The 131941-nt window shown below is 40.1% G+C and overlaps 2 protein-coding genes across 5 annotated transcripts in view; both read right to left on the reverse strand.

Annotated features, from left to right (window-relative positions):
* The window catches only part of rgs6 (regulator of G protein signaling 6), an 89379-nt gene extending 74425 nt beyond the window's left edge, over positions 1–14954 (reverse strand). Inside the window, exons 1-3 of one of the 3 annotated variants that reach the window (XM_067573027.1) lie at positions 14740–14954; positions 13979–14054; positions 7016–7349 (exon numbers count right to left, since the gene is read on the reverse strand). In XM_067573027.1, coding sequence (XP_067429128.1) covers positions 7016–7240 — 225 coding nt within the window. In that variant the 5' untranslated portion in view covers positions 7241–7349; positions 13979–14054; positions 14740–14954. Of the gene's footprint in view, positions 1–7015; positions 7350–8829; positions 9028–13978; positions 14055–14739 lie in introns of those variants that run through there. The other 2 variants (XM_067573029.1, XM_067573026.1) reach the window with 2 other exon arrangements.
* Positions 14955–24292: 9338 nt separating this feature from the next.
* On the reverse strand, positions 24293–121113 carry sipa1l1 (signal-induced proliferation-associated 1 like 1). 2 transcript variants are annotated; one of them, XM_067571645.1, is made up of 28 exons: positions 120835–121113; positions 110910–111072; positions 90674–90742; positions 76093–76157; positions 63673–63802; positions 61794–63350; positions 61303–61525; positions 60744–60874; positions 57904–58092; positions 57062–57236; positions 55224–55327; positions 54375–54532; positions 43515–44094; positions 40990–41088; positions 40566–40741; positions 39859–40146; positions 39147–39296; positions 38580–38710; positions 36277–36374; positions 36102–36187; positions 35691–35936; positions 33067–33258; positions 32111–32279; positions 30729–30963; positions 30374–30544; positions 30031–30142; positions 29708–29786; positions 24293–28517 (listed from the first exon to the last, which is right to left on the reverse strand). In XM_067571645.1, the coding sequence occupies exons 6-28, from the start codon at positions 63213–63215 to the stop codon at positions 28374–28376; spliced, it is 5358 nt and encodes a 1785-aa protein (XP_067427746.1). In that variant the 5' UTR covers positions 63216–63350; positions 63673–63802; positions 76093–76157; positions 90674–90742; positions 110910–111072; positions 120835–121113; the 3' UTR covers positions 24293–28373. The 2 variants fall into 2 exon arrangements, with proteins under 2 accessions (XP_067427746.1, XP_067427745.1); XM_067571644.1 differs by having other exon boundaries at positions 35691–36187.
* Between the last annotated feature and the right edge of the window lie 10828 nt (positions 121114–131941).

The following is a 131941-nucleotide window of genomic DNA, read 5'->3' on the forward strand; positions in this document are numbered from 1 at the left end:
CAGCCAGCAGCCACGCATGACAGACAGCTGGATGACAGATAGCCTGATTCCTCATCCTTCTAAGATGTTTCAAGGGTTTTGCCATTAAATAGGGTTTCATTACATTATTAGAAAACACAGATTGGTAATCATTCATCGAAAAACATTTCTCTGCACATCAGTATTAGGCTCTTTAAATGATGCTTTCTTTGTGTGACTGTTTTAGAAATAAATTGCTTGTTTATCATCCACTTTCATTCAAAAAGTAAATGACTAGATTAGATTTTACACTCCACATCAGGTGTAAAGGTTTCTGTTGGACACGAGAGCATTTGGAGAATATTTTTCTCAAGCGATCATGAGAACTTTCCTGTCAAATGATCTCATGTGTATGAGGACTGTTTAAAGAAAAAAACAAGAACTCTGGTCATTTCAAAAGTGACCGATGCAGAATCGATTGGTTGTTTTGTCTATAAAATGTCAGAAAATGGTAAAAAATATCAACCACTGTTTCCTAAAGTCCAAGATGCAAACTAAAATGTCTTGTTTTGTCCTGACCAACAGCTCAGACAACAGATTAATCGCTTATCAAAATAGTTGGCGATTAATTTTGTCAATTGACTTGCCTAAATTTAACCATATGAGGGGACGACAGATGAGAAACGTTTGGTTGAGTTTTGCATCTGTCGTATTGAATGAGTCATTAAAGGCAGTGATGAATTACCCATATCGTCATTCAGGTACAGTATTTATAGACTTTTTGAGCAATTTAGATGCATGAAAACTGTGATAAATCCTGCCCTTGAGAGTGAACTGATGTACAAATATGAAGAGAAAATGTCCTCTTACACCACATGCAAGAAAATAGGGCAACAAAATCAAACTCTGCTCTAAAGGTCCTTCAACGCGCATAGCTCTTTGCAGCAGAGCTGCGAGGGCAGCATCCAACAACCGCCTCACCGTGACTTTTCAACCTCGGAGCTCTCTTTCGAGGCACGTTCCAGCAGCTCAGAGGAATATGGGAACAGGTATCTGTATAAACAGCTTGTTAAGTAAACAGGCCTGCAGTTCAACATCTGCTATTGTCAGACTAGAGACCAGAGAGTAATGGAAAAAAGAAAGGTGCCATACACTGGAATGCACACACGGCTGTACAAACACACACTCATCCACACAGTGGCACACGCACACACACACACACATTTGAACAGCAGCATACACAAATACTCTGCATCCCTTTTTTTTTTTTTTTTTTTTTTTACCCTTTCTTTATCACACACACACACACACAAATACACACAAACACAGAGCTCCTGAGCAGATGCTGGCTGACAGGTTTGAATTCAGCCTGGTGAAAAGGTGAGTCAACACTCTCGTCTCTTGTCAACAGCACTGAATCTCCTCACCTTAACATCGCTTTCTGTATGTTTGTGTGTGTGTGTGTGTGTTATTATATTATCTAGTGGTGAGGGAAAAGAGGATTCAGTCTGATACATGCAAACATATGGATAGGCTGTATAGATGTATGACACACACAAAGGTAGAAGAAGAGGAAGAATAAAGAGAGGAATAGGGAGGAAAGGGGGATGGGGGAAGGTTAGAGAAAGGGAAAAGAGTCATATGCCATCTTCATGAATGGCTCCCTGTAGGCGAGAAGCATCACTTCTCATCCTAATTACTCTTTAAGCACTGACCTAGTATCAGCTCTTATATTTCGCCTCTTAAAAAAAATAAGTAACTCAAAACTCGAACTTGACATTAATTACAAGTAGAGCTCGACACTTTGCGTGCCAAAGCTTTGTAAACGGTGAATCGGGAGCACGATTTGCATTTCCCTCCGCACTTGTGCTTGTGGATGATTGATGACATTATCCGGCAAGATTAATGGGAACGCAGTCCAGGGCATACATATTTCATAACAACACAACCTTTCATGTAATAGCAAATGTTGTGAATCAGTAGCTCAGCTGATGACCAATCGTTGTTTTAAAGCAGAAAGGTTGTATGGACGTTAGAACATTCTTATCATTTCACAAGCATTTCTTGAGGAAGTAACATCAAATTGAAGGATGCAATCGCTCTGTTCTTTATATAAAAGGCTCTGTATGATGTATAATCATTAGCTGGTACACAATAGTAAATGCATTATCTCCACTTTCAAATATGGCCGACATTAGCTGCCAGTAAAGAGCGATGACAACATGGACGATAAACATTTTTCATTTTACCATTTTAAAAAGGTCTGTTCAATCACACTAATGGAAATGCACCAAAATCCCATTTTTTTCTGCGACATTTTAAAAGCTACCGAGTGTTCATTTTCTGTTTTCTTTACTTCATTTTCATTTGGCTGCATTGCTGTTGTTCGGCTCTATGCGGAAGCGTTCTCCAGACAGCTCTCAGTGGGCTACGACAGCTCTCAGTGGGCTACCACAGCTTGATTGCATCGCAACAATCTGCTGGTCATCACAACACCCACTCACACATACACACATACACACACGCTACAGTGAAGGTAGTCAGGTGCTGTGTGTGTGTGTGGTGTGAAAGATAGTGAGTGTGATTAAGGGTGTTTGTCTTTAATAAGTAAGAATAACCACTAAAATATGTCTCTATTATGAAACACAGACTGTAGATGTATAACCTGAATCCCACTGGATCACAGCTACATTTAGTTTATGCTGTTGTGTATATTACAAGTTACATAATAGCTTTAGTTTATATCATATAAACTCAAAAGCATTTCACTACAGTTGGCAGGTGGTAATTAATACATGTACAGCTGTCATTCTACATAATTCCCATATGTGTAACGAAGCTCCAGGAGCCTTTACTGTGCAGTAGCCGTGTGTTCACAGCCACACTGAGATCACTGGGTGTGGTAACATCCATCTGCCACTCAGTCACACTCCAACTGTACAGATTAATAGTTTCTCTTTCTTCACCTTTCTCTCTCTTGTGATTCCTTATACTGTCTCCGTGTTTCTCCTTTTCTCTCCCTCCATTTTTTTTCAGTCTCTCTCTACCTAGTTTTCTCTTTTTTCTATCTCTTTCTTCTTCCCCTCTCTAAGCCCCCCATCTACAACCTGCACCAGGCTATCATTTATCAAAACTGACAGCGGCTGATGGCATCTTACAATTCCTGCTGAACCTCTAGCCTCTTTCAACAGATACAGATCTTCAAAGGACAGATTTTTTAACAATCTATTCAGAGATCAACAGTTGCGTATTTTGTGCCAGTTATAAATATATCTAAATTTCCCCCTTTTGCACCTAAAATTACAGATAATTGTCCATTCAGGGCCAGGTTAATTCTTCAGGCTCCTGCACCACAATAACATGATTTCTCCATCCAGTGAACAAAACTGTAGAGAACAAATGTCAATGAATGTGTATGTCAGACACAGAAATCAATAAACAGAGTTCAGACTCAGGCTATATCAATAAAAAGAATTAACTAAAATTACATACACAACTGTAACAAGTTTCCACTTATTATAGGTCATATTGAGTGTTTTGTTGTTTGCTCTCTCAGTTTTCACTAGATCTGTAGAGTAAGTGTAGTGCTGTTTCTAATGATGTTGCATTTTAAAACTAGAGGGTGTAACAACATTATTTTTCCATACATGCACCTCTCCCACAAGTTATGTTTACTACAATCTCATAAGGGTAACCGTTTTTGAGATTTAGGTCTTGAGAGTTGGAGTGTTTTTGGAAAGTAACGACATTCTCTCTTCCTCAAAAGGCTGTTTCAGGGTTAACACTTGGTTGTGGTATTAAGATTAGAGGTTGGAGGGTTGAAGGTAGGCACGTAGTTTAGTGCTTAAGGTTAGATCAGATTGTGAGGACAAGTTGCACAACATTTACAACATGAAGAACTTTTTTTTTTATCCTACAAGAACTCTCAACGTGATGATTGCTTGAATGAAAAATAGAACAAAATAGTGACTATTCTCTTTATTATATCTACTGTAATTTGATCAAGTTAGGGGGACACACCAGCCACATATAGCATTTATAATCTGCCAATAAGATTTGCTGAGCGTATATAAACAGTTTTAGGTCACACAAACTTACTCTGTAGTCAACAGCTCACTTGTTACTGCTGGTTCTGGTTGTTTCTTTCAGTTTACTTTAAGCTCTGATACTACTGGGTGTGGTTGCTTCACAGGCATATAAATCAGTACTATCCCCCACAATAATGTAATCTGAGAAAGCCTTTCAAAACAGCAAAACATCATCGATCCAACCTATATTACAGGGATTTGGGTTCATCTTTCTCCAGACATCGCTGACAAAAGATTTTCAGAACACACTCTGAGCGACAGACAAAGTCACTGAGTCCAACAAGAACTAATAAGTCCAGTTGAAACTTACTTCAACATGAGAGCGACTTAGTTTTAGTGAGAAACACAAATCCCACCAGGATGCTCTAAGGCTGCACTGTCCTTGAATATTGTGCCAACAAGTGGCATTGTCTTTGTATTTTCTCAGCTGTGGGCTCACAAAAATTCACTTTAAGTCTGACAACATGCTGTAAGATATGAATTAATCAATAATGTCCTCTGTGTGTGTGTGTGTATGTCTATATAAATACATATATACACTGAGAAGTTTTTAGTTTGCATGAATTGCAGTTCCCAAATCACAGAGCGTAGTGATAGAGAGAAGTAAACAAATAATTTCAGCCAGATTCTTTCTATAGTCTCTGTAGACATGCTATCCCTCTGACTGGTGCATGGAAATAACTTTAAAATTGTTCAAAATATGTATTAACTTTATGTCCTTCACTTTCCATCTCTGTCTCTGTGTGTTTTTGCACTCATTAAAAATAAGTAAACGTGTGCACTTGCTGCCTGCTGGTTAGTAATACCGACACAGAGACTGTTTTCTTGGCCTGTTGTCTCCTCTTACTGACAGGAATATCACCGCTCTCCTCCCTGCTGCTTCCAGACTCGCAGAGCATCAGGGCACCAAGCAAACCTGGTCTCCTTCACAGTTCATCTATCATGATAAAAAACACTGCGGGGGGATGATGTCTACATTCACACTTCCCTGCGTTCATTCTCATGCCTTCATCATTTTAAGAGAAGGAAGACTGCCTTTGGAATAGATTCATTTCTTGTCCTTGTCTTTTATGCAGTTCTAGATCATATATAGATAGAGACTACTGTACATTGATTTCCACACGTCAAACAGCCTATTTTCTTTCTTTTGTTCTTTATACAATGAGGTCAGAGGTCATGACCTGCAACTACACAGAAGCCTCTCAGCAGGATGGATGCTTACCAAAAAAGGAACAGGAACCTTCTGTGTAACATTTTTAAAATCTAATTTATCATTGTCCAATTAATTGTGACATGAAAAGAAAGATGTCAGAGATTTGGTCCTGATGGATCAGTGTCCTGCAGGTTTTTGTTCCTTCAATGAACCGGACCTTTTGTCTACATGAGACCAGAGGTGCTTCATGTAGTTTTGCTATTGTTCATTCTTTCATAATTTGGCTCACATTACACTCAAATCTCCTAAAATTAAGCATCTTTGTCTTTACTGACCGAGAGAAACATATTGGACGTTTTGCTTTACAATCCCTCTTTCGCTCCATCCATCATCATAGCTCAGTTTGAACAACAGAACAACAGTGTGGCTCCTTCCCGTTTTGTCCCAAAAGACAATCTGGGAGATTTCCAGCCACATCTGATCCAGCAACTAACAATGGAAAATATCCTTTTCAAATTTGGCATAATTTATCAAGATACCCTGAAGATCCACTGATATTTAGCAGATATAAGATTAAAGTTACTCCACGTAAGGACAGAGGCATGGCAGCAGTTTTTTCAAGCTTTTGGTTTTACTTTAAAACCATCAAAAAGGATTTATGCTGTGGCTGTTGTTTCTACCTCTACCTGCTTCTGATGATGGTTTTAAAAGGAAAACCAAAAGCTTAAAACTGTACTCTTATATTATCAAGATAAACTGTATGAAGTAGAGATACTATAATACATAACTCCAATATAGGCTACTATATACTGATAGATGAATAATTCTCTTATACAATTTGATTATAATTCGACATCACAGTCACCACATGTATGTGAAAGGTGAAAATTACCACCTGACTCTGCAGTTCCACTCAGCTCTATGGAGCTTTATAGTCAGCTCATCCAAAACAATGAGTTTCCACCACTTAACTGTTTCGGTTCACACTTCCTGCTCTCATCATCATCATTTTCAACTGCAGCAGGCAGCTGTTTGCAGTGAAAAAGCTCTAATAAACCAACCGAAGGCCACCTGCCCAGCACCAAACAGCAAACACACAAAGTCAGCAACCAACGAGTGAACTGAGCATTTAGAAACTAAAAAGCCACATATTTCCCTCGGGAGTATAGGTGGAGAACAAAACGGAGCTAAGAAGAGAGTGAATATTGGATTTACATTCATCAGGTTGCCAGAGACATGACTCCAGATGCATGCTAATGTTCCTCCATATCTGCTGAATGTGTAATCACACTTTAAGGTGATAATATGTCAACGTTGTGTTTGCAGCATCTTTCTGCTGCCCCCAAGAAGTAAAAAAGAAAATCAGTTGTCTTAAAATGTATGTGGTAATGAATCATTCATGTTAAAAAGCTTCATGCAGCGTGATTAAAACACAGTCTATCTTATAACCGGCCACTGTGGTACAATTCTGGCTGTGTCTGACTGACTAAACAATTTGTAGTTTTGTGCGGTAGATTTTCTACATAAAGTCCTAGAAAAGGTCTTTGCACTGTTTAACTGCCAGTGGAGATTCAAAGCTTCTCCCTGCACCAATAACAGCAACCAAGGAAGTTCATCTTCAAAAGTAAAAAAAAAAAAGTATATCCAACTTCGGCAACCACTGCTTGTTTCTTTTTAAAAATAATGTGAAGTGACAAGGGATGTCATAACAGTGACCCTCTCAGCAGCACCACAATATCACAAACGTTGACAACAAATTCATCACTAAAAAGACTTTTAAACAGATGAAGAAACTGGAGTTTGTCTTTGCTCTCACCTTTCTGTAGACAATCATGTTGGGCGAGTCATCGTCCGGGTCCACACTGCTCATGGACCTCATGGACAGCAGAGGTCTGGTCGGGGTTGTCTGGACATCCTCCTTCGGTTCATCAGACACTTCATCGGGTTCCGTTGCACCCACAGCAGTCGGTGGCTGCTCTTCCTCTTGCTGCTGCTGCTGCTGCTGCTGCTGCTGCTGCTGCTGCTGAGGTGCCTCGGCCATCACTACAGTCTTCCTCTCCTGAAGTTATCCTCTCTTCTTTATCAGCGTCAGACTTTCTCTTCTTCCCACTTAATGTGGGAAGTGCTCTCACTTCAGTGTCGACAAGCTGCTGTAGGGAGAGAGAAATTGATGAATTAGACAGCACAACTCACCGCTGGGCTCCAGTCTCCCATTTCTCTGTCTTTTTTTCTTGTCCTCTGTCAGCAGGCACAGGATGAATGAGATTAAAGCATCATAAATTCTCCTAGTGTTCCGTTTTTTTTTCTATTCTGCAATTCCTCCACATCCGCTGTCAAATGAGATTGAAGGTACAGGAGAGTCAAAGACATCACTTCTAAGCTTTTCTCTTTTTTGACCCTGGAGCGTCTTTCTTCATTGTCATAACTTTTAAGAATTTAAAGGTGTGTTGTTACAACTCACAGTAACTCAAGTTTATTTGCCAATACAGATAGTGATGTCATGACTTGTAGAGATTTGTTTTGCAAAGAGGAAACATGCTTCTTTACTCAACTTTTTTGCAAGTTATGATATGCATCTTAATTCATTAAACTCTTTTCTTCATTTGATTAAGATTATCTCTTTCTCAAAGTTGCACAGGGCATATTTGAAAATGACTTGAATCCCTTTTTGCTATTTTTTTTTCTTTTTTTTAAATATATGCTGTAACACTGTGAAATTTGTTTTGTTGCAGAGGAAATCAATAAGCTATTTTGGGCTCATCGGGTTCATTGTTTTTTGTATGTCACGTGGTTGGTTTTAGCAAATAAACAAAACTCAGCAACTCACATAATGAAACAGGCTCTCTAGTAAAGAAAAATGCACGAGGCAACCAAAAATAGAGTGCATTCATTTCTGTCTAAGAAAGCATGCAAATCTAAAGCTTCATTTAGGAACATCCATTCACAGTGAATACAATATATGACCCCATCCTGTACACACATACACATCACGTAGCTCAGGCCTGTGAGCTCTTTTCTGATGGTCTGACAGCTGTCAAAATATTGCCGTCTGAGGACAGATGAGCTGAGATGAGCTGAGACAAGGTGAGAGAGGAGGAGCAAAGCAGAGGGGAAACAACAGGCGAGAAAAGTAAAGAGAAGAGAAACATTCAGGACAAAGAAAAGACAGAATGCAGGAAGGAGGAGGAGTAAAACAGAAAACACAGGACTTGGAAAGAGAAAAAGAGGAGGTGAACTAAAAAGATCTACATCCGACTAAACAATTGCATTCTGTATCAGTATTGTAGTATCCAAGCTTCTCCTGCAGATTAATCAATGCTTCCTACAATATGCAACCTACTGGAATCAGATATTTTGCATGCTTTTATCTAAAATCAATAGAAATTAATGGCATATGACTGCATTGTGTCCAAAATCAATGGCATCTCCATTTACACAATATAATTCTACTTTAAATGATTTATCATTGACTTCAACCTCTATTTATGCAAAAAAACTGGGACACTGACAACCTAACAAGGATTCAAGTTTTCTGGCAAACACCAGATCTCAGCAAATCTTTGAAAATTAAAGCATTTTTGTGGTTTATCATCTATGTCGTCAAAATGCCAATAATGTCCTCCACCCTACCCTGTGAAATGGATCCTGCTTTTTGTTTCCAGGCATGTTGAAGTAAAATGAAAAGCTCTGGAAAAATCTCTACGTTCACAACAAAATGTAAAGATGCAAGAAAGCCAAAAACAAAAAAGATAATAAAGTTCTGCACTCTTGGGCCAAATGCAAACATTTAAAGATAAAGCCTGAACTGTCATCAGGGCAAATGTTTGACAAAAGGAACCCAAACGCTTACAACGACATCAAATAGAGCACACCTGTGCCTTGTCATGCAAGTGCACATGGGTAATGCGGTTCACAATCGTAGTTCGAATGCATAAATGCTCCACAAATACAACATATCATAAACAAGGAGGATAAAACAATACGAGAGGCAATCAGGGAATACAAATGATGGAAATACATATTAAGAGTAATTAAAGGGAAGGAAACATTAATTAAGAAAGTTAGTGTGAACTGCAATACCTTCAGCTCCAGTGTACTCCAATTATATATATCAAAATATATTAAAATTAACATTTAAGCCAAAAGGATGTAAGTAGCCGAATATTTCTATCCAGTTAAATTCTCTATCAGTTGGATTAATCTGCCGGGGTGCTCCGGGGAGAAAGAGAGCTGTTTAGCCCTTTTTACTGTGTGGATGTTGTGTCTGGCTCCGGGTTTGCTGTGTGGCAATCTGACTGAATACTGAAATTAATTTAGGAAAGTGCACCATGTAAGCAAAATATTAGCTGAAATCTCAAGGCTGGATATGGACAAAAGTGTTGTATTCAAAACGAGGCCACAAGATACAGTAATAAAGCAAAACCCATGTTATTGTACCAGTTGATATTGTGCTTTAGTGTTGAATATTCACTAACAGTTATAATTAATCACATCACTGGAAATGACAAGTAACTGCCGCACAGTAAAATAAGGCTTCTGTGGGTGTCAAGAGTCTTTTGGGAAATACCGAGATGAGAAGATTGATACCAGTCTCAATTATTGTTTCACTTTGCCTGAGGCGGTTTAACTTAGCATTGAAAGCAGGAGAAACAGCTAACCTGATAACATATGGTATCTTGTTTGTTTAATACATACACAAACAGAAATGAAGAACAAACAATATGTGGGTTTTAGAGGTTTCTCATTGTGTAAAGAAAGTGAATAAGCATATTTCTCAAACTATCCCTTTAAGCTGCATAGGTATCTCTCCCACATACCTTATCACAGTTATTCCATATGACACTGTGTTATTGATTGAGTTTACAGTTAGTGTACATGATAAAAAAAATCAATATTGGACTTCTGGATGGCTGCAAATACACTGCACTCCAGTTTTCTGTAACAACTTCTGATGCTGGTTGGCTGTGAAGTCTGAGAAGTGGAGCATCACTTCAGTGGAGATTGTTGATCCAGATTGTGTGTGTGTGTGTGTGTGTGTGCGTGCGTGTGCATCTTTGATATCAGCGCAGGCATTTAGCTCCATGTCAACTGGCTCTTTAGATCGATACCGTCACATCATCCAGCTGTTTGTGCGTTACTGAGTTTGTGAGAGAACATACAAATCTACAAAGCTGCTCGTGTGTGGAGAAAAGAACATGAAGCGTGTGTTTGAACATCCAAATGGAACCGAATGCACTTCAGAATCAATGGTTCTCAACCTGCTGTCCTCATTACAGGCGTGCCATCTGTTTAACAGGTATTCAAAATCTGCAGCTCACCGCAAATGGAAACACCTGATTTGATTTCCAGTAATGTTCGAGTTCACAGCCTCAAAGCTCCATCTCATGTAGCCCTGCTGGCCTGGGATCAATACCTCCAACATGTGCTCTGATTCTTGATTTTAGCATATAAATGAAATGTTCGGGTTGAATACGCTCATCTTAGCGGTGTAGATCACATAGTGATTTAGTGTTTCAGAAGAACATCTCACCCTCTCTGTTAGAGACGCTGCAGTCGCCCTAATTGCTTTAAAGAAATTCTGGTGTTCGGTTTGATCACTATGAGAGCAAATTACAGACACATTTGGTTTATTATGTCATCTATCTTTTTAAAATAGATGAATATGATGATGGCGGATGGATAAAGATGCCATAAGTTTTCTGTTGCACTGGATCTTGAATAGGGCGGTACAAATGAACGGGACAACCAATGATTCAGGACAACACATCCAAAGAGTTTGTCGTATGTAAAATGTAAGAAAATCATTCTGAACATTACTGAATGTGATTTACTACATTTATCTCCTAAACAGCAGTGACTGAGCACAGAATTCAGAGAAAAATGTCCTCATACATGTGAAGTAAGTCTTTGATTTCTCTGATCTTTAGTGTCCCTTAATATAAAATCCCTCGAAAACCTGACTTTGAGTGTGCTTTTTACTGGCATCACTTCAGTTTTCACCCTGCCATCTTAAATGGTTTATGATTATGACAAAAATGGTTTACCATAAAATATTTTAGGCTATGAATTCTACCTATTTCAACATGTTAAGATGTTGGCTTTAAATGGTCATCTGTAAAATCAATTTTTATCTTTTCTTTCTTTATCTTTAGTGCTAAACATTAATCTCTGTGTTGTTTCTGTGGATGGCACTCTTTCTTTTCTCTTTTCCCATTAAAAGAAAACAATGACGTTGTTTTTAAGAAAGTCTGACATTTAGAGCTGAAACGATTCTTCAATTAATTGTTTTGGTCATTTTTAAGCAAAAATACCAAAAATTAATTGGTTTTCTTACCCTTCCATAATAATAAAATGAATATCTTTGGATTTTAGTCAATCAGACAAAACAAACATTATAAGGATTTCTCTGGCAAATTAAAATAGATGTACCAAGCTATTAATCACCTGATCAAGAAAATAATCAGCAGATAAATTGATAATGAAAAGCATCTTTAGTTTCAACCCCACTCAGATTATTCTTTTAAATTCACCTCTGATTACACTTAGAGCTGAACGTTTTTGGAGCAACCTTCATTTTTCTCTTCACAGCAGGTGACTGGAGGAAGTAGATGCAGAGTGAGACTTCCTGCTGTTTCTTAAGACTCTGCCATTTTCCCCCTGGACCCTTCACAGTACAACACACACCCTGAGTTTTCTTCATCACCCTTCCTCTACACTGCAGGCGAAACTGGATGTCTGGATGTTTTACACTGTGTTATAAAATACAGGACACCATCAAACCAGCAGCCAGCCATCTTTATGCACAGGGAGGCGTAATGATAAAGAAACAACCAAACCGGGGCTGCAAAACTGTGATTGGTGTTCGTCTTTAAATTATATTAGCTGTGGTAAGAAATCCTAACACGTTTAATTGGTCACATTTATTCTAATAATGAGGAAATTAAATCAAAGATAAATTGAAATAGAGTTCCTGGCTGCAGGGATTTGCTCCCATTCAGCCACTGAGTGAGGTCCAGCACTGATGCTGGGTGATAAGACCTGGATTGGGGTCAGCAATTGAGTTCTCAGAGGTGTTAGAGTTGAAATCAGGACTCTGTCCAGGCCAGTTTAGTTCTTCCACACCAGAAAACCATTTCTTTATGGATCTCACTTTATGCACAAGGGAACTGCCATGTGAAACAGGAGCAGACTGTCCCCAAAGTGTTGACACAAAGTTAGAAGGACAATACTGTCTGAAATATTGTTGTATATACCGTAGTATTCAGATCTCACAGTTGGAACTAAGGGGCCTGATTCTAACCATCAGCTACAGACCACACAAGAGTGTGTGGTTATGGCTGAACACATACATTTGCCCACATAAGTTTAATCAGTCAGAATAAATCACACTGTCTTAAAACACACTGTCTTCCTCCTGTTCACACCGACCATTCAGAGATCCCTTTATAATGCACGTTCAATGTATGTGGTGGAGGATGAAATCCACAGTCCTCGTTATGAGCGAAAATGTATTTTAAAGTTTATCTGAAGATAATGAGACCTCAGCAGTCTGAGCTAGTCGAATAAAGTGGATATCATCCACGGTTACAGTCTTTTTAGTTAAAAATGTCTCTCTTTGTGTCTGGACAGACAGTGTTTTCCTGTTCATCTGCAGTCGAAGGATTGCAACAAAAAGAGGGAATTTTGCACTAGAAAGACTGTAACTTGACAAATTTGGACGACTGAAGCCTCATAATAGCATCAAATAAACTTTTAAATTTACATTACAAATACATTTTTGTACAGAAGGAGGACTGTGGATTTTGTCCCCATCACTTGCATTGTAAGTGCATTATAAAGGGATCTTCTAATGGTCAGTATGTACAGGAGGAATGATTACAGCAAGAAAAAAACATGTCAGTGTTCATTTGGGCACCTGGCTGTCGTTTTAGGACAGAATTGAAAAAAATTGTGAAACTATCCCTTAAAAATCTCCTAGAAGTGATGCTGCAGAGTTTCAGTTTGACAGATGGTGGTGATACACATCTGTATGGGGACATAGACGATCTCTGTCTCTCTCTCTCCAACAGCTGTCTGTGGTCTCTCTATCCTCAGAGGACCGCTACACTCCCCAAACACACGGAGCCAGCAGCGCTGCAGCCTAATTTAGACTCCCCCTCTCTCCCTCACGCACACACACACGCACACACACACATATTCACTTGTATTCGCTTTTCACTGGTCCAGTTGCAAACAGTAGCATTCACGTTTTATATGCAAACACTCAAATGCGCGGACATATTATACAGATAAACTGTGGGCACCTCACCTCTGTGTGTCTCTAACTAACACACTTACACACATTTACATTTTCGTGAACACCCTAATATAGTACAAGTGTACACACACATTAATTCACTGCAGACATACACTGGTGTCCTTCGAGTGTCACTTAACTAACCAGCTGTGCGCTCTGCCTTAAATCACAGGTGGGATTAACAGCATCCTCTTCCCGCAAGCACACACACACACACACACACACACACACACACACACACACACACACACACACACACACACACCTCCGGAATATACAGAACTGTAACAACTCACATAGATCAACATCGCAGCAGCTACTGACATTACATACATTAAGGAGTAGATTAACATTACCTACATAAAGAGTACATTAAAGCGCACAGCACAACAGGGGTGATCTCTGTTACCAGGTCTTCTTCAAATAGTCTCCAGTCATTTATTCATCATTCTCTCTATCATCCCTTCTTCCCTCTTTCCTTACCTCAGCGCCGGCTTATCTCTCGCTGGGAGCTCCGAAGCCAAAACGCGGCTTCACCGACCCACCAGAGCGCTGCACACTGAGAGAGAGAGAGAGAGAGAGAGAGAGAGAGAGAGAGAGAGAGAGAGAGAGAGAGAGAGAGAGAGAGAGAAAGGGAAGGGAGAGAGAGAGAAAGAGAGAGAGAGAGAGAGAGAGAGAGAGAGAGAGAGAGAGAGAGAGAGAGAGAGAGAGAGAGAGAGAAAGAGAGAGGCTGTGGGATCAGAAGCAGCTGCTGCTCTCCTCTCTCTCCCACTAACACACAGTCATTGCTGGTTTGTGAGTACACTGTGTGTGAGTACACTGTGTGTGTGTGTGTGTGTGTGTGTGTGTGTGTGTGCATCTACTCTAATTGTATTTAAGTACATTACTTGAGTAAATGTACAAGTACACTCCACATCTGGTCTTCATACATAAAGCATTACATTTTTGGATGAAGTCTTGGTTTAAGGCTTGTTAGTGTTGGTTAATGGTTAGAGTGAGTCATCTGCAGGGAATTAATGTAAGTCAATACAATTTCCTCCTAAGTGAAATAAAACATCATTGTGTGTGTGTCACTCTCTGCTTCAAAATTCACAAGTTTTCCACATAAAAACATGTGGGAGGACAAATCAGGAAAGAAAACGTAATAGTGTTAGTGTCTGTAATAGAGACCAACACACACACACACAGAATTCTATTAAAAATACACACACTAGTGTTCTTCACACTGTACACACTATACACACCATGTAGACTCTCTTGTCAGCGTGATCCAGATGAAGTAAGAGCATCACTAGTATGTCACTAGTAAATCCAGAATTCACGTGTTTTAAATAAATATACACAAGTACTTTTCTGAAAGTTGCAGTACTTTGTGTGAAGTTTTTTGTATTCAGAAATAGTACATAAAAGTTACGTCAAATTTACTAAGTTGTACATGCTGAATAGAAGCTTTTCACAGAAGTCATCGTGACTTGTCAAACACAGGTGTGATCAACAACATTAACAATGGCTGCATTGAATGTTGTGTCACTTCCAGACACATAAATGTAACAGAGTCATCGTTAATGTTATTAGTTACACCTGTTCTTTTCCTGCTAGTCAAAATCTCTGCTGTAATAAAGGTGTACTCTAAGTTGTGAATTAAAAGATGTTTAATTATGTTGTAGTCAAACATTTTTGGTCAGCGAAATAATCCACTACTCCAGCGGTTTCAACCTCGTGGATAATTTTGAAGGGCCAGACAATCTACAAATACCAAGTAGTATAATCTCTTCAAGGCTAAAAATTCTTCAAATGAAACAATCTGAGAAGGAAGAAATTCAGTGTTTAGTTAATCTGATCACAAGTCATGTCACACCGAGGCTATAAACTGTGAGAGGGATCACAATTAGATATTATTTTATGGGGTCACAAGCCATAAAGGTTGAGAATCTGCACAACTTTGATTACTTATTGTGTCACATTCAGTCTGTGAGCTGCCTAAAACCACAAGTCTGACCTGTTTACTCGATTTCTTCCTGCTGATCAATCTGATAAACGTCCAATCATAAACCTGCTGCTCGTGCAATTAAGACACTCCAACAGTTTGAGTGTGTTCAAGTGTTCTTTATATGACCTCTGTCACCGTGTCCTCCTCTGCACAAATGTGATTGTGACGTGTTTCTCATCACACACAACACTGAACTATCTGTTTCTTATTTCTGTCTTTTGCAAACAAGGATGAAGTTGACAAAAATCATATTATTACATCATGTTTTGGTCCTTGCCTCTGGATATTTAGGTGTAATCCGACTCAAGGTGAGAATAAGGATTTATTTTTAAACCCTGGGTGTCTGATTTGTCTGGCAGCCCCGAGGTAAACCACTGTCGATGTCACTGGATTTATTTCCTGTTAGTGGTCAGCCTTTGTCAGGGTCACAGTTAATACTGATATATAGTTTTAATCAGCAAAAACCATTAATTGTGTCAGGAACATGATCATTTGTGGCCTTAGCTTTGACTGTTGTTCAATTATAGTGTAATTTATTTATTAATAATACACATTGTCACTAGAACTGTAAATCAAAATATAATGTTTCACTCAAAAACATGCAGAGGAGGGAGCAGTAGTGTCTGCAGAGCTTCTAATCAGGCTACACAAGCTCCAGCAATCAGAGGAGTCAGCCAACCACTATGTAGCCTGAGAGGCAAAACTCAGGGAGTAAAAACCCTGAGGACTTGCCACTGTTTATGAAGGTAAGATAGCTTTGAGCACAAAGTATCAATTGTCACATTATCATTAGACAATGAGTTAATTATCAAATGTTTGGATACCATTGGATACCAAATCCCTTTTCTAATATGATAAATTAATTTCTCAATTAGCTGAGGAAAACATAATTTTGTTGAGAAAACAACAAAATGAACCTGATATCACAATAAAAAGAGAGATAACAGCGATAATTAAAGAATGATCCTGAGATAACAGGATTTGAAAATATAGACTTACAGACTGGTACTGTACAATAACAACCCTGCTCTGCTTCTTGTGGTTTTGTATTTCAGAAGAGTAGAAGAAGACACTTTAAATGAGCTTTATAATGTTCATTGAATGGCAAATGTTCACTCCTCAACTCGTTTTTTCTTCCTCTTTAAATCCTCCTCTCTCCTCTCTTTCTCTCCTCATTTCTGTCTTGAACACATGAAGATAAACTTCCATCTGATGGAGACTTTTGGCCGAGGCACATCAAAGCATCTGATGCAATGATTGGCTGAGGGAGGAAACTGGGTGCTTACTGTAGTCAGGAGGGGTTACTGTACGCTCCTTCACTGTGTGTGTGTGTGTGTACATGCAACCACATCTCACATTAAACATGTCAACCCAGCATGTTTACAGCGATTTCAGGCAGCACATTCTCACTACTGGTGACTAAAAATATTTGCTGCCCTAATTCACTAGAATATTACTGGGACAGAGAGTGAAGTGACAGCACGCTTCAAAACCCAGCTGGTTTGCCTTTGTTTCTTTTTTTTTTTCTCTTTCTCTTTTTTTTTCTTTTATCTGCAATTTAGTGTGCAAATGGAAAAAATGGACGTCAATAAGTTCAAATCAATACATGCACTTACAACAACATTGATACTAATGGACCACTCTGGCCTGACAGATTGACATTCACACACACCCGAACACACACATCATATCTACTCATAGATGGAAACTACAGCCTCCACTCTGGACCAACTGAATTATTGACTAACAGTAAACAGGAAGAGAAGATCCCACTGGGAAGTGTGTGTGTGTGTGTGTGTGTGTGTCTGCTGTTAAGTGTTTGGGCGGGGGTTGCCCCACATTTGGTGCTCGTTTACACACGAACACACACCCATGTCTTTATGTCTATACTTACAAGGACCCTAATGGAGCTAATTCTAATCTACACACTAAATATCACTGGGTTAAACTTTTACCCAGTTTGGGTTGAAATAGCACCAATACAACATTGGGTTAACTTTACCAGTAGCAATCTGTTATTTTGACCCAGTGTTACACACAAACAAGCTTTAGCTAAAAAACTGTCACAAATGTATTGTTTCTTGTACAAAATGATGTGCACGACATTCAAAATACACATAAGTAATTAGCAATCAATAACAAACCCATGTAGACCGAAACATGACACGTAGATTAAAAAAGAGTAGAATAGATTATTACAAGTCTTAGTTTGGCTAAATAACTCAACAGTAAAGTAAGAAAATAACACTAAAACCAGGTTAAATTCTAACTCAGTGATTTTTAGTGTGTAAATTTGACCTTAAAACCTTATAATCTTATAGAGTAAAGACACAAGACAGCTGGGGGTGTGGGTGGGTCATGGTTTGTTGTTCTGTGCTAGGCTAGCACAGTTAAAGCCCCTAAAAATGATTTTCTCTATCAGTGTAATGGGGAACTACATGAATACACTATTTTCTGCCAAAGTAAGACCAGTTTTTGCAGTTTCATATTAGATGTTTCTGTAATTGTCATCTGTTATTCTTTGTGGTTTTCTAATTGGTTTGTAGTCAGCAGGGCCAAGTTGGTAAAAGGTGATGTCACATACAGTGCTTTGGCGCACCAATTAGGATTTAGCAACCTTAGAATCAGCATCTGATGACAGTTGTGTAAGTTGTGTAAGTGGCCTATTGGACCAAGACTTGCTTTTAAACTAGTCGTGATGTCACAAATCATGCTCGAACACACACGCCTTAAACTTTTTAACTTTAAGGTGAACACAGAAAAACTTTCCACTTTCAGCAGATGAAAGTGAAAACAGCCTTCTAGTGTCAAACTCTGCATGTACATCATTCTGCACAGTGAAGCTCCAACATCAAGTCAAGTAAAAATAACCAAAACACATTTTTGAGTAACATTGATTGTTACTTATTTAGTCATGAATTTTTAATGTTATTGAGAAACACTTCAGACTTGAAGCCCAGTCTTTAGGGGCTTGAAGGGCAAGTGTGTCCTACTGCAGACTTCACCCCATTGGGGCCACAAGTCTGGGAGCCAATGGGAGGTTTACTGTATTTTTACCTCATTTTTGATCAGGATGAGAAGCTATTATGACTTCGGAGTGAATAAATATGTCATAGGTGCAATAAAGGCCTCGCAGGAAGCACATTGTTTAAGCACCAGCTGGAAAATAAAGCTTCTATATTGATCTTTGTTTAACTTATAAGCATATTTTCTCTTCCTTTGACCCTGTTGTAAGGCTAGAATTATATCATTGCTGCTGTAAATCCCGTTCAGGTTTGGTTTTCATAAGTGCAACTGCAAAGCTGTCAGATTCTTTGCTTGATTCATTCTTTGACATTTAATAATATGATGAATGAATGAAAAATAGGAATTACATACTCCCAACTGTAACCTGAATTCCCCCAAGTTCTAAGAGGAGGAAGATGTAAAAATCTGACAGAAAAATTTATACATCATCTGTATGTATGAGGTATGCGGTGGTGACACAATTCAAAATAGTGCATCGTCTCCGCTGAAGCGAGTCTCGATTACAGCAGTAACACAGAGCAGTGTGGCTCTGCTCCTTTAATGCTTCTGAATAAATCTGCACAAGTTTGACACAGTCTTGACTCTGAGCTCACAAAGCAGCTGCCAGAGCCTGAAAACATTTAATATGAAAACAAATATTCTGAATTCACCCATCCATTTTCTGTCACTAATCTAGGTCTGTAGTAGCAGGCAAGCAAAGCAACCCAGACGCTCTTCTCCCTGGTTGCTTCCTGCAGCTCCTCCTCTGGGATCCCAAGGCACTCCCAGGCCAGATGGGATATATAATCCTTTCCGGTGTGCAATAGTTCTGGATCTAGCCCTGGGTCCCCCTCCCGCCACCCCCGTCTTTTACTTGGATGGTTTTATCCTTCACTTCACTTCTGTTCCTACCAAGTTAGTAAAGTAAAGCTACCATGTGTCCGCTTACTGAAAGCATTTGGAATGATTCCTGTTTTGAGTTTGTTAATCACAGTTGGTGGACTAGTTCTTATGATTCTTCACATCTGATAAAAACTCAGAGATGCCAAAAAATGTGTGTGTCACTGGGACAGTCTCTGCTGAATACCCACAGCCATCACAGACAGTGACGCAGACAGACAGGTAGTGTGTCAATCGTCAGACAGCCTTAAAAGCAAGAAGGGACCGCGAGCATCTCAAATGACGGCAAACAACAAAGTTCCATCTCTGAAGAACAAAACACCTCTACTTTCTCTGACTCTCTTCTTAAGTGCTTGATAATAGCTGAGAGCTGTACAGAGACATGAAGGCGTTGTGTGGGCTGGCGGAGTGTGTGGGATAAAAGCATAAGGGGTCTATACATGACACCAGAGAAAGAAACAGTCAAGAGATGGCCACACGATGCTGGTAAAAAGAGACGTTTGATTTTTAGTCCGCCCGTCACACAGCAGCAGTGATGAAATGGAGATGCAACAACAATTTAATGAAAGTTGAATGACCTCTTATTTTGGAGAATAGAGTTTTGGTGAGATAGATAAAGTAATTGTTTTCAAAAGTTTAGAAGAATCTTTCAAATGATTCTCTTATTTTGTTTGTGGAAAAATGAGACTCCATGTTGCTTTCAGCATCTCAGTGTCTCCAGGTCAGATTGAAGGTTGATACTGCCAGTTGAGGGTGCCAAAGTCCTGATAAGAGTTTAGCAGTCAGACCAGATTTAATCGATTTGTTCAATATGATAGGTTAGATGAGTCTTTTGAGAACACACATCAAATAAATCTCTCTTAATGCTGTCTGACTTCTCTGTCCTGCATATGGTTCTCAACCCAAACTCTATTCCTTCCAAATTATTTAATTCCTAATTAAGATATAAACCTTTAAAACAGTGAATCAATACTTTTAATTTAGAAAAACTAAACAAAACTACAGTAAATATTTCCTTAAAAAACAGCTGTGCACTGTAGTTTTCAGCAAGTATCACTCAAACAGGAGTAAAAAGTGTTTTTGTTTGGGACTATTTTCAGCCACTGATTTGTGTGTTATTATTTGTATATTTACAGCAGCAGGAAAGTGTTGAGTCAAAATCAACAGTGGTCGTGTTCATTGTAATGAAAGAACATGTCTCCCAATGCAACAATGTGGCTCATTGATGTGTTTTTAATAGTTTTTTGAACAACAATGGAGGTCTATGACACAGATGAATAACAAATATCAGGCTTTAGCAACAAAGAAAATAATAGAAAGATCAATTCATTGATGATGTTGGTCTTTTCATGGGATTTGTGGACAATTAGAAAAATAGAATATCACCACATTCAACCTTCAAACAGCAGCTAGAAAACAGACAAGCTGTTGTACTGTAGGTGAAATCAACAACATAATTACATCTAAACTTCTGCTTTTTTATGACATTTTGGTGAACATGAAGATCCACTAGATATTTTTCACCATCATAGTCAGACTGTGGGTGTATAATCTGAACCAACCAATACAGAAAGTCTGTGTTGTGTTTATGAATATAGTACATAAGTCTGAGAAAAGCTGACATACAAAAGATAAATTCTCTTTTCTCCCTTAAAATTGACACTGAGTAAGATTTCTCATCACCAGATCCCTCCAGTGGGATCTCTTAGTGGCTAACAGTACACCACTGGCTGCACTGGGTAGCTCCCAGGTGGAGGTAACTTAAGAAGCTTTTTTGCAAACTGGATCCCCCTGAATCTTGCAGAAACTGAGTGATGGTCTAATTTAAAATGAACATTTAGTTCTTTACACACTTAAAGCTACAATAACACAGCATGCTTCAGCTCTCAGTGATCAGACTTCAATTTAGTTCTTGTATAGCAAATCCTTGAAAGGAAGCCCAGATGATTCAGCCCCCACATTTTCCACCTGTACCAAAGATGACTAATCAGTGGCCTCCTCCGCATTACACCTCTCCTCTTCTGTACTGACACTGCAGTGATTGCTGCACTGGCCTCAAACTGCCCCAAACATTGATGCAGGTGGACAGACTGAAACAAGTAGCCTACAGGTCAATCCACAGCTGGAGAGGTGACAAACTAACACACGTCTGTTTCTAGTTCTTTAACCTGCACTACTTGTTTTCTACACTAATTAGTCAGATGCTTGTTTTTGTACCCATGATGCACTAGACCAACAAAAAAGCCTCACTTCAAATGGACAGTAAAAGCATTTCATCCATGGAAATCTGTGCAGGAATTTATTGATACCTCACAGAAGTAAAGCACATTTTCTCTCTAAAGGCTAAAACCCCTGCAGCTGTTGGCAATATCAAAAAGCCTTTGGACAAGACTTCCTTATCAATGAGGTGATAATAATTACGTCAGCTTGGATTGAGGGAACCTTTCTGGTTGAAATTCTTTTTGGTCATGACTTAGAAGTAAATTCCTGGTTAATGTGTCAACATGGCAGGCTGTATACCAAACCTCCTTAACCCTTTATTTTTCACTTGCGTGACAAAAAACAAAGGTCGTTATTGTTTTTGGTACCAGCAAAGAGAAAGGCAATTGTTTTTTTCCACCATAATTAAGAAGTGATGTTGCTTTTCTTACTATAAAAAGAGAAATCCAAGAAAGTCATACTATCTTATTTTCAGATGATTAAATCATATTTTTCTTTTCCAAGATAAATAATCTTGTCTAAAGTTTGATCGCTGATATCAAGTGTCTTTACTGGTTTTATAATAAGACAGTGTTTCCTTTTTTTTTTTTTTTGCTTTAACCTGTCTTAAAGTTTTCTTGTTTATACTCCAAACTGTCAGTGCTTTATTTTGGTATATTATTGCTTTATGTAAATGTTTTTGTTCTTGAATAAAATGAATAAATACTGGCCTGATTTTTCTGCTAGTTTAAAGAAATCTCATGAAGTCATTTTTGCTTACCTCACTGGCAGAATTTTTGGTTTATACAAAGCACATTTGTCAAGAATACACAATATTATTCTTGAATGTTAAAGTTAAAGGGGACCTATTATTCTCATTTCTAGCTCTATATTTTTATTCTGGGACTCCACTGGAGTAGCTTTGCATGATTCACAGCTCAAAAAACTCCTTATTTATCTTATATTAGCCCTTTATGCAGCCCCTCAGTTCAGCCTCAGTCTCTAACAGGCAGTCTTGGCTCCTGTCTGTAAGGCCCCCCTCCCGATGAGCCCACTCTGTTCTGATTGGCCAGCTTTCAAGAAGCCTGCAGATGGGCATATTAAAAACTTTTAAATGACTAAATACAGGGAATCTTTTAATGTGAAGAATTAACAGGAAATGAAATGTGTTCCTCACCAAATTAGCAGATCTTCGTTAGCGGCTATAAAAACCAGTCGACACAACAAGAAATTTGGAGCTCTTTGTCCAGCGGATCAGTTAGAAATAATGCAGGGAGGAAGAGTACGAGCAGTAACAGCCACAGTGATGATGATGATGTTTGATGAAGAGCTGCAGACAACCAGCACACCTCCAACAGGTAAACTACTTTACTACTACTACTACTTATAAACTACTTTATTTTACTTTGCCGTGCTGTGTAATGGAAAAACACTCACAGCATGCCAGCTCAACTCCAGTCATGGCTCGGTGTGACTACCCCCAAAACCATAGAAAAATGCCATAATGTTAGCAGAATGGAGCAGTGAACTTGTGCGCTGTGTGTGGAGCAAATGACCATATAAAGTAACCCGTCACAAGCCGATATTGGCTCACACTGACAATAGAAACAAATGTTGTAAACCGAGCGTTCAGGGCTGTCTGAAACTGGTGTTTTTTGCTCAAAAGGATTACTTCTACATATGTTTACCTCATTATTTGACACTTTGACCATGTTTAATATGATCATCTGACATTGTAACGTTATATATATGACTGAAAATAATGAAAAGCATCATAGGTTCCCTTTAAACAAATCTCCGGAGAAGTCAAGGTCCACTTAGTCACTTTTCCTGAAGCTTTCAACTGCATCTTGTGATTGTGTCTAAAACTAAAATATTTTGCTTGTTTGTAGAAGGGGATTTTTTGCAGTGATGGATTCCAGGCATCCTGGTCCAAGGATGGTAATACAAACTTCACTCTTGCATTTTTAAATTAAATACACACATATGGCATTCAAATCAACTGCCTTTTGTGCCTACTGTGCTTTTATTTCTACATCATTATTGCTCCAGAAATCACGCTGAAACCCAAAACCTAGTTTAACTTATTTAAACAGTAGTGCTGTAGTGGTAATTTGCTGCAGTGCTGGATGAGGGTAATGATGATATTTAGTTCCAATACATGTAAACATGCTTTTTAGAGGGAGTTTAAAGGAAGAAAACGTCTGTGGTTTGTGTTATCTAGAGAAAAAATAACAAACATGTTGACATCAGAACTAATCATTTTCTATCATTTCTTTCAGCCGTGCTCAACAGCTTCCCAATAATGAGCGTAACGCAGGCGAGCTGGTTTCTGTCTCCGGCTGTGAGAACAGTTAAAGTGCAATCAGGTGAATCAGCCTGATAGGAGGAACAATGGGAGCCTGAGGCAGCTATAGTCCAAATCCAAGACCTCTACCCTTTCCCCACTCACTGGTTACTCACTGCAAGATGCAATCAGACAGCAGCTCTACAGGAGAAAGTGTAGTAAATCCTCTTCCCTCAGACTTAAAGTCAGCTGTCATTATTGTGTGCGAGGGACAGAAAGGTAAACGTGAGACACTGGCTTGCTTGCTCTTAAAAAGAAGACAAGAGATCAATACAAATTAAAAAAAAAAAAAAAGCCTCTAGACACAAACAAGCATTTCTCAATTTCCTAACAAAAACAACAAGAGCACCACAAATCGATAACGGCATTTATTTATTTCATAAACTTTAATACTGTGATCACTGCAAATGTCTTTTTCATACCTTGAACATTTTACAAAGACAATGGATCTGGGATTTAAACAGTATTTGTATTCTGTAAAACGTATGATATCTGTGTGCTTTATCTCGGAGTCAGAGCTGATCGCTTTACTTTTAGGTTTGTTCTTCCACCCCGGAGGAAAACTAAACAGATCACGACACAGCGGGTTACGCTGTGACTCCGAGCTCGGTGAAACCTTCCTCCTCCCTGATGCAATCACTGACCTCGCAAGTTTGCCAGACTGAAAACAAGCATCCCTACAATACAAACAACATCCAGCCCTGCCCTTGTCTGATCAGTGATGCCTGAGGAAAAGAGACGTTCTCATTTTTTTTGTTTTTTTGTTTTTTTGAAGTGAATAAATTCGAGCACCTTCCTCTTGCTTGTCAGGAACTGCACTGGCAGGAAAACTACGGAGCAACAAAGTACACCTATACAAGATTTCACAGGAAATGGATCGATTCACCCTTCTTATCCAAAACCTGTAAACTCAATCATTTATATAAAACATTGTGCAAAGGTTCTTAACAGTAAAAGATATTACAAAATGGAACATCTGAACATTCACATTTCCCATATCCCTCTGAAAAAGCAACAAAAAACACAGCTGAGGAAAGAAACAAACAAAAAAAATAATATATGCACTGAAAATAACAACATTCGCACTACATGAACTGGATCAGCGGATTTCTTTGTATAAGGTTGACAACTGTATCTGACATCCAACTTAATGGCAAACATTGTACAGTCAAAAACGTATCAGGAACATTTCTGCCTACATGACTCATCTTTTGTGTATGTTTTCGATTCAATTTCACATTATTGGATGACTACGGAGGCGAAAATGCAGACTGCTTTTCACAACTGGCCGACTTATTAAACTGTTGAAACAACCAAATCATCTCACTGAGCGAATACTTCAGCTATTGACTGTCCACTGGTGTTGTTACTGTCCATACAGACCCACGAAAGATTCTTAAAACAGAACCATGACTTCTTCAGACTTGCTTTTTTTTTTTTTTTTTAAAAGATACCACTCAGTTCTCTGCAAAACTGCAGAGCTGAATGAATATGTCAGAGTAAACATCACATTTCTTTAGGCTTGTTTATATTCTCTTTACATTCAGACCGGGTGCCGTTGTGCTATACGCTGCAGCGTTTGTTTTTTTTTTTAATTGCATCAATTCAAAATGCAAACTTACTTCAAGAGATTCAAAAACTGGGAATTCTTTTTCCATCAAAAGGGCTTTGATGGTAGCCCCGACACTCAGGTTGTAGTTTCAGACACCTGGCAGAGGAAATAGTTTTGTTTTAAGTAGCTTTGAGATTTGGGGGAAACTTATTTTTCCAATTCTCTCTTATTACAAGGGCCAACTGGTTTGAAAAACATACTGAACCTAACTGAAAGCGATGAGACACACACACACACACACACACACACACAGAAACATTTCCATACACTTCACACACACTCTCTCCCCCTCTCTCTATATATCTGGAGACTGCTCAGCCTGTTTGTGTTCAGAGCAAATATTCATCTGAACAAGAGAAAGGCTGTTAGTAACACAGAAGCCTCGCAGCAGATTCCCCAGACAAACATTTATGAGGCGGGGCATGCGATATGAACTTGATTAAAAATCATAGGTGTGTGTGTGTGTTAGCAGGTGTGTTTATTTTTCAGGATGAAGAAAAAGGAGAGCTTTTTCCCTTTCATCTGTTCCCCAGGTGCTGTTTCAAAGGCACGTCCCCTGCTCTGCCTGGGAGTAAATGACCAAAATAAGTGACTGTAGGCACGGCTGGATAGACTGATGCACATTCACACAATGGCAACACACACTGCCACTGGTACAGTAAGGTACTGTATCTCCCTTTTGTCATGGGGTTTTTAATCTAACCATATAAGTGTTTTTTTTTTTTGTTGAATTACTTCAGGAACTTGTCAAAAGATCCTCGTGTTCTCAACAAAGACTGAACCTGAGGAAAACTATAGATGTTAGACATTAAACACAGACAACTCACACACACACACACGCACTTGTACACACACACACACACGTACGTACACACATACGAGTATACCTAAGGTCTGCTCCTTTATCAAAAATCAAACTTTGATTGTCTCTCAAAGCTGGCTTCTGATTTTTTTTCGTCCTGTCCTGTGTTCATGTGGCCTCCCGGACGATGTCTGACTGATTGCTGAAGAGGCATTGGAAAATACAGAGTGACTGGCGGCACATTTAATACTCATGACATTTCCACTGGTCATCACTAGAGGGCACTGTAAGCAACACGACAGCAGGCTTGGGCACCACAAAATACAACATAATACAGAATAAAAAGCATATAGTCAGGCTTTAGCCGGAATTAAGAAAGAAAGCCATTTAAATAATATAGCTAGTGACCTTTTGTCTTGAGGAACTTAACACTGATGTCAGTTGTACTGTACGAATAGAACAACTTATTTATTGGAATTATAATACAAGGAAATAAATTAACCTGGGAAAAAAAAAAAAACAAGACCTTTCAACTTTTCCCTCCCAAAAAAAATGTCTCTGTCATTTATTATCAGCTGGCTCTCTGTATTCCAGACAGTGGGATGATGAGTGGAGTCCTCGTTTTCCTTCTTCTCACGGCAGGATGTTCGCTGCTTTAGTGGAGAAAGATGGAGGCTCTTGTGCAGCAGAAATCAGTATCTTGTTAAGTGTAATCTTGATTTTTAAACGTATTTTCCCCACATCAAACTTTCTCTCCCCTTTTTTTTTTTTTTTTTTTTGCGAGAGGGAGACAGGACTTCTTCCTATTGCTTTTAAGACACATACAATTGGGATGGACCAAAGCACTCTGGATATCAGTCTTGTTTTATGGCACCGTTGCCGATGGCTTTTAAACACACTCCTCTGTCGGGTGTTGGTTGTTGTGCTGTAGAGACAGATAGGATTGTTGTAATCCAGTTCTGAGTGTCACAGAGGAGAATAAATTAAAAAAAAAAAATACTGTACAAATCCAAGTTTTCCTCCTGTGTGGAGGCAGATCAAACCTGCCTCCATGTTGGTGGCTGAGAGACAAACAGCCGCGATGACCGTTCAAGCGGTCAGAAGAATCTCACAGCAACTTTGAGGAGAGAAAACACAGGTGCTAAACTTCTCCGTTTGAAGGAAACGAAAACCCTTCCTGTGCTCGGTGGTCTTGTGGCTTAATGTTGATTTATTACTCTGCTCTTATAGGTGTGTATGGTTGTGTCACAACGAAGATTAAGTAGCTGTGCTGGCAGATTTGCTGCGTACCTGTCTGACTCTGCTTGGCACTTCAGAGACTTCCTCTTTTAAGTCACCTGGGTGTCTCTGCTACCCTCTGCTGTGGCGGGTTTGATTTGGCACAAAAGACTCACCTTTCAGAGAAGCTGGGCAACATTTGAAAAAAAAAACAAAAAAAAAAAAACGGAACAATGAGGAAACACAAAAGGTCAGATATCTACTGTAAGCTGTCCTAAAAAGAGAAGCACATCCACTGAGAGAACATGTCTGGAGGATGAGGAGATCATTTATGTTCATGGTGAAGTTGACTTCTTAAGTGAGAGCAGGGAGGGGAATAGCTTTCCCTTTGTTGGCAATTTGGCGGAAAGATTTTGGCACAGCAAGATGAGAGAAAGATCAATTCAGCAACCTTCTCGTGATCCCATAGGAGAGTAGAGGACATAATCTGATAAGCGACACTCATTTTTCTTGAGTCTCATCCTGAGTAGTTTAACAGATGGTCTGTGGAGACTGAGACAATAAAACCCCCCCCTGATGTTTGAAGCCAAATGGAAGGTGGTTGGAGGGTTCAGCATCAGAGTAATTGAGTCCAGCAGCGGCCGAACTGGGATTAAATCTCCACTTTTCTTGTGCACGGTTTCTTGTCAGTGTAGATTCCCCCGGTGCCTCTCCGTCCAGACTGTGTGTGCTGATGTATGCATTTGCGTGCGTGTGTGTGTGTGTGTGTGCGTGTGTGTGTGATTTAAAATGTGCAGGCGAGAGTCAGTTCATGTCTATGGTGTTGAAGACCCACTCGGTGAACTTCTTGAGCTTTGCGGCGGAGGTCTGCGACTCTTCCTGCAGTCTCTGGTTGTCCTCCCAGAGCCTCTTGATCTGAGCCTGAAGCCGGACCTTCTCCTCACGCTCCTGTGACAGATGGAGACAGATCGGATACGATTAATAAATGAAATCAGTTATTAAAAAGTTAAACATTAGAATGAATGTTTCCAAACTACAAAGTAGAATTAAGAAATTGCTCAACACTCAGGATCAAACTTCAGCACATTAGCGGGTGAGGATGTTTCGCTGTTGAGAGGTCGGGCTTGATTACAGGTAGGCCAGAAGTTTGAAAATAGCTGTTCAGTGTAATGATATGAATGAGCTGAAAACAACTCCAACCTTCAAAAGGAAGGACTACAGCAGAAGCAGCCCTTTCAAGTATCCATGCCCGTTAGAGAAAAAGGTGACAAAGCTCAACGATCACCAAAACTGGATAAATCAGGACTACAAAAACAACGCCTGATGCTAAATTTATGGATCTATACTGTCTGGGGTCAAAGGAGACACCGGAGCGGCTGGAATAATTGTGTAAGGAATGTTATGTCGGCGTATATTGGGCAGTGTAGCACCAAGTAAACGTTGCAGAAACACCTCAGCTGCACCTTGTTGTTGACTTTCTTCACAGTCACAGTTCACTGAGGATCCTTTCATGTATTCTTGCCCTGATGGTGCAAGAATTATTTGATGCTGGGGAGTCAGCTCGGGTTAACATTGGTGTGTGGAAAATATCACACACATCTCAAGCAAAAAATGCATCCCTGAAAGTTGCTTTTGAGCCTTTTTGATTGAAATAAAACGGAAATCTTTACACAGTGTGTGTGAATTAGAAACCATTTGTGTCCATTAATTTAGAAGTATGCTTAGAAAGATACACAAGAAAACTCGAACCGTTCCTGAGGTGACTTGAAGTACAAAATAAGATTGAGTGATTGAACTTTAGTCAAAGTCAGCAGTTAATGTCGATGAGCAGCAGGGCGTAGCCGAAACAACAGTGGCAGCGCTCGACTGCTGACTTTGTATTTTCTATTGAATACAAAATATGTTTTTACGCCTCCTCTTCCCTGTTCCACTCTATGCAAATGAAGCGAAGGCTTTCATTTTTCATCCCTGAAGGGGAACCAGAAAATAATGCTTTATAGCAGGATGCAGAGGAGGTAGTGTTCATGCAGACAAAACTTACTGATATGCCACAAGGAAATTAATAAGAATTCTATGCATCCTTGTGTGAGTTTGTGCTGTTCTGTTTATGTATGTCATGTTTGTGTGATTTTTCCCACCTTCTTCAGGTCCTCCTGGAGCATCTTTACCATAGCCTCTAGTTTAGTCACCTTCCTCTCCAGCCCTATGTGACCCTCACTGTGGAAACAAACAGACATTTAGTATTCAGTGCTGAGGAGTGAATAACACCCATATAACACCAATCAAAACAAAAAGAAAAACACACGAGAGAACTCACTGAATTCATCTGAACTCTTTTTAGAAATAATTTGATTCGATTTAATTTCGTATTTATTTCTTGAGTGTGAATCTATCTCTATCTCTATTACTACTATGCCTGTAATCATATTGTCTTTCAGGTATTAATAGGGTATGGTGTTACCTTGATGAGGGCCGTGACAGTGGAGCAGGTTGCAGCTCTATGTGGGGCTGCTGAGGACTGGAGGCACCGCTGCTTCGGTGGTTTGAATCCCCAAACACAAAACTTCTCTGGACTGGAAGGATGGAGACATGAACATAAATCAGCAGGTTGAATGAAATGCAGAATTAAGACAAAATGAAAAAGCTCAGAGGCCTCAAGCTGACAATGCAGGTAAGCATGTTGGTGGTGTAACATACATATACACATGATGAAAGGCTATTGTACAGCCAGTTTGTTATCTTTACCTTTATTTGAGAGTCAAAACAGAATTATGTAAAGTTAAAGTGAGAGTATTTGGCCGTACCATAGTGTGTGTTTCTCTCGCTCTCAAAGGTATTAGCCACATCTACCAGATGTGTCCACTCAAGGGGGCTGTCCCTGTCTGAAGATGGGAGAGGCATCAGCTCCTGAGGGAGGGGTCCACGGTGACGTTCCACCAAATCCACCAATGACGTGTCAGATGCTGAGAGGTCACCTGCAAACAGAGTTCAGTGCTGTATATATCAAATGTAAGAGCATTATGTATTTCTGTAACACGAAGAACTGCTCAAAAGTAGAAACAAGCACCTAAAATATCTTTTCCTTTAGAAATGACACACAAGGCCTTACTAAAATACCGATGTGTATTTGATACCTACACCCTCCCTCCTCTTTCTTACCGTGGAGTTTTACTCCCAGCTTATAGGAGGGCCTTCGCAGGGGCACGCCGCGGGTGGTGGGTGAGCGTGGAAGGGTGGAGCAGCTGAAGAGAACGTCAGCTCCTAGTGCCGGTTCAGCCACTGAGTCGCTCAGGGGGGGAAGGCGCTGGCCGCGGTAAATGCTCTCATCCGACAGGGTACGATGGAGTGAGCGACGGCGGCTGGGAGACTTGCCTGGTGGTGATTTGTGGGAGTGCTGTACAGAGATGTAATATTGACATTTACTGATACGCAGAACTGATGTAACTCCTGTGTAAAGATCAGGTACATCCATGCTACTGTGTGTGGGAAACTCTACATCTAGGTTAAGGTTAGCAAAACTTTATAGTAGTTATTGTATCATGGATACATTTTATGAGAGAAAAAGGAGCAGTGACAGCTGAACAACCTACTGTTTGATTATTTCTTTAAAACACTGGCAACAAATAGATGGCAAATTATTGCCTGATTTTAACTTAGATATTTGATCTTTGCTCACACAGTTAACGCCAGTAAAGGAAAGTTGTATGGGAAGGAAGGAGGGAGTCAAACCAACAATGAACTCATTCCACTTACAGTACAGATACTGTGTGTTTATCCAAAGCCTGACATGTTGTATTCCTCTGTGCAGTAGACCTCATTGTTGTCCAAAAATGATTAAAAACACATCAGTGAGACACACTGCTGCACTGGGTCACATGTTCCTTTGCCCCCAGAAGATTGTGATTAAAGTTGTTTGTTTAGAAATGGATCCAAAGAGCGGATGAACAGTGATTAAGGCTGTAACTCTCAGGAGAGAGATTCTTTGTATGTGCAGACAGCCGCTGCACGTGGGGAACTCCAGTTCAGATTACAGAGCTTTGCTGACTCATTTTGCTGCATATCACAACCTCTTGACTTTGTGCTACAATATAAATTTCTCAAAGAACTTCTGTACACAGTCAAGAGGTTGTGATATGAAGCACAACAAGCTAGCGAAGCTTTGCAAACTGAAGCACGTTCCCACGCATGCGCAGTGGAACCTTTCTACTGACCATTACAATCTTGTTGGTGCTATTTTTTTGGAGTCGTTTCTAAACAATGGTTACCACTCTCTGTGTGGTGAAAGAAGATGTCATCCAGTGCAGTAGCACAGAGGAATAAGATATACACCCACAATACTTGTAAGTGGGATGAGTTCATTATTGGTTTGACTCTGAACATGAGATTTACGCCGTTGTTATTTAACTTTATTCACCCGAGAAGCTGTAGAAACCTTGTTCACAGAAGTTAAATGTCTTGTAATTTTAGGATAGTCCCTTCATAATGTTTCAATGAACAGGTTGTCCCTGTAACAGGATTCACAAACATGCCTGTAAAAGTACCTTTTCCTTATGTCTGCGTGGTGGTGGAGGGCTGTCTGGGGCACTGTGCCTCTTCACATCTTCTTCCATAGTAGATTTGGCATGAAGCTGAGGAGAATGCATATCTCTAAGTGAGGGCCTGGCTGCCGGTGTGGGAACAACATCCCCTCCACTCTCTCCTGGAGACTTCCTAAAACAACACACATAGCCAGAAGATTAAACAACCAAAGCCATTAGATTTCATTGTAGATACATATAACATTGCCTAAGTGTTGCCACTATATTTTAATTAAACATGGATAAATCATAAGGAATAAGGAAATTCAAATGCAATTTGCATTCAGTTACTGCATCACTGTTAAGCCTTTAGTGTAATATCCTCTTCAGCCACAAGGGGGTAATCAAGTAGTACGCATATTATTTCTACTGATAGACATCAGTATGAGTACAGTGAGTGGACAAGTAATGTAATCAAATGCAATTGTATATACGAAAGGCGTGTTCTATAAATACTACCATTACAAGTTAAAAATAATCATTTCTAGAGAGAAATGCTGAGATAACAGAGATGTCAAACACCACCTATTGTGCATTTGAGCAAGGCGTTTATAACTCAATACATAAAGTTGAGGGATTCATTACAGACAGGTTTAAGGAAAAATGTTCAATATTAATGCGACATAGCCAAGATATCCTCACTTTTTCTCTTTAGTATGCTTCAAACTTCAAAAAAAATCTGGTTCCTACATTTCCCATACTGCAACTTTCACTGGACCCTACCTGTCTGGTAAATGCCCACACCCCAGTTTATAACACAAGATTTCTGTTAAAAATGATTAGTCTCCAAACTGATGACATCACTATGACATCATCAGGGATTATTTTTCCAGGCAGTAAGGATTCAACTGTTTTCACAGGCTGAGTGCTAGTAATTGTCCTCTTGTTTCCTTATGTCTTTTTTCCCCCTCCATCCTTACTTGCGTGTGTCTCCAAAGTCAACAGAATTGATGGTGGAGCCGGGTTTCCTCCAGCCAATCAGGTACTTGGACTGTGCTCCCTGGCGAGGATAGAAGCTCTTGGGCCCGGGGGACACTGAGGACTGAGATGAAGGGGAGGTGGCTGAAGAGGAAGACTCCTCTCTGGGGGAGCTATGGCCTGAGTGCCTGGCACTGAGGGACCGAGGTGAGAAAACAGAAGGGGGGAAATGAGAGGGGTTGTTCATGACAGCAATGCAAAAAACAAAACAGCTTGAGGCTTATGTAAACTACATGCAAGTATCATAACCTCTGGTCTGAAAAACATCTCAAAACAATGTGATCTTTACATTGATTTGAGGAGAGAATAGTTTTAGACCCTTAGGAAATAAATTTTGGCCTTGGGCAAAGCATTATGTGACACATAATAGTGTAATTTTTAATCTAGGAGCCCAGCAGGAACAGGCTGTTCTCAAATCTCAACAGTTAAGAAAACACTGGAGGCACCCCAGTGGCCTAATGGTTAAGGCACATACCACATAACCACAATATCCCTGGTTCAACTCCCAGCTATAGGACCTTTGTTGCATGTCATACCCCCATCTCTCTCCCCCTGTACTTCCTGTTTCTTTCCACTAAATAAAACTGTCAAATAAAAGGCAAAACGCCAAAAAACATCATCTTAAAGATCCTCCAGACCGGTTTTAAGATGTGGATAAAATACTCTAGTGTGAATAATAATTTGGGTCTGCTTTTCACAAAAAAAGTTCAATTATCTTGTTAAAATTCCTAAAATTACATCTTTATAGATTCTCTCAAGAATCTATAAATATGCAACTATATTTCATTCCAGACATTTTCCTGCTGGACACAAGATGTCTCCCACTTCATTGTAAATTCTATTCTCAGTGTTATTGCACTGGAGGCTTCAAGCTTCCACATGACACTTGTGTAAATAGAAGATTGGACCAGGATTGGCTCCAAACTAGTTGTGATGTCACATATCATGCTTGTAGGCCCGCCTCTTAAAAAATCAGATTTTCAATGAGCACAGAGAAACTTTCCACTTCCAGCAGATGAAATGTGAAAACAGCCTTCTAGTGTCAAACTCTGAACAGTGAAACATCATCATATAGACATGACAATAAGCAAAATTGTCTAGTTGTGAATGAGCCCTCTCTCATTCCCCCTCACCGCCACTCTGACAGAACACATATGTAGCCTAAATGCTGGACAGATGATGCCCAGGTCATGAACTGTAACTCTATCTGAGCGGGTGAATTAAGACATGCTTAAACGAGAAGGCTGTGGCACTGGAGTTCTCTCAGCTCTAAACACCAGTTCAGCTATGAAAAGTTGGACACGTGTTCCACATTTCCTGAAGCATAATGTGGAGAGATAAGAGGGAGTTGAAATTACTCCTGTGCTCGGCTTCCAGGAAACTCTTGTTGAAAGGGAGGTGGTCTAGTGTGTGTTCTTCCCAGATGAAGAAATATTGGCCTGAGTTATGAGAATTGGAAACATGTTGCAGAGGTCATGCAAATACTGCGGATGACAAATGACGAAGTGGAAGAGGTCAATGAAATGAAATACACACAACTGTTTCTCTTCTTCTAGGATGTATTCAGTTGTCTGTGTGGGTTTGGCTATTGGTCAGCTGCTTATGCCTGTTAAGGTGATGGTGGGTGCACTTCAAACCCGACCGGCATAATACTGGTTTGTGTCAGATCAATGTGGTTTTTACTCCACTTGAATGCTGCACACAAAACGACACATGACGTATATGCTGACCTGAATTGATGGCTCTGTACGCACGTAAGGAAAATACCACATGTACACAAAGTTGTCATAAATAATACATACTCATGATGAAAATATCAGGGATTAAAGCGAGAAAAGATTTGTGGGCCTGAAAAGTTGTCCAAGAGAAAATGTGTACAATGTGTTGAATGAAGTATTATATAAATTTCTCTATGGCTGAGATCAGTCATGGTGCCTGAGAACTTAAAGCCCTGAAACATTTTTTTTTACACAGCTTGTCATGGCTGAATCCAAATAAAAGGGTTGTGTGTCTTTCACAATACAAACAAGCAGTACAAAGATCTACTGCCCACTGCTGTTTGATTATCAGCTAATAGAGGTTCAATGTCATACCTGCAACCTCATATGCCGCCTGCACATCATTTAACTGGGTTTCTCTGCCCTTTGTTGTTCACAAGGTACAAGAGCTGGTCCCCAGTCTTTAAGGCTTGTAACCTTTAATAGCCAGGCAATACCTACCCATGAACACTCATCATAGGTTGTTTATGTTTATTAACTGTGAGCAGTTCAACCAAAAAGTAATTCACTTATGAGATTGTTTCATTTAAATTGCTTTTTAGAGTTGTAAAGTGTAAAGTCAGAAATAACAAGCATAGCAAAAATGTTCTTATTCTTTATTAACTTAATCATATCACAACCCCTCAGATTTATCTTGCAACTCTATAGGGGGTCCCACCACCAAGGTTTGGAAAAACTTCCTTAAAGCATAAAAATTGTATACTGTATCTTAAAGCTTTGCATAGTCACTCCAACTTCTCCTTCTCACACAAACACTTAAATATCACCAAAAATACACAAACACAGACCTTGAGTGTGATCCAGCATCACTCAGACTGTAGGTGCTGCTGTCTCTAACGAGGAGATGAGTAGGTGGGCTTCGGCCTGTCCCGTCCAGACTCCTTTCTCCTGGGGGGCCTGGGGACTCGGCAGCAGCAGGTGACCTCTCCAGCATCCTGCGACCTCCCTCGGTGGGGCTGTGCCATGGAGAGGCTGACCGGTCCCTGCCCTCCCTGCCCTCTCTGCCTCCGCTGGGAGCCAGCAGGGAGGTGGCGCTGCCATGATGAGAGTGGGGGTGAGCATGATGCGAGGCTCCATAAGAGCTGGTATCAATGCCGCTGTCGGCTGAGGCGCCCTGAAGGTAGCCTCCTCCTCCCAGGCCATTGGGCTCTGTTTCACCTTGGTCTCCACTGGAGCCTCCACCCGCCCCCATTTCGTACCATTTATCGCTGTCGCTATGGCCCCCGCTGGAAGCTGTGCTTGATAGAGTGTTACTGCTAGAGTGACCGGAGTAAGGGCCGTCCGACTGTAGTGAAAGAAAGAACATAAAAAAAAAACATCAAACTGTGTTGTCAAAGTCCTGATGGAAGTCATTTGACAGGTGTAAAGCCTGACCTGGCTGCCCTTCTTGGGGGACAGGTGGATGACCTGTTCCTGCCTCTGGATGCGGGGACCTCCGGAGTAGCCTTGACCGGACTTGGAGACTGGCGCCTCTGCAATAAATAAGAGAAATACACACAGTTGGAGTTGGTGACAAACACATGCACAAACCCTGAAGTATAAAGAGATGACTTGTTGATGATTCAACAAAGAAGTTGTTCCCCGCTCTGCTCATTTATGTGTATTTTGCTACTACAGCAGTCATGCTTCCAGGAGGCTCATAACGCTGACATTGTTTTCATTTTGCCTCTGCTGTGTCCATGAACAAAAACCCACATCACTTGTCATCAAAAGCAACGCACATCAAACGGAAATTTGTCCCCATATGGTCCCTGCTGGCTTTATTTGTTCTAGGCAAACTGTACCGCATGAGAGAATGTGTGTGTGTGTGTGTGTGTGTGTGTGTGTGTGTGTGTGTGTGTGTCCTGAAGCGAAACTCAGGGTATAAATGGGACTGTTGTGTAATTGTCTAGATGTTATGCAACAAGACATACAGAGTAGGCAGCTAATGACCACAGCACCATGAGAGCGAGAGCTAAGGGAGGTATCATAACATCTGCTGGGGTGAATCTAGAAATGTAGAGGAACCCCCCCCTCCCTCTTCCTCCTCCTCCTCCTCCTCCATATCTCACTTAGAATATTCATTACTTTGCATAGTTTTCTCTGCACAGCAGCCCAGAGCGCTCTCTGCACTAATTAGAGACGGTTGCACGTGTGCATGCCTGCTTGTTTGAGTGACTGTGCATAAATATGCAGTATATGTGACTAGTCTCAGTATTGGATATTTCATGACAAACAAAAAGCAATTTACCAGCATCTTAGGTTAATATGTACACTAAGAAATAGAGCGAGTGCTGTGCTTAACGGTAGAAACAACATGCAATCTTCTTTATTCATTCATATTGTTTCTATCCCGCTGCATAAATTATTTCCATACAAAGCCCTGCATAGACTACGTTAATGGTTAAGGCAAAGGCTGGAAAATCCTCTGCTGTCTTGTTTGAGTGTGACAGGAGCTGAGAGACAAAAGTGAGTATGCTGCCCTCTGTGTGACTTGTGTTATTTCTGGATGAAGCATGGCCACATCACCATTGCTGAAGACTAACGGGTCAAGGGGTAAAAAAAAAAAAAAAAGAGAGAGGAAGAGGGAACGACAGAACCCTAAACCACAGAGACTGCATAGTGGACTATGAAGGGCTGGACATTTGGCTGACTTAGACTCAGCTGGCCCAGCCTGAATTGTCCCTCCCTGACCAATAAAGACATAAGTGCTATAAACAACCACAAATGAGAGACTAAGGCCTTTCTCTGTGATTGTGGCGGACAGAAACAGGTTCAGGACATGACTGAAAGTAGGTTGGTCAACAATCAACCAAAGCAACATCCTGCTGGGAATCAAAGGGGCAGTAGAGGAGCATGTAGTTTTCTGTGGCTTTCAGTGGCCGAGCTGGACGAAAAGAAGAAAACTCCCAAAAAACAGTTCATGGGAAAATACTCATAATTAAATGAAAGACAATGTACGAGAGGATAAAAAGATGAATGAGAGGCAAATACGAGCAGCAGTGGCGAATAAGGAGCGGACCGGAGGGAGGGGGGGTGAAGGAAAGCCACACAAAGAGTAGGTTGGCCAGCTGTGTTGACAGGAAAGAAAGGAATTTCTCCCCCTCCCTTCCTCCATTATTAAAACTTATTGAGAAGAGAGAAAAGTGACAGAGGAAAAAATACTGCTCCGTACTTAAATTGAGATCACAACATCACCCTTTTCCCTCTTTCAATTATTCTTTCCTTTTTCTGTTCCTCATTATGTCCCACCTTCTTGTCTGTTTGCAGAGACATTAAGACCTTCTCTCAAGCTGAGGAGGAGGAAGAGGAGGAGAAGGGGTAGAGTAGTGCTGCTTAGGAGGCAATGTGTGTGTGTATGGCAATGCTGTCAGAGTTAGAATCTCTGTGACAAAAAAACTGTCTCCGGCGGACGAGGCGCACACACACACACACGCACACACACACACACACACACACACAGGCTCTTCTGGATACCTGTGATTTCAACAGATTTAGCAATATGGATGAAGAGGCTTTTTCCTGACATTTTCCCTCCCTTCCTCGTTATTTAAGAGAGCAAGAGTTAAGTCCTTCACATTCCTGCTTGCTTATATAAACACACATCCGTATGTACGCACACACAACCACAAACTGATGTTTATCTTTCTCTCTTGTTATTAGTTTATTTCTACTATTTCTCCATGAGTTATATTCACCTGTCGACCCTCGTTCGACTCCTCCACCGTCCTCCATTCTCGACCAGTTAGGAGTGGACTTTCCACTCGACCCGCCCTCTCCGACCACCTGTCTCTCTGCAGACATTGGAGAATGGCGGCTGCCTGCAAACCTGGTAAATGAGCACACAGGCGAAAAACAACAACAACTAAAAAAAGACTGTCAAGACTACTATCACAGACAAAGACACACAAATGCTATCACCCAACTACACTACAACTACAAATAAAACATTTCAAGCAAACTTTTGCTATACTGCAAAAAAATAAAATCTGGATTTGGCAAATTTGCTTCAGTTGAATTGAAACAAATAGGTCAGTAATTGTAAAAGAGATATGCCCTTTGTAACATTATCATTCATCAACTCAATGACAATAATTACATAAATAAAATAACAAAACAAAGAGTGTCAAGGCAGAATACATTTTTTTTTAATCACACTGAGTGAAGTTCATAAAAATTTGTTGCTTCTGTTCAGCTTTTTCTGATTCACTACATCATAATCTGCATTAAACGTGCGCTGATCTCTTGTCCCTCGTCTTTCTTACTGCTCAGGCATGGACTTCTGTCTCCAATGGGCAGAGCTTCCGGAGGTGTCACTGGAACAAGACAGGTTGCTTGGAGAGCTGCGATTGTGAGGGGAACGACCCAACGCCAGGGAGGAGGCCAGGCTGTAGCTCTCACTGCCTGGAGACATCCTGGTGTATGTACGTACACACACACACACACACACACACACACACACACACAGGAACTGTAAGAATTTATGAGCAGATGGAACTGAAGGAACTAAAGGAACAAGAAATAAACAAAGCTAAGTATTGTAGAAGCAAAATGTTCTAAGTTGTTCCTTCAGAGGAAATTCCATTGACTGCTTCTATGCAGCCTGAGTTCCCACACAGTCTGGATGAAAAAAAACCTCATGAAAACTTAAAAGCCTCTGTTTAGAGATCTACTAAACACCCAATGGCTGCATTTTGTAAGCTTATAGACACAATAGCTTGCAGAATCTATAGTTTGTTTTGTTTTTTTTATTGTCAGAGGTGAAAATGGAAGCTGCAAATATTTATCATTTCACATGAAAAAGAAAACTTTCATAGATACCAATGACTCAACGATTATTTCACCAGCTGCTGAGTTCTGGACTTCGAAATCCACATTTTCCTGTTTGTACGCTCTTTCACAAACCACTCCCACTCTCCCTCTGATATGAATGCTATATTCCACTGATGTGTGTTAAGAAAGGCTACGGGCTCCTACCTCTTGGTGTCAAGGGGTCGGCCGTCGCTGCTGACGCTGCGTGGGATGACCGCGCCCCTCTCCAGCCTCTCAGCTGATAGGGTCTTCCCCACCGAGCTACCCAGGCTGATGGCGCGGTTGGGTGTGTGGGGCTGTGGCGAGGCAGTCAGGGACTGCTGAGGGCTGCTGGACGTCCTCTGCCACTTGTTGTTGTTGCTGCGGAAGGGGAACTTGTATTCGAAGGAGCCGCTATCGCTGCTGCTGCCCTTGTATTCGGCCACAGGCATGCGATAGAGCTCGGAACAGCCCCTGTAGAGGAGGACGGAGATTTAGTTTGAGTCTCCGTCGGTGAGGGTTAACGGGGGTTAAAAAGGTTTAATAAGATTTGGGATTTGTGACATTTTGAATATCAAGTGAATCAAATAAAAAGCACCTCTTAATAGCAGTACATCTGCTGTTTTATCTTAATTGGCTAGATGCACTGGCATTTTATTAGGTCTCTTAAAGTTACGTGACTCCTGATGAGGGCCAGTTAACTCTTGGCTTGTGCTATCCACTGACAAAATAATCCTCTTTAAATGTCCTTCAGAGTGCACACCATTTAACTTCTGGTATGAAATTAATGCAGTGTTTTGTTCATTGTGACATGTCTCTCCAAAATAATAAGCAAATCACCATATTAGTAAACAAGTGCTTTTAAGAGAATTCAAATCTCTGGTCCCACGTACCTGCGTGGAGTGGCATCATCGTGTGGTGGGATGATAACGACACGCACTGTCACTGAGGTCCGCAGGAGGTCAATCATCTGCTCGTGGGTCAGTGTTGCTACGGCAACTTTGCAGATTTCTACCAATCGGCTTCCCTGCCGCAGTCCTGCTTGCCATGCGTATCCGTATGGCTCCACCTAATAGTGAGACAATTTAGTTTTATTATAAACGGCAGCGGTGAGATGCTTCATTCACTCACTCATTGATTGAAATATTGAGATCATTTTCCTGAAAAACACAGGTAGTTCATTCAATATGAGGTCGATTCATGATGTTCAATATGAAATTAATATAAAAATCTGTTATTCGACGGTCAACTAAAAGGCAATACACAGCAGCAAGACAATTTTTGAGCATATTTTCAGAGTTATATACAGACAGATACCTCAGCCACAATGCCTTCGTAATTCACGTGGAAGCCGAGCTGCCCGAGGCCGTTTCGACGAAGCGTCATCTCCGATGTCTCACATCCCTTAGTCAAGAACTGAACATAGGGAGAGCAGAGAGATGCAGAGAGAAAGAACAGAGAAGGAGTTACAACAATGATGGGAAAGGAAATTATAAAAAAAAGAGCAAATGAGTCAAATAGTGAAGAGAAGAAGTGAACAGAAGAGGAGAGAGAGAGAAAAAGGAAAGAGTCAAATCAAGAAGCATTTTAATCAACATATTTATCTTCTACATCTTCAGTGACATGTGCAAGAACACAAAACACTATTTCTATGTATAGAATCAGGTGCTGTTTGGAAAGACTTAATAGAACACTCAGCAGTGTTTTGTGTATTATTTGATATGTGTGTTTAGTGTTTTCAGACAATTTCCACGACGCTCTGACAATTACTGAGATTATCTGTTCTTAAGGTTGGATGAAAGTGAACTAAAGGTAGATTTTTCAGATAAAATGCCAGTAAATTAGGCCTGCTACTTCAAAACTTCTGCATTGAATCAATAAGTCTGGAAAAGTGTAGGTCTGCATATATGTGCAAGGAGAATAGACATGTACACATGTTCAGTTCATACTGTATGTACACATGCTTTCTCTTTTTAAAATGTCTTCTTCAACTAAAGTGATCCTGAAGATCTCTAGGATTTATGGTCATAAATAACGATGAATTAGTGCTTCAGCACAAGTGGTACACCTTGCACTAGAGATGTGTGCACATGCCTTCTCTCTCTCTCTCTCTCTCACACACACACACACACACACACACGACAGATAACAGAAATGAAAGCAGGTGTATCTCTTGCTGTGACACTTTAGGCCGTGTTCACACAGAGATGCGTCTCTTAGAGGAAGCGCTTCTAAACTTCATATTTTTTCATGGAAGGACGCAACTCTTAGGCCACCCTTCTTTTTTCAAAATAGTTGAATTTTTAAGGAGAAACAGCCCATCAAATTGCAAAGGGCAACAGATGACATGACACAGGATCCGGTTAAATCAATCCTCATTCCAGACTTTTTTTTTTTACTGTCCTCTGCAGCAACTGATCCCTCTCTCTCCCTCTAGTGACACGCCTGGTGGCTCCGGTGCGCCTTGCATTTTTCTATCTGAACGGGGCCTTAGCAAAACCTCTACAGAAGCCATGGTTTATTCACGCTTCCCTGTGAAGCGTGAATAAACCATGCTGCAGACTGGCACCTGATAGGAATTGTTATGATGCTCTCTGATGTTTCTGAATGTGTGCGTGGGAGTGGAAGAAGAAGAGAGTACAAGAAAAAGGGAATGATAAAAGAAAAAAATGAGAGAGAAAAGAGAGCCCAAATGAAAGAGACAGAAACAGAGACACGCAGAGGGAGAGAGAGAGAGACGAGCTCCAAAAAACGGGTGGCCCAAGGCCACTTCCCTTCCCCTCTCTGGCACCGAGGTAGTCCAAATGATTGAAGATTAACGTTAGATACATAAAATGCAACATGAAAGTGATCCACTTCTGAGCACTGAGCCAAATAACGATGTGTGTGTGTGTGTTCAAGTATGATTGTATGCTTGTGTGCAAATCAAAGATGCTGGACTCAATCCAGGTTACATAAATACATGATAAAAACCATCTCTCTCTCCCTCTCTCTCTCTCTCTCACACACACACACACACACACACACACACACACACACACACACACACACACACACACACACACACACACACACACACACACACAGTTTGAAGGTAGGGAGAGGCTGGGGAAATGAATGCTTTCTAAAGCACTGATGATTACATAAGAAAACACCTTTTTTTAAAACCAGTTTCCATGGAAACAGCTAAGGAAGAGCTAGCACCACTTCACTGTATGTGTAGGTGTATGAGCCATTAGGAGTATGTTGTCCAGAGGTGTTTCTGAAACTCTCTCAATAAGCCAAGACCAGTAATGAGACAGCAGCTTTGGCATGTAGACACAGAAATGTTGTCATTCTGGCAGACTGACAGAACAGTGAATCATAGGAGAGAGAGGCTGTGTGAGTTGGCCAGGTAAATAATCAATGGCAGCCAACAGCATTTTAGTCCATTGATTGAGTTACTACCACTTTTCTCTACACGAATGAATGTTTGTCACCTTTAGCCTTTCTTTGGTCTAGAGTCCTCCAACAACCACATGGAGTATGCTTTAATTTTGCAGAACCTGCAGTGTAACCCAGTTTGTAACAGGGACCAAAAATAATTATTGTTGATACAAACTACGGTATGTCATTTCTCTGGCAAATGAATTGGGCCCCAACTGACCTAATTTGATTTTGAATGAGTAGTTGCCATGCCTTCAGCTCTGACGGCAGAGGGCAGGCAGACCAGCAAATGTCAGTGATTGATAATATTATGACAATATGGCAAATAATCACTAATTAATCTTGTTATAAGTGAGGTCAGGTTTGCTAATTTAGTCACCCATGTGTGTAATGTCCTAGTTTGTGTATCTTCTCACCTCCAGACGTTTGACCACCTCTTTGAAATCCTCAGTGTTATTACTGATACTCCTCAAGGACACACTTTCTCCCCGCTCGTAGAAAATCCGTAAAGATGCAGGGCTGCTCAGTGTCCAGCCAATCACGTCCTTAGTGGCACAGTTGAACACCACAGCCTTTGCTTCCTGGTCCAAGAGGATGAGAAAGTCATTTGAGATGGCCAGAAGCGCCTCTAGTTCCCCTCCGGTCCCGTGATCCTCAGCGTGGACTGGCCAGGACACTGCGCCCAGGCTGCGCAGCTCTGCTCCTCCATATGGCCGGCTCTTCTCTTTTTTCTTGTGGGCCAATGAGATAAAAGGGAACTTTCCAGAGGGGTCAATGGGCGTGCTGGTGGTGTGCCGCTCAGCCAGGTCACGCAGGTACTCCTGCCGTGTTCGGGTGGCCATGGCACAGAACTTGTGAGACTTGTGGGCAGCATTTTCCGCATTGATGACTTTAGCCAGCAAGAAGTCCCGGAACACAGAAGACTTGGGGAAGGTCACATCCTCTGGGATTGGGGGTCCAAATGAAGGCACGTCTTTGGAACGAGTGACTGCGACACTGCATGGGGAGGAGAAAACAAAATGAGGAGAGAATGAAAAATGGGAGGAAAGAAGGGCAGAGTTGATGGTTAACAAATCTGTTGTATTGGCTGTATTGGCCAACTATTTAGCAAATTTAGTGTGGGTGTTTTGTTCAGACAAAACAGATCTTTAGGCTAGATTAGATTAGATTAAGTGCTTTATTACACAGTAAATCAACTGGAAATGTCACATCCAACGCTTTAAGTATTTATGCCGTGAAGGTTTAAATGTTTTTTTAAAAAGTGATTCCAGATTCTGCAAAAGATTTAATGTTTGATATTAAGCCTCATGCTGTTTGCTCACTCAAGTATGAGAACGCAGAAAAAAGGCAAAATTCTTGACTGGTGAAAGTGCTAAAGACAGCAGAAAAAGTTCCTGTCTCCACCTTTCTCCTCTTCTTAAGATAATCTCTTTGGTTTCTGATATTGTCTGCTTCAAATTAGTCTTGCATGCTCTCATTTGAGAAGCTAAAAGGCCATCTTAACTATCTTAACCAAGATATCCATCTAAATACTGGTTCATTAAAACTACCAAAAACAATACCATTGTGTGGACACTGTGTATTTGCTGCCTTTTCCTTATAACACAAAGTTAATATCGATATCCTATCCCTCCCTGTTTTAACTGCTCCCCACCTCCCCTCTCCTTGTCTCCTTTTTCCTTTCATTAAGTCCCTGGAATTGCCATCTGAGGCTGTTTGCCTTGTCTGGTATGTCAGGAACTCAGCTGGGCAGCAGTGAAGAGGAAGGAGAGGAGGATGAGGGGAGACTGCTATTCCAAATCTCCTGCCCAAAGCCCGAGAAAACACAGAGCAAGAGAGAAGAAAAATGTGGCTGAGAAAGGAAGACTGTGTGGGAGACTCTGAAAAGATAGGGGAATGACTACTTAGAGTAAAAAAAAATGCATTTTTCCTTCGCAAGGGACAAACAGATTTTCAACCTGCCCCGTGGAATGTCTCTATGTCTGCAGCAGCTGACTAAAGCAGAGCACTTGCAGCACTCTGAAATGGCCTTTCACATGACCAAAAGAGCACTGTGTCTATAGATGGGTCACCTGTTCTAGTCTCAACTTCTTTGTGACCGAATGCACTCAATCACAGATCCTCTCTCAGGTGATAATTGCCAGCTGACAAGAGTGGAACAGTGGAAGTTGGAGCCCTCATCCCACACACTTCCCTGCTGACACGCATCAGCACACATGTTGACACCAGGATTAAATCGCTTTGTCTAATAAGCAAGTAAAGTCAATATGTCACCGACATATTTCTAAACATATCTCAGAGACACCCTGTCTTCACTGGAGACGTGTGGTGTTCAATTATACTAACCGTCAAATTGTTGACACCTCATTTCCCACCTTTCTTTGTTTGTGACAGACGGAGATAAGAGAGGAAACATTTCTGTGGATGAAATTACCTTGGATAGTGAACACATTTTTATAGTATAGTGCTGACAAATGAACACTGGGAATATCCTCCTAGTGCAAGAACTAAGGCAGGAACTAATGATTACTTTCATTATCGATTAATCTGTTGATTATTTTCTCGATTTATTGATTAATTGTTTGGTCTATGAAATGTCAGAAAATGGTGAAAAATGTTGATCACATCAAACGTCTTCATTTGTCCTGACCAACAGTCCACAATCCAAACATATTCAGTTTACTATCATAGAATTTCTCTTTCTCAAATGTGATGACTCAAAATCATTATCAAAGTAGTTGGCAATTAATTTAATAGTTGGCAACAGCTAGAATTTCAAAATGTTGATTGCATTTCCCAAAGTAGCACATGTACTGAACTCTAATGGACAAAAACTGTAGAGAAGAAGAAATAGAGAAGAAGGTAGTGTTTAGGTGTCAGTGCATACAAACATGCTGACATTAATGTCCCCGCAGCTATTTACATGATGAAAATGATTCAAAGAGTTGTATAAAAACAGCATCAAACTGTCAGTTTATAGTTTATCTGATACATTTTAGCAAGTAAACGAGCCAGCGCATAAAGCATTGCCTTGTTTACTGTGCTGGATTTCTACCACATTTATGTCATATTCAAAAAAAAGGGGAAGAAGAGTATTTTATCCCTGGAGGTTGAAAACCATACTTCCTTGGATATCTGAGAAGCTTTTATTTATGACTTTAAAATCAAGCTATAAGAGCACCAGAAACTTGATGCAGTGAGTACAAACTGTTGATTCTGTTAGTGTGAATGTCAGAAACAATTTTGATCTTTTATACCTTGGACGGGAGATGCACTGATTGTTCCTTGACACAGACTTCTACAGTGTTTCCCAATTGGGACAAATTGGAGCCCTAAAAAAATCTGATATTTACTAGTAATTAGATGAGCAGGTTGATGTGAATATCTTTCCCTAATCTGAAGTTTATACATGAAATTGTATTTGATGTATAAAAGTACCAACATGTCCTACCTTTCAGCCTCTTTGTGCTATTTAAATTACATTTAATAGGGAAATATACTACAAAGAAATTTCAGGCTATTGATCATTTGAAAAACAGACGTAAGCAGGTGTCATTGCAGTACATGTGTGGCAAACTGCATGTTTTGGTGATTTCAGGTTCACCTTGGTCCGGCTACATTGTGTAGAGCAGCTCTCCCTGAAAACTAGAAGTACTTAGAACACTACATCAAGTTAGATTAGTGTTTGATAAGATTCTATTGGTCTGGATTGAAAATGACCCAGAACTGCCCCTTTAACTAGCTTTCACCTTGCACCATTCGTATTACAATTGTTACTTGCGTATAATCAATCTCTGACAGCCCATACCCAAAGTAAGCGACAGAATCACGAAGCAATTTTCGCCTTCATTTCTGCAGATGACAAATGAATCATGCAGGACATTTCAGAGAGGAGCAGCTAAAGTGATTATAGGCAGGCTGAACAAATGATAAAAATAAAATGAGACCTTTTATTCTTATTCTTTTCCATCACTACAAACATCACTCAATACATTACGCTGGAGCTCTAAAAGCACTTGTACTGATCTCAAACACCTGTGAGTCAGTCAACCAAAGACCTGTGACTCATAGAGGACAGGGAGAAGTGATGGGGAGAGAAAGAGAGCTATAAAAGACAGAGTGAGAACAAGACAAGATGAGCATGAAAAAATAACTGAATGAGAAAAAAAGAGAGCCTGCATTACAAGGACAGAGTGGAATTGCAGTTCCAGCAACATGAGTCCAGGTGCATGTGGCAAGGTCTGCAGACTAGAATGTACTATAAGAACAGGCCAATAGTGAGTACCGACATTGAATATCTTCTATGCTTGTTTCAAGGCTAACAATGCTAGCGTTGGCCCAACTGTCAGCACATCACCGGGAGAGGAAAACTCTCTCGCCTACAAGATCAAGAGTGCACTGAAGCAGGTCAACACCGATAAAGCAGCTGGTCCGGATGACATCTCCGGGCAGGTTCTCAAGTCCTGCACTTATGTCCTGGCTCCAGTGTTCCCAAACATCTTCAACCTTTGTCTGGCCCAGTCCTTGGTCCCCACATGCTTCAGGGTTAAGGTTAGGGGTGGGCAGACATACCTCCAACCCTCTCACCCTCATCATGACAGCTCCCCCAAGGTTGCATGCTGAGCCCTCCGCTGTACTCCTTATACACACACGACCGCATGGCCGAACAAAGCTCCAACACCATCATAGAGTTTGTGGACAACAGAGTTGTAGTGGACCAGAACTCAAATGATGATGAGACGGCCTATCTGGAGGAGTTGGCAGGCCTGTCACAGTGGTGCCAGGCCAACCACCTCTCCCTGAACGTCAGTAAAACTAAGGAGCTGATTGCTCAGCTTCCTGTCATACTCAGCTGATAGCTGAGTATGACAGGAAACGACAGAGGTCTTATACCCCACTGCAAATCAGCGGGACCCCAGTGGAGAGGGTGAGCAGCTTTAAGTACTTCAGTGTGCATATTACCGAGGACTACAGACTACACATATTGATACTGTGACACTAAAGGCAAGACAGCACCTGTATCACCTCAGAGAGCTGAGGATATTCGAGGTCTCACAGAAAGTCCTGCTATCCTTCAACTCTGCTGCAGTGCAGAGCTTCCTGATGCAGAGTCCTGCATGGGTCTGATTTTCAAGACCTGCCCCTGCACCTGCAATACCATACCCGCCCCGCTACCTGCACATATGGCAACCCAACCCTTCTCGTTGATACAAGATCCACAGCCCGACCAAAACCACATATCCTATAGCTAATAACCAAGTGCAATGGAAACATCTCATAGTGATCTAAAACAAAGGTAGTTCAGGAAATACAATTTAAATGGATATTTTTTGCTTATTATCATAATACTGCACAGCACATCTCCACAGCTACCGTGTCTGTTAGTAACGCACCTGATTGAAGCGGCTCTCATATTCCAGGTGGTGCAGAAAACAGAGCAGATTTGGAAAGGACCAGAAAGGATTGATGCAGGTCAGTGGATTAAAAAACATTAAATTGAATTATTATTAATTTAGCTTTATTTTAATATATTTAAATAAATATATTTATCCAACACCCACAATCCAACCCACATGTTCTTTGTTTTTTTACCCAGAACCACAACCAGAAATAAAATCAAGACAAAATACCACCTGCGAAACACTTTTTTTGCGGGTCACGGGTACCCGACCCAATGAAGGACAGGAAGCCTTACCACCTGGTATGGGAACAGCTCCTCACAGGACAGGATGGCCCTGCAGAGGACTGTAAAATCAGCTGAGCGGACTATGGGTACTGCGCTCCCCTCCCTGCAGAGCTTATACAACAGGAAGTTCGTAAGAAGAGCCAGGAGGATAGTAGAGGACTCCAATCACTCCAGCAATGGACTGTTTGTGTGGCTGCTATCAAGCAAACGCCTGCACAGCCACAAATCCCACACTGAGAGACGGAGGAAGAGTTTCTTCCCATTGGCAATCAGAGCCAAGAACAATGAACAATAAACTCTTGAAGGACAATATACCCAAGGACATTAACGTACGTATATCATACTATACTTTACACTACTGCCATTTAAATACTGTTGCCGCCTTATCCGCACTGTTTACTTTATAATCATGTTTAATACGTACTTGTATATATATGTGACAAATAAAATCTCTTTAATCTTGAAAAGAGGTTGAGGGTGAGAGAGAGGGAAAGGACAATTTAGCGCAGAAGGGACTGCTAGGCTGTGTGGCTGCTGTGTGATCCTCGTGGCAGGAGGTTTGGCAGTAGAAATGAAAGAGCACATTCCTGTGGTTTCAGTGATTTGTGGTCTTATAAATATCCAGTGTGTGGGCAGCTCCGCTCTTCCAGTATCCATGACCTACTGCCCACTGAGCCAGGGCAAGAAAAAGAGCATGTCAATACCTATTGGAGTGGGTGGCTCATAGGTGTGTGTGTGTGTGTGTGTGTATGCTTGGATGTGGGGAAGGTACATATAATATGTTTTTGTCTACTTGTCACAACTAGTCCTCAAAGCATAAATCGTCTATGTTACACACTATTTACAGTTGGGTTTACTGAGTGGCTTCTTTGGCGAAGGTGTATACCACAATGTGTTCTCAACATTGAGAGCTGAAGTAAAAGATCAAGATCAAGATCATTGTCATAATTCAAAATGAAGAATTAACCCATGTAAGAAAGTGATTGACTTTTCACACTATACCAAACATATTCTTAGGGGTCATATTCAGATCAGTCATTCAATCACTATCACCTCATACTACCTAATGCTAGTGTGTATGGTGTGTAATAGTGACATAACTGTCTTGATGTATATGTGGTGAAAAAAGAACTGCATTGGCTAATAATTTACTATCATTATGAACGCATTCATCAATGAAGACATCTGTGAACTGTCACATTTTTGCTATGGGGAAATGAACACAAATAAACCATTTTAAAAGACATAAAAGAGTCATATAAAAATATAGAAGTGTCTGACGACAATGATACCATGCTTATGCATTCTTTTAAATTAAAGCACCCTTACTTTTTGTCAACTGGTCATTATCTCTGTCAGCAGTGCCATAATGTCTTCGGCTTTGTTTACTTGATATAGGATAGATTAGATAGATAGATCGCATCCATTTGGACTACAGCCATCAAGATGTGATTGTATGACAGTAGTTTTCAAATTAGTTGGAAATAACAAGCAATTACTTTTAATTATACTAGATACTAATAGCATTAGGTGAAACACAAAATATTGGTGTGTGGCAATTGTGGTATCTATTGGTATTTGGTAAATACTATTTTACTTTTTCATATTCCCTCTCTTATATGCCATTTTTTGCTGCTTGCAGCTTCTGAAATGTGAGGATATGATTTGATGTTTTCAGTGTTAATTAACATGATAATTAAATATTAGTTTGGTTTTTGGTCTGTTGCTCAGACATTTAAAGATGTCACCACAGTCTCTGATAAATTATAAATTTGTGTACATTTTTTTTTTTTTAAACCATTTTCTGACATTTTATAGACAAAACAATTACTGATTAATGGAGACAACAATCGGCAGATTACTCAATGATGAAAATAATCATTAGTTGCAGCCGTATAAAACTGCACTTGACTGTCAGCTTATAGTGACTAGCAGAGCGACATCATGGTAGGTGGTGTGAATTCGGATGTCAGCTGGCAAAACCTTTGTTTACATTTCCAAACAAATGTAGTCCTGGTCTAATTTAGTCATTTCTCCTCGTCCTTCATCTCCTGATCTAACAACACAGATGAGGAAGGTGTGGGTGGATGGAGGCCAATAGCCCTCCACAGCTCCATATCTCGTTACAGCTCTGTCTTCACTAAGCCAGGCCAACTTTGAGTGATCTAATCAAATCTGAAGGAACTGATAAAATCTCTCTTGTAGCTACACCCAACTGACCACCAAAGTTGAAGCCTGTTGGTGTACGGAGCCATACTACATAGGAAAATGAATTGTGCTGTATTTCCCTGCCCTGTATGCAAATGTTCTGTGACGCTTATAGAGGACCTTAAAAAAAGAATAACATACATCGAAGCTTCAAAGCATTTGGGTCATCCTTATATAATACACAGGGGTAAAAACTCATCAGGGGTGAAAAAGGTGACAAAGATGCAAACCCTCTAGGGTCCAGGGGCATGCCCTCCCGGGAAGATTTTTTTTTTTTTTTTTTTTTTAAATAAAATATGGATTTACAGTCAATTTTAGCATGAGGATATAGGAAACCTCACTCTAGAAATAATGTAATCTTACTGCTACAAAAGTAATGTCAAGGGGACATGAGTTCAGGGCACACAGTCAAGAGAGAGCAGAGCCAGGTCCAAAATCGTATTAAAGTGCATTGCATCCACTATTCAATAAAGTTCATCAAACAAAACAAAAACACAATATGCACAACGACTGACAAATAAAATGGAAAACATAGCTTATGTTATATTTTGGTGGAGGGAGGGGGGGGAGAGACAGAGAGAGGAGAGAGAGTGAGAGAGGAGAGAGAGGGATTAAAGCAAAACAAATCTTTTGACTGAAATTCTTTTCAAGCCGCAGCCCCAAGTCATATTCCCCATCTGCAATTTGTTAAACATGTTACAGGTTACATAACTTGACGCCTGCTAAACAAATAACATAATTAACACAGTATGTAAAATTATGAGATTGCAGCACCATTCCGCTCTTAACTGTGTTCTCTAATGCAGCCATCAACTTTAAATACTCTACATCAATAGTGTTTTATGGGAAGAAGATGCTTTTGAACAACTTTTCTATTACCTTTTTCTTTTTTGTCATTTCAATGCCATTTTCAATCTATGAAATGTTTTTTATTAATTAAGTATTATTATACACATAAGATTAAGGGAAGACAACACACCTGAAATTGCTATGTTTGTTCTGACTTATTTAATCAGTTTGCCTAATTTGCATAATTTCATGACAAAAAAAAACATAAGGGGGACGTGTCAGATGTGTCAGAAAATGTTCTGTAGATTTGCTATAGTACGTAGTTGTGCGACAAGGTAAAGCCTCTCACTTTTTCATGAGATAGAGTTACAGGTGCGTTTGGTGAGCGGCCATAAGGGCCACACAAACTGTGAAACGCACCTCCCTGCCTTCCGACGAAGAAAAAAGTCACAGTGTTCCTCCATCTGCTCACTGTGTCGTGTTGATGAACTCTGATTCATAAAGTTGTAGAAATTCCATGGAGTTGTTGTTTGGCGGCTGTCCGGTTTAGCTATCTGAGGCTCATGCTAATGCTACACTAACATTAGCTCTAGCAACTAGCATGGCAGAAAATGGACCGATAAAGTATTTGTGCGTCTGTTCCAGCTGAGCAGCGGTTTCCAGCAGCTGGACAAACGTCAGCTACAGTAAACACACACATCACTCCATCATGTAAATCTGCAGGTCTGCAGATTATTTTTATATTAAACCAGTCAGACTGAGGTCCACTGTAAGGAGACTTGGGTAACCTGTTTTACATTCACGTTGGAACACTATAATACCCACTGTACCTACAAATTATATATTTATTTTAGTCTTAAATACAACATGTATTTCACTCACTGCTGTACATCTGAACAGACTGTACATACTGTACATAACCACCCACAGTCATAATGTAGGTGACTGCCTGTTCAGCGCACATGTCAACAGTGAGGCCTACAGCCCACGGGACACAATTAAACGTCTATCTGCAATTTATTTTCTCTTAAGAATAATGTGAAAAACATGAACTTGCCAAGCACAGGGCTAATGTTGTAGCAAACCGTTAGTTATCTATCCGTCGTTTGTTAACTCGTTTTCAATGATTGAACATGCAACAACAATACTACGAATCTTACCGTTGTTATTCCATCATGTCAAATTCTGATGTTTGACCCCCCACACCCCTCTATCTACACTAATCGCACAAATTATCTATTTTGGATTCAAAACGGCGCATTTCGCAGTAAGGTGACAAGTTTGTACCCCTGAATACATTATGACTCATAGCCGAATTCCCTGTGGTGACTATGAATCATAATTCACCTCCGAGACCTCATGTTTCACCTTTATAGTTTGTATGAAATTAGTTTTTCACTTCAGAAAATTTAATTTTCCTTTGTGAATCACAGAGGGTACGTGTAAATAGTATTTGCACTACGATCACTCCTTTGTTGGGCTCTTTGTTCGTGTGTGTGTTGTTGCTCAGTAACGAAGTAGCCCCATGGGGGACAATTAAGACCTCACACAATGTGCTCAGACAGCAATTAAAACACCCATTAGTGGGAGAGGGAGGAAGAGTCATAGAGAGCAAGATAAGAGAACAACAGAAACCTAGATAACAAGACAGGGGAAGAAATAAAAAGAGAGTGAAATGTCCTTCACAGCTGAAAAGTTTCAAACAGGAAATAGAAGAAAGGCAGAATGTTCATTATTTCTTAAAAATGACTCCATGCTGGCACATTGCAATTCATATTACACATCTCTGAGAATGTGGTAATGAATCGTGAGCTGTAGAGAGGGCTCTCAACACTCACAGCCTACTCTATGATGGAGTAATGGGAGTACAAAGGCAACGAGAGATGTACAACTTTTTGAGGCAAAAGATAATATTGTTTCAGCAGTGATGGAAAGTGATTCATGGGGTAAAATCATACCATATGTAAACCAAAAGTCTGAATCATCTATTTAGACTTATTCATAATGCATGTACAGCACTGGCCTGAATATGAGATTCTAATTCCATTTTACCACTTCAATCAGCTTTAACCAGTAAATTCAGCTGTTTGGTGATTGCCAACCCTTCCAGTTGAATAATGGTTCTGGTAATGGGTATTCTTTCATTCTGTTTTTCTATCACACACACTCTTCTGCAAAACATTTGGACTAAATTATTGGATTTTCTGTGTCTTTTTGTGCTCAAAATCTTCTAACATGATATTATTTGACACCACATTTCTTGCACCAGTAAATAATCCCTGTAGGTTAAACTCGGTTAGCTAACTCTAGTAAACTGAACTACATACTATATAAACACAATGCAGATGGCCGCCCACCAAGAGCTGGGCTCTGCTTGAGGTTTCTTCCCGTTAAAGGGGAGTTTTTCCCTGCCACTGTCGCCAAGTGTTTGCTCATGGGGGAATGTTGAGTCTCTGTAAATGAAAGAGTACGGTCTAGACCTGCTCTATGTGAAAAGTGCCCTGAGACGAGTTTTGTTGTGATTTGGCGCCATATAAATAAAATTGAATTGAATTGAATTGAATAAATAAATAAATGTGGTTTTAGTGCTCACCTGTAAGAGCTGTTCTCAGAACAGGGGTTGTGTGCCCGCACAATCACAAAGACATGCTGGAAGTGTGAGCGGATGTTTTTGGGGGTGAAGGGGAGCGCCCCAGGTTCCTGGAACACAATCGTGACGATATCATTCCCAATGTGACGCTTCCGCAGTAGCTGGAAAAGTTCAAGAACAGCAGTAGAAACTGGGGTTAGATATTAAGCGGCTTACATGCTGAAGGCTATGAAAGCAACAGACTCCAGCACATAAATCCATTGACAAACCCGCTAACAAAAAATATTCTATGTAAATACAGAATTTACAATTCAGAAAATACAGACAAAACAATGTAAAGTTTAGTAAATTGACAGAGTTCAACTTTAAACAAAATTAGATTAAAATGTACATTGTACCATGAACAATAAGAAACAGTTTAGCACATTATCCAGTGAGCACATTATCCAGAAATGAGTGAAATAACCATGGGATCAAATGAACTGAATTGCATGAAGTAAACAGTTTTAATAGAAAAGTCCCAACTAAAACTATATCTGCGTTTTTTATGATAGTGTCAGTTCTTAAGTATGACTCTTCCAGTTCTTAGTTGGATTCCAGATGCGCAAGGCTAATGTGTGAGATAACCAAATGGTCTAGACTGGTGCTAGACTGACACACTCACAGTTCTAAGCTAAAGCATATAGATATAAATAGCTGAAAATGTGCCCTGGTTATATTTACCCTCCATGTGTCCTATAGGTCTTGATGTCTTGACTCAATCATTAAAAAAAGCAAAATACTATTGAACACAAAGATTTCAATGTTGATTTGTGAGTATGACATAAATCAAAATGTACTCAATTAACTTACCTGCTGTTTATTGTTGGGTGTATAGGGCAGCATGGTGGACACATGGAACATGATCTCATAATCCTTGTAAGTGGTGTATAGGGAGTGGGTGCCCGTTGAGTCCGCTGAAAGGGACACAAACAATCATTTGACATGCTTCAGAATATAAACATTTTCCTTTACTGTACTGCATCTTTCCTTTTCCTTTGTTTTCCTTAGGTGTGAAACCACAAAAAGTAGTCAAATGGGGAAACCTTTTCACAATTGAAACAGAACTGATACATTTTCTCTGAAACATCTCCACTGTAAATAACTTTGTGCTCTGAACAATTATAACCAAACATCTTTATGTTTCACTTCATCCTCTGCCACAATTGTTGATCAGATGACAGTCGGTGTTCCCTCAGCACTTAACAGACTCTGACCACTGAATGCTAATAACCACCTCCGCAGTCTATCGATGCACTCTACTCAGAGAACAAAACAGTCACAAGGTGTTTTAAAGGCCATACTTAACGCAGCTAGATTACCTCAATTAATTACACTCATTGTACAGGGAGTGCTTTGTATGGCTGTATGTAATTTACTAGAGGCTACGGAAGGTTGTATTACATGTCGTACAAAAAGTGACTGGGAGAGTTTTTACCTCACAAAGCATTTTGGGGGATAACTTAATTGGTATAAGGAAAGTAAGGAGTAACATATCTCAAATAGGCTAAGAAAAGGTACAAAGAGGAGGCACACATAAGGTGGGAATCAATCTTGTCTACAAAAAAAACACAGATATGGTCAGAAAAGAGGCCCCTGGTAAAAAACACACAGTGAATTGGAATCTATACCCCAACAGAATAATCTGACACCAGAGGCCATCTGTCACATATTTGAAATTAAATGAACCTTTGTATTTAAGGCAGTGCAGGGAGAATAGACAGGAGAAACACTGAGAGGGAGCCATAGGGATTAAAGTAGACTGAGACTGAGGTTTACAGAGGTTCTAGGAACAAAAGTCTTTAAAGATAAGATGTTTCAGTCATCTGAGACCTTATTTATAACCACTCCACATGGATAAAATGGGTCTTGAAAGATGTGGGTGCCACTTCTATGCACCTTGACATTTTGAAAACCGGGAGGATTACCAAAGCCAAAGCAAAACAGTGAAATGAATGCTACTGTATAAGTGTCCTTACACAGTTTATTTCAATCCAACATTCCATTTTACTCCTCTTAATGCACAGCCTTATGCTAATGAAAATCCTTAACAGCAAATTTAGTTTGTATTATAAATTATGAAGTGTATGTGGTACATTCTTTACACATAAGAAAGGGATCGCTTAGGGCTGTGCGATATGACCGAAGTCTCATACTGTGAGGGTGACATCTATGCTTTTCTGGTACACAGCAACAAACTCTTTTTGCTGTCAACCTTGATATTTGACTATTTTCTCTTATTTTATTAAATTTTTTAGATCTCAAACCTTGCAGGATTCACTACTGCTCTAACATGCTGCCACTCCACACATTTTCTCTGGCTTTGTCCTTTCAAATTAACAGTCTTTACATATTACATTAAAGGTCAGATATCAGTTGAAAACAATTTGGAGAAAAAATGGTAAAATGCTATCAAATTGCTTGTTGAGGCGTTGGACATTCACATCATTTAAATGCAGTTGATTACCTCCTGCAAGCTGCAATCCATCAAATGCTTGCTGGGTGACTGAACTCTAGACTATTCTAATCAATGAGAACTTCTACTTTGTGTGTGTCAATCTCAGTTTACCCTTTCAGTGTGAGTTTAACACTATGCAAAGGTTTTACACTGTACTTGTAAGACAGCTTGTAATTTCTGTGCATGTACATACTTTTGGTGTCCAGCTGGGCGCGGTACTTTGTGAAGCCTTTGAGTCTAACCCTCTCCCCCAGCAGATGAAGGAACTCCTCCAGTGCAGGACCAGCTGATTCGTTGTTGTACATCTCCTCCTCGCTGCTCTGGCCCGCCATGCAGTACATCACCCCCACCTTTCGTTGGAAACTCAGCTGTATAGAGAACAGAGATTGTTACAATGAAAAGGGGAGACACAAGCATATTTTTGTGTAGAAATCATGTCACCATGTTGACATTTTAGGGAGAATTCATGCTGGCATTTTAGAAGTAACCACTTTGGGTTTGTACTGCAGTGATCTCTGTGCCATTTTCCAGCAAAATCATGTTGACATTTTCAGAGTTCAATTTTTGATGATTGCATCAGGGAGCATGAGTATCAAAGAGCTTGTTTCTTTTTTTTTGTTTTGTTTTGTTTTTTTTCTTTTTAAGGTTGATGTGTGTGTGTCAGGGCAGACTGACAGCACAGTGAGAGGAGAGGACAGGCAGACAGAGCAGAGATTTTCCTCACAATGCAAATGTCTCTGAGTATAACAAATAGTCAAATGTTCAGCGATGAAATCCAACTTATTTAGATTTCTACAGGCTACTTTGTGTTAGTTTCAGTTTAAGTCAGACTTTGGATGGAATTATTAGCTGATTAGAAACCTGGTTACCCTTACACATGGCCGTGAAATCTGCGTTCTCCAGGAGAAATCTACCTGAGGAAGCCAGGTTTCTCTAACCCCCTACCCAAATGAATGTATCCAGGTTTCTCGTTAACATGAAGAAATCAGCTTACTGGAGAAGCAGTGTATAAAAGCACTGTGTGTGTCTCCTTACCCCCTGCTCATCCAGCTTCATCAGCTGCTCAGTGACCTTGGGTGTGTTGAGTGCCAGGCGGAGGCAGTGAACATTCAGCTCAGGCACCAGGTAATCCAGCACCTCTTTGAGGGGCAGGCCTCGAGCTAGACCGTGCTTGGATGTGGAAGGTACTGCATCTTCTATGATGGAGCCACGCAGGGTGTTCAACTGGAGACAAGGCAACCAGGTGGGACAAGAAAGTTGCAAATGCAAGGGTCAGAACAACTTCAAATTTTGATAAGTCCTTTGCAGTGAAATTGTGGAAATGACTTGCTAGTAGTACAGCAATTAGACTATAATCTTACCTTTACAGATACATATATGATTGTATGAGTAAACCAAAATACAATACAATTTTTTTTTTTCATTGACCATTGGGGTACATACCATGATTTTCTCTTAATGGTTTCTCAGGTGTCAGCCAGGATATTTTAAACATTCTGAAACACTTCCCTGTATGATTTTGTCTTAGAGCATATAGATGTTGATAGTTTTTGTATTGGTTATGAACATTTTCGTCCGGTTCTCTCCCTTTCTGCTCTGTGCAGGTTCTTTCAAAATCACCCTGTGACTGACAATAGCGCAACTAGCTGTCCAGCCATCACACCAGTAAGTCTATGTTTGGAAAACTACAAGGAAGCCTGTGATGAAGCCTAAAGGCCTGCACAATTGAATTTGATTTGAAACTTAAGAGTGCTCTTCTCAAGTGACAATCATGGTCAGTGTTCCATCAGGGGTTCAGGATCACTCATGAAATTCATCATTTTCTGTACAAAATCCAGGCTTAAAAGTACATCCTGCCAGACCATTTTTTTGTGCGGCTACAGGGAAAACAAAGTGTGGAGAATGGTCTGGCTAAGCAAGGAAAAAGAATGAAGAACTTGTAGGTTTTGTTGCTGTAGTTTCCACTATTAAAAAACTCTTAGCCTTGAGGCTAAAACAAACTCAAAGAGGACTTCCATGAATAAATCAAGAGGGCTGTAGAAGGACTAGGACCTGAATATCATATCGTGAGCAAATACAGCTGGATATCTCTAGTGGTCCCATGGCTCTTAAAAAACCAAGTGTCTGTGTTTTGTGTGTCTTCACGTAGTGTTCAGTAGGGCCGATGTTGGTGCCAACACCTTCTTGGTTAAACAAACTGGAGAAGAGAAACACTCTAACTGAAGAGAGGACAACAGCTCTCCTCAGTGGACACTGGACTTCAACATCAGTGCATCACACTCACTCCCACACAGTCACACACATATATATCTATACCTGCCCGGCTCTCTGCTCTGAAAATAGCAATTAGAGAGGAGAGAGGAAGGGAAGAGAAGGGAAGAAAATAGAGGAAAACATAGCACAGTAGGTCGTGCGTCATCCCAAGAGATTGGAAGGGCTATTACTCATGGTGTGCTTCAATACGAGAGCATTGCTTTTCCTTTTCCACTCAAATACCTTTGGCGCTATTTTAGTCTCGTTTAGCTGCGAAATGGCACAGCTCAGTCCTTCACAGATGAAGGCTGACAAAGATGGTAGGTGGGCGTTCAGCTCAGGGAATGAGGACATGGATCTCTGGCTCTAGTATGTCTATAGGAGATGGCAGCAAGGGCTAGAGGTAGAGCTGCCGTTGTATTCATTTTCTCTTTACTGCACAAATTAGTGAAGCCATTCAAAACGTCGCAGTAACCACCATGAAAAAAAAAACCCTCAGATGTTATAAGATAATTGGTTCCTAAATACTGTATTGGCCCAAATATAAGGTGACCCCCCCCTTTTCAAATACCTGTTTTTGGAAAAATACTTTTTGAAAGTAACTTACATTATAGTATAGTTACATACTCACACTCTCCTACCAGGCTCTTGGAAGCAGTCAAAAACTTTCTCTGGCAGTTAGCATTTATATGACTGCCTGTTTGTCTTTTTGAGCTCCTTATCATCTGTGATCATCTGTGGTATTTAGCAGCTTGACATATTCCATTTCTGCAATAGAGACGTCAGAAGACGCTCTGGACTCATTTTCAGTTGTCATGAATTTATTTCCTCCGTGGCAGAAAAACACGTTACATGAGCCTTCAGAAACTCCTGCAGGTTAAACTAGACTAACCAAACACTTTTAGTGCTGACTGACTTTATAGCCTCTCTAGTCTAAATGTCTATCTTTATTCCAGTGTTGTCATTAAAAGGCTAACTTTGCAGCAGTAATTTTGGTCGGCATTTGGCAGGCATGTCATTCTTCATGTCAAGCCTGAGAGAACAACTAATGTCCCATCACTGAGCCGCTCACTCAGCGGTGAAGAGTGATCAGCTTGACTCTGCGGTGGGTGTGACGTGATTGCGTAACTGGTAATGCAGTAACTGTGGCAGCTCTAGATAGAGGGATTCTCAAAAGATTTCCTCTCAATGCAAACTGCAGATTGAGCACAATTGGGAGATTAAATTACAATTGAAATCTAATACGCAATAATTTGCGGTGGTATCAAGGAATGGAGGCGGTGGCATGTAAGGTCTTGAAGAAGCTACATCTGGTAACATCGAGATGAAGCTTTTATAATGCCCCCCCCCCACCGGCTTTTTCAATGAGCAAGGCTGGGCACAGATCCTATATGTTAACGCCCACACAATCTGAACTCATAATAGCTTCTCAGTAACATTAGTCAGTACAGAGTGTACTAAATATTGACACATTTGTGAACATGAACATTCATGGCTTCAAAGGGAACAGCTACAATTGGACAGATCAATTGGAAACAATTTAAATAAAACAATCAGCAAATGAAGCCAATAAAACACAATGTATGTCAGAAAGGTGTAAGAGGTCATGCATGTCAATGTACCTCACTCGTTCTGAAGATGACCCTGTAGCTGTACTGCTGGCCATGCTCCTTGTGTTCCTCCAACTTCTCCCTCCTCAGACTCACTGCCACTGGGCCCAGATTCTCATCTACCCCCAGGTAGTTCCAGTGTTCTAGGGGTGAGAGGGAGTGATGGAGATTTGATGGATGAGGGAGGGATTTGAGGAAGGGATAGTCATAAAGGGACAATGTGAATGAAAGAGGAAATTACACAAAGGAATAAAACTTGTTAAACTAAAGGATTAAAATAACTTCTCTAATACTTCCTCTACAGCTTGCTAATCGTTTTTATTCTTGCTGAAACGCAGAATGAAATTTAATCAATACTGGATTCTGCACAAATGCTGCATCAGCTGTAACTTGACTATGAGCAGAAAATGGTATTTTGTAATGGGTATATTTGAAAATAAAATTGTATATACAGTATCTATTCAATAGTATTTAAGACTGACATTTTCCACACCAGAGATGGAGAAAAAGCTTTTAAGGACAAGAAATATGAATCTACTAATCTAAGCCCATACTATCTTATTTTGCCTACCTCTGAGGTAGAAGTACTTTCGATAGTAATAGGCGCCAAGGTCAACATGCTCCACAATGTATCGTTTGGACCTGTCAGCATGTTGGCTTGGTCCATCTTTAGAGGCCTCCAACACAGCCACACCAGCGTTGGTAAAATGAGTAGTGAGGGTGTTCTCCAAAGGTCCTTCCTCTGTACTGCCAGAGGAATTGCTTGAGCTCCCACCACTACCTATGCTGCCCTGCTGGAGGATGCAAGACAAAAAAAAGTAAAGCCAAAAAAATAATCACACTTAAATATTCAGTACATTTTCAATATGTTGCATTAGACTTTAAAGTGATTTTCAGTGTTGGTGTTATCAAAATGGTTCAGAAATGAATTCTGCATACTGCAGTTTTGAGATTAAAATTGTTGAACCCCAGTGAGTAATCTTGATAGGAATTGAGAAAAATGACCATATTTAGAGATACTCTTCATGAAATCCAATCATCCTATTCTTGCACAAAACCTACCTGTTTAGCAGGAGAGATGTTCCTTTCACCCTCTCCACCAATCTCATTCCTGAAACATGGGCAGCTGAGCACCAGATCATTGCTCTTATCATCACCTGGGTCCAAGGCTGGGTTGGTACCGTGTCCTCCTCCTGACCCCTCTTTGCTCAGCTCCTCTTGTGAGCCACAGGGTGACCCATACCCTCCACTCTGATTGGAGGAGAGGGATGATGTGGCTGAAGCAGAGGCAGCAGCAGCAGCCGAGGCACCTGTAGTGGTGTTCTTGCGTTTGGCCCCTGACTGCCGGCTCTGGATGACCTCATTGAGGTCAAAGAGTAGAGACTGGACATCAAAATGGGAAAAGCCTTTTTGGCATAGCCAGGGTTTGGGAGGGGGGCCACCCTCATCCCCTTTACCCCCATCCTCAACATCTGAGCCAGCCCTCGATGTGTCACCCTCCACCTTCACACTGCGCAGCTTGCGGAAAATTGACTCTCCGCCTGTCTCTGACTTTGACCTCCTCTTCAAGTGCTTCTCTCGTTCCTTAAGCCGACTGGCAGGACTACCTCTTGCTGGGCCTAAGGGTCCATCGGGCAAGTCCAGGGCAGCCTGTTTTACAGGAGCCACAGTAAGAAGCTCAGTTAGCCTCTCTGGAGCTGGGCTTCGCTGATCAGGGGCCTCAGAGGACTGGTATCCTTTTAGCATGTCAAAAAAGCTCTCACCTGATACACCGTGTTTATCGATGGATGAAGTACTGCCATACTCACGGTGCATGGGTGTCCACCCAGAGAAAGACCAGCCCTCATTGCCATCCCCATCCAGCTCACTAATAGTTATATCACTGTTACTCCGCTGGCGGATGCGTCGCATGCCTTTGCGAGGTGAGCCTAGATAGCCATCTGGTGACAGAAAACGATTGTCCTTTCCCTTGCTTTGCATCTTGCTCTTCAGTGTGTTGTGGATGTTGCGGAGCATGGATGAGTCCTGAGGGCTTATCAGGTGGCCCAGTTTGGCTGACAGATTGCTGTGGGCTGTGACGGCTGACACCCCTCCTCCTCCACTGCCACCACTACCACAACCACCACCACCACCTCCACCTCCTCCACCACCTCCTCCTCCAAGTCTTTCTCTATCTCCATTTCCTGATCCTGAAGAGCTGGTGATGGTGGAGCTGGGTGAGTCAGTTTCCACAGTGATATGCCAAACACCTCCTCCTCCCCCATCTTTCCTTGGGGGCCAGTCGGCCACACGAGCCCGAACCCCCATTTTGGGGACGCCAGGGTTGGTGCCGGTGGTGGAGGAAGAGGAGATGTGGGCGCTCTCACTGCGGGGTGGTGGTGCCCCTCCATTGGGCAGTCGAAGGCGGCGGGTATAGAACTCATCAGTAGCCGGCACAGAGCCCCCAACCGAGCGCTCTGTCTGGGAACGCTTGAGACTGGTCATGATGGAGTTGGGAAAGGGTGTGGGGAGGGGAGATGGGAGGGAAAGGAAGGGATGGGGTGTCGATGGGTTTAGATTAGGGTCAACATACTGCCCACTGAGAGAAGTGATCAGAGAGCGTCACGGATACATTTGATTCTGCAAGAAGAGCAAGGGAAAAGGAAAACATGAGTAGGGCCCATAGACAAGTAACCAACAGTCATTCACAGATTTCAAATCAGCAGTTTACAATAAAATGAATGGTAGCAATTACATCTGTAAGTGTAGAGAATTTCAGCAAATACCCTACAGCTTATGAGTGTTGCAAAGATGGCTGGCTTATAACTCTTACAAATCTACTGAGTGCAAAAAAGTAGAAAACAGAATATTAAATACTGGTACAAATATTCTCATCACACAAGTGCAAGCCTTTGAGTTTGGATTCTTTTGAGTTGATAAAATAATAGTAGAGAGACTGTACCTTCACAAAGCTGGAGCTTGATCAAAAGAAATATGTTGATGGTGAACTTTCAAAGCTGAAGTCTCTACAACACAGTCTGCATTGCAACCATGCAAGGATTGAATTCAGTTCAATCAGGATGGGACCAACTCTATAGTTGAGAAACAGTAAAGAGAGACAAAAAGAGGAAAACGGTAGAAAAGAAAGGTGGAAGGAAAAAAGAAAAGAAAAAATAAGTTAGAAAATTTCAGACATCACATGTTCTACAATATCAAAGTCTGACTTTAATTTCAGCTACTCCAACAACCATGATTATACAGTAAACAATTGGAAACTACAGTACTACTGTCAAATTTAGCCCAACAAAGCCTGTAAACTCTTTTTCATAACACAAAGCAAAACCACCAATCGAAATGAGGCTATATTTTGCAGTAACTAAAGACCATGAAGTTACTGCAAGGTCACATGCTAGAGTCTTGTGTCAGACAAGGCTTCAATTAACATGTTTTCTCAAAACACTTTTTAAAAAGGAGTACTTCACCAATTTTACATATTATGATCAGTTTACTGGTCAAAGGGAAAACTAGTCAGTCTGTAAAAGAAAAAAGAAAAAACAGCCCAGTGTTTCTGTGGCTCCGGAGGGAGCTTTGTTCAGTCTGACAAAATAACCTTAGCACTGTCATCCAGCTTTTACTGGCTTGGGCACAGAGATTACAACTGTTTTAAGTAAAACCTTTGTTCTGCCCATGAACATAAAAGCTGTAAAGGCTTGGTGTCACCTACACATATGGTGATGTTTATTTGTACATATTCTCAGAGTACCTTATTTTTGGGAAACTGCAATACTACATTAAGTCCTCGGAGAAAGGAAAGGAATTTGGAAATGTATTCCTGTCAAGTAATTGTATGTCATTCTGGAAACTGTGTCAGCTAAATAACTAAAACAGTAAAGTCACAAAATGGTAAATGGTAAATGGACTGTACTTGTATAGCACCTTTCTAGTCTTCCGACCACTCAAAGCGCTTTTACACTACGAATCACATTCAACCATTTACACACATTCATACGCTGAATGGGTACAGGGGCTACCATGCAAGGTGCCAATGTGCCCATCAGAGGAAATCTAATCATTCATACACATTCACACACTGATGGCACAGCCATCAGGACCAATTTGGGGTTAAGTATCTTGCCCAAGGACACATCGACATGCGGACAAAAGGAGCCGGGAATCCAACCGCCAATCTTCCGATTAGTGGACGACCCGCTCTACCTCCTGAGCCACAGCCACTCAAAAGTTTCAGGGTTGGATTCTTGATGCCATCAGCAAGGGAGACATGTCTTTTGTTTGGATTTTTCATTACTAAAGCAATCATTACACTCAAAATAACATGTTCAGGCTGATAAATCTTGACCTTGCTGTCCAAGACCTTGCTTAGCTCTTGGGCAGTGCAAACAATGTGGATATTCCGTTGAAGGGCCCGGGAGAGTAATGAAATAAAGAATGACATGTACAAATCAACATGATCATGTGTGTATGTGACAGTAAGTGTTTACAGTTTTCATGTGTATGGACATATTCGGGCAATTAAGTCAATCAAAAACTACACAGCCATTAATGAGAGTGCCGAGGAAAGAGTTCAGTATGGTTGAGTATATGTTTGTCCATAATGGTGCACTACCTCTCTTTTCCAGATCACACTTTATATCACCATGGAGATATGGACTTGTACAGTGCTGTTTCTGTGAGTGAGTGAGTGAGTGAGTGAGTAAAAGAACATGGCAACTTATTCCCTCCCTTCCTTTCCCACAGACCTCACTGTGAAGAGTGTTTTATAGGAACTACAGTAACTTCACCTGGTCTGACACTCGTGTTCCAGGCTCTTGGATTGTTTTGAGAGACTCATTGCTGTTAAGTTTTCAAATGTAATTTTCAATACCTTCAGTGACACAAACAAAATACCAGTCACTCTCATACAATGATGGTACAAATTTCACAGATATCTCATAAAACCTAAAACCAATTGCATGGATTAATACCACGAGTGGTAAATGAGAAAATGCTTATTTGTGATATGGTTCATTGACCCTTTAACAAAGATCTGAGGTGCTTTGTTGTTGCAGTCTGGGGCCTTGAGGCCAGTTCTCATGATAAAACAAAATGCCCTCTACTCTCTGTTGGTGAGTTGTTCAGATGGGTCTGTTTTAGTGCGTGCTTTGGTTAAAATATTAAAGTGTTTTGAAGTCTAACAGGCAGAAACTCAAAGGTAAGTTCTTGTTTCATTGCCAGGTGTTGGTGATTGTATGCATGTCTGACTGGGGAATTTCCATTTGCAGATAAATACTGCATTGGATTCTGCTGTGGGACCATTTTGATATGCTAAAGAGGCCTTTCAGGTTTTTGTTGGAGATAATGTTTATTCTAATGACAAAAATATAGCCTACTGTAAAAGTTGACAAGCATTCATGTGAACTGTCTCAACTGGTGATAAAAACAGCTAGTAGAACAGATATTAAGACACCCTTGGTGGATTATAATTAAATAACTACAATCAATTCTCAAAAAAACTGAAAGCATTAAATGAACCTCTTCAGAAAAGTTCTCTTCTATGTCAGAAAAATAATTCTTTTCAAACTTTTAAATAAATTTCAAATATCAAAAATCTGTATAAAATAGTGGCAACAACTTCAGAAATATTTTCATTTCGACTCAAATCAACAAAATACCAAATGATACTGTAAATCATTGCACAATCACAAAAAACATGTATTCCAACAGAGATTCAAAGTTGACAATGCACTATCCAGGAGAAAACTAATGTATTAACTATATTGTTTGTTGACATCATGACTACAACAAAATTTGGCAAATTCCATTGTGGATCTGCTGGTACATCAAAGCAGCAACAAAACAGTTTTTCAATTATTATACACTTTTGAAGCTTAAAACTGGAGAGCCCTAGACTCTTTGTTCTTCTTCTCTTATAAACTAAAAGGCTGTTCCACAGATAACAGCCCTCGGTGCATGAGTGGCATGCTCATCTAGAACACCCAATCAGAAGTTTCATCACAATAGCATGTGCATAACATAAAAGATTGACAACGTAACTGACTTTGGAGTTGGTCATAAGTGGTTTCTGGTACCAAGAAAGAGCAGAATTTAATTTCAGTCCTCCAAAATGGTACAAGCAAGAGAAAAATAACTTTCCAATCCAATAAAGAGCATGTAAACTAAAAATGAAAAACAGTATTCTTTGTTTTAAAAATGTCACTGTTGATCAACTCCAATCAAGACTAGTTTTCTACCTCATCTCTAGTTATTTTTTATTATTTTAGCACCACTGATTAGATGCTATGGAAATGAGGCCCCTGTCCCTTTGGCCACGTAATAGTTGAGGTAAATGTGGAGATCAAAACTAAATACATACAGTATGACAGTAGCCTGCTGGTCTACAAAACATGGTCAGTCATACAGCTCAACACTTCCTGATACACTGCAAATACACAAAGCGAAGCGTTGTCACATCAGTTATCATTCATACATTTTTAAAGCCATCAAGAAAACCACATCATGATTACATCACTTTTTCACAAGGACCCCAAGAAAAGGACAAAAGAGTAGAAGTCAGAGAAACACTGCATTGGCCTCCACTATACACCAATGACGCCTATGAGTTCACACTCGAAAAATGTATCCCAAATAACTCTCTACAAAGTGTCTTTCTCTCTCTCTGTGTGCTGAGGACTAGCTAGTCCTCTTTAATGAGCGTTGAAAGGAATGAGAAAAACTGAGTGAAAGAGAGAGCAAGACTTAGAGAAAACAGTGAGAGAGGAGAGGATTATAGGTTGATAGACTGGGAATTGAGAGAAATGAATGTGGCACAGCATGCCTCTGTGCAGTCGCAGAGGACCAATTACACTGACAGATACTCAGTAACCTTTAGCAGTGTCTAAATGAGGTCGACTCCTGAGGTAAATATGTAGCATCAATGCTCAATGCAGCTAAGTGCTATGAGATTGTCTGCTGGCCTGGTTGACTGGAAACTGCTAAGACTTTTTTGTGTCTTATATATGATGATGACCATAAGCTTGACATTACCGAACCATGCAAGTGTTGTGGCAATACACACATTTATTTATCAATATATAATATTATTGACGATTTGATATAAGAAATACAATTCTGGTAATTTATAGGCGAGGGAGTTTCATAGCCAATTCTCTACAAAGGGAATTTTTAGGCTAAAAAGACTGCAACTTTGGATGATACACACTTAATTTGGCTGACTCAGAATGCCAAAGCCTTATAAAATGTATTTTTGCATGACTGGGAATTTTGTCCCCCTTAATCATGAAAATAAAGGGTGACTTCATGGCTGATATAGCCAAGAGGAATAATTTCAGTGACCGATAACACTTCCTCTCTATATATGGACATGTGAGTTTTGTCTAAAAGATGGACTTGAGAAAATGTGAATCAATCATTTAACAAATTCTTAAAAAGCAACAATTTTATTTATCTTGTAAATATAAGTCCTTATATACTTATAGTACATCTCTGTAGAGAACTATGACAGAATTACTTTAAGGTTAGTGCTAAATACATCAGGTGTATTATTCTTAGTAGTAGTTGTAGTAGTAGTAGTAGTAATAAAAAAATCTGTAAAATCAGTATGATGACGTCCAGCTATACATCTCCACTGAAACTCACTCCACCAAGACCAACTGCCTCACTCAAATTAAATCATCGATGCATCAGATATGATCATCATCAGGCCCAAATCCCTCACCAAAACCTTTCACAACTTCTGCCTCACCATCGATAACTCCACTCTGTCTCTCTCCCAACACATCCGCAACCTTGGAGTCATTTTTGACAGCTACCTCTCCTTTGAACACCATGTCAAACAAATCACCAGAACTGCCTTTTTCCACCTAAAAAACAGAGCTTGTCTCCACCCATCACTTCTCATCCTTCTCTGCTGCCGAAACTTTGATCCATGCTTTCATAACATCCAGCATTGACTACTGCATTCTTTATGGCACATCATCCAAAGTCCTTAATAAACTGCAATACATCCAGAACTCTGTTGCTTGACTGCTCACCCACCCCCGCTCCCGTGACCACATCACTCTGGTCCTTCAGAACCTCCACTGCCTCCCTGTCCCACAACGGATCCAATTCAAAGTCCTTCTCCTCACTCACAAAACCAGGCCCCCTCCTACCTTACCAACCTACTCCACCACCACACTCCCTCCCACAGCCTTCGCTCCTCTGATGCCAACCTCCTGTCTCCACCACTCAGGACCAAGCACCAGACCTGGGGCAACAGAGCCTTCTCCATTGCTGCCCCCTCACTCTGGAACTCTCTCCCCAAACACATCCGAAACTGCACCGATCTGTCCATGTTCAAATCACTTATCAAAACTCACCTTTTCAGAACTGCTTTTAACATGTGATTAATGAAAAGCACTCTATAAATATAATTTATTATTAGTAGTAGCAATAGTATTGGTAGCAGTAGTAAAAGTAGAAGTAGTATTAGTATTAGTAAAAGTATCACTGGCAGTAGCAGTAGCAGTATTAGTAGCAGTGGTATTGGTGGTGGGATTGACAACATTGATATAGAAACAGAGGCTTTGCATGGCCATCTGCACCAAGGCGACAGCCTTCAAAAGAAAATGCCCACCTTCTGTTGAGAAAACATTGTGTTACTGTTCTTCTGCAAAGTGCTGACAATATAAAATATATGACGACAATCCATTTATTTGCATATCTTATATGAACACATATAGCTGTATGCCGAATTTGGGCACCCTAAGAGTTCTGAAGTCTCAGACCTTAATCAGCTTGTTAGGTCTGAGGCATGTCAACAATTGTCATTAGGAAATGTTAGCTGGTACCAATTTTAAAGCTTAACAAAACTCAAACCTTTTCCGGACACTCAGAACCCATGGGTTCCTCTAGGCAGCTGTGTAAGACTGAAAGCTATTGATGCCCACAATGCAGGGGAAGGCTACAAGAAGAAAGCAAAGCGTTGTCAGCCTGCAGTTTCCACAGTGCAAAATGTAGTTAAGAGATGGTAGTTTAGGGGAACTGTCAACTGACTCACTATCCCCACACAGACGACCTAATCCTGGCTCTGTATCTGACATCCCAGTACTTCTCAATAACAGGCCGCACACTCATCTACCTCATAGATCTGTTAACATGGATAACCGCTCCCTTGTTCACTGCAGCCACACTGTCACAGCTAATAATCAATTAGAGCACATTAGCTTTGCTTTGTTCAATGTCAGGTCACTAGCTAACAAATCTTTCATGTGCAATTATCTCATTACTTCTTACGATATCGACTTTTTCCTGCTAACAGAAACTTGGCTGTCTGATGGCGACAACGTTCCTCTTGTGCTCCCCACCAGCTTACACTTTCCTACATGAACTCAGAATAAACCAGACCCAGAAATTTTGCATTTTGTTGTGAAAGGGTCAAGATAATACTTTTTCAGAATTGCTTTCTCTTGAATTGGTTATTCTTCTGTTTTTACTTTACTTATTTTTACTGTGTTTTAGTAATTAATACCTCACTCGTCATCATTACTTTAACAATTCTATTTTTATTTATTATTTATCTGGTAATTTCTCTTGTTTTTATGTCTTTGTAATGCACTTTGTTACTTGTTTTTGAAAATTGCTATATAATCAAAGCTATTATTATTATTAAGAAAACTCTTGGAGAGAACTGCTTGTATGCTGGTCAGAAATGCAAATTAAACCCCCATTTGACTGCAAAAAAACCTGCAGAAAGATTAAGCAGACTCAGGAATGGTGGTGCACTGTTCTACTGTGCAGCGATGCTTGCACAAACAAGACCTTCAAGAGTCAGTAGAAGAAAACCTTACCTGCATCCTCCTCATAAAATCCAAGATCAGAAGTATGCAACGGAACATCTACAGAAGCCTGATGCATTTTAGAAACAAATGCTGTGGACTGATGAAGTTAAAATAAAACTCTTTGGCTATAGTCAGCAAAGGTATGTTTGGAGACAAAAAAAGGAGCAGCATTTGATGAAAAGAACACCATGCCAACTGATAAGCATGGGGGTGGATCTATCATGCTTTGGGGTTGTGTCACAGCCAGTGGCAAGTGAAACAATGGGTGGAAGGAAGATTGGATTCCACTAAATACCGGCAAAGTCTGGAAGCAAACATCACACAGTCTGTAAAGAAGCTGAAGCTGAAAAGAGGATGGCTTCTACAACAGGACAATGATCCTAAACATACCTCAAAAGCCACCACAGACTACCTCAAGAGACGCAAGCTGAAGATTTCGGAGTGGCCCTCACAATCCCCTGACTTAAACATAATTGAAAATCTGAGGGTAGATCTTAAAAGAGCTGTGCATGCAAGACAGCCCAAGAAAATTGCAGAACTAGAGGCCTTTTGCAAAGAAGAAAAGAAGGAAATCCCAAAGACTAGAACTGAAAAACTTTGAGCTGGCTACAAGAAACATTTGCAAGCTGTCAGAGGGGTGTTACTAAGTATTGACTATGTAGGATGCCCAAACTTTTGCACATGCTATAATGGTGTTTTTGTTCAATTTATGACATAAAAAACAACTATGCATGAATGTTTGATGAAAATATTGTGTTTTATGTTCCATATCCTAGACTGTGTTTTTATCTTTTCAGTGAAAAAAAAAAAATATGTATATCACCAAAATATGCTTTTCGTCAAGGGCTGCCCAAACTTTTGCATACAACTGTAGTTTTCACTGTTTGGCACATAGCAATTGTTGTTGCTCCCATGGAGCAGTGGCCTCTATAGGATTCCATCACCATAATGTCAGTGTGAGTCACTGAATGAGTAAGCAATGATTAGTGAGGTGATTATGACCTCATGACAATGCCAGACTTAGTGTCATGGTCACAGACAACGCTACAATGTTGTTATGTTGTTATGTTCATACTACTGTATCTTCATACTATTGTGAACAGTTCTAAGGAGTAGGATAAGTTGCAATTAGTGCATTAGTTTGCAGTGGAATAATTGTGAAGTCCACAAGGACCCATCTTATTAAAAACCACCATTAATTACATGATTTAAGTAAATATCCTAATGATCTGAACAGCTTAGATGGATACCAAACATCTTTGGTGTGCTGTAGCAACTACTGTATATAAAAGAAACATGGCACAATTTACTTTACACGTGCATATTTCCAAATATTTTCCCAGTCAAGTCCCTGCAATGAACTATGTAATTTTTTACTACATATAGGGACTATGCAGACAAATGAGACAGTTAAGGAGTTTGAGTTAGTTATTTGTGTTGAGTTTGTAAGCAACTGTTAATTTCCAGGGGAATATGTTTGAAGGAGCTGCTCCAAAGACATGTTCACCTGACCTGCTGTGCACTGACTAAAGGATCCACTTTTAGTAGCAGTTAATTGGAATTAGTTAATTGAAGTGTACAAACTGAACACCAGCTCAATTTTCTCTATAATTACACACAATCTTCCAGAAACCTTCCAATGGAAAATGTAGGAAACTATGGGACCCATAAAATAAAGTATTACCAAAAACATCAACCAGAAACAAATGACCATATAAATTCACTAATGTGCACTATGTCATGAGGATGTCATTGTTACTGCACTTGCTGACACTTGTTTTAAATGTTTCTGGTTGCTACAGACTTATGGTTGTTGTGAAGCAGCACAGGTGTGCCAGTGCAGGCCCCACTACGTGACTATGAATATGCTCCAGTGCAGTGATTCATACACACCTGAAAATTACAGTGCAGACAAGCTGACTACCTGACTAAGCTGACTGACAGGGGCAAGTGCTGAACAATGAAAGGAGACAGGGTGGTAGGATGACTCTTGAAAAGAGAGGGCACAAAAAGTTTAGCAGAGGGTTTAGTGAGCACAAGTGTGTGCATGTGAGTGAGTGAGTGAAGCTCAGTTGCAAATACTGAAACCCCATATCATCCATTCCTTCTCATCATTCTCTGAAATACTGTAATTTGAAAGCGTTTAATATTTTTAGACAACTGCAGAGTAAATTAGTGTTCTTGTATTCATTAATCAGCTCTATTGTACTTCAAAGAAAATGCAGTTTTTCCCAGATCTATGTTTAACACAGAAGACCACCTTGCAATCACAGTATAGTTATTCAGTAACAGTACAGAGGCAGGGAACTAAATACATTTAAATTAAAAAGGAACAAAAGAAGAAATAAAAAACAAAAATCTGCAGTTATACAGAGAATAGTGAGTGTTTTCATGTTACTAAACCTTTGACGATTATACACCTGTTTCACCAGACAGACATCATTGCCACAGACTGGTGAGTCAAGTCAAGTTACATCAAGTTTTCTGTAAAGTCTGACAACAAATACAATGTCTCAATGGGCTTTACAAGCCAATGACTGAAACAGTTTCTGACCCAGCCCCAGTTCTCTGATGAGACAAGGAGGAGAAACCAAAAGCCTTTGGACATAAAGGAAAACAATGGAAGAAACCTCTGCAGAGGAAATTCAAAAAGAAATCCCCCCTTTCTTGGATGACTGGGGGTGCAACTGGAGCTGTAGGTGGGAAAATGTCAATTACAAATAAACAGGAAGAGAGAGAAACTATGGCTCAAACTTTGACAGCAAGTCCTCTCAACCACCTGCTGCCAAGATACTACTTAGGTGTGACTGTCAGTACATCTCTCTGTGTGTGTGTGTGTGTGTGTTTGTTCATGAGTGGGTGTAAAGCCACCACAGGTAACACAAAGAGCCTGAGGACCAAAAAAACCTGGAAAAGATCCAGATTATGACTCAGGCATTCAGTGTGCACCCACAAGTGTCTCTCTCTTTTTTTACACACACACATACACACAAACAAAAAACCCATATAGAGACAGAGCGCAATCAAGTCCCGCCCACCCGGAGGGGAAAACAATCCGTCGCTCTCCATTGACTTTATATTGAGTGAAGCTGCCTCCTTGTCTCTTCCGTCTGCTAGCAAACAACAGAAAAATGCCAAAAAGCTGCTGTGTGGTGGGATGCACTACCAACAGGGTAAAGAACCCAGAACTAAGTTTTTATAAGCTGCCAAACCGAAAAACTTTAAGAGTACAAAAGTGGATAATGTTACAGGGCCTACCTCTGTAAAAATAACACAGTAACACCTGGACATGCTGCTAGTCACAGAGAACAGACATGAAAGTGAAAACAAAATAACTGTTTAATTGAAAGGTATGCAGTGTTTGTAATAGATGTTTAAATCACAGAATTGCTAACCTGCGTTCAGCTGAAATGCTAACTGTAAAAAGAGCTCGTATGGGAAATGATTGCATGTCTGTGCGTGTAATTTCCTCGACTCTGTTTACAAACTATACTCACCATCTCAGCTGTGAAAGGTGTCATGCCAGCCTGTTATGTAGTGGAGTTTGCTATACAGTTGTGCTAACTCTACTGTAGACGTGATGTCAGCCCCTGCATTAATGTACTGCATCTTAGCATATACAATGTAATGGGTTCCAGCATACGCTATAAACTACCTTTTCCTCTCTGGTAGACATACGGTGCTAAAATAATCCTTTAGCGTTTCAGGCATTGGTTGCATATTATGGCGCCAACTGTTTTCCCCTCTGGTGGGTGTGGTTTTCAGATTATGATATGTTGCCCTCTGTCTTTATGATGAGGAATGTTGCATCACATTATTTTTTCTCACCTGAGCCATGTTTCCCAGGCTCAGTTACATTGCTGGCTCTCAGTTTTCAGTTGGTTTAAAGGTACACTATGCAGGATTTATCGGTTGGTGTTTGTAAACACACAGCAAGTTGGCCCCTCCTCCCCGACTTGACACCAGACAGAGAGCAAGAGAGAAAGAGTGAGAGTAAGAGAGAGCAAGAGGGAGCAGTGGCGGTCAAGTGAGCTAGAGAGTGAATGAAGAGAGCGAGCAGCACTGGCAAGAACAAAGCAGTGAATCAGATAAAATATTTTCTGATTGTTTCAGGACGGTTACATTCTAAACCACAAATAAACACGCCCACACCTCCGCTCAACTCTGCGGGAAGGTGCTGCATTGCCGGATTTCATATGAATGCAGAGCTTCATCCTGTCCGCTGTGGCCTCTCTGTTCTATGTGTGTGTGTGTGTGTGTGTGTGTAGCTCAACCCTGCCCTCAGTCAAGCAGACACACAGACCATCAGCTCTTTATACACCTATGACACAGACATATATATATCAGCTTGGACAACATATATGCCGATACCAATAAATACTGATATATCTGGGATAGGCTGATCTATCAGTCAGGCTCTAATTATTTTTGTATAAGTCTATACGTTGTTTTTTTAGGAAAATCCTGCATAGTATACCTTTAAAGATTGTGTCATACTCAAACTTTACTAACTACAAAGTATATGCAGAAAGTTTCAAAGTAATAATGATAGTTTCATATGTACTTCAAATTGCAACTCACAAACACATCAGCAATGACCATATTCCTGCACTAAAAACTCTCAACAAAACACACGTATTTCAAACCTCTCATGTGTCAAAATGTAACAGTAGTGGCCTGGTGTTCTTAAATGCTATACAGCCATTTGAAAGCCAAACATCTTTTCATCCCAGCTTGTTTGAGCATGGATGAGGAAATGGTAGGCCGAGACACAGAGAGAAGATAAGGAGAGAAAAAATAAATCAAACATTATTCTCTTTGAAAGCTGCCAGGCAGCAGGCAGTCCAAAGTGTTGGAGTTTCAGCTCAGAGCCTTTCAAAGTGAAATTGTAATTGTGTGGAAAGATAAACGTGCTTTGCTGTTTTTTCTGCCTCTGCAGGGCTTGGCAGTGGGGTGAAGTCTCCTCTCTGGCTTTCTGAAATGTAAAAGGGACTTTTTGGGTGCTGTGAAGTCTGTCATTGTTGTCTTTTTCCTGTCCAGCGTGAAATTGCGGAGGCATTCTACGGCACACACTCCTGGATCCCCTGCTTTCACAGAATGGCGATGGAGGTAGTGGGAGGAGATAGCCACTGAGATTTGACTGACTGATGACAAAGCAGTCTGTGTGTGTGTGCAGTAATAGTTACAGTAAGTGGCTGTCACTTTACAGTGGAATTAATGTATTTTGCTTTGGCTCCAGCCATCTTAAAGGTTTTGTGCATGAATACGTTTTAAAATCTTTGACCCTTTTCGTACATATGACCACACTGTTTCAAACCTCCATTTTAGCAGCAGCTTTTAAGCATCTCATTAGCCAATCAGATGTATTTGAAGCACTTAATCACGAATCTGGAACATCTCATTTCTATATTTGTGACACATTTCTCCATGGCTCCATTGACACTTGTATTGTTTCATTGTGGCTCGTCAAATCAAGATCCTCTTTCTTGCATGGCACCAAAGCTGGTAAAAGCACATGCTTTATGAAATATGTGAAATATTCTTACCTTGGCCTTGATAAACTGTTCTCCTTTGACTGTGGGTGTCTGGATCTCCTGTTTGCAAAAAGCACCTAAGAGAACAGAAAAAAACACTGAATGTTACTAGGATTACCCTCTAGCTCTTTCATCTCAGCTTGATAAAGTTTATTATATTCAGAGTCTAACGGGATGTGAGGATGCGGTGATATCTTTTCCTCGGTTCGGTATGCTCCGTGACCCAAACAGTTACTGTCAAAATAGTTTAAGCCATTCAGAACAACTATAAACACATTTGATTTCCAATATGGTCGGACAGCACGTCGAAAGAACCAGTTCTGAGTGACCATAAATCAGCATAAAACAGCTGTCAGCAGGCGTCCTGACTCCTTGCACAAAACAGAAAGGTTGTTTTCCTTTTCCACTGAATCAAGACGAAATTTTTTCAGTTATGGTGTGTGATATGACAATATTAAATTGTGAATGATTAAAATGTCTCCACAATCTGCCTTAATAGAGAAATCGTTAGTATCGTGCTACAGTGCACATTGTATCAGTTCAGCTCTGTGACAGAGCAAAGTCTACTAGCTGGAGGCTAACGAGTGACAGAGCACCTCATACCACGTCTTCGATCTGCTGGTGAAATCTGCAGCAGTTCTCATGTCCTGCTAGGAAGCTCACTTGCTGCACATCATGTTAAACTGACAGTTGGGCTACAGGTGAACACCATCGTTTACCGGTTAGCTTGCCTGATAACTGGTAGCACTTGCTTCTATCATGCTGCAAGCTATGGTGATGTCAGCTCTGGTGTACTGTGCTGGTGCCGTTTTTTTTCTTTTTCTTTTTTTTAATAAATGGTGCACATCCTGCTGTTATCCGAAACGACACACTAATGCTTCTACACAACATCAACTGTTTGCTTTTCAGCTGTGAAATTAGTTTGGTTACACTGTTAGTTTGGTTTCACACCGCAATTTCCATTTTAAACGAGGCCAAATAGACTTTCATTACTTTTTAATGCAGCTTTGTACACCTGCTCTTATTTATATATGGAATTGTTTGTGGTTTAATGTAATTTTATGTGAGTCATTCATGAGTCTATGTTTTTATGTTGTTTGTGAGCTGCTAACGCAAGACAAATTTCTATCATGTGATAGACAAAGTTTTTTTGAATCTTGATGACTGTTCAGTAACTTGCAAAATAGTCTTAAAAACCAACATGAAGAAGAATCATGATAAGATTGTAGATCGTTATCCTGCCTGAAAAAAATCATGATATGATATTTTTGCCATATCGCCTACCCCTAGTTTCAGTAATGGTTATGACCAATGAGCCATTGTTAGATATTTACATTTTTCAAAATAAAGGACCAAAATGTTATTTTCTACCTTTCTTTTTTTCTGTTGTACCGAACTCGAACTGAACCGTGACCCCAAAATCGAGGTACATACCGAACCATGAATTTTGTGTACAGTTACACCCCTAATGTTAACACACTGTCCAAACTGCCTTTATGCCATCCCTTAAGATTAACAGCCATGATGATGCCTGTCTATGGGGAAAAGAAGAGATAGGGATGATAGAAAATGGAGCAAAAGAAAGAGGGAAGATAAGTAAAGGTAAGAGCCACTTAGTGTTTCAAGGCCACAGTGTGCAACAATGACACAAATAGCTATGGCCTTGCCTGCATCCCCTGTGTGCAAGCGTGTGTGTGTGTGTGTGTGTGTGTGTGTGTGTGTGTATATGTTTGTACTGTTACCACAGCAAACAGTTGAAAAGATGGGTCAACTAGTACATTGAGAACACGCACAGGAAGCAGGGTTTACCACAACATCAAATGTATGACTGCTTCTCCTGCTCAGCAGTGCAGTTTAGTCAAAGCCACAAACCATTTCCATAGAAAAACAACAATACCTGTCTCACCCTCACTGTGTCTTCAGGTCCGTCTCTCTTTAACACACACATAACACAAACCTCCATGCCTTCCTCTCACTGTGTTTCAGGTGTCCAACACTCAGTTCCCCTCCTCTTTACCTCCACTGTGCAATGAGATTCATCTACGTTTCTTTATCATAATAAAATAAATACATTTATAAAGTAAGAATGCGGAATATACATGCAATTGTTCTATAATACAATACCTGTTTATACAGTATTGATTCACAAGATATATATATACAGTGTTTAGACACAATAACAGGAACATCTACTATGCTCAACTTTTGTTGATGAGGAGTTTTGTTGTTTTACTGGTTTGTAGTGGTGTAATAGAACATAGTTGATCCGTGATCTGTACTGATTGCCCCCCCACAGTTTGGCACGCATGTGAACCGCAGATTAATTGCAAAACTTAATGTCTCATTGAAGACAAAATAAACCAACTGCTGTAGTTACGAGTCAAGGACAGACAGTGTGTTGCTAACAGGAATTTTGAAGAACGTCCAAACCAGCATCTAATGGGTCTGAAGTGTCATTTGCAAGTATGTTTACATGCCTTCTTTAGATATAATCTTCCACTCCACTGTCTTAGACTTATAAATCTCCCAATGTGTTCTTGGCTTATTAGGAGGTAAAGGACAAAAGATGGCTGTCCCAGGACACAGCTATTTCAACTCTTCAGAGGAACCTGGCAGCTGTACTGGCAGTTGAGAGACTTCTCCACCATGAACAGGATAAACCATGCTCAGATTATTATATTTTCCCCTGTCTGTTAGCGTGTTAGCAGTTTATGTAGGTATGTGCTCTGCCAAGTTGCATTTTTGTTGGTCAATTCTAATTGGCAATAGCTGTACTTATGTAATGACTCATAATTCATTCATTATTCATATTGTGCTTGCTCACAGAGGAATTGTTGGGTCTCTGTAAATTAAAGAGTACGGTCTAGACCTGCTCTATGTGGAAAGTGCTCTGAGATGACTTTTGTTGTGATTTGGCACTATATAAATAAAATTGAATTGAATTGAATTCTTCAGTAGATCAAGACAGACCTCAGAAACAGGCTGCAGGGGAAAAGCCTGACAGCCTGTATGCGAGTCAAAATAAACAGACCCCCCGTGGCTGAGATGGACTACCAGAAAGCCCTGGAATTTTTCTTTAAACGACCCAGGAGAATGGCGTGTAGTGATCCAACATGCAGTCTGTGCTGCAAAAAGTAAGGGCCCCATTTTATTTGCTTATGTCCGTATCTCCATGAGCACTGTTCTGAAAAGAGACTATATAGTTTAATGCAACATGGTAACAATACTACTTTGCTTGCTTTCACCTACCCAGTCTTTTTTGACTCCAGTGCTCATGAAGGAGAGGACACAATTATAAGCAAATTGAATGCACCAAGTGACAATTTTTCCTTTAGGCCTTACAGTGATCACTTTATCTTTCGATTGATCCAGCCAATTAGGACTTGAATACAAGGTTTTTTGTAGAGTGTTGAAATGTGCCCAGCATTCCAAGGCTGTAAGAATAAGTAGCCAATCAAGACTTTTTTTCTAGTTTTTTGTACAGTGCAAAAACTTTGATATTATTTATTTTAATTTAATTTCTTTTGTTGCTTTTGTTGAGAACACAGCATTCCAAGCTGATCTGAGAAGTGATCCAATCCGTGACTCAAAACAGTGATACGATCCAAACAATGAGTTGAGTGATCCATTGCACCTCTACTGGTTTGTATAATACTGAAAAATGTATCTGTTATTTTGGCAGTGCCTCTGTATTGAACTAAACTTTAAAGCACTGCTGATCCATATCCAGCCAAAAGCTATACTACTCTGATCTTCACTATCACTGTGGCTTTTAAACACTCACACAAGACAGCAGTATTTGGGTCGTTTGAGGTCTGATGAATCAGGTCCATACAGTCAATTGCCCTCGTGACAGCCTGATCTATTATTATTTATGGTGAGCAGAGAGGATTTTGGGAGGGTGGGGGTTGGTTGGTTGGTGGATAGGTAAAGTGATTTTCCCTGCAGGCTGGTCTGCTATTTACAGTATAGGCTGATAATAGTGATGTAACTATGTTACCTCACAACTCAAACTATAACTGCCCCTCTCACTGTAAGATCACTCTGTTATTCACACTTGAGATGTCACTTTTAATATTTAGCCAACAACAAATTCACATGAACAACAGGTGAGCATGGCTTCACCTGTCGTGAGTTGAATCAAAATGTTCTTTCCAACTAACTGCAGAAAAACAACTCTATAATTGTGCTGACTTCATTTGGGCACACTGTATTTTACTAGGCAGGAGTAGAACAAACATGTCCAACTGTAAGGTCCTCTTGGATCTAGTTGATATTGAATTGTTTTGGCCTCTGTAGAATGGATTTTAAATGGCTTATGCAACACATACAGGTTCAGTTTGTACAGTTATGATGGTGGGATATTGCACCATGCACATTTTCTGTTCCATGTCAATCTATTGAGGGAACCCCGTTAAGTTATATCCAGGCTTGGTTCAGGCTGTACAACCATCCATGAGGCCGACAGGTGGCTGCTAAATGGACAGATAGGGCACTACATAAATTCAATTCCTGAACTGTAAATCCAGTGGACATAAAACCTGTTGCATAAACTAAGCCATCCTTGATGCAATACACCAACTGCCCCAACAGGGTTACTACAAATGAAAGATTTTGACTCAGATGTGAGTTTTGCATTACCAGTCATCTTTTTTTTTTTAAAATGGAGGGAAATGGAGGGATATTATAATTTTAGTTAAAGTTCCGAGTATCTGTGTGTGGTGCTCTTGTTTTCTGTCTGTTAAGCTATGGTGCCCAACATTACTCTTGGTACATATACACCTCTTGTCTTTAATCTTCAATACAAATCACTACTGTTAACAATCAGCAAGTGTAGCACAATACAGTAGCTTAAACTGAATTACCTAAACATAACCCAAGCCAGACACAGAAGTTGTAGCAAAAGGGCTAATTTGAGAAAAGTACTTTGCTAAGAGTCATTGCATTACAAGGTTAACAAAGGATGGCACTTGTTGACATTTACTGCAAAACGCATGCTGTTGCACGTTGTTCATTCTTGGGTGTCTCCATAAGATAATTATTTTAAATAAGTTATCAGTGGAGAACATAAACATACACTCACACACACACACACAGACTGAACGAAGGTCTAATCTGATAGGTTCCAGACCATCTATTATACCCCTTTTAGTGCCTAAAAATTATCAAGTGAAACAAACCAAGCTGCAGGGATAATGTTTTAAGGATACTGTTCAGGTTTTACAGCCTCAGAGGGATATGGCAGTAGCTGTACAGCACTAATTCAATACTATTGGTATGGGTACAATATTAGTAAAAAGCACTGGATCAGATATTGAAATGCACAAAGTTACAATTCATTAAGGCCATGTGTTTTTGACAAAGCACATAGCATACTTGTCAGGACTGGTTAATTTAACTTTGTTAAACTAAACAAGGTCAAGGCGCTGATTAAAATCATGTTCAACAAGTTCAGTCATTATCCCCTTTTCCACAAAATGTGCCTTCACTAAGGTATAGAAAAGAAGCCAGCCAGGCAGAGGCAAGTGGTTGGCTATTAGCATAGCAGTCAACATTTAATAGCGTTGGGGAAGTTTCTGAATTTCGATTAAGAAGTTTTGTGCATCAATGCTAATCTGTTCAAGAGAGATTTGTAATGCATTCAAGAAGTGATTACTTTTCCCATCCCACTGGTCGGGCTGTTTGATCTGTTTGTAGGCAGGTTCGACCTCAGCAGAGAGGTGGCAATGTTAAAAATAAAACAATTAATCAGGTGAAACTTGGCTTTATGTGAGCAGTCACTAACCCGTTTTTGGTGTCTTCATCCATGCAGTTACATACAAAATCTCATTAGAATGGTAAAACACATTCCAGGCAAGTGCTTCAGTCAGCTGTGCTATGACAGCAGCAATGAAGCTGCCTGGTCCTCTCCAAGAGCCACCTCCGCACCACCACCAAGAAAGAGCCCTCTAATCTGTGCCAATCAGATGACGCTAAACAGCCATTTGTTGTTGAATTGGGCACCAGTACACGCCCCCACCCTCATTTCAACAGCCACTGCAGACCCTAGCAAAATGCTGGCAACGCAGCAAAAGCAGGCACAGCAGTGAGGGTGACAGAAATAGCAGAGTGGTGAATAATAGAGAAAAAGAACTATGGTGTAATTAACATGGTGGCTGGGGGCTGATGTACTGTGGAGAGATAAAGCAAGAGAGAGAGGAGAGGGTGTTGAGAAAGAGGATGGAGAGGAGATATGTAGAGAAAGATGAGAAATTAAATGTATTAAAGAGTGGGGCATTTAAGAAGGGGAAAAAAATGGAAGAAAGCAAGAGGGAGAAACAAACAGGATTGAGAGGGACAGCAAAAAAAAAATGGAAAGGGAAACCAATCTAAGACCCTGTCAGCAAAGCCAAAGACTAATGAAACCTGGTAAGAGACATGGGCTTTGTCATATTCAAATCATTAGAGTTGGGGCTGATCCAATCAAATGTCAGTATCAGGTGCCAATACTGACGTCATTCGCTCATCGGATTTCGGACTGATGTTTACCGACCCACGTACAGATCCAGATTCCATAGTCTGTTGTTTTGGCCAGCTGGGAGAGAAGCAGAGCTCACGAGCATCTATAGATATCTAAGAACGAAGAGAAGATGCCAGCCTATGGCCTGGTCGCGAATAAGGAGAGTGTAAAAGCTTGGAGAACAGCCGACACCCCACAGAAGCTGCGAGTGAGGCAGAGGGAAGGAGACGGAGCTCAGCAAACACGGCACGCTGCACCCGCAGGCCGCTGCAGGAAAGAGGGACACGTTTTGTGGAAAAGCTGAAAAGTGGTGAAGGTGCGCTATTATTTTGGCTCATCCCTATTAGTTAATATAGCTGGACTATTGATGCAGTAGGAGACCGAGACAGATAAGTCTGTTGATTTGTTTTCACCATCCGTATTTGCCAGTTGGAGACGCCACGAGGCGGTCAGGGACTAGAGATCACCCGCATGCTGCAACCAAAGCTAAAACAGGACTCCTGTTAGCTAAATTAGAAACTGGATCCTTTTGCAACTGATGCATTTTATTTTTCTTTAGCAGTGTTTTATTTCTTCTAAGAGACTTTGACTTTTAACTTGTGTTTTAAATCTGTTCTTAACTTGTGTTTTAGCTAAATAATAAATTAATTTGTTTTTAACCCCAGTTTCTGTCTGCATGCTGTTTTGGGTCAGCACAACTCCCCAGTGGAAAGTATCGGAAAAGTAAAGTCACACTCCACACACACTGGTTTACTGCAGCATCATGTAACCTTACACATAATACCAACAATAACAACAATAATAATAACAATGATACAGTAATACAGTAATAATAATAATATTCAGGAAAAAAGAGGTCTGGTATCGGTTTCGTTAGATATCCAAATTCAGGTATCAGAATCTGATCGGCACTGAAAAAAAGTGGATCAGCGCATCTCTACAAATCTGATTTAAAGAGGACGGATTATGTTTTTCCTTATTTTCAGTCATATACATAATGTCAGATGTTCATATTAAATGAGGCCAAAGTGTCAAATACTGTAGTAAACGTATGTAGAAGTAATCCCTGTGAGCAAAAAGCACAGGCTTCACACTCCTCAAACTTTTTTTCTACTTTCAGCCCGAGCTGACGTCAACTCGTGACGGATTTCTTTATATGGTCATCTGCTCCACACACAGCGCGCCAGTTCACTGCTCCGCTCCACTAACATCATGGCATTTTTCCATCGTTTTGGGGGTAGTCACACCAAGCCATGACTCAAGTTGAGCTGGCATGTTGTGAGTGTTTTTCTAACACACAGCAGAGCAAAGTAGTTTACCAGTTGGAGGTGTGCTGGTCATATGCAGCTCTTCGTCAGACATCATCATCACTGTGGCTGTTTCTGCTTATACTTCCTCCCTGCATTATTTCTGACTGATCTGCTAGAAAAAGTAAATATATATATCTCCATATGTTGTTGTGTCAACCGGTTTTTAGCATCGCTAACGAAGCTCTGCCAATTCGGTGAGGAACACGTTTAATTTCCTGTAAATTCTTCACAATAAAAGTCTCCTGTTATTTTGTCATTTAAAAGCTTTTTATTTAAAGCAGTGAAGCAAGAATTGTTGGGTTTGCATCAGTGGTAACTTAACACGACTGATACGGCTACACCTCAGCAGGCTTCCAGAAATCTGTCCAATCAGAATAGAGTGGGCTCATCACGAGGGGGGCCTCAAAGAGACAAGAGCTAAAACTGCCTGTTAGAGACAGAGGCTAAACTGAGGGGCTGAATAAAGGGCCAGTATAAGATAAATAAGGAGTTTTTTGAACTGTGAATCATGCAAAGCTACTCTAATGGAGTTCCAGAATAAACCTAAAAATGCATATATCCAAAGCAAATCTGGGTTGCTGTTAAACAAGAAAAACAATTTGATGCATTGCAAAATACTGGTACATAAAGTCCAGAGATGGAAGAAGAAAGGCAGGGACAGAAACAGAAATGTAGATGATAATTATATGTTCTTAGATGGAAGTACATCTTAACATGGTCTCACTAGCTCTGTTTCAACTCTGTAATTCAAGGTTCAATTTCTACTGGCAACACGATGTACAGTACATTTTGAAATAATTGAAAAAACAATTTGACAGTGAAAAAATGATGTCCTGCTATTCATTGATTCACAGCACAGGTGACTTCTTTAGCCACAGAAAATAAGCCATGGATTACATCCATCAGAAAAGAGCTGCAGATTTCCAAAATGGTGCAGCTCTGCGTGGGCAACAGTGAGTTGGAACAGCACTGCAGTAAGGAGAGGAGTGAGTAGGACTGAGAAATGAAAGCAGCTCACTCTTCCATGTACTTGTGTATGTGTGTATGCCTATGTAAGAAGGAGCCGGAACAGCAGGATAAACAGACAGACAGACACGTGGACAGTAGGTGAGAAATGATGTCTTGATGAATGACAAATAAGGGAATTATGAATAAAGCCACAGAGGAATTCTACACAAAATTACAAGCACAACCTTCTAACATACAACAGCTATGTAAAACTAAAAGAAATGCACATTTTTTGAAAAGAAATCTACATAAGCATATTTAAAAAGATCAAGTGTAACATAGTATGACAAGATGTGATATTGTAAATCATTTTCAATGTGTGTCACGGCTGCAGGTTGTCATTTGTTATCTTGACATTCAGTATATGTTGTGACTTGTTAGTAGCTGGTATAGCCATAAGGCTTAGTGGTAATCAAGCTGCAAAGTAGGAGGGACCTCTGGTTCCGAAAGTGATTTCCCCCATTCTGTATTCCCATTTTAAATTTCTTTAAACAATATCCTCACTATTACCTAACATAGTGTACATCCCAATTCCCTTAAATTGCACCTATATTTCCCTCACTTGCGTCTCTTCTTTGCATCTTAGTCCTTCCCACTGAACATGCAAGGAAATGTTGCAAGCAGAGAGGAAAGGAGTAAATGTGTTTTTAGAGAAATGAGGCGATCCTTTCCTCTGGAGCATCGCATGAAGCAATGTCCATTTCTGATGATGGCAGCAGCTGATCACAGATGGATCAGCTGTCAGTCGGCTTTAACAGCTCTAGCGACGTTTAATGGAATTTGGGTCTGCACACATGTGCACCGTGCTAATACTAAAAAAGGTGATCAGTGCCAGAGCAGCAGTGTTTTCTCTCTGTAGCCTGTTACCCGTTTGACAAACACCTGCACATGAATAAAACCCGCATTCTCTATTTATACTGTGTCCTTCTCAGAGGCACGTGAACCATCTCTACTGGCAGAATGTATTTATATTATTTATTAATTATGTGTGTCTATATTAATTGATATTCCGATTTTGAATTCATTATTTAATAACCCAGAATATGTTAAGGGTGTCTTTTGAATACTTGAAGTTATCTATTAGACTAAATGTTTCAAGGAAAATGGAAATTATGTAACTCACATTAAACCCCAGCCTCACATGTGACTAAATGAAAATGACGATAAATAATGCTTGAAATGTGTTTTTTGCTGACAGACTCTCTTACTCTTTAATTTTATCCATAATAAAAGTTCATTGGGGAAATAACAGATCATGAAAACAAAAGTCTCTCTAATAAATGAAGAAAGTTGTTTATGGTTGTTTTGTTGACCAGACCTACAATTACCACAGATGCACTATTTTTAACTAGATGGTGAATCAGAAAATAAACAAAATATAAAATTTGGGAGTGATACGCTTGAGTTTAATCTGTAATTTGTCTGTCAACTCAGTTATGTTATGATGTATCAGATCAGTCCGATCAGCTGCAATGTGCATTCAATAACTGAAATTTTGATGTCTAACGAGTCTAACAATAAAAATAACACTGTTACCCAAACAGCAAAAATGTGTCTTCCCAAGGGTCTGTTATAGAGAACATTTATGTAAAAATGATTATGAATGGGGACTGTTTGGCTACTGGATCAGCTGATCATAATAACATGAAATTGGTCACTATCAGTTCTACGTGGAATGATAGAAGCACCCCTACTATGCATCATGCTGTGAGAAAGCCCAAGTCAAGGCCTTTGTCTTGAACATGTTGGAGGATGATGATGATCACAATGAGAGTCTAAAAACACCTTTTGATAATATAAACAAGATATGACAGCAAATGGATATGTTCATAAAAGGAAAAAGGAGCAAAGGTGTGAAGAAGGAATAGCTTTGTGAGAGACTAGACTAATGGCCTCAGTATAAAACTAGCTGCATCTACCTTGTATAAAAGGTGTGGATAAAGTAAAAGTTTAATGCAGGCGGCCGTAATGTGCAGTCAAGTGAGGAAGCCCTGTTCCTTCCTGTGGCTTTCCGACTCAGGGCTGTGCCAGCCTTTAACTGCGGCCAAGGAAGCTGTCTCACATTCCAACAGGAAACACATCTCAGCCACTTCCTCTTCCTGCTTTCCCCTGAGGAAGTGACAGGTCGGATATGGAATGGGTGAGCCATTCATACTCAAGACTGAAGTCTGGGTGAGACTGACTTTCAAGAAATAAAAACACTTACAAACTGCTTCTGCAACAGCTCAATAAACAACAGATTATCTGCTTGAGTGTTAGGGTGTGTTAACACTACTCTACTGTTTTTATCAACACATGATCTGTTTCAACTAGGACTACCTCCAGCTGCCACTATTAGAATATAATATTCCTGCAACTCAGAGACAAGCAAGTACAGAGTCTCCAAAAAAAAAAACTCTTTGATCAAGGTTTCCGGATGTCCCTTCCAATTATTGCCAACATTTCTACATTGTTACTGTACCCAGTCACATGTTAATATTACATATATTTTTGCCTCCTCCTAAATGTGTTTAGAAATCTCATGAATCGCAATCCGCAACATATATGCTTTACTTCAAGGGGGAACTTTTTTAGCTTTGAAAATGGTTCCACAGAGCAAATACTGTAGGTTTCCCACACTGTGTTTAGTCTTTGACACCACCCACCACTGGCTTTTATGAATGTGTTTTTATTGTGTCTGTATTTTTATGTTTACAGCTTCTGTCTTTTATTGCGAAGCACTTTGTAACATTTACTATATAATGATGCTATATAAATAAACTACTTTTTTTTTTTTTTTTTTTTTCTGAGGATCACGCATAATTTCCATAAATGTAAAGACTGTGTTTATATGCTTGGCAGTTTTTAGTGCCACACAACCCACTAATCTTGTAGAAATACAAGCTCTAAAAATAGTGCAACATGAAGCCAAAACTAAAGAGATGAAGAAGTTTTGCTTCCATGTTTCCTTCGTTTTGTCTTCTCTCATGCTCGACACTTGTTTATTTCTGAGAGAGTTATGTATTGTATGAATGAATGTAACATGGATATTGCACAAATGTGATCCCTAAAAAATGTCTGTTGAGGGTCCTTTGGGAGATATAAATCACATTTATAGTTTTTTTTTTAGACTCAATACTTGGACAGAATAGATGCTTTCACAATGATTGCTTGAATCAACCATGCACAGTGAAATGACTGGTTTTTTAGAAGGTAGCCTGCAAGGTTTTATTGATTGTATTACTTAAGTCTATTTATCTAAAACATTTTCAAAACATTCTGGAGAGTACTCTGCGCAGATCATCTGCAGGGCCAACACAAATAAGCAACCCTGTCATATCTTCAACATTAGTCATGAGGTTAAAAACATGACAATATTCACCATAAAAAAATGTCTAATTTGACCTAGAAAGCCTGGAAGGAAACACAGTACATTTTATTTCCCAAGGCTGTCTTTTTCTGTCTGGACTGTTTTCCAAAAGGTAGAAAAAGATGGTGGTTTGAATAATATCTGACTCACTCAGATACACCCATTTACTGAAACTGGAACTGGACAGCACTGACCCATAGTTACCCTAAGGCCATTGTCAAAACCTACACATTGCTTACAGCCCTTATAGCAGTAAGGAGTAAATTGCGGCATTTGTACTGGAGCTCCTGCTGATAGGTAGGCTGAGATTTCTGCCCAATTACACAGGGAAAGGGGTGAAGCGGGATAAGGCGGTACGCTGGAATAGATCTAATGAGGACGTGGTATGATTGCTGCGGGACTGGAGAGACACACGCTCATTTGTGCCCACAGCGAGAGTATTCGATTGGCACGGAACGGCCAGAATGAAGTGGCAGGGAGAAGGGACGGAGATAGATAGGGAGAGATAATGGAAGTGAGAAGGATTGATTCCTCACTCAAAGTGAGAGCATGTGGGAGGAGATGAGATGCCGAGACTGAAAGTGGGAAAGAGGGAGATGGATACAGAGAGCAAGTGAGTAGTCAGTCCATTAAGTCAACTATCCCATCACCCTCTTTTCTTTGCATCCGTCCATCCATCCCTCCTTCAAACCTCCCCTCACAGAAACACAGCTGGCAGAGGAAGCACTACTAGGGGTACCATCTATAATGATACAAACCCCTTAAAGCACAGTCTCCCGGCATGTAAACACATCTGAGCCTGTAATATAACTACTGACACTTTTTCAAGGCCATGCAGCGTTTGCTAGGGGGCTGAGCAAAACACGGAAAACCAGGGCAAATATGCGACGGGAAGGCTGTTCAAAGAGAGTCCATTACCATTCAGGCGATATATAATAGGCCGATGTGGACTTAGCATTGAATATAGATATAACCATTGTGTATCCTTTACATCCACGTATAATCACACGACATTATACAGTCGGTGTTGCAGTTTGGTGAAGGAGGTTGCTTACATAAATCAATGTGTAGTCTATATGTTATAGATAAGGATGCTGGTCTGTGTTTGCTGCCATATATTTTCTCAAACAAATATTGAAGATTGGGATTGTATCTCTTTTATTAAAAACAGACTGAGTGACTTTCAGGGTCCTTAATCATCTGGTGATTTTATTGACCGCTTGTGTTACTTTTGGACCCTGATGGCTTTTAATAGAACACTTTTTTTTTCTTCACATTTTTCCTAGCTGTTTGATCGCTCTCCATCTCATTATATTCTTTTCTTCCACTTTCTATTATCATCTCTATCTTTCTTCCCTGGTGTGTTTTTCGCTCGCTCTCGCAACCATCTCTCATTCCCAGACTTTCTACCCCCCCCCCCTCTCTCTCTCCCTCGTTCTTGTGTGAATATAGTAGTGTCTGTATCTGTGTGTGTTTGTGTGTGTGTGTGTGTGTGTGTGTGTGTGTGTGTGTGGGAGGGGATGAGAGCAGCATTGCTGGCTGGAGGAGGAGGTGAGAGAGAAAGAAAAAGAAGCGAGAGAGAGAGAAAGAAATACACACAGAGAGAAGCAAAGCATTTACTGGAACAAAACATGCAGTTTCCATCTCATAGATAAGAGCCGCCTACTCACCACTTTTTATCTCACAGCAGATTACTCCTCATTTTTACAATCTATACTATTCCCAAAGCAATATTATATTATATCATATCATATAGGACAACCAGACCTTTAACCATTTGCATTTTTGACAGCCATTTGAACTACATTAAATGTTGCAATACGCACCATCTGTCTAGTGTCTATGTAGTATATTTGAATTTTGGTATCAAGTGCTTGGAAAAAAACCATTAAGTTGACTGTGAATGATAGGACTAATGCATATACGGTGAATTGAGTGGTGTTGAATCTTTTTCAACACAATCGCAGCAATAATGAGCGACACTAATTTCCTCCATGAGGTGTGGGAATGTAGCATATTTAGTTCTTCATGGAAAACAACATAATTGGATGAAAAAATTCTTGAGCTAAACAAATAACAGCCGAGAAATAAAGAGAAAATTTTAGAGAAGAAAAATGGATGCTGGATGTTTGTTCAAAAGAGGATTTGAAAAGGGAAGCCTGTCGCTAAAAACTTGATAGTAGCCTGATGTAGCACATTTTTCAACAAAAGGCGGCAACAAGGACGGACTAAAATTGGTGTTCTCTCTCCTGCAATATAGTGATTTTCACTTCGAGAACTTTAGAGGAAAGAATACGTGCAGCAGAATAACAGTAACCTTGACAACAGCTGTACCGGCGCTGCCTGATGAATTTATCCCCCACACTCGTCAGAACCGGTGCATGGACAGAAGACCCTCGAACCCGACAGAAAAAGCTGGATACTCACCGCTGATCGCTCTATCTGGTCAAGGCCGATGAACTGCAGATGACACAGCTTGAAAGCTCTCCGGTGAATCTGAAAGAGAAGCGGATACTTTCTCAAATAAAGAATGATGTACATGGTGGAGTTATGGTGAAGATTAGATTCAGCGCAACTGGATGATGAGTTCACCCTAGTGGCCCGCGGACAAATGAATCTAGTGATTGTGAGGGATGCACTGATTGGATACAGCTAGGCTTGTCACGATAACTACTTTTGTTGCGATAAACGATATTATTGTTTTATAACACCATTTTATGCCACAGTTGCAGTTAACATGGTAACACAGGTTCAAATAAAATACTGTTATAATAAAATGAATCAAAGCGGAAGCACTGGTGATTTTATCTCAGCTTATCTTGGGATGGAAGTGATGATGTAGTTGCTGTGAAGCTTTTATTGCACTTTCAGTATGAGCCTAGTTGTCGTAGTTGTTGTGGGGGGGGAGCTGAACCTCGCCCTCAGTCAAAGTCCAACACATACAGTGGAAGACAGTAATAGCACGCTTGTAAATGACACCAAGACGTGGTAGAGACTCTCAGAATAGTTTTTTTCTGTTCATTCGGTTAGGCGCTGTGAAAAAATGTTTAGGCGTTGCGCCTAAGTCTTATAATGGTGGGAAAACCCTGACTTTTATAAATTGCATCCACATTTTGGCAAATTCAACAATATTGCACGTTTTACAGTTGATTCGACTTTTAATATCAAATTCCGCAATTCCATCCATGTTTTCCGCCACATGGAAATCATAGGGCCCTACCCAAACCAAGAAATAGAAACATGAATAGAAACTGGCTTTGCAGACTCACTGTATATGTTGAACTATCCAGACAAAAAGATGTTTTTTCATTATAATCCCAACAGGTACCATATATCTTCTCATATTCCTTAAGATAGAAGTGTCCAACATCACTGAAAGACTGGAATCTGGTTTTGGTCTTACTGGTATTTCCCTCTGTAGAGACTTAAGTTTGATTTGATTTTCATATCCAAGGAGCAAAATCCAACTGAGAGCGATGACCTGTTTTACAACAGTGTGCTGATGAAAAAAAGATACAGAGACAGAGTGAACATCAAAAGCAAGTGTCAGTAGCTTTCCCTTTGATGACGTAAATTCTGAACTGTGACTGAGGAAAGTGTGTGCAACTTAATGACTCTTTATATTTTATTCCACTGTTATTGTTGTTATTATTGGTTTATATTCAAGGGGGATATACCGCAATATGAAAAATCAACAGTTTCTGTCTTTTGTAGGAGCCAAAAATCTTTCAGCTTGTTTAAATTAACTCTAAAAGCCTCTGGGATCAAAATATCAGTGCTGGATTATCTCAGAATGGTTGCTGTAAACCAAGTTCGAAGTTCATCAAACACACTAACAAGATTCTAAAAGTCATCATGACTATAATGAGGCACGAGCCTTAATTGCCACAGTCTAATGAATGTCATCCATTAGAGCAGTAATAGAATTTATTATAATTCTCATACCCTACTAGTATGAATGGGCACCAAAGAAAAGGATGCAAAGGAAAATCCCAAAATATGCCTCAAACTGAATGCTAACCAGTACAGTTGGTGACAAAGGCTAACAGGCGTGGAGTGTGGAGTGAAATCACATCTCAAACAAGTGATCTGGCAGTTGTTTTTAAACACACACCAACACACATATTTCATTTCCTCTCTGGAGAGGCTGGCTGGATTTCCTGGAGAACTGCGGCAGCAGCAATCGCCAACTCTGCAGACTGTAGAAACATTTGTAATAAGTTCCATCTGTGTGGTCTGTGAATTCATTTGAGATGCCTTGATTTGTGATTTGTACTCATGACTACAAACATTCATATTCTAATTCCCACCAGATATCACCAGTCCAGTAATTATCTTGTTTGCCCAGACCAGAGGCATCTCGGTTTGACAGGGCTGACAAACACAATCTGCGAGGTCGTGGCCTGATGTGATTGAGAGGTTAATTGGTCAAGCTTTGAAAAAGACCAATTCATTTTAAATAGAGAGTCAGCTAAGTGGTATTGATAATATGTACAAAAAAAAAAAAAAAAAGTCATCTGAGCCGAGCAAGGAATTTGTTTCCTGTGAAGTATTAGCAGAACACCGAAGCTCTGACGAAGATCTGAATTCCAAGATGCCATGTAATCTTGTGAATGAGATTACATTACACTAGAGTTTCCTATTTAATTCATAGTAAACTTTCATTCCTCTAGGGTGCAGCTAGTTTGCAGTAGTATGGCTGCATGCATTTCCAATCAACATCTGGTAACAATTCAGAGATGTGGTTAGTGAAGGTAAATAAACATAGAATGAAATCAACATCATCATCTTCATCTACTGATTGTAATTTCACAGATACTGACAAGACAAAAACATGCTAAAGATGTATAACTAGTGATTAATAATCGCTAATGACTGACTTTTTAACCACTGAAAGAGCCATATTTGGGATTAACATCCATTTTAAGCAAAGAAGAAGAAACAACATTACTTCCACTCCTAACTTAGTATTGTAAAAACTTTTGCCAAATTTCAATTCTCAACACCAAACTAAATCTGATTTCTTCTCCAAAACACACATTTATCTTCTAAGCCTAACCCAGTCAGCTCCGATGCCATCTCCCCATACGACAGGCTATTAGTACAGACTGCTGACCTGGACCCTGGACCCATCTCTGGTCTGTTTCTGTATGCTGGCGTTAAGCCTAATGAGGCTTGCTAATGGTCCACCCATGCCAATCTGGGGGGAAACCTACTCTATGCAAACTGGAACACATTTGAACAGTTGCTCAGTACATACACACTCTTTCTACCACTACCCACAGTTGCTTAGTTGATGAAAGGACAAACATAACCCAAGCATGAGTCAACTATAAAGCCAACATCTGTCTTCCATCCTATCATACTGTATCTCACAGTCTCAACTCATATTTCCCTAGCGAATAGAAATCAAAGATCTGTAGATATTACTTTGGGCTAGAAAATGCTTCCCAACATCAGTATACTTTTTTTACCACTGCTTATCCATTAACATAACAGTTTCATTCTTTGCTGTTGTTTTTCTGATTGGGGACAAATAATACATGAGTCTGCCTGATTCTCAGAAAATAGCCTGTAGTTTTTGCATTCATGGCCCACATATTGGGAAAACAAATCAACCTTCAAACTTCAGCAATAAGATATACAGTAACTGTGCGGATGACCTTCTGTTCCACCCCACCAGTTTCCACTGAAACACTGGTGGTGACTGATGCTGCATGGCCTAACTTTGACTGGCTTAGCAAGGCCACACTCTCACAGGAACTTGTCCATTAGTCATGCTCTGTTAATATTACTAGTTAATGATTACATACCTCAGTCTGTGGGACATGGGGGAGTTAAATATGAAACCAAATAATCCAGTTTTAACTGGGTTGTTTTAGAGTTCATGAGAAAATCCAAAAAAATATTGTGTGTGATACTAGCCTGACAACCTAAAAAAGAATTCAGTGTTTTTTACATGACTTCTTAAACACACCTAATAGTAAGTAAGTAACCATTCAATCTTAGGAATGCGATGGAGTGAGAGCTTTAAAAGCAACTGCATAATCCATCAAGCTTGTCTGGGGAAGTACAGGGAGCTGCGGTTCTGACCAACACTGACAGACAAGGCCGATCAGAAAACGGATTAATATGATCCAGGCAAAAGCTCTGTCTGAAATTCACTGAATGCACTCAGAGCGGAAAGTTAGGTGGGAGAAATCAGAGGGGTTGCAGACAGATGACGATGGGAGATGACAGAAATGGGAAGGGCGTGTAGGGTTTTGGAGAGAAGAGAGAAAAAAACGGAAAGGATTGAAAAAAAGAGGAGGGCAAAACAGGTCAGAGCTGGTAAAGCTATAGTATGGGCTGGCAGTATAGCCCATGCCTAAGGCCAAAGGGACAAGCTTAACCAGATGCTTTTACACCAACTCCTGGTGTTAGGGCAACCTACCCATCTCTAAAACTACATATAAAACAAATGATAACATACTAAAAACCTCTAATTTATTCTTTAGCAGAGGTCTGAAGGCTCCTGACACAACAGTTGTGATTTTCAGCATAAGTTTGTGTTTGTGCCATTCTAGCTTCTCAACTTCAGACCTATTACCACTGATTTAAGGATTAGTCTGCTAAAGTCAGGTGTTCTCAAAGTCAAAATTTAATCCACAAATAACTCCATAAATGTAAACTTTACAACGACCGACTATTGATTTCCCCCATTACAATGTTCCAGCTATTAGCCTTGGCTATAAATCAATGCCCACTATGACAAAAAAAAAAGGTTGTGATTGAGAAGAATGTGTACTTTGGCAAGATTTTTTAAGAGACAGCTTGACAATACAAATCATGCTGTGGTATACTGGATTCAGGCAGAGCATTAGCTCAAGTTGCAGGTCATAAAACAGACCATGTCCAGATGTCTGGCAGGGCACACAAGAACGCAGAAGAGGATTTAAGGAGATATTTCTCTCTCTAGTCAGCTACTGATGGTCATGACACCTCCCAGTTGAGAACCAAATTCTTATTGGGAACCACACTGGAGACACCAAAGAGTTCAAAGAGATTTGATCCCAAATCCTTTATGAAATTGTTCTGAAAAGGATAAGAATGTTCTATATTTTTCTTATTGCCAATGAATCAAATACTTTACAACTTCTCAGCCCTGTCTGTGGCAATCACAGTCATTTCTACTGAAGACGCAAGTCTTTAAAAACGGGTCACAAATATATAGGTTTGGTCTTTGTTTTGTTTTGTTTTTTAGTAAAAAGAGAAAGCAGTAGTAGTGAGTAAAAAGTTAAATAAAAATAAATTCAAACAAATGTCATTCAAAGAGCTTTCTGAGTTGAACGTGGTAAAAATAAAGACACGATAGTGATAGTAAAAGCCTCAATATTGAAGAAACTGAATGGCAGAGATCCATTTTCTTTATCCAGACATGCAGAGATTTTAGCATCAATCACTTAAAAGTCGTATATTCGGCACAATGTTTGGCTCATTTTAAGACCCTACTCAATGCTTGCTGTGCTGGCCTTGGGCGTGTCATGATTTCACTGTACCAGTCTTTTTCAAAAAGAATGCTGTCAGAGTCTCTGAGGAACAAAAGATGGATGACATTAGAGAATGGAAATAACCTTCCTCACAATGACACACTTTTTCCTTTTCTGGTCTAATCATGGAGACTGATGAAAGCCTGTGCTTGTTTCAATACGGACAAGTGGGAATTAATGATCCTCACTATCAGCTTTTGTGTTCTTTCACAAAGAATTCACTTGATATGAATTATACCGGGACAAAATATGCTTGAAAAAAAAGTGCAATTGTAACCAATTACTTACACTTCTTATGAGACAAATGCAAGTGTTGTCACGTGTGCCATTAGGTTCTCACTTCCTGTCTTGTTGAGAAGCATTTAACCTGGGAGAATAATTAGCACCTTTTAAGTACTTATTATGTAACCCTCTCTACCTAAGCCTGGGTTCTAATCCTCAGCTGGCAATGCTTTACAAATGCCAAGGCTGCGAGACGAAAAAAAAAAAAAGCGCACTAAAGTAAAATCAACACCTTTTTTTAATGGGCCATAAAACTACCAACCTCACACCCCACACTAAAAAAGTGTCCCACATCGCATGAGTGAGTCAACTGAGAGTGGGGTAGGCCGTGATACATGGAGGGAGTGAAGAGGTATATATAAAGCTCCATGAAGGTGCATGAAAAAGCTCAAGACAACTTCCAGAAACTCGTAGTGCATCAAATTCTCTGTGGATTCCATTTCAAAGCCATTTCCAAGCCAACGTGAGCCGGCATAAGCAGCTTTGTTCCTTTGCCACCTATCCTCACTTTCTGCTCGTTCTAAACCTGTCTTCATTGTCTTGGCCACAGTTCTCTATCAAGTCTCAGCTGCCTCTTTTTTTCACATTCCTGTCATGGGGACATAAGCCTCGGTTTTCCTCTCTCTCTCACACTCTTCAACCCCTTTGGAAAACAGGGGATGCAGGCTGGCGGAGCTGCTGTATCAAATCTATTTGTCGGTTAAACCTTCTTCAGAGTGGAGCCTGGATTAGGCCTGCTTCTAGCTGCTGCTGCTGCTGCTGCTGCTGCTGCTGCTGCTGCTGCTGCTACTATTCAGCGAAACCTGGCATGTGCCTTTGCTTGCGATGATGGCCAGTGAGCTTTTGACGGGCCAAGCTATTCGTGAAGCTCTTGACTTGCCAGGAGAAGTTCAACCAACGGCCACAAAGGCCTCCGACTTACTATCATCAAGGCATTAGTCATGAGAGATGCATTTACAACTGTTTACATGTGAGTGTGCAACTTTGTGCAATTTTCTTCTTTCTATAGAGGACAGTTAAGTGCCAGGGAAGAAATGTGGTTGCCTTTTTTTTTTTTACCCGAGTATCACTAGTTGCTACCAAGCCAAAGAGATAGAATTAAAGACAGAGGAAGAAGGAGGAGTAGGAAAAAAATGAAAAAAATGAGAAAGTCTGTGTGTGACTGAAAAAGCCTGGGAATCATCTGTGCACAGAGGGGAATTGAGAAAATGTGGCGAGAAAGAAAAGCATGACCAAAGTAGCAGATCCTCTGCTACGAATGTAAATCACACTTGAGCGAGCTGAAGTCCACAAGCAAGAGACAGAGAGAGAGAGAGAGAGAGAGAGAGAGGAAGGTGAGGCAGATAGAGGAAGGAAAGAAAGTGTTATTCAGAGGAAGGGAATGAATCTGATTTTTTGTTTTTTTTTTAAAAAAGAAGAGGGTTGAAGGCCAAAGAGAGAAAAAAAAGATAAAGTGAGACAGAAAAGATATTTAAGAAGGAAAAAAAAAGTGTGAGTCCCAACTTGAGTTCACAAGTTCAACTGGAAAAACCTTTCCATTCACTCCATTTCCCCCTCTTGTCTCCGTACCTCTATTTATCTGCATGTATGTGAGCTCAGTAAAATCACAAATATCAAAGATTCAGGTAGCCAGGTCAGTTTCTGTATTGTGTGTACCATGTGTGTACGTGTGTGTGTGTACGTGTTTCTGAGTGTGTAGAATTAAATCCTTGTGGTCAAAGCTTCACCTCAGAAAAATAACTATTGCCTTTGTCTCACGATCTGGTTGGGTACATGCCTCCACAGTCATCTCAGGAGTGTGTGTGGAGGTCTGTGTGGTGCCTTTTGGGAGAATACAGTGTGGTAAAACCTTGATAATGAAAGCTATAAATCACTGCTACCACATCCCCAGACTCAAAGCTCATAAAACTCCAGCCCACAACAGCCTGACAACAAAAACATGCTGCTTTGCTACTCTCTTTTTTTTTTTATTATTTTATTTCTTCTCTCAATCCTTTCTTTTCTTTACTCTCGTTCACACTATAAATAACATTAGTGGCGGGGGTAGCAACGGCACAGCCAAGTCACCATATGGACTCAGCGGGGCTCGACGTTAACTTTTTGAGGCACTTGTCCTTCAGACAAATAAATGTACCTTTCAGTTGTCCAGGCACAAAAGTCACTTGTCCAGGTAAAAATGGAAAATAATGTACTTTTTTCATTTTGTCTGCAAATGCACAATGAATAATTCAGACGAACAAACAGTTGAAAGCATCCAAACGGTGTCAACATATAAATGATTCTATTTATGAATGTTATTAAAGCCATTACTTCCCTGTTAATGATCTTTTCATTTGATCCTGAATTTGTGAAGCATTTTGTAAAATCTGTTTCATTATGAGCTCTATAGATTAATCATTGATCATCCTTCTGATGTTTAATAATGATGATTGACGGTGTTTCCCCAAGGATTTTTTCAGGGGGGGTGATGAAATACTAGTACTAGTTCTAGTACTGAAAATACTAGTTTTGTCGCAGGGCTGGTGTGTCAGACGGTGTCGTCATAGACTCTACTTTGCTCTGAAGTGATATCTACTGGCTCGGTGGTAGAGAGAGAGTAGAAGTCAGAGACACTGCAGAGGTCCTAAGATTCTTAAAGTGGACCTACCTGCTGCAATATCCTGACTCGTTACATAACCTTGATAAGGTAATACGGACAGACGTGCGCAGTAAGGTGGTTGTCCGTATCACCATATCTCACTACACTGAGCTGAAATGAAACAAGTGCACATAAATTAAGTCAATAAATATTAACAATATTTATTTCCAATACATAAATAAAAGTATGCCTTATGGATGGATAGATGGACCAAATGGACAGATTGTGCCTTTAAAAATATTTAACAGAACAGTCAGTCAGATCTTACCAGTTTTTTTCTGCCTCCTGCTCCTCTCTCCTGATTCCTTCACTCACTGAAGACTGTAAACAGCTTTTCCTTTTAAAAATCTAACAGAGCATGAAGCAGAGCTTTCACTTTTATGGTGTTAATTAAAGTAATTGTGGACAAACCACACATAGTGGGAATGTATAAGCAGTCAAGCTAGCCAAACTATCAAGCTACATTAACATTACTAATGAAATGTAAAGCAGCAGCAGATAAACTGGATAGTTAAAACAACACTAATGTCTATTTTAAAAACATTAGTTTCACTGCAGAGCTCTTCTAGCTACTTGCTTCATTGTATTTTGTCAAACAGATTATTTGATCATCCTCTGAACTCTGATTCATTCGTCTGTCCCATGAAAGTAGCTCCAGTCTGCCTGCTAGCTTCATTTACGTGCATTTAGCCTCCACTACAGCCCTGATTACAACACATATACAGTCTATGTAACACATGAGAGCCATATGAATCAGTGAGAGCCTATCATGCTCCCGCTATCCTGCTGGTATAAGTTACATTTGTTTTGATTTGTTTCTTTCAGGAGAGGCGGGGGTTAGGCAATGGTAGGGGAAACACTGCAAATAACATGAAGACACACTTTTTGTGTTTATGAAATTGAACTTATCTGGTGGGACAAGTAAATTTCTCTTCCACTTAACCTACAAAACAAATCCACTTGTCCCGGACAAGCGGACAAGCCTTAATGTTGAGCCCTGGACTCTAACCTTTTGTTTCACTCCGCTACATTTCTCCTGACACTTTGGAGAAGCGTCTCATATGTGATTTTGGCAAGAAGTCTGCTTTGCAGTCTGTGATCCTTTTAAAAGATATTTAAACAAAACCTGAAATATTGTTTTCTCTCCTTGCTAACCTCGCACACATGTACTACGCTCATGACTATTGAGTCATATGTGTGCCGACATTCGTGTTGCTATGTGACCCCAGATATATTTAATAACAATCTGTCAGTCTGCAGATTTTGTGGTGCGTTTTGCACTGTGAAACCACATGCATTCTTTATCTACATACACTAACAGATGAAGGTATGATGTAAATGACAGACAAGGCGCTCACCTCTGCAAATGAATCGAAGTCTGTGCTTCTGAAACAATATGATCTGATTTCTGTCCTACTGAATGTGAATCAAATGAAGTATTATGAACATAAAGTCTGTGATACTAGCCAGAGAAGCGGGCCAATTTACCAACCACACACATAGCCGTGCAAGGAAGGAAAGCTCCTTAGCAAAACAAGGAAAAATTGCCGCTCTAACATTAAGGTAAATAAAAGAGGGGGAGAGAGAGAGAGAAGTGTACCATACGCTAACGCTTTTAATCCTGACATCTGAAGACACAAGCCCAGTACTTACAGCAATTATCCCAGAGTCTTGTTCACACGTCTTCTCTTTGGTGTGCTGACACTCTAAACAATCTGAAAGCACCAGACGTAGTCCCAGGTAGCATCGTTAAAAGGCGAAGCCAAAAACAATGTCTGACAAGTTCTGTGGGAGGATAGCTCAAATTAAGCGATCAACTACACGGGGGAGTCATCGACTGTAAATAAAAAGGCATAAACACAATTTCCTGTTTTTTCCTGTTGTTCTTTGATTGGTGGTGTGGTTCCACATTTAAATTATTGGTAGTCAGTAGCTAAACATGATAACTACAATGCTCCACTAGGATGAATTCAAGCTAAAAACACAACCTACAAGCAGGGTAAGTGGAATAAAGCAGGACGTGTACTGATCAACTGGAAAACAATTTTTAAAACACAGCAGAGTGGACTCACTGGTCATCAAACACGTCTGTGAAGAGAGACACATTTTGTACTTTTTCACTGCGGCATTATGAAACTATCACAGATTACAGTGCTTGGGAAAAAAAATGTTTACACGTTCAATAAATCATCTGTTATGCATCAGGAATAGCTGCTTTCAAACAAAACTCCCATAATCCTCATCTGGCATATAGACAGACCTCTATCTACTGTATCTTATACCTCTCAATATACGCCCACATCCATCTTTTGTTCAGCAAACAAATGATGGATGCCACACATGCCACATAACCACAACGTCCGCCATTCCAGTCCGGAGGCAGAGCTTTGTTGCATGTCGCAATCTCTCTCTCTCTCTCTCCCTTCTGTGTGTTCTGTGTCGTCTCTTTATTGTTGCTACAATAAGACATAAAATGCCCAAAAAAATATTTGGCCACCCAAAGTGGTGTCAAGCATGAAAGAGACTGACGCGGTTATTTAGGTTGTTGTAAGTCGACATGAAAACATCGAGTTAACTGCTCCTTGCAAAGCGCTACTGCAGCTGATGTTTCTACTGAAGATGACATGAGGAGGCCAGATACCTCACCCACCCACCACTGAAGTAAGATACTATATACCATGCATGCACCTACAGAGCAGTGAACCTGCACCATGTGTAACTGCAGTGTGAGTGTGTGCAGTTTTTTTATTTCAAACAAACACAAATGCACATGATTTAAAGAGGCAATTTATCATTTATCAGTAAAATATGGTGGTGCATGAATGTAACCATGGCTATGGCTCTCAAAGGCACATGGTTGGAGACCGCTGAGGTGGAAAATCTGCACTTGTATCGATTAGACTTAAGCCAACTGAGAGGCGAATGGCTATGAGGTCATCGGTCACAAGACAAGGAGGCAGATTGACAAGTGCAGGTTTAATGGCCGTGAGAAACAGTGTGCAGGGGTTCCTGGGTAATCGCCGTTATAAGGGATGGGAGTGGAGGAGGATAGGGCCGCAAAAAGCAAGCCCTGTGACACTTTGACAGATGTGAGGCTTTGCACCTCCCAAAAGGGGCACAAAAGAGAAAAGGCCTTTGAATAAAAGGCCTACTGCTAAGCTTTCTGTGCGGTGCCCTCAGACCCGCAGCTCACGAGCAAAGAAAGGGTCAAATCATTGCTTGACTACAGGCATCTGGGGCTTTTCCTCGCAAAACAAAACAATTGAGTGCGGGGGTTGGATCTTCTTGAAACTATGTCCACGCCAATATGTTTTCGTTGTAAAACAACGTTCCGTCTCCATCCACATGAGTGTTTTAGCACCGTTTCAGGAATAATCGAGGGTGTCTGCGTCATGGTTTTCAACGGTCTGTTTATCCCCGTCCAGACTAAAACGCAATCCCAGAGATTTAAAGCTGAAATGGGGTCAGCAGCATTCTCCGTTTTAGGAGTTTGAAAACGCTGGAGTGGTGTGGACGCTAGGCATAAACGTAGTAAAAGTTATGAGTTTTAAAACTAAAACATATTAGTGTGGATGTAGCCTGAGGTTAACCTTTCCCTCCCCTTCCCCTTGTGCTCATTACTCTTAAACTTCTACTGCTCTGCTACTATTTCTCTCTACTTTCTAAATTTTTCCCCTATCCTTTTTCATTTCCTTCTCATTTTCTGCTCCACTTTCACATAACTTGGCTTTTTTCCCCCCCTTTCTTTAATCCTTACCTCAGCTAAACACTAGCTCTCTGCCCCATCTTTAGGCAGTCTCATTGCTCTCCATTTCTCACCTTTTTATCTCCATGTAATTTATCAAGCCATCTCACTCTCTCACCCCTTCTTCTACTGTGTTCCACCTCCTCTATTTCCCCCCCCCCCCCACTCATTTGACAGCTGAAACAGAGCTGCAAGAAAGGCTTTGGGTGCAGGAAGACATTGCCAGAGGCAAAGTACAAACTTTTGCACAGCAAACCCGGAGGGTGCCTGCCGATCTCCACCACGCTCCCATCAGAGGGGCCAAAAATGGTTTAAGTTAGTAAAGGCGAGGCGAAAAGGAACCAAACAGAAGTCCCTGCAGGTGTTTTCAGGCAGCACTTAACAGATTGTTGCGACCCGGTTTCATCTGACCTTCCATCACTTCAGGTCCAGAGCCTGAGGCCGGTCTGTGTGGTCCGAGTTTTTTCTCTTCTAAAAAACACTAGTGAAATTGTGCACAGTGTGGTTAACGTCAAATTCCAACGTGCCGCACTGCGTCGCCATGAGCATTACAGAAATCCTACTTCCAGTATTTCAATAAATACGTTTGACTCGAAATGTTGACACCGCAATTACATTTTCATCAATACACCAGGCAAAACAGACATATACTCTATTCACTGAGGATGAACATGTCTACCAACCATCAAATTTCTAAGCTCGGACTTTTCCTTTGGAAGCGGCACAACACAGATGCTGTAAAGCATGAATACAGGAGTATTCAAAAGTATCAGTGGAGCTCCTGTCATATCCAGGAATTTTGCGTTGGATTCGAGCATTTCTTTGTTGAAAACCAACTTCTATTAAAACAGTACACGTGAGAGAACATCTGTTTGTCTGTCTAGCTCGATAGCGCCGTATCAGAGAGAGACAGAGATCAAGCTAAAAACACAGACGCCTCTTCATTTTATTAGAGAGGTCTGCGAGGGCAACGTGATGAGGTTTTAATGATAGTGACTCTGATATGAGCTTTCTAAATAAAGCTTGTAGGGTGGATAGGCTCCTTCCCGGAAGACACCTGTAGTGTATTATTCAGTCTTTATGCTACTCACTGGCTCTGCCAAAAGCAACACACCAGCCGGCTGGGGGATATTAACAGTAACTGAGTCTTTACAGAAGTTCCTGTCCGCAATCACTGTGTAACACATTGCCAACATGACGGGAGAAGATAGTGTGCGTTGGTGCCAGTGTAAGCTCTCCTTTTCTACAGCATATGATTATGAATATTAATATTTCTGAATGTTTCTGCTTGATGCATAGCTCCACTGAACAGGGCTTTAGGGATAAGAAAGTGCTACAGGAAGAAGCTTTAGTGTAAAAAAAAAAAAAAAAAAAAGATTCTAATAACCGTTGTTAGAACCCTGCATTATCATTACTCTCCAAGGTTTCTGACAACTAAACAACTGCGCTGCCACAGCAACACTGTGACAGAAGAGAGAGATGCTGGTGCTACTCGTTTCATTCTGCCTGGGATACACTCTGACTACATACGATCGGTCTGTTCGTTGACCTTACCCTCGTCCTGAACCTTTTCTGATGAGCACAGGTGGACACATCAGTCAGCTTGGCTGGCACCACTTCACCCATGGGCTAAACAACACAGCACAGCTGGGTCCATCTGATATTATGTAACGCAGCAGCACCACCCCCGCAGGCCTTGTTCACACCACCCCTCTCCTCCCACTCCGCCTCCCACTTGTGCACCACTGGCTATTTGCAGGCAGAGGTGCATTGTGAGACAAGAGTGCTCCAGTACTGACACAACCAGTGGAAATATTTGTGGAGGACTCGGCTTTGGAAAACTCACCATTTTAAGATTAAACTCATGTTCGCAAAGAGAGCAATTGTTTATTGTTTTTTTTTTTCTCTATACAAGTAGGAATTAATAAAACATTTACAACAACAACATTTACTAACATGAAGTTGTTTGGCCGAACATCGAATTCCTAAAATGAATAATTAGATTCCAGAGTTGCATCCGACATTCATTCCACTGGTGATGTTGCTTTTACATCTTGGAAACAAAATTGTTACTAAGCAATACTTGCCAAAAGTGGAATTGCACTCGTTGCCTGGCAACATTAGCTTACTGAATCTCATATCAGGAAGCAAAGAGAACCAGTGGTGCTTTGAGCTATAACCCTCTAGTTACTCTTCTCATCTCGGGTACAGACTGTAGTGTCCGACTACAATCACGCTATTCATGTCCTCTGGTATCCCGATATATCTCCACACCTGACCTCTCATGATCATCGACATAAGCCTACACACAGACGCAAACTTGACAACTTACAATTTGTGGAGAAATCGCTGACTGCCCAGTATGAGCAGGAGAAAAGAAGAACACCTCCTCATCCTCATCCTCAAAGCAGGATGTCAAATATCCAGAAAATAAGGGAGACAGACTAAAGTGAGTTCCTTCATTTCAACCTCTCTATAACTATGGTCATTTTCCCCAAGTGCTTTATGAAATGTTAAAGGGCTTCAGGCAGTCACTTCATTATAAACAACCCGTGGGCCTTCAGTGAAGAGGCTTCTAAACTAGCCTGCTGTCATTAGTAAGAAGCGCCGGGGCAGTCAACTCCCCTCCCATGTGCCTGTTTCTTCATAATGAAAAACAGCAGCTTGCTTAAGCTCACACGTCTCACATCCACAAACCACTGATGGAGCTTCCACCTCGCAGCTGGAGAGACCCAGCGGAGACATTAGCTAGAAGCTGTCAGAACGCCACTGGAATGGATCAAAGTGCTGTGTGGTAAATCGCCTCCGATGACCATTTAAAGCACTCCAACGCCACTCTTTTTGAGTGACTGGGTAACAAGGCAGCGTCAGTTTGTAAATTTATGATAGGGGGGACGTGCGGAGGAAACAGGTGTGAGAGGAAAAGAGCACGATTTACAAGTGAGGTTTAACAAGTGAGGTTTTTGTGAAATGGCAAATGATAAATGGACTTTTATGGACATTTACTGTATACAGTGCTTTTACCCAAAGTGCTTTACGATTTGTAATCATTCATACACCGATGGCAGCGAGCCACCGTGCAAGGTGCTGGCCAAAGCATCGGCAGAAATTTGAGGTTCAGTGCCTTGTCCAAGGACCCTATGACATGTGGACAACTGAACTTCCAGCTAATTAGTGTATGCATCAATGTTTGTAATATAAGAAAATAACAAAACTGGCTTATGGGGAATTAATTTGCTCAAACCTGTAGCCAACAACAGTTTGACTTATATATGACTCAGTCAGATGATGAATCAGCATCACTGTTAAAACCCCCACTTGTTAAAAATTGCTTTTCGGTGATTTTACTATATTTTATGGCATTTCAGTTCATTTTACTCTTACTTACTTTATAATGTGCTTAGTTTTTATGGCTTTTAGTTTGTTTTTGCATTTTAAATGTGTTCTGTTTTTATTGTAAAGCACTTTGTAACTGTTTTGAAAAGTGCTGCACAAATAAAGTTATTATTATCATTATCATTATTATTATTATTATTAACACTACTGTCAATTTAAAAAAAAACTTCTGCTCCACTGAAGAGTTTTTGCTACTTACTTCATCGTATTTTGTCAACCAGATTATTTGATGTTGCACATGTTAATGTCATATCTCATCCTCTGAGCTCTGATTCATTCGTCTGTCCCATGAAAGCGGCTCCAGTCTGACTGCTGGCTTCGTTTGTTTTAAACACACGCGTAGCAGAAACTGGTGGTGATTTGTTGGTCTCTGTTAACAGTAACAGCTGTCTCAAAGTCTCATCAATGTTTCCCCTACCATTGCTTGACCTAACTGTGTGTGCCGATGACAACACTATCGACACCACGTATCTGTATCCACAACACGCCCACCCTGCAACAAACTAGTAGTTTCAGGGGGCCGATCAACCCCCCTGAAAAAATCCTAGAGGAAACACTGTCAATCATCATTATTAAATGTTAGAAGGATGATCAATGATTAATGTATAGAGCACATATTGAAACAGACTTTACAAAGTGCTTCACAATTCAGGATCAAATGAAAAGATCATTAACAAGGAAGTAATGGCTTTAATAACATGAATAGAATTATTTATATGTTGGCACTGTTTGGATGCTCTTAACTGTTTTCCACGTTTGAATTCTGCATTCACAAACAAAATGAAAAAGTAAATTCTTGTCATATTTTGACTTTTGTGCCTGGACAAGTGAAATGTAAGTTTACTTGTCTGAAGTGCCTCAAAACGTTCACGTTGAGCGCTGCTTTGTACTTCAGTTGTGCTGCAGAGGAAAAGGAAAACTATTTTTCCGTTTCTTGCAAGGACTCAGGACACCTGCTGACAACTGTTTTATGATGATTTATGGTCACGCAGAACTGGTTCTTACAACATGCTGTCTGACCACCTCAGAAATCAAACACATTTATAGGCCTAGTTGTTCTGAATGGCTTCACTCAAAGGCGAACGCCACAGAGAGGGGAGGGGGATGAGGAGACGTGATATCGTTTAAATACGGGGATAATGGTGCATATTTAATAACAGTGTTGCACTCAGTCAGTGTCATGGGAGGATCTCCCAGCGTGGGTCTCTCGTTTGTCATTCCGACGGCAGCGACACTAGATGAGTAAGGGTAACCGTGGTAACCAGCTAGCATGGTAGCCAGCTAGCATACATCCATGACCTTGCTACAGCTTTGTAGCGCACTGCCAGAACGTTTCGGGAGGAACTCATGCTCTAGTAAGTAGATTATTAACTCACTTTGACAGTAATTGTAATTGGAGGAAAGTTGCATATGTAACCAAACAGTTCAGGACAAATACACATACCGTTACAACCCTACAAAAAATACTGGTTTTGTGAAAACTGTAGGAAAAAATAGCTTTGGGAAATAATATATAAAAAGAGAAAAATGCTCACAATTTAACCTACATCAAGAAAACAAAAATTTGCATATATTTGCAATAATTCTTTATAATTCCATCTTCACTCGGTGAGTTTTTGTGATTGTTAATGAAAGTATAAATGAGAATTTCCCACCAGCTATCTGAGAAAAAGCTCACCTTGTAATCTATGGAGGGTCAACAAAGTTCGGACTGTATTCACTAACTGACACCAAGAACAAAGCCCATTAAGAGTTTGTTTCTCTGCAGCAACATGTCCCAGTGTGCGTAGCCCAACATTTGCAATCTCGCTTGTCCAAATAATCATTAACCAGTTCAGCCCTGAGTAAATATTTTAAGAACCTCTGTAAACTAGAAGGTAAATACACACCTCAGAGATGGGGACATAAACACACACATACACAATGTAAGAGGGGAGAGGGCTGGGTAGTGGGTCATGCAGATTTCATTGTTCTTCTGCGTGTTGAGCTTAGATGAAGTTGAAAACGATGAGGTCATCCCTATTGTGTACACAAAGCGTTCTCCCACATTCCACTACATGCCATTGTACACCCATGGCTCAGCTAAAAGCATGATAGGATGAACCTCGGGAAAGACCGATAGACTTTTACCAAATGTCTGGCTTTTACAAAGCCATGAATCTGAAATCTATTAAATCCGAGAATGGAAACCTCGCTCTGCCTTGCAAGGCCATCACCTTACATGCCAAAACTCCCCCTCTTGGATGAGCAGAGAGAGCAGAGAGGTTGCAGTGAGCACTACAGATCATGACGGGCCACTTTCCTGTTTTGGTTTCTGCTTCCACCACCTGCAAGCCAGATGTTATAAGCCTAGGCGTTGTGACCTCATTTTTCTGGTCTAGAAGAAAATTGCCTACAGGTCTGCTTCAGCCAGTCCTATCTTCTAGCTTTGTTCCATGTCTGCTTGTGAAGTAGACACAATTAGTGTTAAACATGGCTGATTAGTCAATTAACCAATCAAGAGAAAAAGACAATGACAGTTTTGATGGTATATTAACCATTTATCAAGCATAAATACCAAAACATGATCTGGTTCCAGTTTCTGCTCCATTTGGATTTGTTGCTTGTCCTTATTTTAGATCTATAAATCAAATAGCTATTGTTTAGACAAAACAAGCTAAATTAAGACATTAGGGATGAAATTAACAATTATTTTCATTATCGATTAATCTGTTGATCATTTTCTCGATTAAACGAGTTGTTTGGTCCATAACATTGTGAAAAATGTCCATCACTGTTTCCCAAAGTCCACTGTGACATCTTAAAATGTCTTGTTTTGTCCACAAGAGTCCACATCTCTGAGATATTCACTTTACTGTCACAGAAGATAGAAAATATTCACATTTGAGAAGCTGGAGTCAGAGAATTTGGAAAAAAATGACTCAAAACGATTCATTGATTATCAAAATAGTTGGTGATTAATTCAATAGTAACTAATCGATTAATCGTTGCAGCTCCAGAAGACATCACTTGGGAACGTTGTGATGGGAATTTTTATGCATTTTGAGAAATTTAGGAGACTAAAAATATGCGAAAATGGAATGGAAGTGACAAAATAATTCAGCTCTTATCATAATTGATACAAAATGAGCAAAACGTCCACCTCCTAACAAGTGAAAGAAGTAATCTTGAGGAATTCACTGCTATCAGCATTATCTCTGGCTTTGTGTGTGAGTATGAGGATCTGCAAAGCAGAAAGACTGTTGAGGGCTGTGCCAAAAGCTGCTGCTGCTTTCAGTAAATCAAGATGGATTTATGTGTTTACCACCCCTGGCACAATCAACGTCCTCCCTGGAACCCAAAAACTCAAGCAACATGTCTTTCATTATGAGGATCTTTCTCCTTGGCACAATGAGTGAGTGCTGACGCTTCATTCAACTTTTCAGTGAAACAAAGATGCCCTGACTGTTAGCTGGACCTGTACTTACAACATAATATAACATAATAAACTCTTCGATCCACATCCATGCTGTTTTGTAAAATAAGACTTAATAACAGTATATGATCAGCTAAATAGTAGATAAGCCAGTGTTTTCCCTATAATCATTCAGGCCTGGTGGGCCACCAGGCCATCAAGAACCCCTGCCAGGCCAAAAAAAAATGTTTTAATGCCAAAAATAACGCCAAATGCCCATTCATTCGGAAATTAATAGCATTTGGTGGTCTGAGCAGTGCTGTACTGAAACATGAGTTAACCTCTGTGTCGTTGCCTGGGAAACTCTTGATAACGTGGCTCCTTTTAAGGAATCGGGCAGTGCATTATGTGTGTGTGTGTGTGTAACGAGTGAGTGGTTGAGTGACAGAGTGAGCGGCAGAAAAGTGACAGTGGATGTGAGTGGAGCAGAGGAAAAGATTAGCAATAAGTTGTCAATCTGGTAGTAAATGTACAGTACAGAGTTTCACTTAATAAATGCTGCAGCCTCTCAAGACCAAGAAAAGTCACGTCTGTTGTTTCCCCAACTGCTGGAAGAGTGAAGGGGGTTAGCTCTGAGGTTAGCAACAATGTGTTAGCCTGACCTGAAGACGCTAAACAGAGAAATAGAGAAGGGAGAGATGTTGAGTTCATTCTGTCCCTTAACAACCAACCATTTTTTATATATATATATATATATATTAATATATACGTACATATGTTCTTTGTTCTATGTGTTTTTATTTTTATAGTTACTTTACTATACTTACTTTACTCAGAATTTTTTACTCCCTAATGCCCCAAAACTCCAGTATCGGTCAGGCCCTTGTTGTGAATATTAAATATTATGGATAAAAACACACAGATTGAAACCAAGTTTTTAGGAACTTTAACTCCTGGTCAGATCACCAATCTGTCACAAGGCTACATCAATAATCTATGGTAGTTTTAATTATCAACAATATCTTTTTTAGTATTATTACACAGATATTATACAGACTAGTATATACTGATGAAAAGTAGATAGTTGATACGAGCATTGGTTTTGATGAAAAGTTGAAATAGTACCAACAGAATCTCCTATAAACTTTTTAAAAAAAATCTATATCTTTCTTTAAAAACTCTCCACAAGCATTTGACAGCGTCTCCTTTTAACTGACATTTTTAAGTATCTTGAGTACCAAACCACAAGTCTGCATGAAATGTGTGTTCCAGTATCTTAACATAACCCCTCCCAAGCAGCCGCATTACCAGAAACATCAACACGGCCACAAGATTATCTGTTTGGTTTGTTGAGGCTCAGTGGGGCATTATAGCCGAGGCAGAGAACTCATACTGACAGAGAAATCACAGGGACTGTCAATTACAGCGCACTTAATAAATCAATTTCAAGGCTAGAAAACAACTCGGAAGCCTGTTGCCTTTAAAGCCAGATTTTCTCTCTGAGCCGGCACTTCACACTGTGGCGGGATTGCGATGTGTGGTATGACACAGAAGAAGATAACATCCTTTACATCTTTTTCATTACATGAAACAGGAAGCTGCTTCAAAGCTTGTTGATAGTATGAAACACTGCATGTAGTATAGATTGGATTTGATCAAAAAAAAAAGAGAAAACTTACTGCAAAGCGATGACGGCTCTCTAAACTTCAAGTATTAACAGTTTCCATTTAATCAGAGAGGCAGCTCCATCCAGCAGTGACGAACAATGACCAGGATGCGTCTTCCTTTAATCCTCTGCCTCGGCTTCCCTTACTTGTGTGATTGTCGTCAGTGCAGGGTTCCCTACAGCGGCACATGAGAAAAGCAGGAGCCTGTTAAGGAAATCGTATATTTTACCTGTCTTCCTCCGGTTCTTCCGCAAGCAACAGTGCGGAATCGGATCCAAATCTGTCATCGCTAAATTGACTTTAGGAACAACACAGAGTTAAATACCTACACATATGGCAGAATCTCATTATAACCTGACTGAAAACTAAAAATCTACAGACTGAATGTCCGTCTTTATTTCAGGAAGCTCTGACAACGCCTGATCATACTAATCCTGTATGAATATATTAATCAGTAATTCAAGAGCATGGTCTTATTTTTGGAGCGCTCTCCTCCTTTTTCCCGTTGATATGAAGGCAGTAATGCAGACTCTCACACCAGCTTGGACCCACTGGGGAAGAAAATGTATACGTTACATGAGCAAAACAATGAGAATGTATTGCTACAGCGTGTATTATACTTCCTGTGATATTTGCAGATCATAAACACAGCCGGAATCGAGACTACATGTAGGAGGCGGGGATGTTTTTTTTTCCTCAAACTGAAAAAATATGTTTGCATGATGTAATACAACTGACCGTGATCTTATTTTACAGTTTTTACCCAAGTAATCCAGGCATTAAATCAAGTGGATTGTCATGCCATCAGAATGTTCGGATGAAAGCAAAATCCCATGAGAGTGGCTCAAATGTTCCAGAGGGATATAGGCGATAAAAAAAAATTTAAAAAACGCCATACTTCATGATAGCTACATTGTTCTAGACAACATGTTAGCCGGTACAAAATCAAAGAAGGCAGATTGTAATAAACAGCACATTCCCAGAATATTCTAAGAGACAATAATGTAAAGTGCATCATCAAATACACACAGACAACATACAAACTCTGTATGCTGCTAAAAAAACAGCTGGAACTTACAATAGCCTATTGAAGGAGCCTGCAGCCTACAGTTTTCTTTTTTATTTGTTTGTGCGAATGGGTTTCTATTCAGGTTAACAAAATTCTAACTAAATTATTTCACTGCAGCACACAAACCTCAATTTTCAAAGTTCATGGACTTGAATGACAGGACACTGAGCTATTCATACACAAATACACAAAAATATATTGAACAAAATGGCTAGTTGGACTTAAACTATTTCACCATTTATGCAGTATTAGAAGCTCAACAAGCAGGGAGAAAAATTGTGCGAGCTTCAGATAGGAATAAAAAATCACTCTCCCTGAGAAACAAATCCTGTCTGAAAGGAGCAACAACTGCTTAAATTCCAATTACATACAGAGCCTCCTCAGGTAACATGTGTCACATAATAAAACGTGCTTTCTCTTAATAGAATGTCCATCTCTCACATTATCATTCAAAAATGGATCTGGCTCAAGCTTTGCCCACTGGAGGGCATTACTGTTGAACTAAGAAAGTACTTGGACTTTGGTTCCAGATTCTGCTCCTGGTGCCAATTTGTCAATCAGTTTAGGTGGACTATAATAATATTGTTGTCATGCATTCATGGTTTTGGCTCCATGAATGTGTACTGATTGATTGGCAAGTATCTGGCATAGTTAGAGGAAAAGGGAAGAATGAAAATACAAGCATCAGTCTTGCTCTTGACAGTCATTGATAAACATCAAAGTGTGCTGTTAACTCTTCCAAACACATTTGGTTAAAGTATTGAATTTTCTAAAAGCATTATTGAATTCACTTCTCCGAAGATATTGAAGTTCACACTAATGAGATCATCCTGTGGTGTTTTTCACGTAGAGCTGTGGGTACAGCCAAGCCTGTGTCAAACTGTGATGAGCAATCCCCAATGACTAAAGTGTGTTTGGTAATGGCTAGAGGATCATTTCTTGCATTAGATTTGATCGTGCGTTATGTTCTGTCATACTGCGCGCATGTCTTTAAGGTTGGTGCTTCATAGTCGTCCAAAATGATAGACTGGTTCTATGTGGGTAACAGATCCAGAGTTGTTAAGTATTTCATCTTCTCTCTCTTCTTATTGGCAGGAGCAATGAACAAAACATTTAGGTGGTCAGTTATCTTCAGAGAAAATATGTAATCTGAGTTTTATTTTGATAGAGGATTTAATACAGGATAGAGGTTATATACAACCAGGGATTTCCACAAAGAGTAGCCAGCCAGTGGGAAAAAGTAGCCAGCTAGGGTGGTCTGGGGGCATGCCTCCCCCAGAGAAAAAATTTAGCTATAAAAGCCCAACTTTGGTGGCCTCTGGCCAATTTGATGCCACTATTCCATCATATACACTGATCTTCATTATTTCATATTTTAAAGTTTGCCTAACCGAGTGTAAACATGTAGTGAATTATTGTAAAGGAGAATTAAGCTTCTTGTGCGTTTTAGCCCACACAGTCTGTAAATAGCCATTAATATCTATTATTATCTATTAATATCATCTTCGTCTTTATTTTCATCTTTACCATTATCCTGAGCATGAGGCTGAGGCATAGCCTATATTTTCCTCATATGACAGGTCTGTTACTTTGACAACATTGCCTGTTTTATTGCAGGGTTCCCCCAGTGTACAGCAAGCTCGGCAGCCGGCCAGGCCTGAGTTGACCCCCTGTCGGGCCCACGCATCAGGGATTTTTTTACAAAATTTATTTTGAGATGTTTTATAAACTAAAATGTGCTATACAAGTAGCAGATCTCCTTTAAGGAATAGCTCAGTGCGTAGCAAGTGTATGGTCAAGAGACAGAGAGAGAGCTTTCAGATTATAATTGTGGCGTCAGTCATCAGTATTGATAACACGCTTAGTATTTTACAAATCAGAGGTTTTTTTTTTATTTGATGAACATGGATGCTGATACATGAAAATTAATTAATTAATTAATTACATATGGCAATACATGTGTGTCCCCGCCGGGCCTACCAACACCTGTAGTGTGTGTTTGCAATGCGTCTTAGAGATGGCTCTGCTGTAAAAAGTAAAATGTAAATAAAAATAATTAATTTCTTTTTTGAATCTTTGAGCCCATAAACGTCTATGTAGTGTACATAGAAAATGCAGCACTTTCAGTAGAGTTTTTAAATAGTTATTGTGCAACTGTCAAGTTGCCAAGTTGTCAAGTGTTTTCCGAATTAGCCCGTCTAATGAGGATGTCCTCTGTCCAGTGTTTCCCCTGGGTTGAGTGCTTTGGCCTGGCGGAAGGGGCAGGGACTCTAATTTCTCTGTTTAGCGTCTGCATGGTTGCTAACTTCAGAGCTAACCCCCTTCACTTCTCTAGCACTTGGGGAAATAACAGACGTTACTTTTCTTGGTCTTGACAAGCTGCAGCATTTATTAACTGACACACTACAGTTTGTACTGTACATTTACTGCCAGATTGACAACTTATTGCTAACCTTTTCCTCTGCTCCGCTCACATTCACCATCACTTTTCTGCTGCTCGCTCTGTCACTCAACCACTCACTCACCCGCCACACGCAAACATTACACAATGCCCTATTCCTTAAAGGAGCTACACTACGTAGAGTTTCCTAGGCAACGACACAGGGGTTAACTCACGTTTCGAAACATCGCTGCACAGAGTCTCCCAAACACTATTAATTATGAATTAATGGTTATTTAACGTTATTTTTGGCATTAAAAAATGTTTTTCTTCAGCCTGGCAGGGGTTTTCATTCACCTGGCAGCCCGCCAGACCTGTAAACTTATAGCGGAAACACTGATGTCTGTGCAATCAATGCAATTCTTAATGTGTTTTGTTATCATTTTGCTAATGTTTGAAGACTCAGGTAGGACAACACCTCTTAGCTGATAATGTGCACGTACACACATTCATATACAGCATGTGGGAGTGGGACTGATACAGATTGGCACGTCTCCATCATCATGTTCGTATTGTTTGGAAGCGGAGGCTTGTGGTCATGAATGTACACGCATAGTGAATCGCAACTTGTTAATCAAAACTCTTTTATTAGAATCAAAAATTAATATAATAAAGTAGCCAGCTGGACTTATATGAGTAGTCAGCTGTTTGGCCGTCACCCGGCCCTTATGGAGAGCTCAGATAAAACACTCCAAACCCAGTACAAATAGGAAATAACTGGGAAACACTGAATGTGGAAGAGAAAGATTCTTCATAATCCTTATTACACCTTCTTCAATTTGATCTTAAATTATGGCATTAAGACATCTAGCACAATGTACAGTAGAGTGACTCAAGGCAAGTTTCTGTTGTATACATATCAATATTGTACTTAAATTAACTCCTCACAGTTCAGAGAAATAACAATCCAACAAAACAGAGATTCTGCATAAGAGTTGCCAGTTCCTGTAGTTCATATAGTGCAACACAAAGTTGTGTGTGTTGACCAATGCAAAAACCAAACAGTGATAAAAGTTTGTACTGGAATATACTTAGTGATATCTGAATAAACAACAACATTAGCAGAAATAAGTAACCATCAGACCTTGCCCACCTAAACTCTACAGTATTAGCAACTAGCATGTAAATTATCACTATTAATTCTAGTGTGGAGAATGAGCTCAAGTTGTGAGGTAATAACCCCAAGTTGTATAAGAAATTCATCCTGGTTCCAGATTGACAACAACCAAATCTCATCCCGGGTGTTGAAACAGCTATGCAATTTCCTGACAAATAGCTTGCATTAATTTCAGGTTGCAGCTCCACACACACACACACTCACACACTCATTCTCCCAAAATGGCACTGGTGAGACAGCAGCAATTAACAAATCCAACAGGGTCAGAGAAGCACTTTTATCAATAATACCAACCTAGGCAGCCAACATTGCCACATCCATTTAGTCATCCAGCAAGACAGACATGTGAGAGCTCTGTCTGACTTAGGAAACAGATGGCAAGGCAGTTGGTGGGAATTTCAGCAATGCTCTCATACATGTTCAAGGATAAGATTTACAGTTCTCGTGCACAGTCGTGTTCTTACGATGTCATCGTGAGAGAAGAATCTATTTCAGACACAAAAACCATCTTTGATGCAGGGTAACGAACACATGATCCAAGTACACTTGACTTTTCAAACCACACACTTGTCACATTGTATTCATTCTCCTAGTTTGACAACTTTGTATTGGAAGTTCACCATGGTGATAGTATAGGCAAAGTGGTGTAACTTCATAGGATTTAGATTTTTTTAATTTATACTGTACCAATCAAAAGTTTGGACACACTTTCCAGTTCTCTTGAATGAGAAAGTCAGTCTAAACCTTTGACTGGTAATGTATATATTAAATAAACAACACCGTACACTTAACAAGCATGTGTAATCATCTCTGAGATTTAGAGGAGTAGCATTTATGGGTTTGAGAACTAAATGTCACCGCCAGTATCAACATCATGGTTATAGCAACCGTGCTATTATTCTACAGCATAGTATCCTATAATTATCTTGTACCAATCTAGATACCTCAACTAGATGTGCGGCCTACAAAAAGATTTCAACCAGTTTAATTGAGAATTTTAGAGTATTACGTTTGTCACACAAAGATTATACTAGTTCTAGTGCAATGTAACTTTGGCTCAGTGTAAATTCAATGTTTATTGGCACTACATGATGGACCGGCGTTGGGTATTTAACATTTTTCAACAAACCCCTTTTGGTTTACATTTAGGGCTTTAGGATCTAAATTTATTGGTCACTTTCGCTATGTCACTATTTCCAACACATGCTACTAAAATAACATATCCAATAACCACATAGAGTCTTTCCATCTTTATTACAAGTTTACATTTCAGCATTAGGTAGTTAATTGTCCACGCTGGCTTGTACTGTTACAAGAATTATGATTCCCTGCTAATTCTGACAGCGTTTAAGTATTGTTCTCATAATATCTAGGCTGTTCTCACGGCTCTCCATCTGTACAGCATGTTCCTTCTGTTAACTTCAGCATGGATTAGCCTGCCCAGTCATTGTTTAATAATGTTTTTAAAAAGGTTTTTTTGCTCATCTGTCACAACTGAAATCTGAGTGGTTTGTTTTTATAATCCACACTGCTTTCATGTGCTATAATCCACTCTTCCAGCCCTAATTAAAAAAAGTTAATTCACCAGACTGAGAGGAGAAAATTGAGAAAGAGAAGAGGTTTCAATATGAGGAAAATGCAGCTTTTAAATACCCCTCACCTTCGCTGTGATGGCTAAAATTAAATTCTTCCTGTGCCCCCTCTTTCCTGCTCTGGCTGCAATGGAAGTCTCTGACAACGCCTACTGAAAGCCTCGACAGGGTTTTTCGATTTATCGTTTGCTAAAGACCACGGATCAAAAGAGATACGCAATTTCACATATCAGGGAAAACACCGCGAGGGCTGTTTGTGAAGTGAAAACAATATGCTCACTTGTACTTCAAATGTAATGAGACCTAGGCATTCTAACTACACTGTACTCATGTCTTCAGAGATAATATCTATCTGTTTCTGTTTACTATTGAAATGCTCAATTATCTGTTGAACTGATATGATCACAAGGGCTGTAATATTACACAAGATGAGTAGCTGTATAACTTGTACACACAGCCAAAAATCCACCTTGGTTAGTAGTGTTATTTTTGTATGATAGTCTGGATAGATAGATAGATATTTAATTTACTGAAAAAGACAACAATGGAGCATTTACAAGGACAGCGAAATGTTATCTTCCTATTTACACTATCACTCATCACTACAAGTAACCACCACTGTTTACATTTACGTAAAGTCATCAGTTAACAGGGATACAAGTTGATCTATAACACCTGACTCCACCTTCTATCATCAGACCTCTTCTGTTGGTGCCAGACCTGACAAATTTACAATATCTTGTTTGCACTGTGAATTATGCTTATAATAGGAAGCTCTAATTAGCTAGTGTATCATCCTGCTACACTGGCTTTTCACAGAGCGCCACCCCAGAGATATTCTGCTGTTGCAATTAGAGTTAGCAGTGATGCATTTAACTCCACACTCTTAAAATGTGTGTTATTACGTTCAAGTTGTGGTAAAAATCTGCACCGATTTTGAGAAAGAATAACACCTTTAAATGTTCTTTGCAGGAAAAAAAAAATCTGATGTGTCTGGGCCTAGTAAGTCTTATTTAATCATTCTGCCCGGCAGGGTGATCTATTCTCTGCTAAAAAGTATATCTTGCTCTGGTCTTTCTCAGGAGACAGCCCACCCCCAAGACCTTAAATAGAGGGAACTCACATTCCAATCTCCAGCACGCAGAGAGAAACAGAGGCTGAAGTGGACGTAGATAGAAACAGAGAGAGAGAGGGAAAAAAAAAATAAATGAAGAAAAAGAGGCAAGGGAGAGGGAGGGGGGAATGGAAGAAAAGAGAGATAAGGTGAGGGATGTGGACAGAAATGATGAGAATGTCAGAGCCCTGGCATGTCTTCCACAACAGGAAGGAAGCAAGACGAGAGGAGAAGACACTGTCGGTGATGGGAGAAGGGAGGAGGGAATCGTGGGAGGTGGAGAGAAAAGAAGGAGCGACAGAAGTGAGACAGAAGGGAAGACTAGGCAGAGATGCAAGAAAGTAGCATGGTACAGTATGCAGGGAGGGGTACGGTGAGGGTAGCGTGCAAGGCCATAAAGAGGTGAGACCCCATTTTTTGCTATGCATTGCATATAGACAGTTATAGTGCAAGTTGGCCAGCTATGACACTGAAATGTCCTCTTTTTCCTGACTTTGCATTTGCCAGATTTCTCTGTGTGCACATCCAGAAACCTTGAGAGTATGTGTGTGTATCAGATATGCCTCGGCTACACATGAGCAGCTTTTTGAGAGAGTGACCACATCCTGATCACAGTGCATTTGATACAAACTGAAAGCTTAAGATTTTGCTTGCAAGCAGTAACTTAGGCCCTGGGAAATTCTTCATGTAAAACTCCCGATAAAATCCCTACTGTGCTTAAAACGGACGGGATCGAAGACTTTTCAAAAGACAAGTTTTTACCCAACTCCGGCTCCTTAATCCAGGAACACCGGGAGATGTTTCAGCAGCTCAACATCTCAAAAGCCCTTTGATACTCTTTTAGCTGCCCATCAGCAGCCCTGGCGTTTTTTCTTTTCCCTTTCCTTTTTTCCCTTTTCTCCCACCTCCCCTTTACATCGGCAGCTACATGTGTTACAGAACATGTGCACCCCCCACCTACACACTCGATTTCAATAGCCTACTTAATATTGTAAATGCGACACAGGCTCCAGATCTGCTCAGCCTTGGCATTCAGAGGTACTTACGAGGGAGGGCTGATGGTATGAGATGTTCGGCTGCTAATAGACGAGAGTTTTGGGGGGTTTTGACGCAGCGGATGCAGCAGGCAGCCAAAGCAAAACGGGCAATGCAGTTGAAATGCGGTCTCAAAGGGAATATATCCCTAATTCTGCTGTTACGTTGCAAGAAGAGAATTTGACCCACCCCGACCACCCGATGAATGGAGATGAGATCTCTTTGACGAATCCCTTTAGGACTTGTCAAAGGAGGAAGCAGTGTGTTTTTGTGTGTGTGTGTAAGCCCCCTGGGGGACTGAAGCTGGTAGCCTGAGGACAGACTCCACAGGTGGAGACAGCAGCAATAACTGAAGACAGAGCAGCTTCAGGGGGTCCACTTACAATAAAAATCCCTCTCGGGGTGTCATTAGGGTAAAAGAGAGCTCAGACACACTTGCAAATAAGCAAACTTGAGTAAAAGTAACTTGAAACCCGTTTCAGTTTACCTAAAACCTCATTGGCTTTTAATGCAAAGAGTTCACTCATTCTCTGTTTGAATCATTTGATGATGAATACCCTTTAGGTCACCCTCATCACTTAGATGTAGCACTGTTACATCACTATTCAAATCTGAATAGACTACACAGACGGCCATTTTGATTAATGAGGCTGGTTTTGACAGGGCATTTGATATAAATGATGCTTTAATTTTTTTAGCCTGCAAGTTGCTCTGTGTGCAGTGCTCTCAACACATGTAGCCAGAACTATTTCCCTGGAATGAATAACATTTTAATAACCTCACAGCCTGGTTTTTTAAGAAAAACAAGTCATAAACTTTCCCAGCAAAAAACCAACATACCGTGACACCTTTCTGAGAGATTTCTATGTGAACCAAAACCTTACGGAGCCTTGATAAGGTACTGCAAATGACCAAACGACAGTAACTTATTACTACAATGTAGTGCTACTAGGTAAAGACCAGAAATATGAAAACATTTCTCTGATACGAATAAATCACGCCACTGTGGTTGTTGCATCGTTCACTACTGAGAGACGGACAGCGAGGTTACAGACAGGAAGCCACAAGAGCGGCTGCAGCTAGCCATCCCAATTACACAGCAGTCACGCAGGGACTAAACCAAACAACAATTACCTTTATCTGATGGTCAGTTTGCAAGGTTTCCTGTTTCTTTAACGGCAGCGGTGAATCGTTGTCTTATTTTTAACTGTGGACTGTGTTATGGGGTAGGCACGAGAAGAAATTGTTAACGGTGGCTAAAAGCAACAAAAAACAAAATGTTCAGCTAATAGCAACTACTTATATCAGATATTAGCTTAAGAAATGAGCCGAGACACACCACACAACGACGTTACTAACGTTACTTGACTGCTAGCAAAACTTTTCAGCTTAGTTTTCTCTCCGAAGCGTTACCTGAAATTATCGTATGGGTCACACGAACGGCTGCCTAAATGCTGAAATGCACAGAATTGAAAAATCCATCAACAGCTCGACTGCAGGTACCCAGAAAGACTGTTGGTATCGCTTTATGTGTCAGCGTGCAGAGCAGCGGAGGAGAGAGCGCACTCACCTTTATTCATTTCCACCTTGTGGGAGATTTTGAAAGGAATAATAAAGCTCTTGCTGGTCAGTCACCGGTATTCATAAACCGTTACGGCCGGTAGACACAGAATGAACCTGCCGTGATGAGTTTACGCCAAAAAGAAAAACACGTCCCGGGCTCTTCACCGTTCAGTCTGTTGTTGTCCGTGCACTACGCAGACCGCCTCTTGGTTTGTTCAAATCAGAAGTTCATCCAAAGTTGCAGCGGTTCGCTCCGCCTCGCGACGACGGTGAGGTCACCGCCTCTCTTAACTGCTCTAGGCTCTACTCTCGCGATACGACCCAGAGCGGTTGTGCTCACCAATGAGTACACTGCGCAGTCTCGCGATACGATAAAGGATAGTGGAAGGAAAGGAGCGGACTGGCAGATTTCTGGCGAAAGGATGATGTGGAGAGCGGGAGAGGGGGAGCGTTGCTCTGGCAACAGAGTCAGATAGGTTTTTCAGTGATGGCTGTTCTCCTCAAGCAACTGGTGTTTGTGTTGATGAACACTCACTGTAAATGGCGAAACCCTTGTAACTGATATTGCATTATCTGTTGCACTTGTTTGCATCCAGGTGTACCAAATTAGATAAGACATTATTGTCCCAGAGGGAAATGTGCCCTTGGACACACAGTGCTGCTGCTGTACAGTGCTAAATAATTCAACATTACTACACATCATACATCTCATAAATACAGTGATAAAAAAAGTACAATAAATCACTCAGGATAAAAACTACAAATCAATAAATACTGCAAATTCTGAGATCCTCAAAATAACAAGCAAAACACTGATGAATCTCATCTACTGCACTAGTCCCTGACATTATCACTTATTGCACATTCCCACATTCACCTAACTGACTACCATCAGTAGCCGCATTTATTGGATGTGGATTCTGAAACCTTGACACTGACTGATTTGTGGCATCATAATAGGCTACAGTTGTATCTGTCTGTGCAGCCTCTGATGTAGCTACAGAGTTTAGAACGGTCAAATAAACACTGCACTGGCTAATCAGGAGGAATTCTTCGAAAGCAATTAGGAAAACATCAATAAATCCCAATTTAGAGCTTGGCATTGATCCCATTGATGATGTAACAGTCACTTAAACATTGTTCTTGTAGTTAGGTAATTCAAATAACACTCAGTGTCAGACAGGACTTTTGTGAATGAAATTAAATCACATCAGTAGGAAAACAGTGACTGTAAATGGCTATTAGCATTGACAATGGTCTGAGACACTTGTTCCTCAGGCTCTGAAAGCTCTGCTATTATTAGGCCTATACCTATTCCACACACAAACCTTTTATATGACACAGACAGGATATTGAACAGGCATTCAGCCAGTGTTTGTCGAGGGCAAATACCAAGAAGTTCTACAGAACAGAAGTCAATACAAAACTTTGTTAGGGACTGGTCAGAGTGACTGAACTGATGGCTGGTCAGACACTTACTGGCATTTCTCTTATTTATTTGTGGTGGAAAAAGCATTAAAACTCTCTTAAAGCAAAGTAACCAAAACACATAAGCTAGTAAAAGGAACCAGTCATCCTGTTTAGAATATATAAGAATACTAATATATAATTAATTATTTATGAGACACTATAATGTAGATTATTGTCATTATCGATTATTTGCTGATTGTTTTATTGATTAATCACTTGGTCTATAAAATGTCAGATAGTAGTGAAAAATGCCCGTTATGATTTCCCATATTAAAGCAGAGAAAAGCATTTGAGAAGCTGGAAACAAAGAATATATTAAAAAAAAATCTATTATCAAAATAGTTGACTAATTTTCTGACGATCAATCGATTAATCTACTAATCGTTGCAGCTCTAAAATATAGTAAAACAGTTGTAATAATATAGAATGTCTTCATAGACGTTATAATTGCTGACAAATACTGTACATTAATAAACACAATGTTCTTACATCTGCTTATAACTTCATTATAGAGTATTTTAAATCACTAATTAAATAATTACATACTGCTTATAAATGCTTATCAATAAGATTCAAAATTTTACGTAAGTAATCAGTTTAGTAAGTTGTATTTTATCAAAGGTAAAAATACTCAATATGCAGGCAGAAAGGCTCCTCTTAGTGTTCTATTGATATCAGTTCATATCTTTATTGTCCCTCGAGGGGAAATTTGATTTGCAGTAAAGGGCAAAAACACAAACACAACATACAAGAGGACATGGGACATTGATCACAACAGTTACAGCAAACAACCCCAAAAAATGTATCTGTTTGTTATACATTATACCATTGGCTTGATAATGATACATTAATGCATAGGCAGCATTTTATTGGTGAAGCTGGTTGAGGTGAACCTAATCTCAACTCCTTTTAACTTTTAACTACCTTTGAAGTAAAAAAAAAAAGTAGTGGAGGAGAAGTTCAGTATAAAGTATCAGAAAATTCACATCCTAAACTAAAGTAAAAATCGTACTCAGGTACTTGAATGAATATACTAAGTATGTTTCCACCACTGTCTATTTGCCTACTTAATGAAAAGTTGATCTTTGATGACGTCTGAGCATCCCACAGCCACAGCCAGTGGGGTTCCTTCATTATGTTTACTAATTTACCATTGCTGGGGTTGTTTATGTCACTCAACAAACAGCTTTTGCATTAGACATAAACCATCAACACACCATATCTTACTGTATATGTAAGAGTTGCAATGACAAGAAGACATTTACTGCACATATGTGAAATGACTGATTAGTACTTAAGTGCTACAAGCCCACTTTTGCAAATTCCACCTGCTTGCTGTCTTCACATACATTAATTATTTCAGCATACATGTTTAATTAGATAAGAGAAAGAACACTGCCCTAATTAAAGCGGCTCAGCAGGTACCAACAAGAGTGGGTGAATAGTATGGGAGTCACAGGAATTCATCTCTCTCCTACATAATCACCTGTGAATAGTTACAACCTTGTTCTCTGTATTCTGTGTCCTCAGTGTGTGTCTGCCTATCTCTGTCTTTTCTCTTCTGTAATTATTCATTCTGATTCCAGTGGCAGAAATTCACATCTTCATTTACTCACATTTTCTCATCTTTGGCTTTCCTTTATTTCCACTTTCCATCTATGCATCCATTATTCTAAAATGTCATCCAGGATTACATAACAATCTAATAAAGACAAAGGAGAAGAGATTACTGTCATTAAAGCCCCTATATTCCTGTAGCTCTGCGGGTCTTAACACTACCCACCCCATTCTGTCATAGGGTGGATATTTGTGTGGGTGGTTTGTATTGTTCTCTGGTGAAAAACTGCTCCCCTAGGATTAGCTCAAGTAGTCTAATTGGGTTAGCCACAGAATGAAATTCAGTATGGATTAAAAACAAGGATTATAGACAGGACACTTCACCAACAACCAATGACAGTGAAACTATCCTAGTTTTTATGCCAATAAAACGCTGAGGCATCAGTTACTCGGGCTGCAGAAAATACTGCAGTGACAACTTGAGGAAACTTAATTTATCTAATGGTTTAACTATGACGTTTATATTGACCGAGAAGTGTCTTTTTTCTTTAATCGTTGTTTTTATGAAAGTGATGTAATAAGCTCTTTCCAAACACTCAATAACTAAGACTTCATTATTAGATGAAAGAATGAATGGCATGTTTCACTCAGCATTCACAAGAAAACCCCCTTTACATTACAGAGGCAGCGACTGCACCTTCTCAAAATACCGACACCTGATGCTGAAGATAGTGTGTGTGTGTGTGCGTGTGTGTGTGTGTGTGTTTGTGTGTGTGTGTGTGTGTGTGTGTGCGCGTGTGTGTGTGTCAATGATGCAACAAACACTTCATCAGCTGCTGACATATCCTGCTATAAAAACTCACTTTCCAGCTCATATTCTTAGTGCACAAATGAAACTGACTATGAAGGAAAAACTTAGCAGTGTCCCAATTCTACACAACATACAATTATTGTTTTAGTATAGATACTGCACTATGATTTATATACAATATATACTGATCTTCATTGTGTTTTTCCAGTTTGTATACAAGAAAAGAATGTACTTCACTGTTTTGTAATATCAGGAAATTGGGCCCTAATGGATATTAATTTAAGTGTAGCTTTGGAAATCTGCTCATAATTTCCAATATGACAACTTAGCAAAAAATATTTCCAAACGTTGTATATCATGTTAAAATAATATATTATAATAATAACCTTTATTTATAGCACTTTTCAAAACAAAGTGCTTTACGAGGTTGAACCAGGATTAAAACATTTCAGGAATGCAGCAAATAAAATCAGGCAATTAAAATAATACAAAAATAAAATGGAATAAAATTCCCGAGAATAAAGATAAAAAAGAAGAAGAAAGACAACAGTAATAATAAAAAAGGTCAGGCATGTTGTAAATGAAAAATGATGTGCTAGAATTAATAAAAGGCTTTTTTAAAAGATACGTTCTTAGAAGTGGTATAAAAGATGTTGCCGATCCTACAAGCCTCAGATTCTCGGGCAGGCAGTTCCAGAGCTTGGGGCCATGACTTCATAAGCCTGGTCCCCTTTAGTCTTGAGCCAGGACTTAGGAACAGCCAGCTGAGCCCTGCCCAAGGATCTGAGGCTGTGCTCTGGTTCATAGGGAAGCAGCAATTAAACAATGTAGCTGGGAGCTGAACCATGAAGTCCTTTAAACTTGATCAGTAAAATCTTAAAATCAATTCTAGAACTTACTGTTAACCGGTGAAGAGAGGCTAAAACAGAACTGATGTGATCTTTTCTTCTAGTATTTGTAAAAGGCGTGCGGCTGCATTTTGTACCAGCTGAAGATTCTGTTTTGGCTTAACCCTGAATACTATGAATTACAGTAATCCAAGATGAAATAAAAGCATGGGTGACCTTCTCAAGATCAGGCTGGGAGAGAAAAGACCTGAATTTTGAGATGCTCCTTAGCTGATAAAAATGATTGAACCATGTTTGTAATTTCTTTTTCAAATGAAAGGTCACTGTCAAATATTACATCCAGGTTTCTGGCTGCAGGTTTGATATTTGTAGACAGGGATCCCAGATGTTTCTGTAATATAGGGATGCACTTTGGGGCACCAAAGAGAATTACTTCTGATTTGTTTTCATTTAGCTGGAGAAGGTTTTGGGACATCCAGCACTTTATTTCTGCCAGACAAGATAAAAGATGGTTAAAATTACCTTCTTCACTGGTTTTTAATGGGACTTAAATTTGTGTGTCATCTGCATCTGGATTTTTGTGTTTATGTATGACATGTCTTCGTGGCAGCATATATATACAGAACAAGAAGAGGCTGAGGATGGAGCCTTGGGGAACACCAGAGGTCAGAGGGGCCAAGGGAGGATTTCCCATGAATACTGAGAAATGTTTGTTTGGTAAATAAGATTTCAACCAGTCTAGAGCAGTGTCCCTGATGCCAACCCACATTTCAAGGTGATCCAAGAGGAGAGAGTGATCCACAGTGTCAAATGCAGAGTTCAAATCAAAAAGAATTAAGATTGAACAATCACCAGCATCAGCTGTTTATTTATTACCAGCAGTTTTTTTTCTAGCTGTCAATAACTCTCTTTCATTTCTGTTGTCCTTTCCAGTGTAGGACAAGAGTGTCAAAATGTTTGTATGCATTCTGACATGTTTGAGTTTACAACATTTTGTCATGTTTTCAGTGTGAATGTATTACCTATTCTAAACATGGATAATATGTATGTAGAAAGGAATTGGGACAAAGTTCTTGTCAAGCCAAAAACTGTCTCAATTCCATACTACCTACAAATTATATGCAGTCTGTACTAGATACTAATTATAGTGTATACTGTTTGTGCTGTTAGAACACAAGAAATCAATGTACTTTTCTATTTTGTAATAACAGAAAAATAGTGTACATCAATCAAAAGTGGACTTGGGAATGCCACTGCCAGTTTTGTTTTCCAAAATCTTCCTGCATCTATTTCACCACTGCTCACAATTTGGTTAAATCTTTTTTTCAAGATTTTCTCTTTTTTATGCATTGTGGGACAATATATATCAATATACGATGACACAAAACACCCCAAACTTGCTTTGTTTCAGTTTGTAGTATGACATTGGGACACAAAAGATAATTACGTTGCAGTTCCTACATAATCGCAATAGAGGTCACAGATTATTTTACACCCCTTCCATGAGATGTAGGCAGGAGGCCTATCAAAGTCTTTGCACTTACAGCATCTTTCATCTGCTCTCTTGGTGGTATGACAGACTAGTCTGTGAGGAAAGAAGGAATCTTAATGAGGAAAGCTGTTTTTGAAGACCCCTACTCTATTACAGCATTCCCTTTACATCACAGCATCAAACGTGATGTTATCATATCCGATGGTGACACTGCAGCAGCTATTACAATCTGTCTGAAATACATGTATATTAAGATGTCAAATAGTGAAGTCAGACGCAAGGCGACCATCTATAGGATACATGACTGCAGTAACCCAGAAAGGGAGAGCGGTGGAATTCCTGGCTCTGTTGCCCCTGTGAGTGCTGGAATGAAAAGAATGGGCCCCATTCACAAAGTTCCACTCAAGCGGTGCTCCTACACTAATAGAGATTGACATGAAGAAAGGCGACAAGTTGTTTTCACATACACTGGCTCTTTTGTCCCCTTTACTAAGGCGCGTAATGCAGACAGTGTGCTCTGAAAATAGACAGAATTTGATGCGCTTGTTTTTCATAAGTGGAGACCACTGTGTCTTGATTGGAGTGTGTTTGTGTGTGTGTGTGCGTGTGTAATTAGTGTTTTGTTGCACATTGTTATTGTGAGGATAAACTGGCTGGGTTATTTGCTTGGCTGAGTGATTGGCAGACATTTTAGGGTAGACAGGAGGAGAAAGGCAACTGATGATGTTCTGTCCAATCGTTTCTTCAAAATGAAGAGCAAAGACTATAGGACATGTTCAGCATGGTGGATTCTTCCTTTATGTGCCTTATGAATATGCACAAGCAAAAGAAAACCAAATAAAACAAATAACACTACTGTGTATCCATACAAAGTTGCCCAAAACCGGCAGAGCTTCTCATCAACTGGATGTTGCTGTCTTACCAATGTATGTGTTTTTGTCCATAGCTGGGGGCATATAGCTCAGTGGTACTTGGTTTGAAGCAGTTAGAGGAAGACAAATAAACCACTTCATTGAAATCCCTATGCAATCAGCTTTATTTGAGCATGCCCTCAAGTCCCAACCGCCAAGTTGAATGCCAGTTGCTAGGATAAAAAACAGACATGACACGAATAAAGGAGCGTAAATCATCAATTATTTACCATGTTTATATTTTATGGGCGTCCGTTCAACTCTATACCAAGAGCATATTGAAGAATCTATTGAATGAAAGTTATAAAAATGCAAAATAGTAAGGACAACTTTTCTCGTCCCCTCCACCGTGTTTCTATTTTCGCCTCACTTTAAGTCTGGCAGCAGGCAACAGTTTTGTTGTTTTTATTCTTGTTTCTTGTTTTCTAAATGTAGCTGGATCTCTGCCTATGCAGCTAAAGCAAGTTTGTTGAACTAAAAGGTTAAAAGGGTTAAAAGGAAAAATCTTTATCTTTCACCACAGTTCTTTACTTTGCTTCAGCTAAGGGACCGAGAACGGTCTGTCCCATGGGGCTTTGAGTTATCATTGTGCATACTCCATGCAAACTCCATTACCAGTCTGGGATATGTATTACTTATGAAGACACTCATCTATGAAGAAGAAAGTGCACTGCTAGAGATGAATATTGTTCTCTCTCTCTCTGCATGCGGTAAAGAAGCAGGTGCTCTTGGAGGATCTGAGCCGCCTGTCAAAAGCTGCGCTGCACTATGATCCTCACAATCCCGCCGTCCTTCTCTAGAGTACAGGAACTTACAGAGAAGCCTTTCAAGATATGTTTGAAAAAGCAAAGGCATTGACAGAATCCAAGTTCAAAATACCTCCCGTTTGGTACTATATGCACACACACGCACCTCCCCAAGACGAGAGCTGGAGCGATGTGACTCACGCTGGTGTGAAAACACAGCGGAGTGGTGGGAGGATGACATCACAGCACCCTGCAGAAGAACAAGTGCCTAGGAGTTGGACCCTGTTCAAGCACGCACATAGGGCACATAGGAGTGTGTGTACATTGATGTGTACATATATACATATATACATACATATATATACATACATACATATATATATATACACACACACGCACACACACACACACACACCCACACACACACACACATATATATATATATATAGAGAGAGAGAGAGAGAGAGAGAGAGTATATATATATATATGTTCTCCCTATATATATTGTATGTATACACTCCTCTTCCACGCCTCGGTCACACCGACCACCCCCGCCACACGTGCCGTCAAACACACACTGAACATTTCCTCACCAGAAATAACACTGGTTGTCCTGAGGAGACGTTTTTTTTTATTTCCAACCTCATATGGGGGGGCGTGGGAAGAGGCGAGCCAGTGATTGGCCAGGATACAGACACGCTCTGACAAGATTTGGGGGCCTAAGTTGGAAAAACAGATATTAGAAAGGAGAAGGTACCATCCAATTCAGTTGTTGTGAAGCTTCTCTTACCAATCTCTTGTAGTCTGAGTATATATATATATATGCAAAGCCCCCCCCACCCACCCACCTTGGACCCAGATCCCGCTTCTGTGATGATAGCACAAGTAGAAAGAACGTGTGATTAATTGTCAAACAGAAATACCCCCCCCATACATGCTGCATTCAGATGCATACAAGAACACTCACATGCTCAGTGTTTCTAACGCGATTGAGGAGAAGAAGGCAGGATTAAAGCGTGATCTGTAAGACAAGTTGCTGATGCAGTGATTCACCAACAAAAACACATTTCACCATCCTTACGACAAGCACTGTGCCTTCCTCAACAGTGATTAAAAATAGTTATCCACGCTGATGAATGCATGCTTGAGTCATGCAAACATGATGGCTTTTGACAAAACAATCTCAAATTTAGTAGTTGTTCTGGAACTTTCAATCATATCAGATGATCTTCATCCAGAGATGGAGTTTGTCCAGTTATTTTTAGTTATTTGTATGTTCAAAGTGTTATTTTTTTCCCTAGCACTATAAAAAAGTACTCTAACCCTAACTCATAACCCTAAACAAGCAGAGTCAGGTGATAATTATCTGTGGGTTCATCATTAAAAGCAACTCCTTTCATATACAGATATGTCATTAGATCCACTGTTGAATATGAAAATATTGACCAGTAAAGCTTTAAATTAAAAAGTTTGTTTAAAGTTGCCTGCATTTGTTAAATTGTGAAAACAGAACTATGCAACATTTATTACTTATAGAGTAACATGCATCAATCCACTTTTCTCATTTCAAGCTCCCCATCATCTCTAAGTTACATTATCTTTACTTTTTCCACCATATAGCACTGAATATGAACTGCAAAGTTACGCCTAGACAGTCCAGCAGCTTTGCTCTGTTGCTGTTGTCATTTTTTGAAGGGAAATGTTTCTGCAGAAGACTACCCCTTCCCACTCAGTTTGTTTTTTAGATATTGTTAGAGGATAGATGGAGGTGGTTCTCAAGAACACAGGTAGCTTTAAAAAAAAAACACAGTTCAACCACAGGTGGCAATAGAAGATGGAGAACCAAATGATTCAATGTTAGATCGGGCTGTACAAGAAAACTTCCACCCACACTGCTACAGCTGAATGCGTGATTTAGAATCTATTTTCTCCTCTGATTTTCTGGCTTACTGTGACCATAAAGCTACAGCTCCATTTGGAATGGAGGCATTGGCGAGGATGCTGGGAAGTGCAGTGCAGAGAGGGAGGGGGGGGGGGGGTGTCTGGGTCTGGCTTGGCAGGGTGCTATGGCAGTTAATTAAAGCTGCTGAGCAGGTATTTCAGGATTAAGAGTGGGTGTGTAGAAAGGGCCTCTGGTGGCCTTAGCATGCAGTCATCATCTTATGGGTAATAGTGGCTGTGGGCACTGATTGTGTCTCTAAATGTACTATGTGGTTGTCTCAATACAACTAATTTGATGAGGTTCCTTTTTTCGCCTGTTTTGACTGACTTACATCTGATTATTTTTTGTTAAGATGTAAATCACAGGCTACATATTCAGTTTGCTGTTACACTCAAATACTGTTGTTATCTGGGCGTAGCAGGATTATTCATCATCACAAAAGAATTATTTCACAATCAAGAACAAAAATGGCCTGTAATTATTTCAAAATGTCAACAGACTGTGATGGCAAAATTATTTGTCAAAGCATTATCACAAAACAGCCATGACGGTAAGAAAACAACCTTATGATGTAAGAAGAAACTAAAACCTTTTTAGCCATGTACACTACCTGACCAGCACCGAACAAAAAAGTAGACCATTTAGTCACTGATTTTGAAAGGTTATAAGAGTATGGATATTGGATTTACATTAGTTAGGTGGCCAGACACATAACTCCAAATAAATGTTAATTCTCCATTTCTAACTGAAATGATTCTTTTCCCAAGTGGCCCAAAAATTATGCAGCCTTAAAGGTATCCATTAGTTAGAATTAGCAGTGGAGATAGAGAGCCAAAATAAAACTAGAACTTCCAGGTTCTGTTCAAGAAGTGTGAAAACCTCATTCAAAATAACATTTATATTTATAATAACAAAATTACTAACTTATCCAGCCTTGGAGCACAACCTCACTCTACCAGTATGTCTTCATATATCTAGATAAAGACATGTGAATATTGTTGTTTATTTAGTATTTCTATTCCTTAAGCAGCGTTAAGTCTGACAAGCCCTGACATAACAACTGCAAGACAGGGAGTGACAGCTAACTGTGTGATTGTGTTTTAGTCAGCAAAGATGGGAAGATAGCTGGAAAGATGACATTAGAAGTGAGCATGGGGGTGGATCTAAAGGATAAAGTGTTGTTCTTTGTAAACTTAAATGAATTGCTATTAAAATTTTGATGCCATCTCTCAACTTTTGCTTCATATTTAGTCTGATGCACAAAGGCTGCTTTATCAGACTGTAGATATACATTCAGATTCACTGTGTTTTACAGGTAAGCCCCCTTCATGTCTAGT

Source organism: Thunnus thynnus, chromosome 18, assembly GCF_963924715.1.
Source record: "Thunnus thynnus chromosome 18, fThuThy2.1, whole genome shotgun sequence".
NCBI classification, from domain to species: Eukaryota; Metazoa; Chordata; class Actinopteri; order Scombriformes; family Scombridae; genus Thunnus; species Thunnus thynnus.

Coding starts and splice junctions, on each gene's coding strand:
- sipa1l1 (XM_067571644.1), bottom strand. CDS start 63,215: ATGACCAGTCTCAAGCGTTCCCAGACAGAGCGCTCGGTTGGGGGCTCT. Junction 58,093..60,743: donor TCATCTTCAGAACGAGTGAG/GTACATTGACAT, acceptor CCTTGTCTCCAG/TTGAACACCCTGCGTGGCTC. Junction 39,297..39,858: donor CGACCCCTTGACACCAAGAG/GTAGGAGCCCGT, acceptor TACATACACCAG/GATGTCTCCAGGCAGTGAGA.